Source organism: Neolamprologus brichardi, chromosome 10 (genome assembly GCF_056152115.1).
Source record: "Neolamprologus brichardi isolate AB-2024 chromosome 10, ASM5615211v1, whole genome shotgun sequence".
In the NCBI taxonomy this organism is placed as follows: domain Eukaryota; kingdom Metazoa; phylum Chordata; class Actinopteri; order Cichliformes; family Cichlidae; genus Neolamprologus; species Neolamprologus brichardi.
In genome coordinates this window covers 10,357,136-10,501,314 of record NC_142113.1, presented here as the reverse complement: position 1 = coordinate 10,501,314, position 144,179 = coordinate 10,357,136, and the positions used below count along the sequence as shown (strand labels likewise).

Genomic DNA, 144,179 nt, shown 5'->3' with positions numbered 1-144,179 from the left:
TGGAATCAGATTGTGTTCAGCATCTGAGAGAGGAGCCGCTGTGTTTGCTTTGCTAATTCTCAGTCAAGCCTTACCTGCAGTGCTACTGGCCAAGAAAACAGGCTTAAAAGCCAGTGCAGCTGTTACACTGCTCTTGCTTATTTTAATTGTGTTAATTTAAGTGTACAAGATTATATAGTTGGCACTAAAAATGAGACATAAAGAGCTGAAAAGATGGGCAGAGGAAATACAGGATTAGGCGCACAGTAATGAACGCAAAGGGAGCTAGAGGACAGGAATAAATGAGAGTAGCAAAGATTCACAAAAGAATCACAAAATAGGAAAGAGAGTTGCAAGAGAAGAGTCAAAGGAAAGATACAAGGTGAATAATAAAATAGGAAGAAACAAAAGAAAGCTGAAAAAGTGCATAACGTTAAAGTATGAGTGGGTACTGGAAGATTACTATGGGCATATACAAATTGTAGAGAAAGTATGGATATGAAAAAAATAGCACAAGAGTGGTCAGTGTAATAAGTAGGAAAATAAATGTCTCTAGGCATCGACTGGATCGCTTTTATGAAAATATCATAAAACCTGGGATAGATTTAGGATCGTCGAGTGAATGTCTTAAAAAAAGTATTGTCAGAGTGGATATTTAAAGCTTTTTTCACTTATTGAATACATAATATGGATATATTCTCTTCATGAGCATATATATTCATCTGCAATTTTATGATAGCACAAAGAAACTTTTCCACTTCGTCACAGCAATCAGAAAATAGTCTTATAGTGACAAATTTGACACACATCAATCTACACACTGAAGGTCAAACACCCAAGGGAATTTATAATGATCAACATGGAGCAGAAAATATTTTTTTAAAAATATCTGTGATAAAAATGTGTAACTCTAAAGTTGCCACTGCTTTACTGGCAAGATTTATGAGCTTTTTTCCCCAATTGATCACAGATAAATGATGATGATATATCAACAACACCTGCCAAAACATGCTCCTTTAGCCTGTGGAGGAGTGATTCCTAAACTCTGCTTAAGTAATTTTAGTCCTTGTGAGCACCAGTAAAAACAACCTGTATCTGAGGCACTGCTGTTGTCTTCATTTTCTTTATTTTTTTTTGAAAAATGAATAATTAAAAAAAAATGGAGCATTTGGGTCTTATAAGCCCAGACCATTTCTTCCACTTTTGTGACAGTTGGTTTGATTAGATGCACATAGCTGAAAATAGCTGTTACAAGGAGGTGGTTGAGCACAGTGCAGCTCCTTCTGGAAGATGATAGAGCTTGATTTTGATGTACACTCACAGAGTATCAGCGCTAACTGGGTCTTAATTCTGGTACTGTTCAAGCACAAAATCTGTGGAAGTATTAATTGGTACAATCTGCTTAGGATTATTGGATCCATCATTTAAATGCACTTCTCGATACATACTTACTAAACCCAGAATATCCAGTCCTTACTTGTAGTTGCTTATGTAGGTGTTTCCTACATGTAATGAACAGCTTGAAAGCTTGTAAAACCTTGCCATGATCATGTTATCAGACGCTTTGTCAGTGGTTGTTACTCAGTTTTTCAGACCACTCCAGTGCATTTGTCCTGGTTGGAAGTTCTTAATTACGGATTTGGCTGAGGTTGCTGAAAGGCAGCATAAAGTATTCACTGTTCTGTCTTCTCTAAGCTCTAGGCCATGTCTGTTGGCTGAATTAATGATTGGGCTCACGCATGAAAACGAATTAGTCTCGCCCAAAGGGTACACTGACCTGTCAGCTGGAATAATGACTGGATTGTAGCGGATCACTAATGAGAACAGTAAACAGTCAATTGTTCTATAGCATGGCCAGAAGATAGAAGAAGTTGTACAACACCCTGGTTGAACTGCAACACAGTAAAAAGTGAAGAACACAAGGTTATAACAGCAGAACAGCAGTTATCATATTGTTGATCATTCTGTTGCCTTTGCTACAACAAGAAAAAGAGTAATTTTGTAACTTAAAAGGTACTTTTCAGAAATTAATATAATGACATATGTAACAGACTTACCCTTTACATGCTTTACCCAATTGAATAACTCTTAATAACTATTATTGATATCAGAAAACTGACAGTTGTCACAGGTTTTATGACATTTTCTCATGATTGACACACATATCATGTTATTACTGTTGTATTTGTTAATGATTACTAAATGCTGTTGTTATCTTATAATAAATGCGTTGTAGCTGATTTGTAATTCCCAGTAGGTCAACATATGAGAATTCAAATGAACACCTATTGTTAATTTTGTACCTTGAAGCACTATTTTTTTTGCATACAATGTTATCAATGTGAGCAGGTATATTCTAACACATCAATGATGTCAAGGAGTTATTTTGATACCGAAGCCTAAACCAAACAGCTCGAAGCAAATTGCAGTAAATGGCAATTTAATATGAAAAAATAAGAAAAAACACGACTGGTTCACAGTCTTGTGATTTACAGCACTCCACATGCCACACTAAAAGCTCTTTAATATTTCTAGAATGTCTATTTTTAAATAGACACACAAATAATATGCACTGATTACACAGCATTTATTAGCCATTTTGAAAAATGCATAAGAATAATTCTAACTTTACATTATCACTGGTTATTTTCATGTCATATTTAAATGGTATATAGCTATTACTTGAGGCTTAATTGACTATTAGTTCACTCATTCTATATCAAAAAGCAAACAATAATGCAAACAGTGGTGGTAGAGTTTGTCAATATTCAGTTCTTTGTATATTTGTTTGTTGTATAGCGATTGAGTTAGATTTGGGATATGAATATTTGCTTCACTTCAACTACAGAAATCTTTTTGGATTGGTGATTGCAGTCTGGGACTGTTCTCACTTCTTTATCTTTCCATCTACTTTGTTCAGTGGAGACAGTTGTGCAGACAGGAGGGAGAAGCTGGCCCCTTGAATTAGTTGTCTGCACATGCCCAGCGTTGTTCTTATGGTTTGTTACTCACACACAGGCTGTGTGTTGTGTGAAAAAAGAAATACGACTTTCTGTCACTTCTAATTTTCCATTATGGATGTATTATAGATGAAATCCCAACTTGTCAAATGTCTTTAACTTATTTGTAGAGTGATTTTTGAGAGACAGTGGTTATAATATCAGACAAATTTCTTTTCCAAGGCATGTTTGCTCCGGAGCCCAAAAATGATCCCTGCACTCACAACTTTTATCTGCTCTGTGTGAATATCTTTTTTTTTTCTGTCACCGTGTGTGTGTTTGCTTTTCTTATATTCAATTTATCCTAGTGTTGAATTGCTTCTTCATTGTTTCATGTGTTACTTTACCAAGGCACACTCACTCCGTTGGACTTGGAGGTGCACTCAAACAATTATATTTTTTCATTTTATATTTATATTAAATGAATTGTCGTCTTCTTGAACTCACACGTGGTGTGGGTCATCTTATGTATTTTTTTCGTTGGATGTATTATAGATGAAATCCCAACTTGTCAAATGTCTTTAACTTATTTGTAGATTGATTATTTGTAGAGTGATTGTCTTCCTGCACAACCAAATGATAACTCCTGAGAATATATCCCAACTCATGCATTTAAGACTATAAATATCTGTACAACAATACATTTTTTGCATTGTTGTCTCTGTACCACCACAGTGGATTTTAAATTAAACAGTGAGAATATGATTGGAGAATAGACCTTAATTCAAGTCAGTCACAAATGTCCTAGGTTAACTGTTTAGGACATATAGCCATGTTGTACACAATCCTGCACTGTTAGAAGCAGAAAAGTAATTGACAATTGACTGATAAGCAATTTCACGGCCAGGTGTTCAATTATCATGACAAATTAAGTAGTTAAAAAGATCTGGATTCAATGTGTTTAAGTTGCATTTGGTAGCTGGTTGATTAAACTCCCAATATGAGGTGAAAAGACATGTTGATGGAAGTGAAGGAGGCTGAAAAACCAAGAAATAAAGTGATTAGGGAAACAACACAAACAAAGTTGCCATGACAACAAAAGGGAGAGTACATTGTTATCAGTCTGTTTACTGTCCTGCATCATATTGTATAAATCATATGTTTGTAGTGGCTGTCCTGGGGGAAAAAAAGACAAGTTGTTCATGAGCTCAAAAGCACAGGTTTAAATCTTGATTAAAAAAAACATTAAAATATGTTAATCCAAAAAGATCAGTTAAATTAAAGGCTTGAAAAGTGAAGGAATATTGGTGCTGATAGTGTAGGTAAATGCCAATACCTACAGGGGAGATTAAAAAAATATTAATGAAAAATTAAGGTGGAACGTTGGCAAACCAACTGGTTAAATGTATAACCTTAAGACATTCTCATACATGCTTATCAGAAAGTTCTGGCTGAGCCAGCATCTGGTCAGCTTGCCTTTTTTATTAGACCTGGTAAGAGATGCCCTCTCCATCACAATCAAAAAGCTTTCCTTGGTAATGTAATAAATCAGTTTTCAGGACTTTTTTTTCACATTCCATCTTCACTACATCACACATGCTGGCCAGAGCGGTTAGTCAAGAAAATCAATCACTGAAGGTCGTTTACTTGCTAATCCTAGCTGTGCAAGTGCAAATCATAACTAATCTCAGAGCAGTGAATGCAGAGCCAGCATCAGCTTGTCTAGTACAGTAGTCTCCCAGCAGTTCACCATAAAAGATAAGAGGTTTATCCACAATATAAATACACAAACCATCAGAAAAATAAAGTGCTGGCATCTCAGCTGGAGAGAGCTACAGTTCCCTGGGAGCATGAAACAAGCAGCGCTTGTAGCCAACTGTAGCCACTAGAGGGCAATAATATAAAGATGGATCCAAACAGGGCAGGAGCTTTATGACATACAGTAGCACTCAAAAATGATAAGGGAGATTGATTTATTTTTTTGGTATATTTGAATTTGCTATATCGATTTTAGAATTTACATTTTTATTACTGTATCTCATGTTACTAAGCACGCCACATCATCCTTGAAGCAAACTTATGGGCTAGTAAGGATGCCATTGGAACTGGGTTGTGAGTGTATAATAATGATGTGACTGTTGATTGAAGTAGCAGCATACATATTGAAGTGTAAGTTTCTCAAAGCAAAGAAATGGGATATCGAGTTACCATTAATGGATGCTTTTTGGAAAGCAAAAATTGAAGGCAGAAAGATCCACAAAAGAGCTCTAGTTGTAGGTGGCATTCAGCAAGGGCCTGGTGGAACTACTCAAGAGAAGAAAATTATGTTAAATTTATTTTAGATTCTCCAACTACTTTAGAGTTTCTTAAAACATCACAATTTTTTTTAATAAAAAAAAAAGGTTGTGCATCACTTCTGTTAAACTACCTGAAAAGTGTGCAAGTTTAATTGTACAGAGGCAGAAGAATGCAAAAGGATTCATCCATTATATGTTGTGTGGGCTTCTACTGTCTATCTCACTGTTTCTTTCAATCTAGCTTGTCTTTTTGTACAAGTGTGGCTGACACAATGTTTCAGTTTTTACACCTGCTTTTCCCTGACACAAAATGTCAGACACAATTTCCTCTCTCACAGTGGTCAGTCTGCATTAATAAATCAGGCCTCTTTGCCGGAATGCCTTAAAGTACATATTGCAACAGACCAAACGTGTGATTTTCTGTGTTGCTGCGTTTCCTTCATTTTTCCAAAACCATTTCTTCTTGAGAACCTCTGTGGCACTTGATAAAGCAGACAATATTTGACTGTTTAGGGCCTGAAAGTAAATAGCAATTTGCTTACTAACAATTAGTAATTAATTCTGTTAAAGGACTATTTATCTATTAAAACTATCTCAATTAATACGCACAAAAGATATTCAAATACAGACTTCTTGTTTTGAACCTTTGTCTTTAAGGAACTGAAGGCAATATTGCATATTTTAAATGTGGAAATCCTCATTTTCAGGGTTTTGTGAACATTAGTTTTTCTTATTTAAAACGTGGTCTGTTTTCTAATGACATTACTTGGCCAATGACATAACCTCTTGTAATTTGAGAATAAAAATATCTTAACTAACTTCTGTAGATTACTGAAGTGAAAGCAAATTTTTATCTTCACAAAAGAAAATGTTTTATAATTGAAACATGGGCAGCAGTCACTTTTTTTAAAAAACTGTACTGTGGTTAGGAGTTATGCTCTAGGCTGTCTTGAATAGACATATGCGAGTGTATGCAAGAGTCTTAAAGAAAGGTTCTTATTTTATCAGTCCTTATAAGACTGGTTCTGTTAGGCAAACCTTGCTGCTCTTTCATGCCTTGCTCATATCACCATGGCAACACACCAGCCCCTGCAGGCGTCTGCCAAATTGACAGTGTAAAACAGAGCGCACACATCCACCCATTCATCCAACCCCCTTTCTTTCTTTGGCACAGAGATAGTGCGTATATAGTTAATTAGTTTACATATACGTATCATAGAGGTGATTTATCTCTTGATACAAATTACCATACGTTGCTTATAAAATCAATGATGTTTTTTTCCCCCTTTTCCAAGGGTTAATTTGTTGGAATTCAAGAGAAGCAAATTGCAATAGGTGTTACTGACCAAAAGCCTTACAGGTTGAGATAGAATCAGGCGTAGGAGCAGGATCAGAGTGTAGGAGGATTTAATAGACCCTTACCTGCAGGGTATACAGGCATTTTCAGCAATTGAGCTGTGATGTTAGTAAGCTGTTATAAAGCTGGAGATGACACATGCTGTGACAGTTCACTGCTGTCTCTCTACATAAAGACCATCTATGTACTTTCAGCACACAGCATGCACCAATAGCTATGCTTTTTAGCATTCTAAATCCATTATTTTTGACATTTTGAAATTTGATAAAAGAGCAGAACACAGATGTGAGTAACTGCCATGACTAACTTATAAAATTGCATGCAAAAATTCTAAAATATATATCTGGCAGTGTGATTTTGGATTGGATTCCGTGAACACAAAATAAACAGTGCAACCTTCAAAAGACTTTTTTTTCTGGCATCTGTAAACTATGAACTGATACCCAGCAATCTGCAAAAGTATTTTTTAATAAACAATCCCAAAGAATGGCAGGAATATTCATTGTATGATTTATAATGCACTTGCCACTTTCAAAATTTCTGGTAGCAAAAAACAAATTATTACAATTAAAATGTTGCTTCGCAAAATATTTTAGATCAGTCAAGACAAGTAAAAAATGAATCCTATCTAGATAGTAAATAACGTTTTTAATCTATTTTGAAATCGAACACTCATCTGTATAATGACAGTTGCACAGACATATTTCCAGCCATTATTGCACACAATAAACAGCTATACCACAATCTGTACATTCTTATGAAAAAAAACATTTCCACATATATGGTCAAAAGCAGTTGATGAGGGCCTTGCTGTGCTAAAGATTGAGATGATCTATGCTCATTAACAGTCCCTCGTGCAGTCTAATTAGCATGTAATAGGACACTAAATCCAGCACAGGAGGCTTGTTATTTAAGGATAAAGCTCATCTCTCATTTGAATGCATTTTTCATAAGCTGCTCTAATTAAGTTTCATTAGCATTATTAATTAAACATGAAAAGCTTCTCATTTCCTCTGTATCTTGGCGTCTACTTCAAAACAGTATAGAGTGACAGTTCTCATGGTCATAAAAATCTCCATCATGATAAGCGATAACTATGTCACAAAATCTAGGAAACTTGAACCATACAAAATATCAGCTCATAATATGACTCATGACTGAGTTTTAAGGTCAGCTGTTCCGAAATATTCATTCATAATATTCAAAATAACTACCTGTGTGAACTTCTAGCCCAATGTGACCCTGTGGAACACACTAGTGCTTTAAAACATTATGATAAAAAGTATCACAATATGTGGTTGAGGACTCCAGCAATGGATTAAAAAACCCTGCTGCTCAAAAAACTGTTGATCTGTATCCCCTAGGTTCACCCAGGAAGGCTGTGAAATTCACAACTATTCATTTTCAGTCCAAAGCTGAAGCACAGTCATCCTTACCATTTCAAAGAAACGACTTTTAAAGCCATCTTAATTCTGTTTCTCTGTCACCTCTAAATCATGTAGAGTCACAATTGTAGAGGCCATCTGGCATACTGGCAGAGTCTGGCCTTGATTTCAGTTAGTGCACATTAAATACAACTTATTACCACATGATGAGAATGAAAAACCTTGAATTATCTTATGGCATTATTGTAAATTAAACCCCATATTATATTAAATAAAAAAATAAACAAATAAATATACAAATACATAAATAATAATACAAAGAAGCAGATGCAAGTTTGGCAACATAATCAAGAAATGCTTCAACCCCACTTTACCGTGCATCACTATTGTAACACTATTTATTTATTGATTCTTTTATTTTGCACAATTTTGGGTTGTAACAATAATGAGGCAACATGTTAGAAAATAGTTATTTTGAGGATTGGGATGCAAACATCATATCTTTAGATATAATATCTATAGCCGTTATTGGGTGATTGCAGGCAAAAAAGAAAAAAACAAATCCAATTTTAACATTACACAAAATACACGTGTTTAGGCTTATATGACAGTGACAGAGGAAAAGAAAAGAAAAAAAACACAAATTGCGTTGTTGTTCACAACAGAAGCCACATTATCCAAAATACATTTATGTGTTTGTACCACAAAAAGTTGGCAACAAATGAAGTAGCGGTGTAGAAGGTGGCAGCAAAATAAGTTGTGAAATAACAAACAAAAGGAAATGCAAGCATTATAGCTGCTGAACACACGCGTACTCCAAACACTTTCCATGATTGGCACACTCTACTGGTAATTGTCTTTTTCATTGGCTATTGGTGATCCATCCAGTAGATAGTTTGCCAAATGTATATCAAAACAATTTCAAACTAGCAATAGATACAGCTGTGGTCAGAAGTTTAGATGCACTTATTATGGCAATGGATGTCACAGTAATTTTAGGCTTTAAATTGTTTATTTAAACCATTCTTTTTCCATGGTGGAATGATTGTGCAGCATGCATCTTTAATTACTTTGGAAAAACAAGAGGTGGGTGCACAAGTCTGAATGTCTTTTGGACTTTGTCTAAATGACACAGGGTAAAAATTATGTGTTATTATGCATAATAATTACGTAGTGCTGAAAGTTCTAAAATTTATTTTAGTTTGACAAGGCTAAGGCCGATTCATTTCTTGTTGGTGATCATGATTGACTACAACTGCTAGTTTCTCCTTGCCAGCTTAAAAAGGATTTGTTTGACAGTACACATTAGACTGGCCAATACTGAGACCAAGTGAAAAGACCAAGGAACTCAGTGAACATCTAAGAAGAATTATAGTTTACAGAAGTTGGAGAGCTCTTTGGGAGGTATTTAAAAAAAACAACAACTACAGATTCATCAGTTCAAACAGCTGTGCAGATGTCACCACTTTGCCAAGGTCAGTTTGAAGACCTGCACTGTCACCCTCAGATCTTAGAAAAAATGAACAATCCAGGAACCACCAAGTGTGAAGACTACCATGAACTGGAAACTGCTAGAAAAGCTCAATTGAAATTTGCAGCTATATTCATTCGTAGGCCAAATGCCTTCTGCAGAAAATCTTCTTGGAGATTGGCAATATGCAGCTACATGGGGAGGTAATCTGCAACTACATTAGACTTGCCTGGTCAGTATTGGATGGTGAACCTAAAAGACTGAAATGAGAGGTACCACTGGTTGTCCCTCCACGGAAATGGTGTAATTGAAGGCTCAGTGGGCTTCCAAATCAAATTCCCATCCAAATAAATAATATTGGCGTTTCTTCAGTGCCCTCTTGCTGGCTAAGTCTTCCTTCTCCACAGTGAAATATGTCATTTCACTGTGGCAACTGGAAATGTTCTTCCCCAGGATTTCCTTGGGCCAGGACTGCTCCAAGGCTGACTGAGGGAGCATCTACTGGCAGCAGAAATCTTCTGCTGAACTCTGGGCTCCTGAGGACTGGAGAGGGAACACAGGTAGGCTTTCAGAGTATCAAAAGCATTTATTACATGTTACTGGGTTCTTTTGGTCATTGCTGAAAGAGGGACTGGGGTAAATCTTCAACCAGTCCTAGAATGGAATGTAACTCCCTTTTTGTACGAAGCTAAGAGGAATTCCTGGATGGCTTCTACCTTATCCACCTGTGGACACACTTCATGTCACCCCACTTGTCAGTCAAGGTAGTGTGTCTCCTGCTGTGCACACTCAAATTTAGAAGAGTGTCAGTCACGCCCTTTGGTATCCTTCCAAGGACCTCTGACAGGTGCTGCAGGTGCTCTTCCCATGTATTGCAGAAGATCACCAGCACTGCAATACTTGCACCATCACCCTCCTGAAAGTGGGGGTTACCCTGTGCACAGCAAATTGGGAGAGTCCACCTGATGTTTGGAAGGCTGTGTATGTTTGAGAGGACTATTTCATTTCCACTTGCCAGTATCCCTTACACAAATCCAGAGTGGCAATGTACCTGGCATTTCCAATCTTCTCCAACAAATCCTCAATGCATATTCACAGCAACTCATCCTTCTTGAAGATTACTACTGGAATGCACCACTCTGAGCAGGAAGGCTCAATCACCCCAATCTTTAACATCTTCTCAACCTCCTGTTGCAATTTTTCTCACCAGTTGTTGTGGAACCCAGTAAGGATGATGCCAGATGGGTCATCCATTCTTTTGACCAAACTTTTGGTCATCCAAACGTTTGGCCGGGCTGGTATTCATGGTGCTGTGCCTGCTGGTCACACCAGTTCTTTTGTTTTTTCAGAGCCTCGTGCAGGTTGATCTCAAACTTCTCGCTGTGTCTTGCCAGTTAATCCGTCATTTCGAGTACACACCGTGCTACCCCTTTATCCCTTTTAGTGGAGCAAGGCGACATACTACCTAGTGGGGAAAGATACCCTGATGGATAGACAAGATGCCCAGTGGGAGGAGCAAACGGGTAAAGGAGGCCTATATCATTAGACTAAATGCGATTACAGTTACTTGTGGGTAACTTGTGGTCAAGCTGTCACGATAAGTTTTAGGATGGCTGAGTTATAGAAGAACTGAGTTTAGAGGATTTGACTTTGTAAATAGTGTATTTTTTTCTTTTTTGTTTCTTTGTTTGTTTACAAATAGTCCTTTTGTGCACTTTGAGAGGTGGCATAATAAATTACACCTTCAGAAAATCGTTGCCTAGATTTTTCCCCGTCACCTATTGGAACAAGGTATAAAAGAACCCATCTGACATATGGTGTGACTGTGGGAACGCTAGGCAAAAGTGGAAAATGTGTCTTCCAGTCCAGCACACAGGTTGATCTTAAAGGTCCACCTTATTTAATTAAATAAGGTGGAACTGTACTTGTTGTAAATGCTTATATCTATATCTTTGGCAATTACAATGCACAGAAATGGTAGTGTGTCAAAAGAGTGCTGTATGTTTTTAGATTGGAGATGGACATGGCAAACCACATTTTAGTTTCTCTAACTTTGTATTTTTTTGTGGTAAGGCAGTAGTTATCATCTCCAACACTGGCAAGCTGGATACTAGCTTTAATCTTTTAACACAAACAAGTATATAAGCAACTTCAGGATCCCCCTGGCAATTTTGCAGTATCGCCTAAAAGATATTGTATGGGGTACGTCAGATGGTGAAATGTATGTATCTCTTGGTTTCTTTAAGTGGCTTCCATTTTTCTTGTATTAACTAGTGTTACATTTCTCTTTTTGGTGGTAGAGGTGATTGAAAATTATGATACTGTCAAAACTCACTGCAAGAAGTTGCCCTGAATCCTCAGCATAGCGTATGTTACCCTGCAATTTCAATCACAACATTGACTAACACAGGGAGGGCTCAAATCACAGATAGAACTAAGAAACTGCTAGCAATGTTCGGCCCCCAACTGATTACCAGCCAGTGTGGCTGTTGGAAATAAAATGATATAACAAACTATTTTTAGTACAACCCACTTACTGGTATTGTACCACTGAAATAATCAACAGCATTGTCAGACCACAAAATAAGCTGTGGAGAAATACAATCTCTGAAGAAAAATTAATATAACTATGGGAACAAACAAACACCTAGGAACTAACTTTTTAAATGCATCTTTCATTTCACCTCTGTTGGTGTGTGATTCACAACCCTAAGTTCTTTTAACAAACCCGAAAGTTCTGCAGCATACTTAATGTTCTCACTGGTCATGACACAGTGGGCAGAAAAAAGGAATGTTTTATTCTGTGTCCAAGCTAAGGAGTTAAAACAGGGGGGAAAAAACTTGTAACTGTCAAGCTTTACATTTTACCGTGAATAAAGGCAAGAACAACCAAGTGTCAAGAAAAAACAGTGACTTCATTTTAAAAAGTAAAAAGTATATCCCTCCTGAGCTCAAGTTAGGGCAGTCTGACAATGAATAGTAAAAAAAAGAAGGAGTGCCCAAAAATAGGTAAAAACTGAAGAATCGTTGAACCCATTTACAGCAGTGAAGTAGTAGTGAAACTAAACTCAGTCTAGGATATGTTTTATACACAACTCAAGGTTTTTGCTGTTGCTTTTCAATTGAACTAGTCTAATTTGCTTATTTACAGTCATAAATCAAATATTTAAACTGACAAAATTACTTTTACAGTGTAGCTTCAGGCACCAAAATAATAACCAAAGTCCCAATCTATTGGCAAATTTAGCAAGTGGAGGCAGTCAACAGATAAGAGGTTTACATGCTCATGATGGTTACCTGAAACTATTAAATGCACTGGTTCAAGCATTGAGTATGATGGCAATTACCTGACCATTTAAAGCAGAGGCTGATACAGAGTGCTGTACACTGAAAAAATTATGTTGTTGGATTTACATAATTCAATAGTGGACACTGGTTGCACACAGATGTTTTGCTTTGGCAGCAACTTAAACAATTGAGTTAAATTAACACAATTTATTCATGTTCAATAAACCTGTGCAATTTTTGTTGATAAAATGTGACTTGTTTTGATGAAGTAATTTGAGCTCTAGGAATATTTTAATCCATCACAATTTTCTCACTTTGTCCCAACACCATTCAATAACTTTTACCAAATACTACATGTTATCTTCAAATTACATTTTGCTATTATATTACACGATTTTCAAATGAAGGCCTTATAACAGATTGTATTGTTCTCTTCCAAGATGGTTGCTGGCATCCACCAGTAACCTTTCAAAACAAAATGTCTAATTTCACTGCATTGACAGTAGGTAAAAAATTAAACTGACATTACTCCTCTACTGAATCTATATAAATCAACAGTTAAATAATGCCAGTTCTTCCGTGTTCTCTGGAATCAATCACAGCAAAGAAATTAGACTGCTTCTTTTGAAAAATGTTACAGGTAACCATCTTGGGAAAGAACAATACAAAACATTCTATTTAAGGCCTCTGACGTCAAGATTCAGTTAAACAACAATTATAACTAAACAATTTGAGGTAATGTTAGTTTCCATTAACATTAAATTAGGTTACTGAATTGGCCAACACCTTCCTATTAACATTACTTATTTTACCCCAATAACTAAAGAAATTAGCACTTGCAGGTCAAAACCTTTATTCAAGAGATGCAAAAATAACATTGATACAGTGAGTGTCAAAAATTACAGCACTGATCATACTGTGACATCTTGGTTCAAAACAGCACACTTAGAAAGATTCAACGTTCTTTACTTCAACTGAATGAAACTGAAAATACCATTTCACACGACCCATATGGGATATTTAGACTGTATAACTGTTCACGCTACATCTCTTCACTAGTAAAAGAAAGAAAAAATACAAACAGAAATTGAAAAATGCTGCCAAACAGACAAACAGAACTTGTACAGAGCAAAAGGAAAAGCAAACAACAACAAAAAAAAAAAACGCCCTGTCCTCATGGCAGTTGCAAAGTATATAAAAATGAACCCTGCAATCTGTTCCTGGAATTGAGCTTCCAAAATTCAGCAGAACAAGTGTGAGATTTAAATGTCCTTTCACCTAGAGCTGATCACCTCACATGCATAACAGTAAGCTTTCCTTGCAGGAGCAGTTTTGTCTTAGTTGTGAGCTTTTCTTGAGAGCTGAGTTGCATCCAACTCCATTACTACCCTTTGAATCACCTCAAAAGTGTAGCAGAGCTGTGATGGGTAACTCATATTGAAGGAATAAAAAAGGTCCAAACAGCATGGCTACTGCAAAGGTCACGTTATCCAGATCTTGAAGAACTACTGTACCCTCGATGATGATGCCAACATCAGACAAGTCATTGCCTGGAGCATCTCTGGAGACAGATGTTCATTGTGGTTTTCTCAATCTGTGCAGTGGCCTCAGTCAAGTCCTGGTTAAACACAAAACATTTCTTTAAGATTCCTCATCTCTTTTGAATCTACCAGTTCTAATGTAAAAGTAATTTAAACCAATGCAAGCAACATAGTAAATAGCTATAGCCAAGGAGTGGCCTGCCATGCTGCCATTCATGGTCTAACAGAGTTTCTAAGAGAGAGTGAAAAACATAATAATTTCAAATGCTTTACATTAGTTTTTTGTTAGAAAGACACCGGCCCATCAGAAATCCAGGTTATGTCACTCAGACATATTGCAAAGCCAATTATCTAATTGTAAAGTGAGGGAAATGAGATCCTCGAAAGAAGAGGCCTCATCCCTGGATGTTAACTGATCTATCATATGATCATTCAAAGAGTTCAGAAACACACCAGCACATTAGCTGGCCAACCTGAACTTGTGATGAGAGTGCGAGATTCAATTATGTGTTCCACCGCACTTTTGTTACTCTGCCTAAGAGCTGATAGATGCATAGGCACCATGACATCACTAAGAGGGTGGTCAAATGTCCCTTAAGCTCTTTAATAATTGTCTCATAAGAACAAGCAGCAACTGTTCTGGATAGCAGGTAAGCCTCTGCCCGCATTAACGCTTTACAAATAACCGATCACCATCATCTCAGAAAGAGAGAGGGGAGCGCGCAAAAGCCAAAGAGCACAAGAGCAGAAACCATCCACAGCAACCGACCTCTCCCGAAAATGGCTCAAGTGGAGGAAAAACGGCATCACAAAAACAGCCAGTGATGCTGCTCCCTCTGAAGCTCCAGTGGAAGAGACGGAGCAGTGCGAAGGGAAAAAAAACTTTGACACAGTTTATTCAATTAACTGGGTTACATGGTCTAGTCACTGAGTTGTGAGTTTATGTTGGGCACCAAGGAATTGAAGGCGGGCATGTATTCCCACAAAAAGGCTCCCTGCTTATCCACGGCTCTTTTGACCAGGTTTGATGAGTCAATAGGTTTAGATCAGATTACACTATCAAATTTAGCAAGGTATGTCTTGGTGCCTGCTCAGTCATCGAGGTAAGTAAATCCCAAAAGGTTGATTCTGTTCGTCTGGACTTAACGTTTTCAGTAGGAGAAACGTTTCATCACTCATCCAAGTGACACTGGAAACAAGGAGAAATCTGTTAATTTGCAATTTGTACTTTGACTAATTTGTACTTTTTGCAATTTGACTAAGTGTCTTAGCTGGGTTGTTTACCAGGCTGGTGATCTGATAATCTCGCAAAGACTAATGGCCGCGCTGGTAATTTTGAACGGGTTTGATGGCTTGCAGGTGATCAGAGGTGGAGAGAGAAACTCCAGCTCCACCCCAGCGGGGTGGAAGATAGCAGCTGTTACTCAAAACATACAGCAGGCTCACAAAACCAAGCCACTTATAACATCTACTAGTCTAATAGTCCAATCTTTGCAAATTCTGTTACTGCATATGACTATTTTTAGAATTTCTGTTCTAGAAAATTCTTCACAGTATAATATTAATGCTAAACTAGCATTATTTCCTAAATAAATGGTATCCCACTTGAAACAAATGCTTTATATTTGATTTCATATCATGTTGTCAAGTATTCCTCAAGGAAAAGAAATGCCCCAGTACAGTATGTAAAATGATAGAAATCCCAATTGCAATTCTAATTAAAAACTGGAGGCCAGATGTTTTGCTACAGTCTTTTCCCCACAGTATTATATTGGCAGCCTGTAGTCTCTGTATTTTTCAAGAAGCTGTTTGGATGCACAATAAAGGAAGAAACATTTCTTTCATTTTCAGCCAGTAGGTATTCATATATAGATGGTGTTTGCTGAATATTTCAACCAAAAATGCCCTTTCAGATCACAATGTGTGTTTTACTGGCCTGATCTCTTATCATCATTTTCTACTTTATTACCAGCATAGTGAACATTTTAACACACTGGATTTGTGTGTCTTCTTTATATGCCACATTGCCTCACATTAAAAAGAAAATGCAAACACTATTTTTATTATTATTTTTTCCTTTACAATTGTTTCACCACTGCTGATCCGATATAGCATGCCAAGGCTTTTGTTCATTGACCCATGAGATTTTTATAGGTAATTCTGAAACACTTATGTTTTATCTTTTTTTTTTTTTTTCATTCTCAGCACTTCAAAGATGAGGATTATCTTATCTTATTTTGGACATTCTCTCATTCCTAAATGACAGCATAGCCAAAATGGACATGACTCACACAACAACACTAGCAGACTGAAATGCAACAAAGTTTGCTTTTTAAACCAGTACTGGCAGCATAGTCAAATGTATTCCTTTCTCCCTTTCTTTGTCCTTATCTTTAGATTGTTGATTTATAGTTTTCAGGTTTACTTGTGAATTTCTTGTTTTGTTTTTAGGTGTTGATTGTAAAGGTTTAGGCACATACAAAAAATGCTTGCTTAGTTGTAGGAAAACATTATGGTCTGGGTTTAAAATAGACCCTTTCACAACATTTACCACATGTTAGAGCGCCTTCTTGGCAGAAGGACTTGAAAGTAAACTTCTGCTGTGTCTTGGTGGAGTATCACACTGCAACTGAAGAACAACAGCTGATGAGGACAGTAGATATTTTACTTATACTTGTTCACATGACTGCATTAGGTCCCCTAATTAAGCACTGATAATTTAACCACAACTAACCTGTGCTGTTTTCTTTTGAGGTAGAGCTGATTTTACAGAAAAACATATGAAGACAACATATGAAGTGTATCTTAAAGCATTTAATCAAATTTGAGTCCAGACTTTGACTTTGCCACCCCAAAACCTTCTTTTAATTTTTTTTTTGAAGGATTCAAAGGTGGACTTATTGGTGTGTTTTGAGTTGTTGTCTTGCTCCATAAGCTGATTACTCTTTAGCTTCAGGACATGATCTGATGTCAGGGCATTGTTCTTCAGCACTTTGCTGTAGAAAGAAGAGATCATGGTTTCATTAATTTTGCAGCTCAAAAATATTACAACTGTTGTAACTGTTAATATTACGAAAAATTAAAAAAAAAAAAAAAATACATGATCAGCCCAATTTACAGGTTTTGGATAAAATACAACAAATATTTTATAAAACCCCAATTCAAATAAAGCATCCTGTCTCTTGTAGAAGAAAATAGTATCTGTATCAAGACAGTGTTTGTGGCAAAGCAATTTGGCTACATAAGTTATTGTGTCAAGCAGTAAATGTCTTGGTATATGTTACTGCCATAAACCTGTTAAAAAAATTAACTTGTTGGGTCATTTCATGTCAGATAGTTTAAAGAGTGTTTTTTTTAGCATTTTCAGTAACTAGAATTTACTCATTTATGAAAAACATTTAGACATTGAACTCTTGAACACCTGTTAAAAAAAACCTTGAGGTGTGTCTAGACATAAACTGAAGCTACTCAACTACTGATGAGGAATTTAGAAACTGTTGCCATTCGTTTAGTGTTTTTGAGTTACTTTTACAATTGTGATGCAGTCATATAATTGCTAATAAAAATAAATAACTGAGTATATAAAGCTTAGTAAATGACGTTTTACTGAATATATTGGATTTTACTGTCTAAAAAAATGCTTCAGTAATGTGCTTTTCAAATTAATTTGTTACTCTTGAAGTTAAATATGATGCTATTTCAAAAACACTAACTAGGTTGCACATTTACTTTTGTTTTCAGGCAGTGGAAGCTCAGCTGGAACAGGCTTAGCTTTGCTTTAATGGACTACTGTATAGTCAACAACAAACACGTGCAAAACCAGTAAAATTAACTTCAGTTATTGGGGGGGGGGGGGGGGGGGGGGGGGTATTTTGTTATGATGGCAAAAGCAATATCAACATATCAAGTTGGATTTTTTTAAAACTAGAAAAGTAATGTCATTATATAGTGAATAAAGTGCCTTTAAATAAAGTTGTGTGTGCGAGTTCTGATATGTTCTAATAATTCATTCTAAAGATTATTTCAGCCAACATCTACCACTGCTTGAGGAAATTAGTGGCTGTAGCATTTAAAAAAACAAAGGCAAAAAACAAATTAATCAGTAAATGGTTCGGTTGATTTCATTGGTAACTTAGGTCTAAATGTGTCTGTTTCTAAGGAAACAGCCCATCTACCATCATATGGAAGAATATTGTATGACACAGTGAGCAACAGTGGTTTATGTAGTCAGGTACAAACAAACACTACTGTCTTTTTTATCTCATGTTTGTTGCAAATATGGTGTTTGTTAAGTAGACTTTCACATTTTAAGCATGATAACAAAAAAATGTGATTTTGACCAGTATCAAAATGTGGAATTTAGACACCATTTTACCAACATCACATAATCAAAACAACAATATAGTCTTCTGTCTTTCTCAGTGTAACTCCCACAAATTTATATTATAGTTATATTTAAAGTTTTATGTTTTGGACCTTTTGGAAGTTTTACAGATTTTCAGTATTTTATTTTGTGTTAAGACATTTAATTCTTTTATCCCTCAAAATATAGTGCACTATTTATTTAAGGGTTATGGATCTTTTTCCATGTGAAAATACACAACAATGATCCCCAAGAGCCATACATGATAATATGTGTATGTGATCATAGTCTAATTTGCTTAAGTGCCTCACTCTAATGTTTGAACCAACTGGCAAAAAGAATAGGAATTCAAAATGAACAGCTAATTTAAAATGTTAAAGGGAGATAATGAATACCCAAATCAAAATGCAGGAAGTATTTTTGCAATAAGTCTTTTTTACAAGCATTTTTTTCTCAGATTTCTCTTCTGCAGCCGTGCCAACAGGTTAAAGCAGACTAACTAAATACCAACCTGCATCTTCTATTGTGTTGTTTTATTAGTAGTAACAGCACTGTCTAGCTTCTTATGTCTATTTCATCCATGTTAGACCTCTATGACTAACTAGATTTTTAAAGCAAGATATCTTTGCTGTTTTATGCCATAATATCGACTCTTCTTCTTCTGTTAATCAGTCATCTCTTACTGTGTTAGGATGACACATACACACACATACACACAAAAATACAGGTTTGAAGGCAAAATAACTTTATCCTAAGTCAAGCTTGTTGGTCTCTGATTTAGATTGTAAAACATAAGTAAATGAATGATACCATTTGCTCACCAATTCAAATTGACAGTCTTTATTTATGATTTTCTGCATAATTTGAATCTTTATTAAAAAAAAAAAAAATCAAAATGCTAAGTAGCTTAATTTAATCTCACTATCTCTTTCCCAGTTTCTGTAGATGGTTTAGGGTTAGGAACTGTGCCGTGTGACAAATGACTGGAGAGATGTTTAAAGCCTACTGTTTCTCTATCAGAAGTGTTATTTTTGCTGCTTTTTTAATCATGTGAATATAATCCAAACCCAGTGGCAAACAAAAACAATGAACACGAAGAAGAAATGCAAACTGCTCTAGCTCTTGGAATTCCTAAACACAAAGCAAACCAGCATGCTCCAATAAGAGGAACAGTGACATCCATATAGCACCTGGAATAAATGTAGCCTACTCAATATGATAAGAAAGCCTTAGGATAAGACATGAAGACATGCTTTCATGACAGTAACAGGATTACTCACTCCCACTGTGCTATATACTCATCATATTCACTAAAGTGTTAATTAATTTTAAAACATCTCCCCATTCGTTGGTTGTTTTGAGTCCAGTCTGGTGAAAATGAAAGTGCTATTTCCATAGCACCTTGTTTTCATATATTTCATTTACACAAGGGACGGGTTATGTGGATCTTCCTGCCTCTCAATACTCTGCTTGCAAGAGAGCTCTTTCTGTTAATTAACCAAACCACATGGGTCTAAACACAAGTCCAAGTGTCTTCTCTAACTGTAGAGTCTCCTCACTGAATAAAACCTAGCAGCATAGTCTGCATGTTATTTTTCTACCAACATATACTGTCTGTGGTATTCTACAAAGGTGAAGTGAGGGTCAGACCTCATACAAAAGGAATAAATTCAGAAGAATAAGCAAAGCCTTAACCAATGACTGCAGCCAGTCTTGACTTTTTACTGATGCTTTGGCTTTGTCACTGAGCTGACAATCTCTATATCTCCCCTTAAGAATATATAGCTATAGCTATATATATAGAGGGAATAATGCTAAGCTCCTCGCTGGTTTCATGTATGTCACTGTGTGGGGGAAAAAAAGGAATTATACATTATATGTAACGACAACAGAATAGAATCAGGAGCTGCTGGTGGAAATATTACTGCTAAATTGTTCAGTCTTTTTAACCGCAGATCTTAAGTGCACACATACACACAAACACTCTCTCTCCCACACCCAACGCCTACCACACACTCAGACACCAAGGTAAATCTTGACAGGAGTGACGGTGAGTTGTTCATGTGGTGCTGACAGCTTTATAAACACACATCTTTTAAGTCTCTTCTGATACCTGTCTGCCATTAGGAAATCAGCTGTCCATTACCACATTTTACTTGTTAGATCATTTCCACCTGACGTGACTAATATTGTTTCTTTTATTTATTTCATTTTTTTGAGCTGTCTTTCCTATTGACATGAAAAACATCAAATTTAGAGTTTTACCACAAACTGTGGCTTGTATTGTGTGTTTGCAGAGGTATTAATATGTCTGCAATGATATAGGAACATTATATTTATAGATAATCCTCACTTTTCACTCATCACAAAGGAGGGATTTAAAGTTGTGTAATGAATCAGTAATGTCTAAATCAAATATGTGATATTTTCTGATATTCTAAAACTGTTTTCTCAGCTAAACTGAAAAAAAATGAATTAGACAATGCAGAATTACATCACTAGGGATCTTCATATAATTTGCACCAGATTATGGAACGAAATGTAATGGATTTGCAATATATTAAGAAACAACAACAACATAAACCCCAACATTTTTATACTTGGGAGGTAAGTAAAGTTGCTGCTATGATCAACCTATTACTGTTACAGCAAATTGAAGGACGTAATGGACGGTTTCTTTAATTCCAACAACTGATGTGCACAGAAGTAAAAAATGTGTTCAATTATTTATAATCTCAGTCAAAAATATTTACATTTTTTAAGGTTCATCTTCAACAAATGAAAATATGTTCATGTAAATTCTTTTGGATTTATTTATTAGTTTTGGTATTCAGTGACATATTTATTGCAATTTAACATTTTAACCATTTCTCCATGACTAATTATTGTGTCAACCTTTTTTTTCATCCATCAGCATAATCATTTACCATTTTTTCTTATATATTCATTTTATTAGACACCTGCTTCAATTGATCAATTTTGCTGTTTATTCATTACTTTTAGCCTTTTCACCATTTTATTGTTGAAACCAAGTATCTATTACTTGTGGGTAAATATTCTTAAGACATCCCTCTAGTATTACTGCAGAATTGTTTTAACATTTATCTCTTATTTCTATAAAATTATGAGTCTATTCAACAAAAATCAGAAACTATACATCTTTAAACAAATCAGATTTACATTTTTTTGGTCAAATCTTACCTTATAAGTTTGTTCCTTGTCTGTCTCTCTGGGCTGAATGGCTAAAGAACAGTGCATTTTTCTCTTCGCATCAGTGCTCCCTCTATCTGTCAGTTGACCCATATGCTTTGGCTCCACAAGTAGATTTTCTAAATATTTGAATGCATCATATTCTTCAACTGAGTCAGCACAAGAAGGAAAAGGAAAAGAAAAGAAATATAAGAAAGATAAAGGATGGTCTTCCCCACAGCTGACATATCTCACTTTATTTTTATTGCAGTGACATTTAGAGAGTAAAGTCGCTCCAGATCACATATGGCAGAGAACTACTGCTGCACTGATGCCTATGGGCTTAAATCTTGTAGTATGTCTGGCCACACCCTGTGATGGCACAGCGTGTCTGCTCAATCATCTGTCAAAAGGAAAAACTGACTGGGATGTGACAAGAGTTTCCCCAACTTTGAACATTTGTATCTATAGAGAACATTGTGGGAAAAGTTTTTTTTTTTTTTTTTTGCCCATTATCATTCAGTATGGATTTGCACTTCAAAGTATATACTGACAACATTTTCACCTCATTTTTTCTGCTTTTGATGTCCATTTGTGTTGCGTGTGTGTCACCTTGCTTCTGCATGTTGTTGATTCTGTATTTGTCGTTTCTTTGTGTATGCCTCCTCCGAAAGTATGTGTTTGTGGGAGGAGGGACGGTGCTCCAGGTGTGGTTTATGATAAGAGAATAGATGTAAATGTATACAGATCACATTCACATGCTGTGTTGCTGTGTGCTTGTGAGAGCAAACAAACCACAAGCTTAGAATTCTAACATTCCGTCTGCCTTAGAGGATTCAAGCTTACAAAAGCTTCCAAGTTTTTCAGCATCAGTTGACGTAATTGGAAATGGGTCCTGAAAACATATTTTCTGGAGTACTTGCCAAGTTCTTAATTGATGTTTGTTGAATGTGCTGGCTGGACTAGGTCAGCTTTGAAATAAATCAGATAAAGCCAAGTATGAGACTGTAGTATTCAGGGTGCTGGCCACAGACAATGTGCTGGCTAGATTGTGCATGGTGGGCAGGCCCTTTTGGGAAATTTGAGGGCATAATCTGCCTTTCTTCTGATGCACCTATTACCCTTCCCTTGTCCTCGTTTTTCCCTCACATCATAATATGGCCACCAGGAAAAAGAGAATGGGAATCAAACCTGCCTGCGCTCTTTAAACTGGCTAATAAAGACATCAAATGCAGTGTTTTAGGCTACACTGAACCAGTTATACCTGAAATAGACAATAGAAATGTTAAATCATGGCCTTGGTCTGTCTCAGCACTCTGGTTAAATAAAAGCATGAATATGAATGCCAGATATCCTCAGAAAATCGCTTTGAGTGAAGCTTTAACAAGGCCACCATACATGTAATCAGTTGTTTCACTTTAACTGTCTTGAAACACTGCCTTCAATTTCCAATTGTCTATTTAATTAGACAGGAAAAGATCAGCAAACAACCAAATCACAAAAATGATTCTTTAACACATCTATAATGAAATATAATGATTTTGCTCAAGTGGGTTGGTCACTTTGTTGGAACACTGACTCATAATCTCCTAATTATTTCGTAATTGATTTTAATTTGTATGCATAAAATGTTCATTTCTTCTCTTCCAACATTTACCCTTTCATTTTGTAGGCTACCTCGCAGTGTTCTCAGGCGCCTTCTGGGCCACCTGTGAAATTACTTAAATGTTATTAGTATGGCTGTTGAAAAGCAGCATAGCGGTGGCGATGCGTGGGCGGGAGCTCTAATATGATTGGCTCAGGGACACTGTAAGCCTGAGTGGCATCCCTTAATGGGAGCCCTGGAGAGGTAACCCAACAGCTGTGTGTTTGCAGCTAATGAGAGATGGGGGAGGAGTAAAGGATCACAGACTGGAAACACTCTGATAAACTCTTGCTTCTGAATGGCTTGGGAAGATAGGAAATCAAGTTTTCTCCGGAGGACATTGCTTAAGGCTTTCCTTTGTGACAAAACCCTGCATTTGACTCATTACTCCTGGTCCATTGCTTTATGCCTAAGCAGTTATGATCACTGGCATCAGTGTTCAGGAAGAAAGGAAGAGAGTAACTGTGGCGTGGGATGAATTTCTCTCCCTGCTGAGCCATGCTGATTTATAGCCCTGAGCAAAAGCATTGTTTTTTTTAATTACACTGCTGCAGTTTTAACAGATGATGCCACACATTACTCGTTTATTCCATTGTACACCAACAGCACAGTTTGTTTCACGTGCAGTTGATAGTCATTGTCTCCAAGAACAAGACAGTGTAGCGCATATTACTCCTACATCAAGCATTATTAACAGTTTCCTCAGCAGATATAGACTGTGCTGCTTCTCTTCTTCCCTATCATAACCGCCTGAGGGTGGCGCCAAATGAATAAATAGTGGCCAAACAGCTTCCATTTTAGGCCGCTCATTTTGCTACATGTAATGCATATCAACAAGTAAACCGCCGGCACTGGCTACCTGTTACATCAATTTTGGACACGTTGTGTGATTAGTGAGCAGTTTTGAGGGGAAAGGAAAGACTGACACGAATTAAAATAGTGTAAGGCAAGCGGAGTGATTTCTTGATAAGCTTATTTAATAAGGTGCATCCCCCTGTTTGAGCTGACCCAGTTTAATAAGATCCTCTTAAACTGTAGGCATCACATAATTTCCTGGTAGGCAGCCTTGGCATAATGTAGAGTATGAAGTTGCTGTGTGCTGCGGTGGATGGGAGCCCCACCTCCTCCCACGCTCTGATGAGTAGAGAGAGAAAAGAGAGAGGGAGCTAGGGGAGCAACTAACGTACCCACTGTATCTCACCACTTGCTGTCTGGAAATGCTTCAGATGGGCTTCTTGTTTAGAACCGGTTAGCGGTTTATTTTTGCACGTTGCGAAAATGACATTTCTTTTGCTGTGTTTTAGACATCCAGTGCGTCCTTAGAGTGCGCTCTAAGCTACTTAGATCAGGGCTGGAGAAACTTGGAGCAAAGGGATGCGACAGCGAGTGCAAATCTTTCCAAGGATCAGTTACTGAGGATTGAAAATGGCACACAGTAGGGCATCTTTATGGAATGAGATTCTTGGTTTCCCATCTCTATCATAAAACAGTCTATACAATATAATTGCTCATAAGTTACAGCCGCATATTCCAACGGACTGAAAACTGTCTCTGTTCTTCACACTGTCGGACGGCGGTGAACGAAGGATTCTGAATTTTCATGCGGAAAGTTCTGAGTACTGTCTATGGATTTTGTGGCTGCTGAAGTGATTTTTGATCTCAGCACTGTGACGGAGGTTTGAGGGTTAGACACCTGCCTCTGGGAGCACCGCTGGACATATCAGCTGCGGGAAGAATTGGCTACGCGACAAGCGCTCACGTAAAAAGTCTCTGGCTCAGGTACTGAAATTACTGCAGAAATAATCAAGAAAGTTGATTTGACCGGTGGCCACTGTGCGTGATTCATGATGCAATGCCAATGAAGTTTATAGGAATGCATTTCGGACTTGTCTGAAGTGTTGTCGCTTAACACAGGCCGTGGCTCAAACAGATCGTTTATACAACAAGTTGCACTTTATAATAGACACACACAGAGCACAAAACAGCTGGCTGTTCGGTGTTACAGGTTGATAGGCGGTACAAAGGCTAGATGTGCCACCCGCAATAAGGATCCGCTGCATGATAAATTAGACGATGCATTTTAATTAAAACCCATCCGAGTAGACACGAGTTCCAGCCTGCGTCGGGGTTGGTATTAAGTCATTAACTCTGCATATCATTGCACTTCAGCGACAATATGAGTGCGTGTGCTTCAAGCTGATCTGTACCGGCGATCGGCTAATTGCATTTTATTGCACCATTATGATTCTGTGAAGCAGAAAATGTGAACCATTTGTATCATCCTTCTTTCGCCATTTATCCCATACTAGCTGCAAACATCATACTAATTGCCTTTATTCGTGCATCTTGATTTGGCGTTGTTTACTCTGAACAATTTCTTGCAAACAATTCGGACTTCTCCTGCAGCCTGTCGTGTTCATAACTGTTATACAGTTTTTCTATGGAGAGATTCGTGCTTATAATTGGGGGGTGAAATCTTTGATCAGATCATCGGCACGGGTAATCTCCTGTGCTCTCCAGTGAGAGTCTGGGGTGTTGTTTCTCGCCACTCCGCCGACCACCAGGCACATTTTAATAGTCTGCTCTACGTAATGATGTCGGTCTAAGTTCCCACACATACTTTAGGCTACAAGGCCGTCATAACAGAGCAGATCAAACAGGCCTATAACCTACTTGTAGCCCAGATCTGAGAAACTGTCTGTAAGACATGAACCTGTTAAATGTTATTATCTAAATCATTCAGTGAATAAAACTTCTATCTATCTATCTATCTATCTATCTATCTATCTATCTATCTATCTATCTATCCCACATAAGAATAGACTGTAAGGCTAATTTCCTCTGCCTATTTTATTTTTGAATTATTACCAGTAGGGAACTTTCCTCTGAATATTGTACAATAACATGCAATGTGCCATGTAATGGGGTTGCTGAAGGAAGGGTAAGTGTGTGGTAAACGGATCAAATTGTGGAAAGGGCACAAAAGGATTTTTTTCTGACTTCTCCAGCAGGTATTTGAGCTTGAGGGAGTGAACCTTTACTGCACAAAAGCAGTACAATAACCCCTATAAGGAAATTAAACTCTGTTTTAATCATGTTACACAGAGCAGTGAGGAATCCAAATTAAACGACCTGCCAGTTTCTTTATATCTTTATATAAAGAACCTTTTAATATCGGAATGTGGCCTTTTCGATCTCAGTGTATTTCTTTTTTTTTTAATTTTTAATTTTACTTCTTTGTGACAGGAGTGACACATGAGTGTTCTGCGTCTCAGCATGCATATGGATAATTCCAGTGCTCACGGCTTTAGAAAGTGTTTCCAACCAAAGGCTGTTGCTTTCTCATTACCGAAACCCACAGTTTGCAGTCAGTATAAGAGTGCAGCCTTACATTTGGCAGTAAATTCCATTGGTACATCAGCAGTGTAAAGAGAGACCCATAGCTGTGATACTACCAATCATAAATCATGCCGGTGGGAGGGTAATGGATTTTACCTGTTATACTAGCTAAAGGCGCAGAGTCAGCCAATACATCAAATCACATCAGTTGAGAAAATCATTAAATCATCTGTTATCTTTCCACACTCTGGCAAAGCAGGAAGGAGCACAGAACAGCGTTGTACAGCACAAATTCATGAACCTGAGTCCCAGCATGTAACAGGTGAAAATTCAGGTCCTGCTTTTATCAGTTGCTGCAAAACTACTACAAAATAGCCAATTTTAATTCCTCTGATGATTTTTTTTCTTCACGGCACAACTCTAACCTTTTTTCTTATGAGTAATTTACTATTATGCCTCAGTTAATTCTGCATGTGAGTCATTTCTGCTGGACCTGTGGAGCGGCCAACTTAAAGAGCAAATGTCACCCAGTCAGTCTCTGAGTTGACTCAGTCAGAAGATAGTCTGTCTCCATAGCAACCAGAGCAGGCGCACATGCTCCGCAGCACAATTATATTGTTCTTCATTTTTATAACTACCTTTTTTTTTAAATGTATAATACCAACACTTACATAATCAGGCACAAACCCCTTTATCATTTTTTTTAAATAATTTCATTTTAAGCTAAATATTGTTCTAAAAGTCGATTTTGATCTACTTCACAATCTTTCACAAACAATGCAAATTACTACTGGCATGTAAAAGATGTGTTATTTATTTTTCAATTACAAAAATGAAAAACAACATAATCACTCCATAATTTATACAATGTTATTGTTAGCTGAAGTACTGCATTAACTTTTTTATTAGCATTTATCTTACCAATTATTTCTGTTTAATCAAACTTCACCCTCCTACTTGTATTTCCTTCCCTATATTTATCAGAGTTACTTACAGTAAATAAAGTAATGCTAATTCTTTCATGTGTCTCTCTTTCTCTGTAGATATATATATATATATATATATATATATATATATATATATATATATATATATTGTGTGTGTGTCCTCAGAATGAAAATTGTAGCACCACTTTTTTTATAGCAGTAAACAGTGGTAAAGATATCTCTGCACTTCTCTCCAGTTGATTCAGGACTGGATCTGTCATATAGGCTTGGATGGTACCAATTTTTCAGAGGTCATTGTTATGACTGGGTTCAGCAACCACAGCCTTAGCGAGGCAGGGACTTGTTTCCTTGGGAACCGCAGCACAACCTGACACAACCTAGGCTGGCACTTTGATTGTAGACACGCAGAAGTTGAAAAGTTCTCTTGAACAGATGGGTCAACTGGGTTGTGCACTGTGTGAGGGCTCAGTGTGAGGCTCAATCAGACCTCGTAGTTTGACTGATGTATTAGCTGCCTGTGAAGTTTTTCCCCTTCTCCTCAATGAAGAACAAAAAATTGCAGCAGTGGAGTGGAGGAGTCCTGCATTTTTATCTATTCATTTATTTTAGAACATGGTGAAGCGCATCAATGATTATTATTTCTTCAATCTATGATACGCAGACATCAGAAGGATAATGATGGAAGATATATTGTTAGGAGACAACAGTATTGTTCTGAATATATTGCTGAAATTCAAATCAAAACAGCATGTTTTTTTCTGGCAAATAAGCAATGGTCATTTCTTTTAATTATTACAAAGGTCTATGGTTGTAGAAAAGACAAACTAAATTTAACACATAACATAATTTCACATTTAATGGTTCTATTTGTTTCTTTTTCTTTATAAAAAATAATGCAGCAAAAAGTACCACAGTACTTTACCAGACACTTTTTTCAAGGTTTGTTTTTTTGCCTTCAGGTCAAGGAGTTGTGTAGTCAAATAGCAACCTCTACACCTCTACACTACATTTCAGTAAAACTTGAACATAAGTGACAACAACCTCCCAGGTGTGAAAGTGGGCATGAGTGAGAACCACTTTTCTTCCCCTCTTAGAGACACTGTTATCTATAGAGGTCGTTGACAGAGGAAAAAGTATGCTTGGATGAGCTTCTCCAGCAAATTGTGAGTCTGTGTAATGATGGCCAAACTGAACATAAGTCATAAAACATCGACTCAATTGTCTGGACTTTTGGACTACTTACAGTTGGCACTCCTGATGGTCTTAATAAGCTAAGGTTTGGCCAGGCAGAGTTCTTGCTGTGTGGCAGGTCAATCCAGATAAACCTTGGGCTCTTAAACTCTACTGCTAAGCAGTTTTGCCTCGACTGCGTTTTCTGTTGCAAAGTTAAACATCTATACAAAACAAACAACAGACACTAGACCCATCGGGCAGTTTGAGGCTCTCTTTGAAAGTCCACCTCCATACTGTGGTACAGGCTGCCTTCAGCATTCATTTTTCAGTTTTTTCAACATAGCAACCATCTGGACCATTGCGTGATCACAGCATGAGGTTTTGTGGTGAGTGCTGCTTCACTGGTAGACTTAAAGTTCCCTCCTCAGTCAAACGGTGGATGCCTTGATTGTATTTGGAAGGATTTTGTTTTTTTCCGAAGAATATGTGTTGCTCTGGATCACCTTCATAAGGTCTCTGGCTCAGTATGCTAATTGGATTGTCTATTTGAACACGGTGTATTTTCCAACAAACAGTGCTCAAGGGAATTAGAGTCACCTAGGCCATACACAGTCTCTACAGTTCTGCCTCCTGGACTTACACAAGTTGTACTACAGTTGGAGTTACCCAAGCAAGCAATGTCAAAGTTGTCCCGTGGAGCAGCTAGCAAAACATAATTTAGAGTTATAATTGGTTGTTCAGACGACAAATGAAAAAAAAGTTTATGTTCAGTGATTCTTTTTTAGTTTATTACAGCAGTGCTGCCACAATACTTGGTTGTTGACAGGGTGAATTTTAATAACCAAAAAGATTTCATTTTCTCAGCCTAGCACTTTCTCAATATTGCAATGTCTGATCCAGTTCAGTATTTTTCCTCCAGAGCTGACATTTTTATTGCTGATTTCATTTATTAAGGAAGCTAAAATCTTAATTTTGGAAATGACTAAGAAAAGTATTTGATTTTTTGAGCAGTTCAACAGGACTCACCTATGACAAAAACATTTTATCACTGTGAGAGAACTAACCTCTTGTTCCTCCCTTTGATTTTCTGCTGAATTATGTATCGGGATCTGCCTGAATCAGCTTGTAGTCTTGTGGGTCTACCATCTGGGATGACAGATGATAACTAAGTTTTTTGGAGAAAAAGAGCTGAGACGCAGGAAATGTCACTCCTAGTTGTGTTTAGCACTTCTAATTTATCAATTTTGCTGCTCAGGTAGTAAATTTCAGTGAGACATCCAGTAGTCCAAGAAGTTTCACATCCTCCAGTAGGGAAAAATCTCCTGTTTCCCTTTGCCACCACCTCAGAGCACTTTGAGATGAGAAAAGGAAATCTGGCACTGTCAAGCTTTTGATAAAATATTTGTGCGAAAGCTGAGAAATGTGAGATAAAACCCAAAGGCGTGGTGTCAATGATATTCAGCAGAGATTCTCACTGAGTGATAGCAAAACGCATATTTTACAAACAACATGAATTTTAATGTAAATGTAAACAAAGAAAAAAAGGACACTAATTCACTAGACTGTCAGGCATGGTGCCATCTGGAAGACAGGCATGAGGCCAACTGGAAAACATTAAGTCATGAGTGTCATCAACCATAACAATCATGTCACTATCAAAGCATGGCTATTCATTGCAGAAGTGGCTATAATATCAGGGGAGCAGTTACAACCAAACCATTATAAAATCAGCTACGGTATGCCATTTTTAGATGCCACATTGTATAAATACATTTGAAAACTTTGAAATTTAACAGTGAATTTTAAGATAGAAATGAAAAAAAAAAGATGATGCACATATCAAGTAAGCGAAAGTAATTTTTACTGAATTCTCCAAATACCAACTTAATTGAAGCAATACATACATGCACACCTCATAAGTTCACATATCTTGTTGAAAGCATGTGTTTAATGGAATGGTAGGCAGCAGTATGAAACATTTACAGTGTGATTTATAATTCCCCTTAAATTATATCCCATGGGATGCTGTTAATGTCAGTCTTGGGTATAAGAAAAGTGTATCTGCTGATTGCGTTTTTGCTTCTTCCCGCCTTTTTATACTGCAAACATGAACTGGAGAAAGCACAATCACTGTTCGTGCCACATTGACTAAAGGTTCTCCTCACAAATGTAAAAAGGGAGACATTGATTTTTGAGCAATTAGTGCATCAATAACTAGCACTTTCAATTTTAATGTATTCAAAAGGAATTGGATTTTTCATTGAATTTCTGTATATTTGTGTTTTGCTGTCCAGCTTAATACTCATTTACCTTACTCCTGTATGGAACATTGTGGCATGCAGTTGCATTTTAAATAACTCCATTTGCTGTCTTGTATGTATATTTCTATCAGCTCTCACCCACACTGACTAGGGAAGCATTGATTCCTCTTGTTCTTTTCCTAATCCCTAACCGACGACATAGACCCACACTAGACTGAGCACCTGTGTTCTTTTCTGTTTCAGTTGAAAAACTATTGTGGAAATAATTGGAACTATTCACCTGTGTTTGGATTAACATAATGATTTACTTCTACATAACTTTTTAAACTAGAAGTAGCATTTTGTTTTCGCTGTAACTTTCTTTAAAAGCCTTTGAAAATAAAGAAAAGCTTTAAAACAGTGCAGTATTGAAGAGACAGTGACTGTGACATGGACTGCTGTTGTCTAATTATAACCCGAGTCATTAAAGCTGGTATTGATCAGCATATTGAAGTTTTGCATTAGTAACACAAACATAGCACAATAAAATCGGATGCACTGAAATGAACTCTACTTGATTAGTAAGTGGACACTCACTGATTCAGCAGACACACAATTTTTTTAAACTGTTTTCACGATGAAGTTTTCCAGAGCATGAGACCTTGATACTTAACCCCAATGATTGCTCCTATTTCAATTACCAATAGGACTCAAACACACACACACACACACACACACACACACACACACACACACACACACATGCATATACACACACACACAGAAAGAAAGAGAGAGAGGGGAAATAATTATACTCTAAAATCATTGCAGCATGAAAAAAAACAGAAGTCTTTTGCTAGAGGGAGTAAAGATCAAAGAAGACACTAAAATAATGGGTCATAATTGTAGAGTTGAAAGGTTCAAAATCAAACATAATAATTACAGTGTTTGAGCTAGCCAGTGGCAATGGAGTGTGGAAATGTCTGCATTGTGCAATGGCAGGTGGAAGCTGGATGCGGTGATAGTAGCAAAGTTGCATAATTGGCATGAGAAAGAAATTTGACTCTATGACCTTTAGTATGCAAGTGTTCATTGTTAGATTCCTCTTGGGTAAACAAATTGGTCAAATATTTCATTTCTCTCAGCAGACAAAATCATGGCTCGCTCGTAAGGGTGTATTCTTGAGCGTGGATTTCAAACCATAGGTTATTTTAGAGCTACATTGCTTCCCTACTCAATGTCTAGCTGTGTAATACAGAAATAATGAGTCTCTTAGGCTGTGAGTTTTTGTATTACATTTTTATTTGATTATTCAGCTGAAACAATCCACACTGGCCCTCAAGTTTGTTTTGGATGTAAGCTCACAAGATGTAATTTCTTGTTCCTACATTCATTTTTCCATGAAATTCATAAAGCTGAGATATTCTTTGAAACTTGAAGCTCTGAGACTGAAAAGAAGCCATGCTGGGATAGCTATGATTGCATTTTTTTTTAAATGCCCTATTTTCTCTTTGTTATTGTTGTTGTCTAATTATTGTGTTGTGCTTCTAGGTATGCTGTATGTTTTACTGCAAGTTATTGAAAAAAAATAACAAAACAATTAATTTTTTAGCTGTAGAGTCATTATTCAAAAACACAGTGCTGCTTGCTTCGCCTGTCTATCTTTCACTTTGACCCTCTGTTAGGTTTTTTTTTTTCATTTTTGAATAATTAAATAAAAAGTAACAGCTATGTAAATATTGCTTTATGGAGCTAGGTTTCAGCAGAAAGGGAACCAGCTTTTTGACCCATACTGTGTTTTTTCATTTTACAGGCAGATCGTCTGATGACCTAATGGAACTGAATTTACAAGTGATATTGTGTTGGGTCGTGGTGCTGCACTGTGGCTCTGCTGAAGGCAGTATCCTGTACCGGGTCCAGGAGGAGCAACCTCCAAATACTCTTATAGGTAGCCTGGCAGCAGACCAGGGACTGCCAGACTCAGGTCACCTTTACAAGCTAGAGGTGGGTGCCCCTTATCTTCGTGTCGATGGAAAGACAGGGGACATTTACACCACAGAGATTCCTATAGACAGAGAAACCCTGAGGGACTGTCGCTCCCTGGCTAAGGGTAAACCCTGCTACCTGGAATTTGAAGTATCAGTGACTGATCTGATACAAAACCAGAGCCCACGGCTTATTGAAGGACGCATTGAAGTACAGGACATCAATGACAACACCCCCCAATTTCCTTCTTCTGTGCTTACCATCTCAGTCCCCGAGAACACGATCATGGGAGCGTTATTCTCCATACCTCTAGCTACAGACAGGGACTCTGACAGGAATGGGGTAGCTGACTATGCGCTGACTGCAGGGCCAGATGCTGCAACCCTGTTCGGTTTGCAAGTGGCTGATGACAGGGGAGGGAAGCTCCCACAGCTCATTGTCCTGGGCAACCTAGATCGTGAGTTAAAGGATTCTTATGACCTCACCATAAAGGCAGTGGACGGAGGAAACCCTCAGCGCTACAGCAGTGCATTACTCAGAGTGGTGGTGACTGATGCCAATGATAACGCTCCCAAGTTTGAAAAGTCCACCTATGAGGCAGAGGTTTCGGAAAATAGCCCTGTCGGACACTCTGTGTTGCAGGTAATTTAAAAACTTTTTTTGTATAATGTTGTAGTCTGGATTGCAAAGTTAAATTGCAACCAGCAATGTCTTTCTGAATAAATGTATAGTTTTCAATTTTGGATTTTACATTTTTCAATATATTTTTGAAGAGAGGATTAGCTCATTATCCTTCTACAGGTAATAAATGCTTATATCTTGTATTGACAATGTAGTTGCAGAACAGTGTGAGATATTATTTTCGGAGTATAAATTGCTCTGTGCAGGATTTTCACAGCGTGTTGCTGCAAATTTACACTGATTATCATGAAGGAAATGTCAGGCCTAATAATTTACAACCTTTCATTGAATCCTAGAAAAAAGAGAAAAGAAGGCTAGTGATGTAACTATCAAAAAACAGAGGAAAAGCAATAGGCAAAACAAAGTTATCTACATGCTGTGATTTAAAGCGATTAGACCCACACAGATTCCTGGATTAATTTATTCAGTGACCAATGATTCATTAGTTACAACACTAACTGTTGCGCATATTTAATGACTTTAACCATTGAATATGTTTTGATTACAGGTCAAAGCAAACGACTCTGACATGGGCCCGAATGGAGAAATTGAGTACACCCTTCACCAGGCAGTAGACCCAGTGCCGAAACTCTTACGAATTGATCGGTCCACTGGCATCATCTATGTCAAAGGACCACTGGACAGGGAGGAAATCAGCAGCTTGTCCTTCTATGTGATAGCAAGGGATAAAGGCCCTCAGCCTAAAAGCTCTAAGACATTTGTAACCATTGAAGTGACTGACCAAAATGACAATGCTCCAGCTGTGGAGATTCGTGGGATTGGCCTTGTGACTCACAGTGAAGGAGTGGCAAATATTTCCGAAGACATGCCAGTCGGAACAGCTGTTGCTTTAGTTCAAGTATCTGACAAAGATGAGGGAGAAAATGCTGTGGTCACTTGTGTGGTAGCAGGTGATGTGCCATTTCAGCTTCGCCCTGCCAGTGACTCAACCAGTGACAACAAGAGGAAGTATTTCCTACAGACCACCACGCCTCTCGACTATGAAAGAGTTAGAGATTACCGAGTAGAGATTGTGGCTGTAGATTCTGGAAACCCAGCACTCTCTAGTACAAACTCTTTGAAGGTTCAAGTGACTGATGTGAACGATAACTCTCCAATATTTTCCCCTACCTTGTTTGAGGTTGATTTTGCTGAAGAAAACCAACCAGGAGAAAAAATTTTAGATGTTATAGCCACAGATGCTGACAGCGGCACTAATGCCGAACTTCTCTATAATATTTTGCCAGATTCATCCATCAAAGGCTTGTTTGAGATTGACCCAAATACAGGCGAAGTAAGAGCCAAAAGCTCTCTTGATCGTGAACACAAAGAACAATATGAGTTTCGTGTCACTGCAGCAGATAAAGGGTCTCCTGTCCATAAAGGAACAGCAACTGTTGTAATAAAAGTAATAGACCGCAATGACAATGATCCCAAATTCATGCTTAGTGGCTACAGTTTTTCAGTCTTGGAAAACATGCCACCTCTGAGTCCAGTTGGTATGGTGACAGTCCTAGATATGGACAAAGGTGAGAATGCCCACGTTCACCTCTCTGTAGAGCCTGATGAAGGAAAGTTTGTTGTTCAAAATGGAACAGGAACTATTCTCTCAAGCATCTCGTTTGACAGGGAGAAAGAAAGCAGCTATAATTTCCGTCTAAAAGCAGTGGATGGAGGAGAGCCACCCAGGTCTTCATATGTGGGTGTTACAATCAATGTACTGGATGAAAATGACAATGATCCCGTGATAACTAAGCCCTCCAACTCTTCCTTCAGACGCTTATCACCTCTAGCCTCCCCAGATAGCCACGTTGAAGTAGTGGAAGCTGAGGACCTGGACAATGGCCCTAATGCAGAGTTGGTGTTCAGTATCGCTGGTGGAAACCCTTACCAGTTATTTCGCATTTCCCCCTCAAGTGGAGAGATCACTCTAGCAAAGGAGATGACACGCAAACATGGTGGATTGCATCGCCTAGTGGTGCGAGTAAGTGACAAGGGGAAGCCTGCACGCCACGCTACTGCCCTGGTCCACATCTATGTCAATGAAACCATTTCAAATGTCAGCTTAGTGGAAGCCTTAGTGGGACACAGTCTTTACACTCCACTGGACAGGGACATTGCTGGTGATCCTGACAATGGTTTTGCTGCTCAACGTAGTAATATATTGTTTGGAAGCCTTGCTGGTGTAGCAGGTGTTGTAATGTTGATCTTGGTGGTGGTATTTATTCGCCACCGCATCCAAAGAGAAACCAAGAGTGGATATCAAGCTGGCAAAAAGGAAACCAAGGACTTATATGCACCCAAACAGGCCCCAAAAAACACCAAAGGCAAACGTGGACGGAAAGGCAAACCTCAGAAGTCTCCAAAACCACTCGGGGAAGACGAAGAGGTCAGCCTTCAAAAAAGTCTGAAGTTCAACCTTGATGGAGTCAATGATAGCCCCAGGATACATCTGCCTTTAACATATTCACCAGGAAGCCCTGATATAGGCAGACACTACCGTTCCAACTCCCCTTTACCCTCCATCCAGCTGCAAGCCCAATCGCCATCTGCCTCACAGAAGCATCAGGTGGTCCAGGACCTCCCTGCCACCAACACCTTCGTAGGAACAGGAGGAGACGACAATTCCACTGGCTCAGACCAGTACTCAGATTACAGCTACAAGACGGGCCAACCGAAGTATAACAACAAACAGGTACAGTTATCTCAAGCGCATAGTAAGGTCTGTCTGAGGAATGGGTGATTGGTTTGGTGTATTTTGTGAGAATGTTGAAGAGCAGCGATTTCATTATAAGACTTGCAATATTTTATTCTTATCATCTACAGTCCTGAAAACATATCACAGATTCAACAACTCTCATTCCTGACTACTTTGGCAGTTCTAGTAATTTGATATGATTTACTTTGACAATAACAGTCCCAAATTTGAATTATGCGAATGCCATTTTTGTCATTGTGCCATCTATCTGGATTGTAAAAATGTAAAACAATAGTTAAAAATTTAGTACAAATTTGTTACTGGCTGTTTTACTCAGTGCATTACTGTAAATTGTGTGTGATGATATACGAAGAACAGACCAAATCATTTCCAAAATTATATTATCCATTCTTTCTCTTACTAGTAACTGTTTGTTTTGCTTGTCTGGGTAAGGCATGTATATATGTAAAATTGCATAGACAGAAAGAAAGTTGCTGCAAGTATTTGCTCAATTGTGGCACTGCTAAAAAATGAGATTTTGTCAGGTTGGCAGAAGTGTTGAGCAGGGATGGTCTGTTCTCACTTACTTACTTCTGCTCTTCTGCTTGACCTCTAGTGCTCTGTAGTGATCTCGGCAGGTCACTTGCTCTTATCTCCCTGCTCCTTATGCTCTTATCTCCTCTTATCTGTACAACATTTGGGCTTGAATCACCATGGAAACAGAAATATTAATAGAGTCAGAAGGGATTACGAACAGAAAGATTTTAGAGAGTAAGGCTAGAAAGCTAGTGTGTCTCTGGGTTTCTGTGTCATCTGCAACTGTGTAAATGTGTGTCTTGGACTACACAAATATAAATTTGTGTGCAGGAGGGGATAAGGCAGATTATCATTATCCTTATATAGTAGAACATCCCTTATTATACAGAAAAATGTCCAGATGTCTTGATCCCACCAGTTACACAGACATGCTTGAGCCACTGAAATGGATCTGTGGTTTTTATTTATTTACTTTTTTAGTTAAATATGTGCTGAACTCACATTCAACACAGAAAAGAAAACAGCTAGTGAGAGGTAAGATGCTGATAACACAACTTCAAAGAATACCCAGCACCAAAGACAGCCTTGCGCAGGGGCATTCCATCACAAACAACCACAAATTCAAAAACTCAGGGTATGATTAGCAACCTAACATGACTGATTCCTCTGAACCACACTGAGTGAAAAGTGATATATTTGTGAAACACACACCAACTAGATCTAACAATACTTTATTCATGTCGCTACTGTGGCATTCAAAGGATGGCCATTATTCAGTACTGAAAATATTTGACATTGATGTAAACAATTTATTTTCAACCAGGACGAGTTGACATGAGCTTTCAAGACACTTCCTACATTTCAGCCGTACAAAACAGTTTGACATTCTCCAAGGCTTTGCAGATAACGTTTGCCACATAAAAATTAGCAAAAATAGAAGGGGAAAACATGCCGCTGAGTTCTGAACATGTGTAGGTGACACATTTTCTGTGGAGATATCTTCAGAGCCAGTCTCACAGTTGGCTTGTTGGTAGTTTTAGCAGATGTTAGTTGACAGCTTAGGTGATCACAAGCCGTTGTGGGTGGAGTCAGTTTAGAGAACAGTCACCACTGTCTTCTTGATGGACAACATAAGGGACCAAAATGACTGCAAGCCACAGGGTGTGTCTGGGTGTTTGTGTGTAGTGCCAATCTCTCTGTTTGTGTGCAGATTTGCTCCTTAATCTAAGAGTGTTAATTGTGTCTGGCACAGATGTAAGCTCTCAGCATTTAACAGTATTGTGTGTGTGCTTTCTGAATATGATCGCATAAATACATATGCAACATGACTCAAGTGAGTGACAGGCTGTTTAAAAACATGGACAGATGTTGAAGCTCATGTGACATACCTCAGCAGATGTTGTCTCGTGTATGGCATCCCCTCTCACATCAGGAAGAACAGATTGACCAAGATATATAATTAAAGCAACTGCCAAGTGATGTGACAGATCTAGAGTGGTGCCATTGTTTTAATTAACTGTGCTGCACTCAACAACTAGTTTTGTTTTTTTGTTTCCCCAATATGGTCAGATGTCTATTTTATTTTTTTTTTGTCAAATCTCAAAGTGTCAAATTTCCAGCGTGCATGTTCAGGGATTATGAGCATATGAAACATTACAAGCATTTAATGATATTTTTTTTTTGTTTCAAGCAGTATCTTCATGCTTTAGGCTTTAATTAGAGACAGTTTCCTTCTGAACGCAAATCTATTGTCAGGTGGCATCTGAGCGGATATTAAACAAATTGATCAAAAAACTGATATAAAAGTGTGTGAGTGTGTTAGTGGTATTAGACGTTGATTGCAGAGATATATTTAAAAGATGAAAATATTTGCCCAGGTTTAGATTGCAGGTGCAAATAGACTGATAATGTAAAATTAGATGTAGTGTAATTAAAGACTGTCATACATGCATTAGTATTTATTTGCAGGTAAAATATTGTCTTGTTTGCTGCACCTACTTAACTCTTCATTTTGAACTTATTTGTGGAGCTGGTCATTACAAAATGATTACTTTTTCATCTTCTCTATTTGAACTTATCAGAAGTATCTCTACATTAATATGCTAGATTAATGAACAGCCCAAGGCTGAATAGTAGAATATTAAAGTACTGTATTACTCAAGAACCCGAACAGATGTTTCAGATGTGCTAATTAGATCATCATATTACCTAAGCATGTGCCAGCTATATGTGCAAAATAGTATTTGTTTAGTTTCCTACACCAGGAGCTAGTACTGCTATCAGTTCAGAAACATTTTGATCTTTTCCCAAGACTCTGTGGAGAATGTTTCAGCCCTGTAATTGTTTTAGATTAACCCACTTCTGCAAATATTCCTAAAATGCTGTTTCCAGGATGTAATGTTTCACAAAAAAGAAACAGCAACGCCACTAATCACACTTCTAATTTTGCATTCCATGTGTCTACAAGCAATAACATTCAGTAACATGGACAGTGCTTTTGCTGCCAACTAGTTCCAAAGCTTCTGAGAACCATTGCATCAGAGGTGGAAAAAGGATGATAGGCACTAAAGAAGCCCAGCTTCATTCCTCTGTGGTCCTTTGTCAACACCCTTTAGAATAACACTCATCAAATGCTAAATTAGAAAGTTTTAGATCAAGGAAAATTACTGAGCACTAATGTAGCATCATAGACAGCCCAAATGGTTCTATACTAGATTCAAACAAACATGTGGGAGACTTCAAATAGTGGGGTGTTATAGCCTCACTGTACTGAATATGCATAGAGGTTCTTACAGTTTCTGCTTGCACCTGTATTGTTGTAATTAAAGTAGGGACACTAGGAATTTTCCTCAGGGTCTTGGCAAGTTAAGCCATTTTTAGATATATGCCACAATTTTATTCTTGGGCAAACAATATATTGTACTGATTACTGCATGCGAAGTTACTATCCATACAAATAGTGGTTCCTTGATTCTTAAGATTTAAAAGGAAACTTTTTATTTTATTAACAGAATATGAATATTTTAAATAAGTGTGTTTTAGTGTCATCCATTTGGACAAAATAAAGCAAATGAAAGTAACATAGCAAAGCAAATGTTGGTACATAGTTGTATTTTGAAAACACAATATTGTAAGCTGCACAGTTCTAAATCCAGGCTGCTAAAGGTTGCACCTTTTGTAGTTTACCCCCTCATCACCTTTGAATGTGTGATATTGCATGATGGTTGCTAGAGAAACCAGTGACTCACGTTAGCCATTAGACCTGATAATTAGCTCTGTTGGGTCCAAGAGCTGGCACCTTTTCTCACACTTCATTTAATGAGAATCTTACATATGAACAAAAAGCAAAATGAAAGTCAGGAAGGACTGAAAATCATCTGTTACACAACAATCATTACTGCGTCACTGTATTTTTTATGCATCAACACATGCTGATAAAATGTTCTATTCATTCAATGAGGATGAATTTTGTCCAGCTCTGGCTTACTTGTCCATCTCGATGCCCACCTGTGGTAGAGGGTAGTAGAGTGAGTCAGTGTGAGTCTTAATTAACCTGCTTCTTTGTTAAGAAGGGCCCACACTTTGTGAACTTTAGGCATCCCTTTGAGCTGGGATTAGCCCGATTTAGTCCAATGCGGGTATTTGAAGTCAGCCGAGGTATATTACAGATGAGGCTGGAAGCACAATTTGCACTTGTTCTTTGAGACTGTGACACACTGGCCCTCAATTACTTAGGTGTGTTTGGAAGTCTTCTTACCGTGCACGAAAAACAAGTGCGTAAAATTACTATCAGATTAATCGAGCATGTGCACTGCCCTTTTTTGCCCTCATCACTATAGGCATGTTAGCAAAACAGAATCATTCTGAACTAACAGATTGGTGCAATCTGTATACGCATACTATCTGCACACGACATTATCTATATAAGAAAATGCATTTACCTCTAGGTTAAATGGGGAAATTAGTGGCAATGCTGAAAGAGAAAACCCTGTACGCTTCACTGAAGCAAGGAAGCAAGAGAAAGTCCAAATGAAGAAAGTGAAACATTTTTGTGCAAAGAGGAAGTCAAAAGACACAGATTCCCACAAATGTTTCCACCAGACTGAGGATTGTTGAAAAAAAAAAAGTCTGTGGCTGAAATAATGGGGGTTCTGAATGTTGTTTCCCCCTGAGACAGGCACTGTGACTCGGGGGGAAAAAAGTTTGGCTATCAAACATTCTATAAAAAAGAAGAAAACAGTGAAGGGGAAGGAGCACATAATCTGTCAGCTCTAGATGAGAACCTCACTGCAATGAAAAATGAAATTAATTAATTAATGAAAAAAATGTGATAGTGCCAAGAAACTGACTCAAGAAAATGACTGTAATGATGTCATCCAGGAATGATATGGCATTTTTAATAAAACCGTTGAAGCCTACAGTTTTCCATTTAGTATTCTGTTCAGGCTTCTTTTTTTTTTTATGTTTTTGATTAATTGTAATTCTGAACATTTTGCGACTTATGGTGTTTTAGAAAACAGCAAGTACTGGCCAAATTAGCCCTGGGTCTTTGATCTCGTCCTTTAGATGGTGTGCTAATAGCATTTAGCCAAAATTAATCATTCTGTCTACAAACAACAATGGCATGGTATCTTCATGTCATCATATATTATCATTCCTTTTGTAGGTAAAGTTAATAATGTCTATTTTTCAACAAGCTTGTCTGAAAAGGGCTTGATTATTGCACGTTTGAAGAAATAGGACTGATGAAGTCACTGATATCAGTGAAATAATATTCACATCTGGCTCTGCCTGAAATTAATCTTGATTCAAGCTGCAATGACTCTGAGCTGGCTGTAAGTGGTTACAAGTTGTACAGGGCAGACAGAAATAAATTTGGTGTAGGCGTTGCTTTTTATCTCCAGGAACAGTGATAAAAAATGTTTAATGAGTCCAGAGATTGAGAATTTTTGGTTAAAGATTTGTTTTTAACATTTATGCCTATTTTATAGGCTGTTGTTACAGACCACCTAATTCTAATATACAGTATTTTGAAAATTTAAGTGTAATAACAGAATAGAAATTTCTCTTTCTTCCTGGTAACCTGAACTTTTATTGGTTTCTATCAATCTTAATGAATCTTAATTTCTTAATAAGTACTGTTCATTTAGAAATAAGCCTTATCTAGGTTACAGGGATCTCTAAACTTTCCTCAAATTGTGACAAGGTCAACAGTTTCTGTAAATAACCGTAGTAATAAAATCTCTATGTGCACTAATCACATTTGTAAATAATAAAATAATATGATCAGGGTCTGTATTGGTGGCAGTTGGGTTCAACATTCATAATTTGAACTTGGAAAACAAAATTGTCAAAACCTGTAAAATACCATTGTCCTTTGTAGAACTTATGGAAATTTGATATGGATTTATTTTTGAATGATGTTAAATTGGTCAGAATTATGGTAAATGGCCTGTATTTGTATAGCGCTTTACTAGTCCCTCAGGACCCCAAAGTGCTTTACACATCCAGTCATCCACCCATTCACACACTGGTGATGGCAAGCTACATTGTAGCCACAGCCACCCTGGGGCGCACTGACAGACGCGAGGCTGCCGGACACTGGCGCCACCAGGCCCTCTGACCACCACCAGTAGGCAACAGGTGAAGTGTCTTGCCCAAGGACACAACGACCGAGCCGGGACTCGAACCGGAAACCTTCCGATTACAAAGCGAACTCCCAACTCTTGAGCCACAATCGCCCCATTATGTGGGGAAATCTTGCAAATAGGGCTGTAACCTTGTTTATGGATAATCTAATGTATCTGTTAACCCTTTTATACATGAATTATGACAACCTCAATCAGGATTTTTTTCTTAAGTATTTTTATTAATCTTTAGCCATGAAAATATGAATAAAAATACTTAAGCAAAAAATCTTGATTGAGGTTTTTTCAATTCATGTATAAACGGATTAAATAACAATAATTACAATGAAATACGTCATACATCTATAGTAACATTAAACAACCAGTGCGTGGCAGGGTATGGAGTGACACATCAGTGCCCAATGTAGTGGTTTATGTGCAAGTATACCATCAACACTGACACTAACAACTAACACTGTAGTGGCCACTATGCGTGAAAGGGTTCCACTTAGGAAGCGCTCAGTGAAGGAACCCTGTCTTGATGATAAATTAAGATTAGCAATGCTTTACTGAGAGAAGGCTAAAGAGATTCCTTAGAAATGATGATGTATTTCTGACAGAAGATGCTAGTGTAGATTTTAGAAATATGTCAACTAAATTGTATTATAACAAAAAGAAGTAATAGATTAATAATATAAGGAAATCATATACATTTAATAGGCTGGCAGTTGCATTATGGGGTACATTTGAATGTTATTTAATGCTTTGATCTCAGCAGGGAGACTAAAATATGTTTGTCTTACAGCATTCACCGTAGCTAGGATTATGCACTTAAATTCGGGAGGGTAAGAAAAAAGAATTCAGTTGACCACAGTCTGCGATTTACGGACTTCACTGTAACTTTAGAAAATATATATAATACATACATTTGATATAGGAACATTTTCGGGCCCCAAAGATACTAGCAACCACAATGGAGAAGCTAATGGGAATCCAAGTTTTTTAAATAATCATAAGAATAATAGTCAGCATGATTCATTATAGTAGTAGTCATAGTAAGCATAGTAGTAGTAGTAGTGATGGATGTATTCATTTTAACGAGTTGTGTGTATGTTTGCTAAAACAGCCAGGGCTTTTTTTTCTTTTTTCCATATACATGGTTAGGGACAGTTTTCAATTTGTTTGTGAAGCACAAACAAATTAAGGTGCAAAAATAGTGATAAATCACCGATTTTTGTGTGATATGTTCGTATGCACGATTCCGCAGATTTGTCTTATGCTTATTTTTACTGAAGACCAGTGGAACCATGAAATCACTGAAAATTTGTCATCTGCATTTTATTGAATAGTTGGGAAAGCATGGCGTGCTGCTAAATTATCTTTTCCTATCTCACTTTCCAATCTGCCTCCCAGTATTTTACAAACAGACACAGGCACACACGCAGACATACTCACCCACAGACCAACTCTCTCATTCACACACACACAGGCAAGCACACAAACACACAAACAGCTCTTTGTGCACCACATATTTGCCCTGGCTGATTACTCAGAAAAAGAAGGCTAGAAGGAAAGTGAGGTAATGGTGAAGTAATTTGCCCTGCCTGCACGGCATGTTTTCTTACTGTTTTATAGTGTCAAGGCATGATTCAATACACTGCATCAGTATTGCATTGTAGTGAAAGCACTGCACATTTGATGCTGCTCCTTCACAACTTAATACAGCCAGATAATAAAGAAAAAAAATGCCACAGTGATCTTAGTTCAGAGCAGTTTATTACTTAAGAAATGCAGTAGTGTATAATTTTGCACCTACCTTTTTATAAAGCATAGTTTTTCCTGTGGGGTTTTTTTTCGGGATGGATGGGGAAGTTGTACAACATGTACATGTACATGCCACCCAGCCCCCCAAAAAAAACAAAAACCAAAAAACTGGTGAGCTCTATTAATTATCATTTCAATCTCATTATTTGATTCCTTTTTCTTAACAGTATGGAAAAATATTTTTTAATAATTACATTTTTTGGTAATAATGGTTGGTTAAAATGTCGACCAAAAAGTTTGTTGAAAGAAATGCTCAAGTTTAAACATGCCAGGCCCAGATAGTCAAGGGGAGCCCATTGGCTACGCGTACCTAACAATAACCACATTGGCCATCATCTCTCTTGTTATTCTCTTTGTTCAATACATTACTGTGTTTGAGTCCACATAGTAAGTTTGATTAAAATACTGACACGATTGGCTTAAATAATTTGAGGCATGTAGTCCTCATCAAGGAGAGTGGTTTAGACATTCACAATAGAACCTGTAGCTTTATAGCACTCGAGATCACCTACATTTTAGACATCTATTCACTGTAACAGGTACAGGCAGTTACTGTAAAAGGCAAACACGCAACAAGAAAAATGGTCAAAGTCAGGAAGGTAACATAGCCTTCTGCCTATACTGTGACTAATTGCTGGTAAAAAACAGCCTGGCAAACAGGTGACAGCACAAGGTGATGTACAGTTGGAATTGACAAACATAGGAGAAGTTTGGGAAAAGCAAGAAACAGAGGCTTTGTCTGAATTTGTGTCTCTGAAGCTGAACAGAGAATGAGATGATGCAAAAGGTGCTATGACTTTTCCTATCTGTAGCTAAGCTGTGGGTGTATGAGTGAGACTACTTTATAGGATATATAAAGGCTGTGTATTAAATATATCTCTAAGCCTATGTAACTGCTAGGTAAGGACTCACAGGTCTTACTGTATTACAGAGGAGAAAAAAATACAATAGAGAGGAGACAAAAATACAAAAATATAATAGAGTTTTGACTGAATGTGAACTTGGCATTTGAATGAGCACAATAATAAGCAATGTGTTGCACTCCAGTTTAGTGTAGGAAAACAGAAAATACCAAATTCCATGCAGTTTTCTTTGCCCAGATACATACAGTAGGTCTTTTGTAAGCACTTGAGCTACTTCCATACTGTTTTTGCTGTTAGAGAAGGAATTCAGAGACATCAGAGCCTGTTCGTTATTTTTTGCCGAAGCATTGCTTTAAGAGACAGTGTGCTTATAATTTCATTTTGTTTAGGATGGGTGAACACAAAGACTCAACTGGCAACCTCCCTTGGGATGATAATTAAATTAAAGCATAATAAATTGTTCTTCATGCATCCCAAAAATGGTTAGGGCTATTGTACACATAAAAAAGAATATTCACACCAAAACTTCATATAACTGTTTTGCCAAAAATAATTTAAAAAACAGCACATACAAACCTGACATTTTAATTAACTGCTTTTCTGCATTGCAGTTTTTAAACAGTTCAACTTACTGCCACAAATTGTGGGCTTTGGACTGCGACCATTCTCTATTACTGCATGTTTATTGTACAAAAGTGAAATGATAAGCATCAAATCTCAGAACTTTATTGCGTTTTCTGCAGTATGAAGAGAATACAATCACTGGCCCGCATATTAGGTACAACTGTTCAACTGCTCATTAGCAAAACTGTCTAATCAGTCAACCACATGGCAGCAACTCAGTGCATTTTAGCATGTAGACATGGTTGAGACAACCTGCTGAAGATTCAAATGAGCATCAGAATGGGAAAGAAAGGGGATTTTAAGTGAGTTTGAATGTGGCATGGTTGTTGGTGCCAGATGGGCTGGTGTGAATATTTCAGAAACTGCTGATCTCCTGGGATTTTCATTCACGATCATCTCATCTACAGAGAATGATTAGAAAAAGAGAAAATATCCGGTAAGCAGCAGTTTTCTGTGCTGAAAATGCCTGGTGGAGGCCAGAGGTCAGGAGGGAATGGCCAGACTGCTTTGAGTTCACAGGATGTCAGAAGTAACTCAGTTAAGCTATTGTTAAAAAACAATAGCTTCACTGAGCCAAGGTATGTAGAAGCGCATCTCTGAACACAAAACATGCTGAAACGTGAGGCAGATGGGTTTCAGAAGACCACACTGGGCCCCACCCCTGTCAGCTAAGAACATGAAACTGGAGCTACACTTCACACAGACCCATTAAAATTTAACAACTAGGCTGATTTGATTTCTTGTGTGACATTTGGATGGTAGAGTCAGAATCTTGCGTAAATAACATGATAACATGGACCAACCCTTTGTTGTATCAGTGGTTCGAGCAGATGATATAACGATCTGGGGGATGGACTCAAAAGGCTTCCACAGTCACATACCATAATCCAGTAGAGCACCTTTGGGATGTGGTGATTAAAAATTTGTGATATAATTGATAAATCAATGCCAAGTTGTTAGGAATACATCTGTGGTCTCATGTAAGTTCCCTTGCATGACCATTCGATTGCTTATTGAATTGAATTTATTTATTTAAAAGGGATAGTGCAGTTTAACATAGTTCAAGTGCAAGACATGAAACTGATGTGCCGCACATGGGTTTATAGCTACTGCTAATTTTCAACAATTGTCCCTTGTTGGGCTTACAATCTAAATAGATACATTTTACAATAAAACATACATTTTCATGAAACCAAATTACATCATAAATACAATTACAGTTACTCGGCAATAATTGTAAATAAAATTAAAATCATTAGTTAAAATGACTACATCTTTGATTTTACTTTAACCTTCAATGTAAAAGATCTAATGTCTGTAATCAATTTGATATCGGTTGGAGGTGTGTTCCACAAATGGCAGGCCTTTATAGAAAAAGCTGACTGACCGAATGTAGATCTGCGATATAATATCTTGCAGTTGCCGTTCACCTTACTCCTAGTAATACGAATACTATCTTGTCTCTGGATGTATCTATTGAGACACTCTGGGGCCATCCTATTTATACATTTAAAAGCTAATTTAAGAAAACACAGATGATTAAAACTCTTAAAACTAAGTAGATTATATTTCTTTAAAACGTGACAGTGATGCCACTGAACAGATTTTTTATCCATTATTTTTAAAGATTGGTTATATAAGGACACCACAGGCTGAATTGTAGATGGTGCTGCTTGGGTCCAAACTGTCATACAATATGAAAAATGAGAAAATATCATAGAATGCATAAATAACTGAGCTACTGAAGTGGGTATATAGTGCCGAATTAACTTTTTAACAATTCAGATTAGCCTTAACCGTCTTAGAGAGCTTCTTTACATGTTTGTCAAATTTAAGATGTGGATCTAAGATTATTCCTAAAAACTTAAAATCTTTTACCTGCTTTATTTCTTTGTTCCCTAGGTTGATTTTAAAATTATCAGATGACCTTCGTTTCCTAATCGAAAGACACATAGAAACAGTTTTTTTTAAGTTCAATACAATATGATTTTGTTCCAGCCATTTTTGGACATCATTTAGATGTACCGTTAAGGTGTCTGCTGCTTCACCAGGTGACTTAGCTGGTACGTGTATAACTGCATCATCTGCATAAAGTTGGCAGTTAGCTTTTGGACAACTGGCAGGCAAATCATTTATAAACAAACTAAATAGCAATGGGCCAAGATCAGATCCTTGGGGAATACCGATTCTGTTTTCCAACATAGACGACTTGTCTTTATCAACCCTCACACACTGTTCTATTTTGTGAAGATAGGACTCAAACCAATCAACTGCTTGCTTTGAAAAGTCAAATTTTATCAACTTGGAAAGAAGTATGTCATGGCTGACACTTAATATTTTCAACAAAATAGCAATTTGCCATTTCTGTGGAAAATTTTGGTCTAAAACCAAAGTGCATTGGATGAAGCAGTTGATTAGTCTCTAAATAATTAATTAACTGTGCTGCCACAACCTTCTCAAGCACCTTCGAAAGAACAGGGAGTATGGAAATTGGACGATAATTACATATCAAATCACGCTCGCCTCCTTTAAAGACTGGAGAAACTACAGCCCTTTTCCAGTTATTTGGGAACGTCCTATTTCTTATCGATAAATTTATAAGATGTGTTAATGGTTTTGTCAATAAAACTCTATATTTTTTAATAAAACAAGTATCCAAGTCATAAATATCCTTTGCCCTAGAATCTGATAATTTCTTAATAACCTCTGTGATCTCTGCTTCATTTACCTCTTGAATAAAAAATGAGTCTGATGAATCGATAGGGCTATTTTTAATAGTTACAGCTGGAGAGCTGACATTTTGCATTAGTTCTTCTACAGATTGTATAAAATATTTGTTAAATTTGTATGCTTGTCGATAATAATTGTGCCATTTATATTGACTTGCTCAATTTCCTTCCTGCTAGATGATCTGTTAATTAAATTGTTTAAATGCTTCCAGAGGGAGACATTATGACTTTTAGCATTTTCTATAGGATTGCAAAGTATTCTTCACTTACTCATTTTTAATCCTTCTCATCAGAGTAAAGATGGAATATAATGCCAAATATCCATGACCAAACAAATGTAATTTTATCTGGTTATCAGCGGTTGGGTCCATTGAACCTTCAAACGTTGATGTAGCCATGTCCACTGCTGATTTTAACCATGATCCACTAGGAAAAAATAACAGCAGACAGCAAAATAAAAACATACAGGCCTTTTGTTGAACTAGCGACTTCTTGCGGACTGATTTTCTTTGTTTGAAATCATCCTGAGAAGTGCTGAAAGTTTGCTGTATTATGTAAATCAGAGCATAAAATAGCGATAAAGAGAATGTCAGAATAAAGAGCGTTAAGGTGGAGCCCAACAACCCACTCTCCGATTGTCTGACACGCTCGGTCGCCATTTTAACTGTTAAATTAGCATCTACACTTTCAGTAAGTTCCCCACTTTATTTTCTTTGAAATCCTCTTTATTTGGAACAAAACACTTGTTTTTGATTGGGCTGTAAAACAAACAAACAAACAAACAAAAACCCCATAAAAAACAAGTTAATGAATATCAACCAGAAGAAAATCCAATGTTGAGAAAACTGCTGCAGCTAAGGGCAGCATCTTTGAAGATGGTAATACCTGAACTAATTAGGGGCTAATACACTTTAAGCAGTAAAACTCAATCTCACAGCAGTTTACAAATGTATAGATGTTAATGGTCATCCTAAACTGATCTAATATAACATTTAAACATCTAAAAAAATATAACATGTAAGTTCGATAACACTAAGATTAAGATATGGGTTGTAGTGAATGCATGCACATTTGATGGCTGCATGGAGTGACTGGAGAAAAATCTATTCTAAATAGTAGGGAGTGAAAGTGGGGTGCTTTTGCCTACTGGAAGTCTAAAAAAACAAGAGGTGTGCAATCTCAATTATATACTTTGTTCTATAAAATGTGCACAAGCAAGGCAGCTGACAAGAAGGCTCAAATGCTTTAGCCGATGATCAAAATAAACCTTAATAACATAAATAAGTCACGACAATTTGATCTGTCGACTATTACGTTATTCTTCTTATTTCCAGCAATCATTTCACTGTAGGGAGCTCGTGGGCAGTTGCCTAAAATCGTTAAACTTCACCCATGACAATCTTCTTTGATGTGTCTGCTAATTAATGTTAAAAAATTGTGCTAGGCAGGCTGAAATACATGCCAATAATATTCACATAACATCCTCAGACATCCTTTGAAGTGTCTTGCCAAGATAGAGAAGGTGTGTTACCTTGAGTTACTGTAGACGGAGATGGATGTCAGCTGTGTGATCTGGCTCAGCACAGTAAAAAAAGATGGCACACCTCAATAATCAAGGCTTATGTGGAAACACTGATGTATAGGCTGCCTGTCATATTGAGCACATTTACAGTTTCTTGGCACCCTCCATGCACCCTTCTGATGCTTTCTGTTTCATGTACTGTTAAAGGCTGACTTAAAGTCCAGGATACATCCTAATTATTATCCAATCAGCTGTCAGACCTTGGATCTATATTGTTTCTTTAAGTTTCTATAAGTAAGCTAAGATGAAATCTTTTTATTGTGTACAGTGCTCCTTAATATGCATATATTTGTCTTTGCATTGAATGCTGGGCTTGTTAAAGGGCTCCAGGTGGTTGAGAATATCACTGTATATCATGTATCATGATGTAAAGATGGAACATATTCTGCACCTGAACTGCACTTTTTTTTTACTTTGTAAAACACTTTGGTCAACCTATGTTGTTTGTTTAAATGTGCTAAATTGATTGAGAAAGAGGAAAACAACAAAAAAACCCCAACAACCATCCACTGTTTTACTGTTTTGTAAACAATGATCTTCTGCATTGTTCACAAAATACACTTTAGAAAATATAACAAGTTTGAAATGATGTACTTAATGTAGCATGGATTTGTGAATCATATCATCAGAGTTAAAAGTGATGGAAATGAGAAATTCTTTACGAACACTCTTGTGAGTAGATAATATTATACTCTGAGCTCAATGTAATATAATTATATTGTAATAAACGTTTCCCAGTAGGTTACAAAGGAGTCATTTATTCCAAAGGCTCTGCATGAAACCCTTTAAGGGCAAGTGAGACAGCAGAGAGGCAAGTGCATTCAATTAGCAGGCTTGTCCTAATTAACAACCATCCCTTCAACTAGGACATAGGGATTGATTTTATTTGCATTTCCTAGATTGAATTATTAGTGTTAGCCCTTTGAAACGGTTTGCCTGAAGTATGATGCGGCAGATATGACAGGTGTGGGTAGGCAAAGTTTATGTGTGGGTTGGATAGAAGTAAATATAGAAGTAAATATTTTAGTTTGCAAAGGATGATAAACTTATTTGTAAAATGCTACCTGGAGATCTTCTTTTCTCAGGTAGTCTGTCTTCCTTAATCAAGGTTTTACAAAAGATGAAAATGTGCCTACGAAGTACATAATGTGAACAATAGGGCAACCTCGGGAGCTGCAAAATGAAAAATGAGGCTGGTTCTAAAATCATATTTACAGCCTGGTATAAAAATTTGTTTTGGCCTCTGGAGATAGTTTCTCCCTCCACAATAATGCTGACTAGCTTGCATGTTTTTAGTTTTCTTTTGCATTTCTGTAACTTATGGACCAGAATTAGGTCCGTGGTCACTGTAACTGACAGGTGTCCCAACACAGGTAGCTATAGCCCTAGGTCCCATCCAGTACTTTGAGGTATTTAAACTCATTGCTGTGTGTGCTGTTGGAGCATTTTGGAGTATTTTTAATAAATTATCTATGGCTTGCTGAAGGGTACAGACCATCCAAAAAGTCTAAGCTTCACTTTTGGCCAGTGAAATTCTGCTACTTTTTAGTATTTTTGTTTTGCACTAATTAGCTGATATATGTGTGTTACACCTATATACAACCAAGGTAACTAGTGTTAGCAGATAAAGTAACTTTCACTCGTGTTATACAAACATGATGGTGGCCTAAAACCAGCAGGTGATCTCTTGGTGGTTATGTCCATCTTTTATACTATCTGTGAGGGTGATATATATATATTACTTTTACATTTGTTTTCTAGATTATCCTGGATTGTACACTGACAACAAGGCGAGGTATCTCAACATTTTCATTGCGCCATGTGGAGTGTTTTCAACAAAGGCAAATGTTGTAACACTGCTTTTGTAGCACGCCAACATAAAACAACAACATTACGAATCTCAGCTAAATGAGAACATAGCAAGATTCTAACCTTTTATACCTCTCACAAACACTCTTGTATTTGTTATGTCAGCTTTCATGTAGTAATTATTCATTAAAAACATTTCTAATAATGTAACAAGTTCTTGATTTATGTAGAATGAGCAATTGCCTTCCTGATGGAATTCTTCCTGATGGATGGCAATTGAAACTTTTTGTGCAGCAAGTCCTGACTGCCAGCCATCAGCCCTCTTGATGTCATCAAGATGCTTAGCACTGCTGACTTGCTCTTTGATGTAGAGGGGAAATAGACCTGATTAAAGTGATGCTGGTGATCCATGTGCGCATTAAAATGTGATGGTCTCCCTATTGATCAAGTTTAATGAAATATCTGATGAAAAGCTATTGGTTGCTGTCATTTTTCCTCAGGCTCAAATGCTTTCTGTGAGTGGCACATGGTCAGATTCCATCTTTTATGTAAAAAAATAAATAAATAAATAAAATAAAATAAAATAAAATGAGTTCTTCTTTAGGTAAAGCTGTGTGGAGGCTCAGCTCCCTGATGGCATTGCCTTTAGCTGAGATATTATATCACCACACAACCCAGCCTCCTTACCTTCTGCCAGGCAGATTAGTGCTTTTATCAATAAGCAGCTTAGCACCAAAGTGTTCCTCAATAATATGCCATGTTTTTTCTCCCGCTGCTTTAACTCCTGGGGTTCTTTTTAAAAGTATTTTGCACTTACATATTCTCATATTCTCACATTTCCTTATTTTCAACCTTCCTCCCTTTCTCCCAAAAATTCTTCTATAGGTCTAAGGATTACCCTCTGACTCAGACAAACAGCAATACATTATGTATTCTTCTCTTCAGGTCACATTAGGAAACTAGACAGGGCCCAAGAGGGCAAGGGAGCAGCATCCCCATCAGACATACTACCCCATTAGAAGCCTGGAGTTCACCATAAAACCCATTAAGATCCATTAGGGAAGTGCTCTGGTCCACAGACACCTTTAAGGCCAGTCAGCCACAAAGGTGCACAGTTACAGATGGTGTAAAATTTGATTTGTCACTGGAATGCCATGTGTTCCTTAGGATATTTACTCAAAGCCATGTGTCAGATAAGGTTGCATAAAAACATCGGCCCATATGGCAACGTCGTAAAAGTTGTGTATTTTTCCACAAGATTCTGACATAGTTTCAGAAATTGTATTGAAAGACTCATTTCTCAATAATTCTAACCATCCTAAAGTGCAGTGATGTTTGATGGCACCTGCTTTAAAAAATATAGTTAAATATATAGTGTTTTATTTTTCCAGTTAGCAAACCAGTACACAATGCAAAGTATAGCTATAAATATAAATTAGCATAAGCATTATTGAGCCCAAGCAGATCCCAGCTGAGATTTCACTCACTCTTTTGTAAATGCTTGAACAAGCTCTCCAGCAAATGGCAGCTCTTTCACCCTGCTCCGATTGGAACAATTGCATACAGCTGTGAGGTTCCAGCATACTGCCTCTCTTGTGATTAGAGCGCTGCTTATTACATTTGATGAGTCTGACCCAAATCTTCCAGAGGCAGACACATTTTCCAAAGTGAGTTTGAAATTTTAAATCCTAGATCAAGTCAAAGTTGAATCCTTTGCTGGGCCACAAATAGCCATTTCTGACACCTTTCGGGATAGAATTGGGCATAAAAGGTTCGCCATGACATGCTGTCTACCACTTCGTTTTTACGAAGGGTTTCATGCAATTTAATAAATGTTATCAGCACCCAAAAATAAGAATACTAATTTTAAAGCAGTTTGATGTATTATGACCTCATTAACCATTAAAGTTTGCCATATGGAGGATTGCCTAATGAATGTTTTTTTTTTCTCTAGCTTCAGGAGTATTTCTCTTTGTGACAAACTGTTGTGAAGTCGTGATTAATTGTGTGTTTTTCGTGCTTTGTTTGCCAACTCATAGATGTGACATGGAAGCATGAAGGAAAATGGATTCTTTTAAGTTAATTAATATAATTTTTTATACATCCAAGAGTGTATAGCTCCTCATTTCACTTCTCTTGCTTAGATTTCCATTGCATGGCTGCAGCTTTGAATGTGTACTATAGCCTGGAGGCACAGTTTGATTACCAAATGGGAAGAGAAGCCAACTACCCAGGGTACCCCAGAAATGCTCAGGTTTACTACCATTTTCTGTGCCATCTGCTGTAGACTGTTGTTTAATTCTATTTTTAAGACCTTCATTGTTTGTAACTTTGCTTAGATCAAGGTATTTAGAATACATGTAAAGCTGCAATCAGTTTTTCACTGATAATTAAACTTCTTAATATGTAACAACCCCCCCCCCCCCCCCCCCCCTTCCCCCAAACGCTCACGATCAGTTGAATAAAGCAAATTTTTCCCAAGCAACCAGTGTTTGCCAGGCAGTTACCAACCAGTCTCTAGGTGTGTATGACTGGGGTCTAATCTGCTTATCCCCTATGTGGGGCTTCATATGTCAAGTATGAAGTCACTGGATGAGAGGTGTTCATATTTTGGTTGTGTTCTGAGACACTTTTACATATTTTTTAGTAATTTTCTGTTTGTTTAGGAAGAGTTAGCATTATAATTTTATAATTTATGTAATTAATTTAGCTTTTAACAGAGATACATGCCTGCTCTGACATGTGCCTTATAACCATAGTAACACACACAAGACAAACTCTGCAAGGTAACATGAAATGGTGTCTAGGCACATAATGTCAATCTAGATAATGTCATATATCTGCAATGCAGTTCGGATAAGACCAGCGTTATTAAATCATTGCAGTTAAATGTTGGCAGCAGTGCATTTGCTGACACTTCCTATTTCTCCAAATGACTTCAATCGCTTACTGCAATTCGCAATCAGCCTGATCCGAACAGGCGTGTTCTGAACAGGTAGGGCACTAGTGACTTAAATGATCCATCAAGAATTAAAATTGTTGGCAGTTAATTCTGTCACTCATATAATCAATGAATCAACATTTTTTCTGCTATGCAGTATTGGTTATTATTGGTTGTGCCTGTATTTAATGAAAATCTCACAAAAATCTTATTTAAAGTGATGATCACAGGAGGATAATCCTAATATAGGTGGGGTTGTGGCAAGCTATGGAGTTTGCTATGAAAAGAATATTCCCCATTAAAGATCCATCATCTTTTATGTATATAGTTATATATTTGAGAGTTTTTGTTATTGTTGTTTTATTTCTACAACAGTGCCAGAGAAATTGAGATAAGCAGCATAATAAGGGAAATTACTTCTCTGCGTAAAGTATCCCACTGAGCAAATTTCTCTTTACACATTACAAGTGGCATGCTATATTCTTCTGGTGTTTCACTTCTTTTCCTGCACACCCGATATGTCTTTTAAAATGTCTTTTGCAAGTAATATACATTTTCAAACCTTTTTTTATCTGCCTTATTGCTTTGCATTTACAACACCTTTATTCATGTTGTAACTTATAATACATATTTGATTGGGGAAAAGCCTGCTGATGAGTTTGTAGAAAAGACAATTTTTTATGTGTATTTAGCCTTTGATATAAGAATAATAACAACTACCTCTAGAAATATTGTACTGAATAGTCTGTAACTCACGTAACATGTAATCCACGAGCATGATTTGTGATTATCAATACCAGTTTAAAAGCTAGTTAATAGGGCTAATCTAACAATGCCATTTATGTGCTTAGACAACTTACTCGTCATATGGTTCTTAACAGAAAGGAGGAAAGACAGAGGATGAACATTTACAAAAGGAAAGAGTCTCATTAATTTTGATGTGTGCAGAATTTAAATATGAATAACAATGTTACATCAGAATTTCTCATAAAGGTTTCACTTAATTAGTGGAACGAGTTTGCCTTTCCAATTAACATTTGTGAATCTGCATGTCCTTTCTGATTATGTCAATCTTTTACTATAACTGGAGAATATTTCAAAAGGTATTAAATAATTAGTTATTCATTTTAGATTCAGATAGTGGTGTAAGTAGTTCCAGTCCCATTTAGTTAGTAACTTTTGTAAAAGCCATGAGAAGTGTAAGAGCAGATCCCATAAATGTGATAACAGGAAACAGCTTTTAATTTAAAAAAAGGATGTTTTATTTATTTATTTATATATTTATTTTTGTTAATCTGTTGGTTTTCTAATAGCTAGATGAGATTTTACAATTTGCTTTAATGTACCTCTACAAGTCCACTTGAAGGATCCAAAGTTTCTTATACACACTCACTAGTAGTTTACAAATTACTGTAATCTAGAGACAAAAATCATGCTGGTATGTAAGTATAGCATAGTATAGCAACTATTTGAACCTCCAAAGCTGTAGCTGTTTGGCGTTTATGATCACAATTCCTCTGTCAGTCAAACAATGCAGTACAATTTGTAGTACTAAAAATATTAATTTAACTACTCGGCAGTTGTCAGTCATGAAACCAAACTGCGATTATTACAGTTCTGAACAATACCATATATGCCAAGATCTACAGGGTTGGTTGTAGAACAAGCAGTGAATAAGTTCAGTGGTACGCAATTTTATAATACTCTGTATTGATCAAACAGAATATATCCTCCAATTGTATTGATCCTCCAATACAATTATTGATACTTGAGCAAGTGTACAACACGTTGTGTATTCCTTTACATACCTAATATCTTCTCATAGACATGGATTAAAATTGTTATATGTAGCTTTACTAATTCAGCAATTTAATGTGGTATATATAAAGGTACACAGCATTCAACTACTGATTTTAAAGTAATTATGTATATGAAAGATTAAAAGCCAAACAACACATGGGAAAAAACAAGTTGTTTATGGTAAGCCAGAGAGGGCTGGAAGGAAACTTTTAATAAATAAATAAAGAGTCAAAAGTAAGAAATGGAATCCGTATGGAAACAGCCATGAACTTTTTTTTTACCTCTAAAACTCAACTGCTTGTCAGGAAACTACACGAGCAGCAGAAACATCTCACAGTTAGGTGCAGTAATTGCAGAGTTACCTACACGCCACAAACAGTTCAGGTTAATTACACCCGGTAAAAGATGCGTAGACACATTACCCACAGGGGACTAAACATGCAATATGATTGCCAAATACATCACGCTTTCTGAGCCAAGAAAAGTGTTTTTTAACCTCCGACTGAGAGATTTTTACTGAGGAAGCACCACCATGGTGCTCATTACAAGGCCCAGGTTGGTGTAGACACTCAGCCAATAAAGGGTTGTCGAATTCTGCCTGTGATGCATCCAGGAGTGCTATATCAGCACGCTGCCTCGATTGCACTGCAGGAGGTACATATAAAGAAGAAAAAGGGACTGTGGTCAAAAAGAGCTGCAAGTGGCTCTTCTGCGTTTGCGTTATGTTTCATTTAAATTAAACAAGCATCTTCTATAGACAGTGTGACGTTTATAGAAGACTACAGTTGCATGGCTATACCTCAGGACTTATTAAGATCTGAAGGGCTCATATATTTTAGACATGCCAATGGATTGAAGATTTTACTGCAGGCTATAGGTTGTTACTGCTACTGATTAAGCTCAGTGAGCTTGTCCATACAGGCAGACACAATTGTGTGTGTACTGCGTGCACTGCAGCATAGTTTATATCCTCCAACCAGTAATAGGAGAGAGGGCAGGTGCTGGCAGAGGTTGGAGGATAGATGGTGATGGGTGGTTGGCTTAAGAACGGGGAAGATCGGGGCTGCGTTGTGGGCCAGATCTCGTCCTTGCAGTTATGAAGGAGAAACAAACTGATCTGACAGTGACAAATGAACCATCTCCGCTTCCCCAACTGCCAGTTTTATGCCTCTGAAACTCCTTTCTCACCCTCAGTCTCTTCCCTGTACCCTCCCTCCACCACCACCACCATTTTCTTCTTGAGCGCCCTCAACCCCTATTCTATTCATTCTCACCTACCATGCTCGTTTTTTTTTTCTGCCTCACTTTCCCCTGGCCTACATTTTTACTTTTCTTTTGTTCTCCCAGCGATGCTCTTTCACTTCTCCCACCATTACCTTCCCCATTCTCTTTTTGCTCTGTTGCTTGAGAAGTATTGGAGGTTTTTGCATCTGAAGAGGTCCTGCTGCCTTCTATTATGCAGTAATCTTACTGCATTATTTAGTTCATATAATTGATAGACTGATTCTAGCGCACCATAATTACTTCCCTGCTTCAGTTTCATATAACCAACTAACATAGCATTTATATACTATAAATTGCATTCCATGTATTAAAATGTGACTTCGTTTGAGTGGAATTGTCATAGCTGAGTGCCATTAACGAAGAAACACTGAAGTAGCACAATGGATGAAGGCATAGCTCAGCAGTGATTATTGTTGAGATTTAATGACTGTCCTGCTCCTGTAATAGACCTTCTGGGGTGTTGAAATGAGATGCCAAGCAGAGAAGACAATTAATTGCTTGGTTTCCTTTTGTCCCCGCCCCCATCCCATGTGTATTGGACTGAAACTAGATAAGATAAAGGCTTAGGGCCACCCTAGTACCTTAAGAGACTCTTCTGTCTTGCAATATTGTGGTTGCATTGTGTGAGTTAAGTTGCCCCACGGTGCTGTTTGACACCGTGGACTGCACCTTGTCAAAACATTCTATTATATGATTTGCTGCTTCTTATATAGGCTGAATAATCTCCTGACTGATCGAATAACAGTTTGACTGACTCGTAATGAGCATATTGTGGCCACATTGCTATTGTAGTAAGGTACCCGACATTAATTATATTGTTGTTCTATTATAGTATTGATGAATGATATAGCATACTAACTAATAGCAAGATAAACGCATCCTGCGTACTACGTCCTTGTGCAATTTGTGGAACTGTAGCGTATGACAGTGGCAGGTTATTAATATAGGGATCATTACATGGCAAGCCTGATACTTCTTTTAGGCAAATCTGTTCACATCTAAAAATTCTCAAACACAGTTTTGTCAGGAATAATTTCTCTAATTTAAAAAGATTCATTTCCCAGTAACTGAGATATTATGTGTGACTCTAGAGGAATGAAGAAGTGCTGTACTTTAGCGCCCCCTTGACCTAATTTAAAGCAGTGACATGGGTAATTCCCTCAAGTTCTGTCGAAAGCTGATCAGTTTCTAAACAACGGTTCCACTCGACAGTGATAAGAGACACACTATTAATTTCTCTCAAAGGCAAGCTTACAAACATATCACATTTTCTACATGGCTATGACCAAAGTCCATGTAATTTAGTGCTGCAGCTCACATCTCAGTTATCTTTGTATTTCTGCTAAAATTCTTTTTTCATCGTGATTAGTCTTATGCACAAGCAAGAGCAATTTCATACCAAGGAGTTGGTACAAAATACTACGACCATGCACACAGTTAAATGGTGGCGTAAACATATTCTGTGGAAAAAAAAAGCCACAGTACACACTCTTGTTTATGAGCATTAAAAATGCATTGGTGTTCTAAATCATTATAATGCAAATTCTGAGTCTGTTAAGCAGCAGTACACTGCACACGTTAGATGAGTGCAAATCCATCAGGCACAGCTAAAAAATACAGTGCACTGAATGTAATTGGAATAACAAATAGTAGGCTATATTATTCAACATATGGTCAATACCATACAGATTGGAGACAGAGTAAATAAAATAGCAAAATGTGCATGTTTGCCATACCATTTCCTTTGGGCAAGCACAATTTGCAATGCTATTAAGAGAACAGCTCGCCACGGTTAATGGAAAGTGTGATGAATAATACAACCTCACATAAATGCTGTCAATCAGTTAGTGGTAAAGATTAATAATAAACAAAGCTGGCCTTAACACTGTCATGCAATTTCAGTACTTTGTTTTCACATTTATATACTTTTGCATGTGTTACCCAAGCAAACCTAACGTAGGCATTGATTTTCAAAACTGATTTCTGGCTCTTCTTGCTTTGTGCTAAGTGTCAGTACAAACAAAACACTTAGACTGAGGACTAAAGCATTGCAGTGTGGAATTTCAGCTCTCAACATAATGACTCTCAGAGGCTGCAGCAGCTCATACAGGGAAGGATTGTTTCTGGTTTGCAGTCATATGAAATGTCATCTGGAATTTGACAAGATATGAAGAAGCAATCCCCTTTGAGAGCTTCACTGAACTGCACATTTTCTTGTATTGTTCTCTTGTTAAAATCAGGCCCTTACGGCTGACCCATGTCATTGTGTGATAAAACTAATTATTTGCCAGACGAATTATTGTAGGCTCTGCTGTCTCGAGGTCAGAATAACTGGCAGCCTTCTTATACTATTAAACTGATTATACCGTGTCACTGGCCAAGAATTTAAACACAGTGTTGATATCAGAGCCAAGCAAATTCCAAGCTTGTTTTTTTTATTATCTCTATATTCTCATTATAAGATGTTAGCAAACCTGTGCTGTTTTATTTTCTTTTTTAATATCATTTTTTAGAGCATTCCCTTAGTCACTTGTCCTTTGTAACTTTTACTGACCTGATTATAAGAGTTCAATGTAATTAGAGTTAGTGAGCATCCAGAATGATGAAATGTTTCCTTTTTTCCCTTTGAAGTCTTGCTTACAGTTGCATTTTATGCTTGACAATGAAGAAAAAAAATCCTCTGATGACAGCACTGATCAGATATGTTTCTGTGATAAATATTTCTGTAGAATTCTCTTAGTTCATAGACTGGAGATCAGTAGGTGTTCAAATCCCTATCTTTTTGTTTTGTTTTTCATTTTTCATTTTTCAAATTATAATGTATAATTCATGCATTCAAAAACTATCCTTGCTTTGCCTGAGAAAACAGGTCTTGAATGCAGGGTTCCAGCTGCTGAACAGTTCAGTAGCACAGCTGGATTAGGTTTTTGTCTAAAGCTTCTTTTGCACATCACTTTGATATTTCCATTTCTGCACAGTTTGTGCTCCAGGGCATCCTACAGTAGGACAATTGTCCAGCTTCCACTTCAGTTCAGACACTATGCATCCATTGCAGCTGCATTCACTGTTGCATACTAAAAGATGCGATTTTGTGCATACAGTCACAGGAGAATGCATCTCATGTTGTCAAATGCAGACAGTGTCTGCTGAAGGGTTAACATAATAAGCACACCATTCGTATAACTCCAGCAAAACATATTAAGACTCACATAAGGCATTTTATATTTCCAGAAAATCAAGTACAGGAGAGATGAACCAGGAGAAGGAAAATCTGTCACAAAAAAGGTTGAAGCAGCAGCATTTTTTGCTTCTTGCTTATTGTGTCACAAAGATGTAGCTTAGAGCCAACCATTCACTGGATAAAATGAACTGTGTGGTGTATAAAAGTTTCATTTCACATGAAAATTTCCAGTATTCTTTGTTCAAGTGGTCTTTTTTGCCTAAACGTGTATATATATATATATATATATATATATATATATATATATATAATGGTTCAATTAGAGTATTTATATCTATTTACTCTATAATTAGAGTTAAAAGTAACAGGCTTAATTTAATTCGTTATATATTTCAAATTTAGACCATACAATTCAATCAACAACTACAATTGATGTTATGGCTTCAACAATTAAACAATTTTTTTGAGTTAAAAAAAAAAAATCTGAAACATTTGATGCTTCACACACTAAATTCACTGAAAATTTAACAGCACAGCTCTGAAAAACCAAGGAACATGCCATTTCATTATCTGCTTTGAAACCCGTTATCTCCAAAAATACCAGTGATGTAAGACATTTACAATTTAGGAAGCAGAAAACAGCAAACTTAGACATAACACATCGTACCAGGTCCACATTTTTTTAATCAATGGCAGTTGTGTGACTATTCTGACTCCCTAGGGACCACACAGTAGTTATTACCAAAGGCATGAAGGTCTTAGCAACCATCAGGTGGTAAGTTATCGAACGGTTCCACAGGCTAGAGGAACAAATAAGCAGGCTTTGCTATTCTCCCCATGCACTTTGCTGAAGCCAGAAATGCTTTCCCAGGATATGAATATGTGAAGATATGATAAAAAAAGTCTTGATATTTTTGCTTGGAAAAAATCGGAATTAGGTACAGCAATTTATTCACATATCTGTAAATATATATATAGAAATATTCAATTCTAACAAGCTTCAAATTTAATATTTGGCAGGATCACCTTTACTCTTCAGCACAATCCAAATTGCCTTAGGGAAATTTTCTTTCCTAACACAGTTCTTGAAGATTACTACTTTATATAATCTTCAGGAATAGGCTTCTTGAATGACGTTCCCAAGCTCTTCTCTGGATGTTGGCTGCCATCTGTTTCATTCTCTGTCAAGACGATCCCACACTGCTTCAGTAATGTTTGGGTCCAGCCTTTGGGGAGGACAATCCATGACTGATAGTGCTCTATTGGGTTTTTTTTTTTTTTTCTATCCATGTTTGCATTTACTGCATGAGCAATGTGTTTGTAATAATTGTCATTGCTGAAAAAAGTTGTTACCAATCACATGTTTCCAAATGGGTAGTACGTGGTGGACCAAAATCTTGCAGTTCTTTTCTGCTTTTCTGACTTCATCAATTCCAACAGATAAGATCCTTTACACCACTGGCTGAAATGCAGGCCCACCACATGACAGAGCCTCCACCGTCTTTTACAGATTGGCTATAGACTTGCACTGTCGCCTCACCTCCTCCCTACATACTGGCAATGAGTTGAACCAAGAATTTCACATTTGAGTTCATCACTCTGTAAGACCTTTTTCCACTCATTTTCAGATGTTTTTGTTTTCTTTCCTTATGAAGACTTTTCAAGAGCCAGGCTTCTTCTGAGACCATTTCTTATCATGTTCCATGAACAGTAGATGGATCAGCTTGGGCTAGATCAGGGGTCGGCAAACCTGGGCACGCGTGCTGATGGCACGACCATAGCTGGACTGGCTATCGCTTGTGATTTTTCGTTTTTATGGGCCGATGATTTTTTTTTTTTTTTTTTTTTTAGTAACCGTATAAACAGTGAAAGATGGTGGATTGGCCAGATGCTGGCAGATGTGTAAAAATAACTCAGTCTGAGTGTCAGGTGAACTGAACTTCAGGTAAGAAGTTATGACCTGCAGTCTGTCTGGGTCAGATATAAACCAAGTTTAGGTGGAGTTTATTTTCGATGTGCTGAGTTTTTACAGTCAGTTACAATAACTCGTACTGCGTACTAGCTAGCATGACAGAGTTTCTATGCAGCTGGGTGGGTGCCATGATGTTACTGATAGTGAACTTTATTTTATTCACAAGGTTGGTTAGTAAAGTTGCCAACGGCTCCTTAAAAAACGGAATCGTCCCGTATTCAGAGAAAATATTACGCGTTTCGTATTGAGCTGAAAAGAAACATAGTTTGTCCCGTACTTCAGCTAGGATGGAAAAAGACACAAATCTTCAATTTATTCTGCGCTGCAGCTGCCTCTTCTTCTCTCATTCAATCATGAAACTGATCAGCTGATCGGCTTTTCTCTCTTGTTTGTTTATCGCCCACTTTGCGCCAGAAACAGGAAACCAGCGGATGTCGCGCCAAACAACAGCAGCATGTTTAAGCTTGATCAGCTGTTGTTAGAATTTATTTAATATTAATTTCTAGTATCAGCTGATTTTTGCTGGAGCCACAGCCGTAAAAGCTGCTGGTCATGATATCGGTTTGGATATGTGGTGAGAGGGGACATAAAACCAGGAGATGTCCTTACTGAATCATCAGAGCTGAACAGGTGATGGAGAAACAGGTTTACCTTTTAGGTGACATGAATGAGTTGAAGGGAAGTTATGAACTGTTTCGGAGAGACAAATAACACCAGGATCCTTTTCTAAGTAGCTGACACCTGGTAACTGTGCAGGGGCGGGTCTAGCAAAGTTTTGCCAGGGGTCCAGGTAGGGCATTAACAGGAAAAGGGGGGCACAAAGAAATACTTTTCTTTCTTATTCTCATTTAAAATGTCTAGCTTTTATTAAATAATTATCTGAATCTTACAACTAAAGTTTTTATCTGATGTACAACGTATAGAAATCATACATATACCAACAAGACAGTGTACATCACTGTCACAACAGCGTTTGTTTTCATTCAAAGGCTTTAAGGCTTTTCCTATAATACCTGGTGGGCTGGTCTCTAGTCAAAATGCCCAGGCTGGTTTTTTGTCCCAGTCCAGCCCTGGGCACGACACGCAGTGAACTAATCTGAGAGGGTGCATTAAAAAATAAATGGCCGGGCCAGCGGTGCACATCACAAATTAGCTCGCATAGAGACATTAGTTGTGCCGCTTCTTAATGATGGTATCTTAGCTAACAACCCCAACTACCAGATTCAACTTGTAATTGGCTAAAAATCACTTAGCCTACTGGTGAGAGGGATGTTGCTAGCTGTCAGTTTTTTCAAGCGATGTTGAAATTTCCACATTCCAACACTTCAAAGGCTTCAGGAGCTCTCCGCTCAGCGCAGCAACTGTTGATATACAGCGTTATTAAATGTATTGCTAATGCAATTATATGGCACATTGACTTCTGAGGAAATTTTAGATGGCACTCGTCATCAAAAAGGTTGCCTACCCCTGGGCTAGATGCATCTCTAAGGTCCTGCATTAGTAGAATATTTTCATCATTTTATTCAGGGTGTGACACTGTTAATAATCTACTACAGATAGGTACATATAGTTTTTGTAGGCCTGCCACAACACTGGTTCATTCCTTTAGTTAGGTAACTTTTGTATGCTTGAATGATTCATGGGTCAGTATTAAATGTTCAATAACAAAAAGAAAATACAATGTCCAAAGACAAGTTTGTGTGTGTGTTTGTGTAAAGGTGACTCATATTCACAACAATATGCTTGTTATCAGGATGCCTATATTCTGGCTCCCTTGTGTACTTCTTTAAACTTTACCCACCTCGTTAACTGGGTAGGAGACTGTGTAGAAGTGGATAAGCTCAAATGTATTATATCAGAAACCTGATTCTGATATACAGAGATCTGTTTGTGAAAGCCTCAGAAATATGTTAGAAATAGCATATGTATTTAACCTATGTGCTGCAAAATATTATTGAGGGCTATAGTCAAGGAACAAACTATAGACTTGAGTTTAAGCCAATCCCTTTTAGTTTGCTTTCTTGAATTTAACAGGATGTTTTTGATCCTGACACTGCATATTTAACTTGAACCTTAAGGATATCTGTCTGCAGCATTATACTGAGTTGAGTATATTATCAAGAGAGATTTTGTTACAATCAGTGAAGTACAATTGTGCTTATATCTTTGTGCCGGTTGTATTTGGTCAGATAAATTTGTGTCTGACCAAAGAATACAGCCATATGGTCATAAAATATAATTATTTATAATGTAGTGTAACACCTATCGATAAGCCATCTTAATTTTTTCTCTGTATGCTATGCTGTTTGCTTGGAATTACAAAGTCAATTTTTGTTTACTGAAAGGTAAAGCAAGAGTTATAATGATAACTTCTCCTTTCAGCTCTTAATGTATTTGTAAACTAAATGTCAACTTGTTTCACATTGACACACTGTCTGGTTGTAATAATAGACCCATTTGGTTTATACTTCTGATAAAAATCTGTCAGATAAAAGAGATAGGTATAGCTCAGTAAGGTTTTATAGTGTTAGAATATGTATTTGATTTTAGCCATTTGCAGTTTGCGTGATTCTATGATTTTGTGCATGTATCTCTCCAGCTGGGAGCTTGTTTGTGTCTTTCAGCTTGTCTGCTTCACTGTCGGAAACAGTTATTGACTCAGAAACAATTACCCTTATGACTTGAATATAATTCAATTAATTTCCTTCATTTCACATGTAATAACGCATAACGGAGTTCACTTTCCCAGTTTCTATAAAAGACATAGGGTTTTCAGAAAAGGGTAATGTTATCATTTTTTCTGCTTTCTCTGAGACGTTGTTCAATCAGTCATACAAGATTATTTATGAGTTTGTGGTGAGATTTTAGTTTCTTTAACAAAATGTCCAGTAATTTGTAGGACAACAAAATAGGCGCACTGCAATTTTGCTTCCTTTTAACCCCTTTATAGTGTTTTCCTCCTGCCAGTCACAATGAGGAAAACTGAATAGTTTGGGAAGGAGAATTCACTTCACACTTTCAGTGTGAATTTGACATCTATTTAATAATATGCCACAGCCCTGTTCCAGACATCTTGACACTTCTAATCTGCATCTTGATGAACATCGCTCTTATGTAAAGGCTTCACCACTCTTTGAATATTTTCAAAGAATCTGTGAAAATGATGTCAGGGCTTTATGACAATATTTGATGCAAGACAAAACATTTCATCAACGTAATCCTTGCAAAATGATCTTTTGATATATAATTTCTTTGAGATAAGATCAAAGATATATAATTTTGATTATATAGATAGATAGATAGATAGATAGATAACCATATAATCATTTGGCTTCCCTAAAGCTTAAAAATTTGTTCAGATTTATTATCTGAATTTAAAGCAGAACTATCTCCATACTAACTTTTTGTTTCACTACATTTTTTAGGCACATTATCCTATAAACCAGTGTTGTCATCATATTGATAGATGACAGATGATTGATAGAAATGATGGAGAGCCCTAATTTTAGTTGTAAAAAAGAAAGACATGTTTCTGAAGCAGAGGTATCACGTGGCTCCATTTACTGTATGTGGGAGGTAGTTTAAGAGGAAGATACCATAATGAATTCTAACTGTCGGATTGCACAGAAGATATAAAGCAAAACTGTACAGTTTATGTATATAGTAGCATTAAAGAAAAGAGAGCACTGAGGTTCCTGTATATTCTTTCATAGATGCGTTTCTGATGAAATGAGTGGGTTAGGGTAAAGGTGAAGAAATAGTCTAGTAAGAAATCCTAGGAAGCTACTCACCTGGGGATGGGGTCAGGTACAAAGAGCAGAGACAGTAGGCAGCGAGAGGTACGTGGGATTATGTAGGAGTATGTGTGAGTTTTGCAGTATTGTTTGAAATGGAGGGGGGTTGCTAGGATACAAGGAAAGAGATTAGATGGTCTTGAAGAGCATATGCAATTTGTCGACTGGATTTGGCATAAAAAATAGGGCCAATGATTAGTACTTATTCAGGAGAAGACTACTAGATTTTAGACTATCTCAAGGCCCAATGCAAAATCAGCATTTTACCACCTAAAAACTTAGACAAAACATGTTTATTACCAAGTTTATCACATTGGATCATTCACACACTTTATACAGAAAAAAACAACTCTTTTTAAGGTAAGAGGTATAACATTTTTGGACTTGCTTTGGTACACAGAGATGGCCGATATCATTGTGATACACTAGCACTGAATGGACATGTTACTGAGACAAATGGGTAGATTTCTCTCTGAAGAAACAAGTCTGACACAGCAGAACACTCTGCAACGTGTCAAAAGGAGAAATCACTACACACAACCTTATCAGCTCTGTGTATGCATAATTTAAAGGGGAGATGTTCAGTAATTGGCAAAGTTTAAATATCTTGAGCTATAGTAATTGAATAGTCTCCCCACTAATGGAAATGTGTCAGACATGCTCTTACATCCAGCAGACCGCAGACAGTGAGTGACAGAGCACCAGGGCAGGAAAGTGAGGCAAAGAAAGAAAAAGAAAGGAAATGTCTGCTTTCTTATTATTTGCTTGGCTGTAGAGAAGAAGATGTCATGATGAGAAAGAGTGGCTAGGTCATATTGTTCTGCTGCCATCAAGCTTGGAATTATTCTATCTCTTTCTTCTAATATTTATCTTATGATAAACCCACTGTTAGCTCCAGGGCTACCCGAGTCCTGTTGGTTTTGTTCTCATCATAACCCTCCTGGCTATTTAGTTAGGCCTACTGCAGACTAAGAAAAAAAATGAAAATAACAAATATCTATTCTTTCTCTCAGGAGTTATCTTACACACATGAAATATACTTTTTTTAAGATACTTAGGGAAGTTTGAATTTGTTTTAGCTGAACTATTGTCAATATGTGTCAGTCTGAATCTTTGGGAACTACAGCACTGCAAATTGCCATGTCATAAAAGGCGTTGGTTTGAACTGAGTAAGACTTAACAACTGTGCTCAGGGCTACAGAATGACTACCATACACAGTCAAGCTGAAGTATTTGGACAAAGACACTGTTTTTACAATTTCCCTTCCCCACACCACCTCAATGAATTTGAGAATCACTCAAAATTTGATTGAATTCTAGACCTTTAGCTTTAAGGGTTCGACAAGAATAATCACATCAACTCTCAGAATTCCATTTTTTTACACAGTCCTTCAGGTTTCATACATGTAATTGGACAACTGACATCACTGTAACATTAAATTTAAATTTGAATACTTGCATGCAAAAAAAAAAAAGTTATCAGGGAAGCCAATCCAGAAATTCCATAAGATGACAACAAATCAGGGACTCATAACTTTCAACATCTTAAAGTCCAAGGAAGGCATTAGGTTTATTATTTGCAACTCGGCTGTAAAAAGACAATAGTTCAATTCAATTCAATTTTAATAGTGCCAAATCACAACAGCAGTTGCCTCAAGGCGCTTTATATTGTAAGGTAGACCCTACAATAATACATACAGAGAAAAATCCAACAATCATATGACCCCTATGAGCAAGCACTTTGGCGACAGTGGGAAGGAAAAACTCCCTTTTAACAGGAAGAAACCTCTGGCAGAACCAGGCTCAGGGAGGGCTCATCTGCTGCGACCGGATAGTGACCCTATTAAAAGCTGACAGGACATTGAGCACGGACGTTATTTTGAAATGCTACATTGCCACACAACATACCTTCAGTTAACAATGAAAAAACTACACACAGGGACAGAAGTATACATTCACTTCTGAAATAAGCTTCTGAAATACTTCATTTAAACTGGTTGGTTTCCTGACATGGACCAAGGTTTTAAGCATCATCTACAAATTTTAGGCTTGAGGAATGGCCTTACAAGGCTGTACCCTATCCCAGCTGTCATAGGGCGAGATGAGGCTATACCTTGGACGGGCTGCCAATCTGTCACAAGGCCAACAGAGAGAGACTTACCACTATTCACTCTTTCATTCACACCTACAGTCAACACCATTAAACCTAATCCACACGTTTTTAACTTGACATTCGGAGAACATGGAGACCCTCTAAAGAAAGAACCAAGGATCTGAATAACTAAGGTAGCAAGATAAAGACAGACAGATAGTTCGTCTGCCTGTCTCTATCTCTCTCTCGCGCTCATAATTATACAAAATATAATTTTTCATAAAAGTAGTCTAGACAGCTGTGATCCATTTAATAATAACCAATATTCAGCAGTCCCAGTTTTCATATTAAGTCAGAGATATAACATTTTCAAGGTGGCATTGCTCTTAAGAGCTCTTTCTCATAGTCCCTTTGTCTGTTAGCAATATTGCCTACATATTGCCCAGACACAGGTTTTTTTTTTTCCAATGTGGTGACTGTGAAAATTAAATCTGTCTATCAAAAGTTGTTGTGTAATATAGCAGCAATCACAAGGTTAAGTGGTTAAGTCTCTGTTGTAGAAAAATTCTGCAATTTTGAGCAATAAGCATCCCAGCAAAAAATCCCTTTTGAATTCATTTCCACCAGGATATCATAACAAAAGAAGCACATTCTAATATGCTGTTGTGGAGGATTGTTACCTACAGCCTCCTGCAAGGCTCTACCTTATCTTATAATATTTATTCTCCAAGAGAAATGTATCAGAAAGATTGAATACTCCATTTCATGACTGAGTTTCAAATCCTATAGTGTTGTGAAATTAATGTTGCCAGTTAATAATTTTTGACATTTCAAAGACGTCAAAAATCACATTTTGAAGCTGAGGAGAACAACCTTGAACTGCTGAAATTTGAGACAGACCCATGATATGGCATGAGTTAAAATAGTGAGGTTCAACGATTACAGCTGAACTATGAAACAGTGAAGAGAGAGAACAGATTATACCACGAAACTGGATTAGAATGTAAAGGATGTGTGCAGATCTGCATACGTTTTCTCATAGATCAAAGTTATACTGAGGCACAAAATGGGTTTTTGTGGGCGTGCATAGAACGTATCTGCAGTCATTTTGTACCACCCTTAGTAATTGCTAAGTTCAATACATCTTGTTCTTTATAAATCAAATTAACACATTGATCAGCCAGGAAGCTGCCTAATAACAACAGAAAGGGGGCCAGGAGAAAGTAGTCTCTTCACTATTTGAAGTCTGCAGCACTTGCTTCTTTCATAATTAATGCAAATACACATTTGGCCTTATTGAAATGGTTTTTGCTGGTGGTTTTCAGAACTACAGAAGACTAACTGTAGACTAACTGCATGTTGTTATACTTTACAAAACACGCTAAAATACACTATACAATTTGTGAAACGGAGCATATTCAAGTAAACGGATTAACTAGCAAGCAAAGAAATAAACTGGCAATGCATTGTATTTTGAAAATCCACTTTTGTTTTTCTTTTTGCCTCTCTTAAGATTACTAAGTATGAGCAAATGACAAGGGTTTTCACACCAGAGGCCCTAGTTAAATTGTTTTGTCTTTGGTGAGGTGAACTGCAAAATGTCAGCAGTCTCTCCTGTCAGACAGTACGAGCTCCCTCTGAATCTATGTCGAGAGGACGGTTCAAACTATTTCTGTTGTGATTGACTGGCATGCCAGCAGCTGAGCAACCATCAACAGCTGCAGAAATAACCCCACATGGGGTTATAGCTGTTTGTTTTATGGTTTGATTTTTGTGGGTCAGGATGCAGAAGAACATTACTTAGAAAGGAATATTTAACAATCTGCCAAAAACTGAATATCTTGGGACACACACACACACTGTTGAAACCAGGACATATTCATCTATTTCAAAAAATTTCTCTGGACACCTACTGTGTCACTGAAACTGGAGATACAGGCTATATTTTAAGTGATCTATCTAATATCTCCAGCTGTGACAGAATGTGGTGTGATCTTTGTCCTTTAAGCCAATAGAATGGATGGGCATTCCTGTTCTTCCACCAGGACTAAACAGTTTAATTGGCAAAAGAAAAAAAAAGGTGGGGGGAGAAGCATGCAATAGAACATAATTGTCAGGGTTCCTGGGTCGGTGACCCAGTGCTTTCCGTTTTGTTCACGTTCAGTTTATTTCGTCACTTCCTGTTTGTTCCTGTGTTAGCTCGTCTCGTGCCGTTAGCCAGATTATGTTCAGCTGTGTACTCACCGGTCTCTCATTATCATCCTCATCAGTCTGTGTATTTAAGTCTTCTGTTTCTATTCGTTCTTTGTCGTGTCATTGATGATGTTCGTGTGATGTTGTCCTCCCCGTGTTCTCTCAGTCAGTCAGCCATTCAGTGTTCCAGCCAGTCAGTGTCCGTTCACCCTCTGTTCCTCCACTCCTTATAATAAACATCCACCAGTCTTCACCTACCTGTGAGTCCTGCGTTTGGGTTCCTTCTTCCTCGCCTCCACACAACGCCTGACAATAATTGAGCTTTGTTGCATTAAGCACTGTCAGATATACTGTTTCACTCACTCTTTGAACCCTTGATTGCATCACCCTGCAGGATAATAGGCCTACTATTCCTTTTGTGTTGGTCCCCAGTGTAAGTAATGAAACCTTATATGTGCTTAAAAGAAGCTAGAATTTGACTGGTGCTGTCTGAATCATTACCACCAACAACAACATAATATAGCCTACAGTATATTAGAGGGCTGCTCTATCGTAATATTCAGACCATTTGTCAGATTGAGGACAAATAATTGTGCTTCACCCGTTTAACTAAGAAATGTGAGTCATTGTAGATAGAGAGCAAAAGAGAGATGGATTTGATGGGGGTTGGGAATAACAGTCTGACACGAAAGAAATTAATCCTCAATACCCACTGCTCCCAATGCACCTCCACAATTGCAGGCTCAGGCTGTCTAGTCCATTCATGAATCACTGGGCCTAGGAGACACACTGGAGAAAACCACCAGCTCTCATAAATAAAGCAGGAACCTACTACTGTAGTGCCAATGAGTCATCCAGGTCTGTTCTCATTCAGTTTTGGAAAGGGGAAAAGCACAACAAACCACCTCGAACACTCACGAAAACTGGCCATGACTGTATTTACTCGAAAACTTAACCTCACTGCCACCGTTTCCATCAGCCCAGGAGCTGTATTAGACACCAATGCCAGAATGTGAAAACAAACTGTAGTTATGAGAGGAACTCTATTAAAATGACACAAAAAACACATTAGGTTTCCCTTTATTGATTGAGGGTGTTCATGTGGATTTTGGATGTAGCAATCGAACACTTTCACAAAACATTTTGAATATCTATATATATATGTGTGTGTAGCCTACTATGATGTGAAGTACTCAACAGAGGTACTTCACATCGAAATGTCACTAAAATGCCACCAGGGAAACAGAAATATTTTTCTCAAATACCTCTAATATCTGAGGGAAAAGGAGTTGTTTATCTCTATCGAATAAAATGGAATTGGTAATGCGTGGAATTTGGTCTTTAATGGCAGTAAGACTGTTTAAAAACTGTTTAAATTTGCAGCAAAAATAATGTAAATTCTCAGTTTAACTGAAACTATATGTTATTGTAGGTAAAAGTGCTATTTTATATATCTGTTGTCATGTGTAAGAGCAAAAAAACTATACAAACTGGTCTACAAAAGCTGGGGACTGGATTTGTTATGCTCTGCACCAAGCATTCAAAAAACTACTGACGGTTTTTAGTGAAGAGGTGCAGAGTCAGCTTTCTAACTGAAAGGCACGGACAGTTACTTTTACAGCTGGCCTTATTGCATATGTATTTGCATATGCGTTTCCCTTTCAGAGTGGGAGGGTTGATATAAATCAAACAAATGTGATTTACGACACACAATTTACTGCAAATTGCAGAAAAAAAAGCATGTCTTATTTAAGGGGCATCCAACAGCCAACATGGAAAAAACACTGCAGGTTCTCCATGTGCCAGTCGAGGCTGAATCTAAAAGGGAGGCAATCCACATCAAATGTCCAACTTCACAAATTAAAAAAGTTTATTTAGATTTTTCTTTAATGGTTTTGCTTTCAGTGGATCGTTTTCTCCATCAACAATGAACTGACAGGGGTGAAGTGTTTTTGCAGCTTTTTCACTTGGATACTGTATTTAGCGTGGCTAACTGCCTTGATTGACAGTTATCCTGATAATAACACCTCGACCCATTTGGTGTGTGCTAGGATTCAAAGAAACTGCAACCTAAGGAAACGCCAGCAAAGAGAAAAATTCTGCAAAAGCACACAAAACACCACAAAAGTTTTGAACATTTCTTTTTGTTTGTGTTTTCTTTGTGCGCTTGGCTTCTCAGGGCCACTGTGCTCGTCTACAGCTACTGGAAAATGGGACCTCTTCACTGCGTGTTTGTGGAATATTGGTGTCTGTTGGAGCATTTCTGATTTATATTTGAGTAATACGATGGATCACTGTATGGTACAGACCACACAGGTAGTGTTTTATTAGTCCGTTACTGAGAGCAAATTATCCAGTATGTGTGTGTCTTCTGCATCGGTAGTTTTTAAGAATAAAGCTTACTAACAGTTAGTTGCACTCCATCCTTTTATCCATGTAAGGTAACTGCACTCAAAAAAATCTGTTGTTGGATGAACACAATTTAATCATGGCACCTTTTTCCACGTGATTTATCCAAGTACAATAACCCATTTTTGACCATGTCAAACCAAAACGTTTGGCATTTGGTGGTTTAATGTAATCAGATTATGTTGGATCAACGTATTATACTTGCATTGACTTGAAGTGACCCCTTTAAGTATGTAGAGTGAAATTTGCTTTAATTCATTTTACACAAGTTAAAAACTTTAGGAAAACACAACAACTACTTTGTCAATCAAGGCAATTACTGCTAGTCTTGCTTAATGAACCAATATGGGGGTTGATGATTTCATAGAGACAAACAACCATTTGCACTTACATTCATGGATAATTTAGAATCACCAATTACCCTAACTCTAATTACACACTGCAAACCAGCCAGATTGTAGATTTGAACCCAGGCCCTTCTTGCTGTGAGGCAACAGCACTAACCATCACACCACCAAGCTGTCAATCCAGGCTTAACCAAAGTAGGAAAGCTATGATTACAAGGCTTGATGCAGACTTTTCTGTACGTTTTTGTCCTTGACAGGTTAAACCACAATAAATAGCGATAGCATACACGTGGTGTGGGTGTAATTGTCTGCCTCTTAAAACTCCAGCGATTCTCCTGCAGTTTGACATCTAATGTGATCTTGTGAATTTTGTGAGTCCAGTCAACTAACCACTCTTACTAGATTGTATCATGTCATCTCAACAAGAACAAACTAAGTTGCTGAATTTCATGCAGATGCTACATGATTTAATTACGTTCACCATAGAAACATGAAATTATTTAGTTCCAATTACAAGTTTGAATCTTGTACATGTAGCAACCACCCAATTTCATTTTTTTGAGTGTGCAGAATCCAAAAGCAGTGGGTGATTTCAATGTGGCTATGCTTTTACAGTGAGCAATGTGTTTGTAGTTTTTAGTCACATTAATACCCAAAGATGAGTACATATCAACTCTTGTGTGGGCACACATGTTCTCCTCTTTTGGAGACAAACACGTAAAATCTGCAATTAAACAGTAGTTATATTTGTTAGTACATTACTCTAAATCTAAATCTAAAACTGTTTCTAAAGTTTTGAACTGTAGTCCAGGCACTTCTATTTCAAGCTCTACTCAAATTAGAGATGGATTTTTTTGTAGTTGCAAACTATAGCTTGTAGTTAGACATCAGGTCAGTGAATGTTCTCTGTCACATAAAAAAAGAAATAAGCAAATAAATATAAAGTGTCAGCTTATGCATGATGTTTCTGCATTTGCTTTAATTATTTAATTCTTGCATGACAAGCGCTGTCATATGAACTGCAGGAGCCGTGTCCTGTGAAGAGATTTCAAATCTAGAGCTGCACATTTGTGGCCAAAACGATTATTTCATTCAATCCTGGGAGGATTTTTCATGATTATTCATGAATTTTTTTCATGATTATTCATTGATTTTAGTGAGGGTTTTTTTTTTTTTTGCACTGTCATACAAATAGAACATTGCTTTTGAATCTGTGAAAGACTTTCAAAGACCTCAAAATAAATTTGGCCTCCATTTTCTTAGAAGAAAAAAAAAGTCTAACAGAAATCTAACACAACATTAAACAGAAATGGACACTGCTTTTGCTTTTACATTGTGCTAATTAACCTTTTTCAAATTAGTCTTTGCAAAACAAAATTGTTAAAAAAAATCAAATAGGTGCAATAGATATAAACAGAACTAAATAGAGCTCCAAGATTCCTTTGCATTTCCTTTGCAGTGTTTAGGATCCAGCAGAGGTTTTGCCACTTTTTGAAAGTAATTGCAATAGGATCAAAAATCTTTTGTCCAGCATGTTGTCCATTTTCCTAAAATGTTTATTACTTTGTTTGTTGGACACATCTTTGGCCAAGTTGAATACAATTGTGTTTGTCATTTCATTGTATGTTTGTAAGCTGGATGGACACGTTGGCACATCCAGAGGCATGCTGTTACGGACATGATGGCAAACTGCACTCTTCCTGACCCCGACTCTGGTTGCAGTGTCTTTTCAGGTGGTTGCTTTGCAGCACAGACAGCACTCTTTGGATCTGATTTGCTTATAGTTAACATGTGTGTTAAATCCAAAGTATTTTCAAAAAAACAGATGATGATTTGTTTTGAAGGACAAACTCTTCACTTTCTGTTTTGTTAGATTCGATTTTTGTTATGTATCTCTCTTTTAATATCTGTCCATTACTCATCCAAATTAGTTCAGGAAGCTTCAAGCTACCCGGTGCAGGGAACAGCTGGCTCCTGCAAGCATGTGAGACAATGATTTAGGAAGTGCTTGATTTGCTATTGCTTTGTGTTTTAAATAGTTGACCAAGAATTTTAAATATTGCTCAATCATGCTCATTTAATTGCAGGAAGCCAAAATGTGATTATTGTCCAACCATACTAAAAACTTGATCCCACATTGATGTCTTCATTCTGAAAATGCTTCGAGTTGTGGCATTGATTGTTTAACACAGTTTCTTTTGCCAAAATCAGACAAATTATGTCTTCAGTGAGTGGGTTTATAGACAGCTTGACTCACATCAAATTGTGAGGACAATAAAATTGTTCCAATCTAAGTCAAGTCTGATGAAAGCCAAACCACTTTTAAACCCATTAACTTTATTCACTGTGGCTTTGTGTGTTTGTCCCCCGGAAAATGGAGCTAAAATTATTATTCAGAAAGAAAAAAAAATGTTTTCCACCACCTATCATTAAAGATTTTTTGTGAAAAAAGATAGGACTTGTTCACAGCATTAACTAAAAGCTAACAGTGATAGATTGACTCACTAAAGGTCATACTGCAATGTCAAAAGAACATACTGGAGGTCATTGGCTAAATTATTAACAATATGTTCATGGCTAGACAAGTAATATCCTTGTTTTGTAACTACTGGATTCCTGTAATCCTGTGAAGTTAATTCCTTTCAGGTAGTACTGAAAATGCCTTGCAGATGGTGATCAGTATTGACATTTAAGGCTGTTGTTGAATGTTATGAAGGAACAAATAAATATGGCATGCTGGCTTTTAGGAAGCCTATTGATCTGTGTAACATACAAAATATTTCATAACAGGCCTCTGGTCAATTCGAAAGCAAGCCAGAGAGTTAAAATGAAGAACATGCTTTCATTTAATAGATCCAATAAAAGGTCAGATAACTGAGCGAGATACCGGGAAATTCTGGACTCATAGTTAATTTCACCCCTGTTGCTCTTTAGGTCTCGCAAACCGTAGCTATTATTTAGAGTTATTGAAGTGTGGCCCTTTATCTATTAGTGACAAAGGTTCTGACTCTGTAGTGTAGAAGCCACAAGCCTTCCCATGTGCTGATGGACAGGGTCAAATACCATGATCTGTATTTATCAGCAGGATACTGCTCCTATGCTGTAAATGTGATTTTAAAGCCTCTTTATCCTCTTTTTGAGGATTTGCAGTATAGCAGATCACATATGAGTCTCCCTGCACTTAAGCTACACTATTAGCAGCTTGGTAGAGTATCCATAAAAACACTTTCCCATTTCATTTTTTTGTTTGTTTATTAATTTTTTTCTATTTCTTTTCATTTTTTTGCATTTATGGAGGAGCTATGCTCATTGGATACCGTTCAAATTTATAAAGCAATCTACTAAGTGCCCTAGCATTACTACTTCGGCCCAGAGAAAGTATTGTGGAAGAAGTATCAGAATTGCATCTGCCTTTTGTACATAAAAAAACCAATCATAAATAACTAGTTCACTTTACGAAAAGAAGAAAACCAGATTAGATGAAAAGAAGCTTTAGTCTGTACAGTAATGAGGTAAATATTTAGCTTTAAATTTAAAGGCTTCTCCTCAGAAATACGAAAACTGCTATAGTGTTTGTGTTAGTATAGAGGGGAATGAAAACAGATGGAGACTAAAGCGAACAGAAGGTGTATTCATTTGATGTCGAAAGCATCACAAAATGTGACTGTTTCTTTATTGTATTTGGTGAGACGAACTATCTCAGTTGCTTCCTTTGTGGTTGAGATTCATTAAGAGATACTGAAAATAAGACTCTTGTTTACTTATTTATGCAAAGACTAAAGCTTAGATCTCTAAAATCAAGTTTAAATCAATAACCCACTAAAAGAACTGTAAAATCAAATGGAGATCATATGCAGAACCGCACTGTGACGATAATTACACAGTACTCTTTGCTAAAGATATAATAATGAATGTCCATTTTATTAGACTATGATCCAATAAGCCACCTGCTATCTCCATTTAAGGACTATTCACTGATGTTAGAGTATAACCAGCTAAAAAACAGGACATATTTGAATTATAAAGGTTAGATTTGATTGTATTTGATGGCCTGTTGGTTTAGGTGCTGTTCTAAGACATTCATGAGCCAATGCTGGTACAGAAGCAGCTTTTGGATATGTGCAGTTATAAATACCTGCTGATGTCAGAAGCCTATGGAACTCTTATAAAATAAAGATTTTGTTGATCAGGGCTTGTGGTTATTATTGTTACGTCTCCCAAGCTTCTAGAGCTCCTCAGCAGTGTCATCTTATTGTAGAGATGGCTTTCAAACATGACATTATACAAGCTTACAAAAAGCAAAGGTAATATGTAAGTGAATCTATTTTGGCAGCATGTTCTGTAACCACCCAAACAGACTTCATAGGGAATAAAGAAAGTGGGGAAGCTGAAGGGGGAGGCAGCCAGTGAGGAATCATGGGCTGTCAGAACCGTGTCTGTCTAAGCTTCAGGAATCCAGGAAGCTAATGCTGTTTGATGTATTAACCATGATGGAGGGGGCAGTGTCTGTGTGTTCGCACGCAGTCCTGTAAGGATTTGGGTACACTGTGTCTGTGCGTGCGGGAGAGTATATATGCATGTATGTGTGCGTAAGTTTGCCCCTATAATGTGTACGTGGGCGTGTATGTGCGTGCGCACTCATTGACAAGTGGAAAAGGAAGGAGAATTGATGTTGTTTGATGTATTAATCATGCATATGTGGGATTGAGAGGCTCTGTGATGGGTTGCTTGGGTGCTGATTCTATCTTCAATCAGTGGCTCATTTGGGTCCCTTTGTTTAAATGCTTAACGTTGTTGGAAAATAAGCAGTCTGCTTATTTGTGTGTGTTGCATTTGAGAGAAGCAGAAGCGGAGTGTGGGGGGTAGAAAGTGTTTCTCAGATTTTTCATCTTGCTTATACATAAAGCATTTTAGACGCGTTGTTTTTCATGAACCAGTTCATGATATGATATTTATCAAGCCAAATGCCAGATGCAAACAGGAAATGTGTTATTCAAACAGCAGCTCTGCGTATGAGTTAATCAATAATTTCATAGGAAAATATGTGACAGTGATCTATATACTATTTTGATTTATCAGCTTCACGCCCACCCTCATGATTGTTCATTCTAGCTGACGGCAGATGAATAACAGCTTCCATTAAGACGGTCCATTTAAAAACTGTACAGTTAATTAGTTGTGCTTATTTTGTGCTCATTCAGCCATCCATATCAGGTAGCAGTCAGTGTTCAGAAAGTTATTAAAGTGCAGAAAATTATTTGCCTTTCCCAATTCACTTTGCCCACCTTACCTATTGAAATCTTGTCCAAGAGGCACTCCTACTGTCTAAAATTTAATCCATGTTGCCTTTGGATTACAAATGTATTTTGTTTGACACTTTAATTCACTGCAGAGCTCTAGTTCTGTTGCCAGGCAACTCTGTTAAGGTGCACACAAAGGATCATTATAGATTTCTGGGTGCAACTGTTAACTTGTACTCCTTTTAAAATATACTGTACCATTCTGTATCCTGATAAGGCTTCTGTTGCATTTCCCCATGCTTTCAGTGCACTTCTCGCATACGGCTCAATATAAAGCAGTCAGGTTTCCTCTCTCCTTTTTTTTTAAATATTCAGCTAAATAGGCTTTCTTGCAGAAATCATTCCTGCCTGTAAATTTGCCAAGCCTGGGCTCCCAGCTCCTCTGCAACACAGTGAAAGAATCAAGTTGAGTGCCTCTTCTTATGCATCTATCAGACATATGTTACTAACAGGAGATGACAGCATGGCCCACAGTATTTAAGTGGTTCATGGTGCTTGTACTCTGATGGCTACGATATGACATGATGAGCCATAAATATGTCAGATATGACTCAAATGAGCTCTGAAAGGATATGGCAATAGAGTATTCATACAAGATATTCTGCTTTGAGGCCCTGTATAAACCCCATTGTGGAGCATTCCGCCAAAATTTCATCAGTAGATTAATCAAATCTGTCATCAATATCATACCATATCTGTATCAACAGAGACTAGTGGGTTCTTCCTCAGTGTTACCAAAACTGTAAACGTTAGACACAAATATGTTTATATTTTTCAGGATTTTAAAATGTGATTTCTCCTTTGCTATAGTTGAGGCATTTATTTTAGCAGCTCTCTTTTCAACAGTTTTTTTTTTAATTTTGTTTGTTTGTTCTTATAACTGTGAACTTTACCAAGCTTTGGTAATATTTGCTGCCTGGATGTATGCATGTTGAAATTTTGGAACAGCTCAAGCATTCTCCTTTGTGGAAATTAGCAGGGCATCATCAAAAGGGCTTTTTTGTCTGTATGAAAGTTGTAAGTCATCTTTTGTTTGAAGCCTCCAGGAAGATCAATGCTCAGTTGCAGACTGTTGTTGTGGATAGCGGAGAGCAGGGACACAAAAGGAGGAGAGATTGAACATAGGATTTGATAATGAGAAATGCGGTGGGATTACATGTGCATGTCTGGCAAATGGGCCTTGAGACAGAGGGCAGGACTTGTGTGAGTTTGTTTGCACAGTGATTGAGATGCAGTAGGTGGATTAGAGAGCTCCTCTCGCAAAAACGTGCTAACTCCTAAAGGCCTCAAAAGAGAGCAGCTCACTCAAACAGAGTAATCTCTTCATCTGATGATATTTTTGATATGTTGTTTTTCTGCCTCGTTTCACTGCGCCATGGTCTTCTCAATCCCCAAGTCTGCAGAAAGATCAATGTTGAGAACACATTCTGCTTCAGCAGTGACTGGGCATTTGTAGCCAGAGATGAAAAAGGTCACTATGAATCTAATTAACCATGATTTTTCAGTTCCCTGATAAGATGGGCAGAACATGAGGGCTCCCCATCCAGTTGCATTGGAACGATTACTTTTAGTGCAAGCATGAGATGCAGACACACACTTCTGAAATCGCCTAGCTCTTGGAATGTATTGCCAATCGGCACATCTTGGATGTGTGGTAACAAATCAAGGCAAGCGAGACCACGAGAGATGCTATTTATAGCAACACATAGATGCCCATGCACAAGCTTGCACATGCTGAAATACCGACTTGCACACCCCTTGTGCACATATTAGAGGAAGTTTTAAGTATGGTTGAAGGCTTTTTTATCCCACTCCCAAATCCAATTATGTTCCAGTTCAAACAAATGGAAGTGTATGCATGGTTTTCAGCCAGATGCTGCAGCAATAGAGATATAAACTCTGAAGATGGGAAGTTTGAGAGGCAATAAGGTACCCAGCAGAGACTGGATATTGAGGATTAATTTCTCTCATGTCTGGTTCTGACTTTATTTCTGTCATCAGTCCATCCTCTTCAGTGTCTGTCTTTACTTTCCTGCACTATTAACTATATTTCTTTCACAGAGACACTTTGGAAGTTACTTATATTTTAGAGTATATTACAGTAAATTAAATGTGTTCAAATACCCCCCCCCCCCCCCCCCCCTCTCTCTCTCTCTCCCTCCACACACACACACACACACACATATATATTCCACCAAGTGAGGGTATATATGTATACCCTCACTTGGTGGAAAATAGGCCTTTGACTTTAGTCCATTCCATGTCTTTCTGTTAAAGTATTGCCTTTAAATTCTGTTTGCCTTTAATTCGGTTTTGTTTAGCACCACAGCTCTTTGAGATTGAATTGGAAACTTGCCCTAGGGACATTTATTTAGATGAAAAATACAGCTACAGTTGACTATTACAGGGCTCTGAACCCACAGCCAATCACACACAGATACTGCAATTTGCAATGCTGCCAGGGCTTCTGCTCAGCAACATTATAGTTTATGACCAGATGTGATCTGACCAAATTTGGGGCCAATTCCAGATAGTTATGTAAAATTTGGGTTCCTTTTTGCTCAGAGGGGTAGTTTTAAAGTTATTTAAGTGACAGGAAGCAGTTTGTGAAATTAAATGGCTGTTGCTCCTTATGTATGGACACTGCTTGTGGTGTACCCAGGGGTCAGTTTTGGGCCCAATTTTTTTTTAACTTATACATCAATGACATTTGTAAAGTGTCCAAAGTATTAAAAATGGTAGCAGATTGTGTTCCTGATTAAAGAAAACAAGGAAAAGAGTGCTGAACTAAAAGAAATGTCCGACTAGCTTCAAGACAGGAAAGCTACTATTAAGAAGAAGCAATGGGATCTCCAATACATGGACCATAAGAATAAGGTGCTCCAAGGAAAGCTCGATGAAGCTTTGGAAAAAACTAAATAAATCCTCAAACAGATGGAAGAACAGGACATAAAGCAAAAAGACATGCAGTGCAAGCTCAAAGGCATTTAGGGAAAATACAAAATGCTGAAAGTAAGCTTGGATGAAACATGGCGCAAAAATAAAGAACCTTCAAGAGAAAGAGCAAAAGCAAGAAAGACTGAAAGAAGAAAAACTTACTCTCCAGGACGTTGAGAGTAAAAAATATATATATTTTTCAAGAATTTTGTTGATTTGAAGGACAAAACTACTGAACTGGAAGGTGAAAAGAAAAAAATGGAAAAACAACGTTTACAGATGGAGAAAAGCATCAATCAAATGGCGAGAAACAGCTCAGAGCTCATTAAGGGGGTATTATTGTCCTTCAACAATTTGAAGCACAAACATAATGAAATGCAGGCGCAAAAGAAACAACAAGACAAAATACATGAAAACCTGCAGTGTATGCTCCAAGAAATCCAGAGAAGAACTCAGCAGTTAGAAGACATGCACAACGAAGTACAACAGAGAAATGCAGACCTGCACAAGGCAAAGTTAACACAGGAGGTAACATCCAAAGAAGTGAAATAAAAGCTTGAAGAAAAACAAGAAGTGGAACAAAGATGCAAGAAACTTGAGAAGCAAAACGGAGAAACAATCAGACAACAAACAAACAAGTTGAAAACTCTCATCCTGGAAAAAAAAAAAGCACTTCCACTTCCTCCACCTCTGTTCACCCCCCAACCAGTTCCGGCAGTTGACTGCCCCCTCCTGAGCCTGGTTCTGCCCATTTAAAGGCAATTGCTCCTCCCCACTGTCGCCCAGTTCTTGCTCAGAGGGGATTCTTGGGGGTTTCGCTCCTCTCTCTCTCCTTTTTTTTTTTTTTTTTACCTCATTTTACCTTGTTCCTCTATTTACTTGTTTAACTTTTTTTCAACTTATCTAACAAAATAATAAACCAACCTTAATTGATCCTTTGAGTATTTTTCATCTAATCTTTACAGGATTTTTTACAAAACATTTTCAAACATTCAGACCTATCTTTTATTTTCTTCTTGAAACCTCATCAATGGCGAACTAAAAACCTTGGAATGGTTTGAAACATTGAAATAGTTTCACCTGAAAGCGGCGAATCTATACGTGCATGTACGTGTATGTGTGTGTGTGTGTGTGTGGGCTGAAATATATCAGAAACAAGACATTATTGGCACGTATGATGAATTCCTTAGAATATTTACATTATTGTATAATACAAACCTTCCATTAAAGCAATATAGGAAATATAGGAAACATAAATATATGGACTGTCCATGGATAAGAAAAGGTCTGCAAATAAAAAGAAAAATGCACTATACAGAGATTTCTTAAGAAAGAGAACTGAAGATGCTGAAATGACATACAAAAGATACTAAGCTATAGTAAAAAAGAATGCTATAAGGGCCAATTAGATAATATAGAAATAATATTAAAAGATTATGGGAAATACTGAACAGTGTTATAAAACATGGGGGGTCTAGACTAAACAACTATCTGATGTATTTCATTGATAAAATAAAGAATATATTATGGATGTTGTGGCAAACAGCCTTAATTAATTTTTTGTAACAACTGGACCAAATTTAGCAAGAACAATCACTGACCCTGGGAAAGCACAGGAAAAACTGGATACACTGATGGAAACACTTATTAAATGTTTCTCACAGCCGTTGATGAAAATTAAGTTTCTGAAATTGGACTTTTGACTTGAAATTGTCAAAAAATGTAAAAATCTGAAATCTTTGGATTGTAATGATATTGATATGATAGTGGTTAAAATAGTCATTGAGACTTTTTTAAACCAATTGACATACATCTGTATTTTATCGTTTCAAACTGGTGTATTTCCAGACAGAATTTATTACCAAGATATGCCGAGCTGCAAATAGTGCAGGCTTCTATCATTTATCTACTTAAAAGCGATCCCTGCTGCTTACTTACCCGCATGCTCTCCTGGCTTCCAAGTTAGCCACAATATAGTCACTTTAATACAACAGCTCTTGGCTAAATGCAAAATTAGTGGTCTTTAGAGGAAATTACTCAGGTTGCAAGTGTACTTCAAGAGTGTTGATGTCTGGGTCCAAGGAAACAGACAGACTGAGCTTAATCACTCAAAGAGAACCTGATTAAAGTTTATATCTAAATAGTCAGAACAGTCAGTGTGACCATGAGAACTTTACATGAGGGAAATAAAACAATATGTTTAAGTTATATAACACTTTCTTATGGTGTATTGGATAATAAAACACAAACGATGGACAAATGAATAAAGGCACATTTGAGATCACAAGCTCGTGACTCATTAAACAGATATTTAGAAAAAAAGAGATTACAATGTGGAAACAAATTAAATATAAAACATACAAGATTTTGAAAAAAAATCATGGCAAGGTAGAGCTTCTGGACTCTCTTTGTTTCACTCTTGTCTTTTCTACACGGTGCCCTGTGTTTTAACCTGTCCGCTTGTTTTGGGTTTTTCATCCTTTATGAGCATTTTTTTCCCCCAGTGCATAGTAGCATTTTCCTTGCAAAAGCGCAACACTAAAGGCTGCCTTCATTATATTTCCTATTAGCTCAATCATATTAGCATATAATATTAGCATATTTAATCTCTGAAGTTTAAGACAATGAGTGTGTCAGACAACACCATCTAAACCCTAAACCAATCAAATTTTAATCCCGTGCCCTTCCCAATTAAGTTTCAACACTGATCCTTTCTCTGGCTTCCCCAAAGCTTATCCCCCCCGTCTCTGACACCAAAGAATATTCCACTTGTGCTTTCCCATTCCATCATCTTATGGCATTATGTCAGAAAAATACTAATTAACCAAATACAATATGCATTATAAACTAGGTCTGACTATGTGATAGTGATTTTTATATATCAGTATTAATGTTAATATTAAATCCACCCAAAGTTAAAGAAATAGTTTGCCATGTGACTTGAATTACAAATAAAGGGATTGTTTGAATAGTTGATTAACCATCATCATACTTACAGTGTTCCTTGAATTCTTCAAAGGTATATATCTCACAGATATTTTTTCTGTCAGTCCAACTTTTTATGCAGTTGCTTGCTGGTCCTACATTAAAGTAACACATATAGCCCTTTTCCAGTAACATCTACTTGAATCGTCTCGACTCGGTTTTGGTCATTTTTCATTGGAATCGAGTACCATATAAGTTGCGTGGCAAAGCAACCGAAAGTCTCATAAGGTCATTTTGTATGCAACATGAACAGCACAACAAAGGATTATTTTGAGGCAATGGTATACCTGCTGCTCAGAGTATGGCTTTATGCACTGGCCATGCCGCACATGAAAAGGAGACCTGATACTGCTATAGTACATGTCCCAGTCTGAGCAGCAATAACCCTCCTGGGAGTGGGGAAAACTCTGCCTGCTGACTGTCTAATGCTCAGCTGAAAGATTTGCTCAACAAATACGTTACCTTTACTCCTGAAACATAGACAGGAAGGCAGTAGCTGTTTGTTACTCCGCTAACATGCCAACATCCTATAATTGCCTTTTGTGTCTGATAACTCAGGATCTCATCTATGCTTTATGCAGATGATGTGGCTCTGCTGGATCCTTTGAGGGATATCTTCCAGCTTGCACTTGGGCCACTCACAGTTGAGCTGATAGGATGAGAATGAGCACCTACAAATCTGATGCTGTGGTTCTCAGCCAGAAAAAGGGTAGAGTGCCCACTTGAGGTCAGGGAGGAGTTAGTGGCCCACTCACAGAAGAGCTTCACATCCAAAGTAGCCAGCTGAGGTGGTACACGCAGTTGATCAGCATGCCCCTGGGCTTCTTCTAGAGTATCTGGGGATCTTGTTCATGAGTGACTGGAAAATGGAGCGGGGAGATGACAGATGGATTGGTGCAGCATCTACAGTAATGTGGACTCTGTACCAGTCTGCTGTGATGGAGAGAGAGCTGACCCAGCAGCTGTCGATTTACAGGTCGGTCTATGTTCTGCCCCTCACGTATGGTAACAAGCTCTGGGTAGTGATTGAAAAAAAAAATGAGATTGTGGATATGAGCAGAAATGAGCTTCCTGCGAAGCGTGTCTGGGCTCTCCCTTAGAAATAGGGTGAGGAGCTCAGTCATTTGGGAAGGACTCACAGAAGAACTGCTATGCCTTCACATCCAAAGTAGCCAGTTGAGGTGGTACAGGCAGTTGATCAGAATGCCCCTGGGCTTCTTCCAGGTGAGGTGTTTTGGGCATGTCCTAGGAGATGAGGAGGCCCCAGGGCAAATCCAGGACATACTGGATCTTTGGGCTGGCTAGTTATGTCTTTATTTCAGTGATTTTATACATAGAAATGATGCAGATTCATTTCATCTGGCCGATTTTATTATTTAAATGATGGTAACGTCATTGCTGTTTGTGCTAGATACAAGAGTATTCTCTTGAAAAGGAGAGAGGACGAGCTCTACAGGGTTGTTTAGTACATCATGGTAGCACAAAGCATTCACAAGGTATTGTTGTTTGAATACAGACAGAAAAATCAGCTCTGCCCAGATTTTACCATGTGAGCATCACATTTTTGTAACTCCTCAACCATTTTGGTGTATGAGAGAAAATTCAAATAGTGCGCGAAAGATGATTTTTTCTTTTTTAAATTTTACATTCAAAATGACAAACTAACTCCAGGCATCCTGTATAGTACCTAGGAGATAAAGGATAAGTAACAATATGGAGCATACTTGGGATGAAAGTTGCAAATTGTATTAAAGACAAGTATAGATTTCAATTGTATAAAATTATCAACCTAATTGTAACACTGCAAAAAATAATATTCATGAAAAAACATTTTTTTTGCAACCTCTCACCCTACGGTAGCTGGGATAGGCTCCAGGCCTCCCTGAATTGGAATGAGAAGGAAATTAATGGATGTTAGATAATTACGAGATTAATAATTCTTAAAGATATTAGGTTTTGCTATTATCATTATTTTTATTATTGCTAGTAGTGGTGGTACTTTGTTATTATGATTACTTCCTACGGTAGTTTAGTCTTGAGGGTCCAGCTGGCAGTTCCTCTGTGTAAAATATATTGGTAAGATGAAGGTTAATATTGAATATAATAGTCAAACGTGCTGGTATTGTACAGTAATATCATTTTGTCTGTAACTGTGGCTTAGGAAAAGTCAAGTTTTCATTTTTTTGGACCATCTTTATGCAGTTTAGAGTCTATGCTCACATAAGAAAGCCCAACACATACACAATGCGTGTATTTATTTATAGACTGCAATAAACCGGCGCAGAGCATCTATACATGTGGCGTGTGGAGAGGAGGAGTTCAACAACTTATTCTGCATTGACACAACTCTCTACTGCTCTCCTCTTCCCGTCAGAACAAATGACTGCACCACCAGAGCAGTCTTAGCATGCACCAGAATTACCAAATGAGTGCAAGCAGGGGCAAGACTTCTGTTCTCAGTTTCACAAGAAAAGATGACTTTTTAAAACTGACTTGTTTATCAGCATTTTGCTTCTTTGATGTTCCTACCAGTCGCTAAATGGTTGTAATTAACTTCAAATAAGGTCAGAGATGGTGGGAGGTTTGTATTTGTGTGTATTTATGTTAGCTGTGGCACTTGGACAAGATCATTGCGGGATGATGCCGTGCGGCTGACAGCAGCAAAGCTACCAGAATCAGGTTTGTAGGTTCACTTGAAATGTGTTCAGTAGTAAGAAGTGTTCTTGTAATGGGGAAAAAAAGACATCCATAGCTCATTGTGGGACAGAGAGGCTGACGGAGATCTTTTTGTCGAAGGGTGATGCATTCACACCAGCACTCCCACATCCTGTCATATGGAATGGCATGAACAGTCAGATTTGTCATTAGATGTGGCAGCTATATTCACACTTGGTGGGTCCTGCTGCAGTAATACTTGGTTTTACTGTGACAACATTATGGTATTTCAAGGCCAGTGCTCCCATTGAAATGTAATTCTGTGTTGAATTAAAAAGAACGAAAGAAAAGAAACTACTAGAGAATAGGCAGCAGCACAGACAGTGAAGAATGCAAATCCAGTCTTGCCTATCAAGACCATTAAGGTCTATGTGATTGTTTTTTAATGCATTCACTGAGCTTTTTTCCCCCCCTCTCCACTTACAGTATGCGAACAAAAGGACTTCTGGTCTTTAACCACCCCTCACCCCCACCCATACCCTGTCTGATCACTTCATCCTCCACCCAAACCCATGCTGACTCCTCTGCACTCTCCCTCCCCCCCCTCCCTGCCTCATGCTTATGTTCTTCCCTCCCCCTCTCTAGCGTGTCCCCTAGTTTTCTGGTAGCTGTGTCTCTTTGATAATCCAAGACTCTTTGAAGACTCCAATTCCACGCTGCTTGCCTCGGAGCTATTGCACCTACAAAAACAACTGTGTGTGTGTGGGTGTGTGTGAGTGTGTGTGTGAAGAGAGACAGAAAGAGAGAGGAAGAGAGCAAGAGAGAGCAGTAGATGGGATGAGAATGGAGGACATAATGGAGGAATAGAAAATAAAAACAGTTCCATATGCATTTGCTTTGCAACTGCTTCTGTCTTTATGGTTTTATGCTTGCTGCATACACTGAGAGGTGCACTTCTTCATTGTCATATTTGTTGGTGCAGCTCATTTTTTCTGTGCCTTCAGAGGGAGCAGCTCATTGATTCCTGCATACACGCCCAAAATGCCAGAGCCAGGATGTACTCACAAACACAGTAACAAAATGAAAATTCTTGGTCCCGCACCAGGAGAGCTCTCCCGGGCTATCAATGATGTACGTTCTGTAGCTAATGGTACACTTAGAATCAGGCGCGCATATACGGCAGGCTTACTGGGAACCACCCCGAACACCACTTCACCAAAATTAGAAGTTTGTCCTGTTGGATCGCAACAGAAAATGACTTTTTCTGCTTCTGTCAGATGCTGCTGAGAGGTAATTAGAGAAAATTAGTTGGCTTTACTTAAAATGCCACAGTGATCAAAATAAATCATTACTAAAACATTTCTCTTCTATCCACTTCCCCCTCCACTTTGTATTACTGTCTTCTCCTCTTACCTTCCGCTAAGTGTGGCTGCTCTCTCTGACTCGTCTCCATTTCTTCATTGTTTCAGTCTCAGTCTTTAGTGCTTCTTTTTCCATCTTAGTCTCCAACCCTCCCTTTTTGTCTCTGTCATTCTGCCTCTCTTTGGCAGAGGAGCTTGCCATTGGGATTTAGAAGAAATTGAATTGAATTATGAAGGAATTTCTCCGCAGTACGATTGGCATCATTTCCTCCACACAATAGAACATCATTCTCATATCTCTCAGTGTGAGGGAATGAAAATAGGCCGTGCACCATTCTTTCTCTCATCCTTTTAAATTGAATTTTTCATATCACAGGGGCACTGAGACATCAGCCGTTTCCTTTAACATGGGCAGAAAACCCATTTCATAATATCAGAGAGACACATAACTGTGATTCAATAGGAAAAGTCTGGCTGCCAGCACCAGTACACACACGATATACCTCAACTCAGGATTGATAAACAGAGCCACATACTGTAGGTTTACTGCAGCTTGAAAAGTTGAGAGTATTTGAGTGGAGTATAGTATTGCTGTTTGGCCTCACAGCCGGTTAAAAGCATGCCACAGTAAGGCAAGGCAAGTTTATTTATATAGCACAATTCAACAACAAGGTGATTCAAAGTGCTTTAGAGAGACATTAAAAAAAACAAAACAATAAAAAGCATGATTTAAAATTGATTAAAAAAACAGTAGATAAAATCAGAACACTAGATAAAATCAGTAGTTAAAATTTAAGCTTAAAAGTGTGGATTTGGTGCTTTATTCAAATGCAGCTGAGAACAGTAAACTAAAGAACGTCCTTGTTTTTTTCTCCGTCTCTCTTTTTGTGAAACATAGTCCACATTCTTTACCTTCTGAAGTCTCCTATTAAACCAGTTTACTTTTATTACAAGTGTTTCTTCTTGTTCCCTAATTATCTTTCCAAAAGCTATATTTTCCACTTTCAAATTGCACCCGAGATGCCATTAACCAGTAATGATTGCGTTTAGATCATTATTATCCCCATTCATGTGTCTTGTTCAAAGTTATGAAACTTGGACTCTTGTTGTGCTCTGCTTCTCCAAGTGAAATTCTGAATATTCAGCATGTTTTTCTGGTCACAGTGACTCAGCTTGAACAATACCACTGTGTAATAAAAAATTTAAATGAAAACAGTTGGCATCAAACTAACTGTGACAAATACAGTGTTAGCCATTGGACTTGGAAGCGATGAAGAGATTGAACTTTTTTGTTTTTGTTTTAGCATTGTTGCAATGTGGCAGTGAATTGTAGTGGCAAATTTTGATTCTTTTTCTTGCATTTGGCATATCTATTTTCATTGTTCTACACTGATCTAGTACAAGTTGATGTCATCACTGGGATTAAATGAAAAAGAGTGATTATGTTTATCATAAATTCATTTTAAAAAAGACAATAAGGGACTATGAGCCAGACAGGTTTTAGCAAGCTTACAGAGTAGTATAAATAGAGGTAGTAGTCAGATGCAGAATGGCATAATTGACAGAATTTTGAAACCACTTTGGTTTCAAATTCAGACTTTGATGTGGCTTACATTAAATGCTAGTCTCAGGCTAAATCTTAAATCTATATTTGGTAGGGTAGGTTAAATGGTGGTTCTAAACTGGCCGTAGGTGTGAATATAGAGTGAATGTTTGCCTGTCACTCTGTGAGCCCTGAGACAGACTAGCAATCTGTTCACGGTAAGACTCACTGTGACCCTGAACTGGATAGGTAGAAGAAAATAGATTAATTCCATATTGTATATCATCCCATATCTCAATAACAATACATCATGACATAGTGCATATACAAGCTTGTAAAATGCGTAAAAAAAAAGTGTATTTTTTGTAACATTTTAGATGACATGCTTAAAAAAGAATCATACATGTTCATATGTGATTATTTTTATCTTTTTATTTAGAACGTCAGCTCAAATCATTAATTTAAAATGTTAAAATATTAATTCATAATAAACAAAACAGTTTAAAAAATGATTACAAGCCCAACATAAATGATTTTTATAGAAGCACTTGACGGTTCCTTTGTGCTTGTCATTTGTAAAACTCTGTCCATACTCTCTGTCTAATAGTTCTTGTGTAGGCGGTAGAAGGATTCCGTGGTGTTTGAGCCTGTTGTCATGACTGGCAGAATACAGTTTTCTGGTTTGTATCAGATTTTCACAGTCAAACCACATCCATGCTACAGAGGCAGAACCTCATTTAGCTCCTCGATTTGCCTTGTCTTGTCCGTTTCCTGTTCCATCTCACCCTCACCAACCATGCTGTTATTCGCGTGTCCATCTGCATCCATGAGGTACCGTGTAAAATTGACATGGCATTTAAATGCTGAAATATATTGTCGTAAACAAGTGTATATAGTCCTAACTGTATAAGTTTTGAAGCACATACAATTCAGTCAACAGCTTGATCGCCATATGTTAACTCATAGATGAATGAAAAGACAAATACAAACTTTGGAGCAGATGGGCATTCAAAAATTCAATGTACCTCACCTGAGATCCTTCTGGGAGTTTGCTTAAAAAGTGTCTGAGAGCATGAAGAATTTGCGCATCTGCAAAAGCACTAGCAGTGATTGACCAGGGAAGCCTGGCTGAATGACAGGGCACCTGACAACATGGTGTTGGGTAGCCCTAGGACATCTACAGTAAACTGAGACCTCCAGCACAAGAGCACAGCAGTATTGGGGTCTGTGGTCCCACCAGGGAACAGTAGTGCAAATCAGCAGTAATATTAGAGATGATCTAAAATGCTATCCTTTTTGATAAAGCACAGCTGTACACCGCCACAATGTCTTTCTACTCTTCCATTCAAGCTGCAGGCACCTACATTTTTTATTTCAAAACCAATCCTTGGGACAAACTGTCCACGCTATTCCAATATAACCATTGACGATAACCCATTTGCGTCAGTTGCTATGGAAACGGCATAGGCGTAAATACATTCACAAACTGGTAGTGCCTTTTCCCAATGCGGACACAAAACAGCAGGCCACAAGCTGGGTGAATAATGGAGATGTATTCTCTCACTCTTCACACTGTAGCAATATCTAGTCACAGTGCACAAGTCTTCGATCACGCCAGAAAACATTAGTGACAGTCCGCACCGAGCTAGCAGTTCTCAGGGTGTGACGTCACTGCTGTCTGTCAAATACAAAGTGATGTAAAGGATCATTTGAAAGCCAGTTTTTAAATCAGATAGCAAACCGCTCAGGAATTTGGGTTAAATCTGATTTGAAAAATGAAATATTTGTTCTGATATCGCAGTCTGCAAAAAATTTAATATGGGCTGCCAGTTTCAACATAACCTAAAATGCACTCTTGAGTTCAGACCAGCAGGCTTCTCTTCCCTTAACCTCACACTCAAGATTTAACTCACATAGATCATCACTTGTGATTATCTGCGCCAGACTATTTCACTCCTTATCAATTCGACCGTAACCAGTTCTTGTTTCAGGCAAGTCATCACATAATGTTGTTTCATTCCGTTGATTTGATATTTTGATGTATTTAGATGAAAGTCTGGTCCTTGCAATTCAACTTAATAGATTTGTGTCCACTGTGTTATATGTTTGCTTCTACAAACCAATGAAAGGGTGAGATAAAAAGAAGGTGCAGTCCTCATTAATTTTTTTTTTATTTAGTTGAATAGATTGTAAATTAAAATAAGTAGTTCCAGCTTGCATAACAACTTCAGATGCAAGCACATCAAAAGTCTTTTGAAAATAGCCTTTTTTTCTCTCCTTTTCTGTGACAATCCTTATTTATTTGCCACTATGTCATACATTTTTTCAAAATATTTTAGATGGTAAAAGTTCAAATCACATGACCATTCTAGCATTCATTCAGTTCAATTCAGTTTTATTTATATAGCTTCAAATCACAACAGCAATCACCTCAAGGTACTTTATATTGTAAGGTGAAGATCCTACAATAACACAGAAAAAGCCCCAATAATCAGATGGAAGGAAAAACTCCATATTTTGTCAAGGGATTCACAGTTATTCACAGTCACAGTCAGTTTACCTGTGGACAATTCCCTGGCTTTTATTTTGAAAGTTCATTTGCTGCTAATGAGACAGCTCATGTCTGTTTTGTGGTTTCCTGCCATTTAGCTCACTGTTGCTCATATTTAGTAGCAACTCCATGCAGAGAAGAACAAGGAGTGCAGTCTTCAGCTATAGTCCAAGGCATTACAGTCAGGTCGTATATGCACTGAAAAGACTATTAATCTGTTATGTGTTTATCACAAAGCACTTGGTTATTATGGTATTTGCAAAGGAGCACTGTATGAATGTATAATTAAATAGCCTATTTAAGAAAGCACACAGCAGCCTGCTCTCACAAGAGTGGAACATGGTCATGTCAGCGAAACTGTAAAGAAATTAAGAAATAACATCATCATCTTACTAGTAATCAGCATGTACGTTCAGCTAAAACTCATTCAGCTATAACCATGTTTAGCTCGAAATTGTTCTGTGACAGCCTGACTAAGAATGCCGGGGGGAGGGAGGGGGGCAGTTAAGCAGCGGACAATTGCTGTTTATGTAAAAATGTATCTTGGTCCTCTTATAAAGACAGAATCATGCAATATCTTTCCATCTGCTTTGGGACTACATTATTATGAACAAGGCCATTTTAGCAAAATCTAAATAGGGTTATGAATTCTAGATGTCATCATAAATGTCCCATCCCTCATTCTCAGCCCTGTAGCTTCTTACTCCTACAACAATGGCCAAACAATCGTACTCTCCCGCCTCCAGTCTCCCAGAATCTAATCCTTCTGCTTGTCCCCTCTAGCCAAAGCGCCGCCCGTGTCTGCCTGACCAACTCTCCACTCCTGCTCAGCCTCCCCTTCCATCCTTCCGTCTTGCCGCATCCCTGCAGCCCCCAAGGCCTGGCAAAGGATTTTTGTTCTGACTAAAAGGGGAATCTATTTCCCATCTCTGCAGTCTTTGCTGGTTATCATACTCAGGAAACATGCTGACTCTCTGGAGTGATGCCTTGAGGAGACGCGTAAGCAAGAATCCATATTTGAACAACTAAACGCCCCCTCACTTTAAACATATAAGGAGCCGAAGAGATGACCAATCGGATTTTAAGAATGCACCACTGGAATATATAGTTTGTCTAGTCATGTTTCTAAAATACCATAGAAGGGAAAATCCTTAGCAGCCAGGGTGATGGAGGAGTCTCTATTTTGAATTTGTGTGTATTTTGTCATGTGTGGGATCTTTCCACGATTCATACTAGTAATATTTTCAGAACTGAATTAGATCAGCTGAGGCAAATTAAAAATTTGTTTGAGTATTCGTTCGCTTGCTTTGTATGTTTAATTTTAAATGAAGCTTAAATGTTTTATGTGTCTATGTACAATCAAAGAGCACGTTTAATAGAACCCAAACACCCCCTAACTCCACCCCCCCTTCCTCCCAGACCCTTTTCTTCATTTGTTTACACTATATCTGAAACAAAAAAGACATAGAAGTCTTTTTTATGTTTCTTATGTATATAATAATATACATAAATCTATAGAATCCAAGATGAGACTATCATTTATTGATGTAGTGTTGTTGTAGCTTTCTTGAGAGGGAAAAACAGAAAAAATAACTATGTGGCACCAGAGAACTCACGTGATGATGCATCAGTGCACTGAGAAAAAAAAAAACAGTATGATGGGTTGGGATGATGGAGAGATGAACAGGTTTCTGGAAACATTTTGGAGCCCGCTAACATGCTGTTGATAGCACTTACCTAAGCCCTAAAAGCATTTCTCAATATCTGGTGTGTGTATGTACTAAAAGCTGATGGTTCGAATGATTTCTGGCATGGATTTGTTTGCCAGAAAAGTGGTTGAACGGTAGAAAGCGCAGACCCGTGGTATTGATCGGGGCTGACTCGTGCAGCACTGGCAGGCCTGTTCTGCTGTATCAGTGCTTTCCTGACTTTTACGAGAGGTGCTCATGTGTGGGGGTGGGGGAAGATTGCATGTGCACTGCAAGGAGTCATCTTTCTGTTGTGGATCGGCGGGTAGGTAGCCATTAGTAAACTGATCTTTGGAAGAGGAAATTTAATGGTCTCCTAACTCTATTTACAAGCCATTCAATTTGATAAAGGGTGTGATCTCAAATGATTTATCATTTGTTGCTCTGCTCCTCTTCAAGCTATCAGTATTTTCATTCATTCATTTACTTTTTACAATCTTTCATCAAATCTTATCAGCATAAACCACTGAAAGCAAATTTAATGAAATATTCTAATGCTGGCAAATTGATGCGTGTCACAAACTTTATTTGCAGTGCCCTTTTTCTTGTTAGCCTTATTTAGATCTTCTTTGGATTCCTTTTTAGTTAGATTGTGGAAATATTGTCTAGCTTTCCACTCAGTTAAACATCAAAAGCTGGGGAAAGAGAAATATTAAAATATGGAGATAGAAAGTAGCTCACTGGGGCTACTGATTAGTGTACCAATCATTGTCATCAGAATTCATTTGGCAGTGGCAGATTTAGAAAATGAAACTTTTGTCTGACTAATAATGACAGTGACAGCAATAATCGTACATATCGCGGTTACAATTTCTATGACACCATGAGGCGTTTGTTTAAAATGTTTACTTTCATGTCCATGGATATCACGGAAAATCAAACTTTGACAGTTTGCACTACAAAGATGCTTTGTTAAAAAAAAAAAAAAAAACGAAAGTGGCACTTATTTGTTACAAACAAATTTCAATCACTTTCCATAAACAGTCAAAATATTTAAATGCATGCCCCCCATTCACACTTTGATGCATCTATTAATCTACTGTAGAATATATTGGAATGTTGTGGTAGTTAATTCATTTCTGTTCCTTGTTATTGAAGTCCATCTTCACTCCTTTCATATAATTCTGACCTATTCAATCTTCAGAATAATAATAGACCAAAAAATGATTTAATATTTAAAGGTCTTTAATATTTAATACTATTTTCTGACTTTTTATTAGTGAACTTTATATGGCCAGCACAATCTAGAGAATAGTTCTAAATGGATGTGTTTTGAGCTGTGAATGTAACTGTGCAGACCAAAAAGGAAACAAAAAGAAAAAAAGGGTTATAGGGGGTAAAAAAGTGTCTTTATACTGAACAAATTCATTTGTTTTCTCTCTGTGTTTTAGCATCCCCATCGGCGAGTGACCTTTTCCACCACCAACCCTGTGCAGGACCTGCAGGATGCCTCTCAGCACAGCTACTATGACAGCGGCCTGGAGGAATCTGAGACTCCAAGCAGCAAGTCATCGTCTGGTCCTCGCATTGGACCCCTGACCCTGCCTGAGGACCACTATGAGAGAACCACTCCAGATGGCAGTATTGGAGAGACTGAACACCCAGAAAATGGTACACTGACAAGCCTCTTTATTCTGGCATATTCTTTATGAATATGCATTTGAATGTTGATGGCTCTAACGGGCTTTAGTTGAGACATGCATTATGTAGAAGGTTTGTTTGTGCTCCCTGGCCATTTCAGCCCAAAAATGTTGTGGCACGCTTGACGTTGACTTGCTGTGGTTGTTGATGACTGTGTGGAAATGTTATTGGTCTTCGAGCAGATCTGTGCTGCGTGGGTGCGTGTGTGTGTATGTGTGTGTGGGGAGTGTACCAAGGCTGGAGTAAGCAGTGTCTCCATCCCCCTCATCAGCAGGTCCTCTGTCAGACATCCTTAATGACCCTCTCTCACAAGTGTGCTAATTAAAAAGCCCAACTAATGAAGCATTTGCCCTCTAAATAAATCTGAACCATGACATCTGTGCAGACTACACTATGTTTACTCATAGCAGTTCCTTGCTCCTAGTCGGACACGAGTTACACAGCAGCTAAGGCGTGCAGGTGCCATAATTTCTTGGTTTAATAATCAATCCACCAGCAGAACACTGACGGCCTCACTATAGGTTTATATTGCAAAGAACACCCCCCAAAAACAAACAAACAAACAAACAAACAAAAAAATTATAGCTAAGGTCATAGCTGCAAATCTGTGAGCAGTGCATCAAAATAACAATTTTGCTGCCTTACGCTGCCAAACACAATCCATTACATGTCTATGATAAGTGATACATATGGTGCATTTCCAATTATTGTAGCATTTTGTGCTGCAGTGCTGCCTGGTCTTCCACTTGTAAATTCTGATATTTCACTTCTGACCTACAACACCTCGCCCTCCTGCTTGCATTTCCAGAATGTTAACTTTCTTCATTAATGTGGTCTTATCTCAAAAGCAGTGAGGGCTCAGCTCTGTTAGCATATAGATTTTAAAGGTAGACCTTTGACTGCCCCATAAAAGACAAATGCATCATTGAGGACTTGATGAATTGCTGATCAACACTGACAGTTAAGGTGTCACACTGTGGGTGAAACAGACCCAGATGCATCTTTTGTCAGTGCAAGTATACATCACGGTTGGAAAAAGATTAAGTGATGAGAGGAAAAAAAAAAAAAAAAAGGAAGACTATTTCAGTCTCAAGCGTTCCCAAGTTACAAAACATTGCAGGATCAAAGGCTAAAATGTGTCACTGTCACCTGAAAGCAGCAGATGATAAAGTTCCATTTTTAGTAAAGCATCTTGCATTGTGATGCATTGCCTCTTCTTGTGCTGGGTCACATTAGTTAGTTTATTCATCTCTGCTGCAAATGTTGGTGTCAATTAGTGACATTGGAATTCAAGACTCGAGTAGTGGTTGTGCAAAAAAGCACAAGTCTCCCAAATGTTGCACTTCCTTCTGCCTCTACACAGGTCTAAGTTTACTAAACATCAGATTAAGTCAGCCCATATACAGTCTCGCTCTTGCGGGTTCAGGAGACAGCGGTCAACTAACACATTTCTATCTTGTCCACATCATTATGTTATGGGATATGTATGATTTCTTTTTTAGATTGTTGTGGCTTTGTTGCATTTTTGCCATCTGGAAAACACATGTTTTTGTGAGGAAAAAAAAAGGGTTGCCTTTGTTCTCAGCAGCAAGGGAGCAAGATGGCAAGTGAAGACAGAGCAGTTAAAGAATGGAAAGGTGGCACAGGATGGGGACAACGTTAGATTGTGACAGGGTGTAGGGAATCTCTGACAAGGATGCAAAGCCCACAGGATGAACACATAGGACAGGGAGATGCGAAGATGAACTGCTAACCAAGGAAAGACCTAATTAAAATGTGATTTCCACTCCAGGGAGATAACAGGGAGCCTACATAAAATGAAAGATTAGACAGAAAAATCAAATGAGACAGAGGAATTCCTCCCAAGCTTCACCTGAATAGTGACATGAAGTCTTTTTTAAGCATTTTGAGTGACAGGCTGTACTGGTACAGAGCTTTATTCATTGCAGTAAAGATGACTGACAGGCAAAAAATGGGGAGGTGAGGACGATGTGTCACTCCATTTAAGTTGGATAAAACGCAATATATGAACCCCAGACTGTCAGCCTTTGCATCACCGGGCTTGGAAAATATCGACATGGATGTGTGTTTTGTTATACAAGTTGAACTCTGACACTGGCGAATCTACATTTTTACAAACTTTGTAGTTCAATAGTCCATTTCAGTTTGGGAATTCAGTGAAATTCTGATTGTAGTCAGGTTTTTCATTCCTATAATAAACTGGAAATACAGAATCACAGAATTTATTACTAATAAAATTACACATAGAAAAAATACTATTATGCTTGTTGCTATTAATTTTAACACAGCTATTAAAGCTTTAAATAATTTATGAGGTAAGTATATTAGCTTTTCGGTTTATCTATAATTAGTGGCACTTTTTTATTGATTGATTGAGTTAACCAAGACTTGTTGCTTTTAGGTTGATTTTTTAATTCCCTTATCACTAAAACATAATTTAATATGGTGCTGACACATGCATCATAATGTTGTGGATAAGTAAAATGCCCAAGATTTTCACACCCTTCTATCGTGTTGGCACCCAACTCTAATGATCTCTAAACCAATCCTGCCAGTTTCTATGTATATTCCCATGCTGCAGTCACAAAGTCCCATCTTATTAAAAAACACATTGAATAAATTTGTTTCCTAAAATAAATAATTTACCTTTGACTGACAATTTCCATCATCTTAAACAGAATTTTAACACATTCCCTCTGACAGAAGCACAATATCATCTGCATATAGCAAAATGGCAAGAATTTAATTGTCAAATGTGTACTTACGGTTTCTTACTTTCATGGGCCTAATCTGGTTAACAGTAGTGATGTGTCCTGTGTGTCGAAGCGTCGAATCGTGTGTCGGGTAATCTCGGGGGCGTGTCTGTGAAGCGCGTATCGAGGCTTGCTTTGATTACGTATGCAGTGACGTTCGAGGCCTCGCGGGCAGTCCGTACCACGTGACTGATTCAGGGACTGGTTCACCGGTTCGCGCCAGATTCGAAATAAAATGGGCAGAAAAACACAGCTGATTTCCCATCACACTGTGTTGTGGAATTGGATTACGTACGTGTTACATAGTTACTTGAGAATTTCTTCTTCGATGGAACCAGGAAGGAAGAGATTTTTTATTTTATTTTATCTCTCCTAATAAAGTATGCACACAGTAATAAATATCACAAATGATAAGCACCATAATATAAGTAAACAACACTACAGATCCTATAATCTGATTTCTGTCTTTTAGTTTATTAAAAAGTGAAGCGCCAAATACTAGTTTGTGTCATTATCCAGATGTACATAAGCATGATTACACAGGTACTAGCGGGTTTTGATTATCGATTAAAATCGATTCTAGCTTGGATAACGTGATATCGATTCATTAAAATCCTGAATCGATTATTAATATAAATATTACTACATTTCAACCACCACCAAACAGCTAAAACAATAAATGAGAGCAGGTACACCAATTCTGCACAAAGACGAAAACACAAAGCGTCGACGCATCAGAATCAGTGAGATGTCGCCTTTCTCACCAGACAGCACGGACACGGTCGGGGCTGAAAGCCGACAGCTCACTGATTCTAATCTAAGGCATCTGCTGTGATGCTTACACATTAGATAAAGTCTCGAAAGTGTCAGCTTTCTTTTTATAGTTATAAAAATATGCAAATGTACTAATCTATGATCTGAATTATACTATTGACTGACTGTCTGAGGCTAACAGTTACACAATCATACCAAAACTCTGTCCTGATAGTTTCCACTTTCTCTTTTGTATCACACATACTGAGACAATATTCGGGATAAATAACCAAGAAAACAATTTATTTATTCAGTTTAGAGGTTTACACATCATTATAATCACAGAGCCCGCTTCACTTGAATTGTCCACTTGATGGCGCAGTAGAGCAAATGAATCATCACAATGCTTCGAACCATGAGTCGACCAATTGGGTGGAAAGCTTCAGTTCATCATGAGGCTTCATCTCACCATCACTAGTTAACAGCAATGGGAGTAGTGCTGGGCGATATGAAGATATATATCATGTGGACGATAGAAAAGTGTCTATTTGTCTTCTATCGTTTCTAACCTAATTTTATAAATGATTACATAAAAAATATCATTAAATAGCCTGTGGAAAATATATTAGTGTTGTATTCTCACTATACACACTCTTAACTTTAGCAAGAGAAAATAAAGGATAAAAAATGATATTTTTCACAAAGAAACTCCATCTTGTGGTTTTGCGACATGGTGCTGCTTTATGTGCACCCGGATTTGTGACATGCTTTACGGTAACTCAAAACCATGGATGTGCGACAGTTTGCAGTTTCATGTCCGGACATGCAACAGGCAGAGACAGCTACACAGGCAGCCCAAGAAGAAGCACTTTTACCGAAAAGAGGGGGTACGTCTGTGATTTGGTTACATTTTGGGTTCAACAGCACCAACACGGAGCAGAAGACACCCATTTGCAAGCTATGCTAAAAAAATGCTAAAAAAAAGTGCAGGAATAAAACTATTCCTGCACTCAATGGCAACACAACAAATCTATCACCTACAGAAGGTCCACGAAAAAGAACACTCAAGAATCTATTAATCTATTGCTGGGCCAAAGTAGAGAAGGATGTTTGCAGTGTCGTGCATTATGCCTTGATGATTGGACAAGCAGAGATACACAGCCCTACATGAGCGTAACCATCCATTTCATTAACAAAGACTGGACCCTCCGCGCTCGCTGTTTACAGACTGCGTACTTTCCAGATGACCGCAGGTCAGGTGGTATATCGTGATATATATCGTCATCGTGATATAAATAACTATAATAATAATAATAAAACTTTATTTATAAAGCACACTTAAAACCAAGGCTTAACAAGTAACATCGAGAATAAAAGGAAGATAATATAAAAGGACCAAAGCATATCCCATAATTCATATCATGATAAATATTTTTTCCATATTGCCCAGCACTAAATGGGAGTACTGAGTAATCAGTTTGTACATGGGGAACATAACAGCTGCATAGCCATGTAATACTTAAGAAGAAAACAAAATCTAAAAGAGGCGTCTGAGTAAATACAATCAAAAGCCTTTTGAAAGTTAAAATGAATAAAAATAATTTTTTTCCCTGTCTGCTAAGATTCTTGCAGACTAAAGTAATACGACCTTGGTTTACTGGGCTGAGTAGCTCAAAGGAAAGTGTGTATGTAGTCTGTAACAGCTTCGCTCAAGTGGGCATAAACATATTCCGTTATGATTCTTGGCTTTGGTATTAAGAGTTCATTCAAAGTAGAGTAATAAAAAATTCCGCTATATGACATCTATGCTGTCTGATCTGCAGAAATTAATTTCTGGAGTTCCTTTTTTTCCCCCCATGCCTTAGCAGCTGCTCCCTCCTCCCACTTTTTTCTAATTCTTGTCTCCCGGCTGTGTTAGAGTGCACTCCATTTCAGTTTACCCATGTGCATTTTCCACTCTTACGTTCACGGTGTAGCATGCACATTGCTCAACTGTTAATCTAATCAGAAATGAGCACATGCATCCAATGTCCATTGGATGCATGTGCTCATGCGGGGGACATGGGTGGGCGCGCATGTGCACCTGAATACAGTGCATGGATGTATTTGTTTGCAGTGGCGGGTGTTGCATCGTGCTCTAAATCTCTAAATCATTTTGATTACAGTGCTATTTTACTTTAATAGACTCTCATCATAATCACTGAGCTCTGTAATTCCATTTAAATTGATTGCTTCAGACAGCATGAAAACTGCTTATCTTGTATGTCTGGTTGCTGTCAAGATGCATGATTTGTCATCCACAGTGAAATCACAGATAGACTGACGACTGGTCTCTGTTTGTCCCATCTGTCCATCCACTGTATATCAGACATTACTGATTAGGTTTTGATTAGTGGTAATGTCAGAGTGATTTACAGTATTTATTACTGATTGGCTCAAAAAGAAAATGCATCGTTTTGGGGATTTGATAAATAAACAGACATCAGTATCAAAAAACTCTCAGTTACACGAGATAGCATCAGGCATCTTTAATCATCTTTAATCCTGAGTTCACTTGATTTAATTTAAAGTGTTTTTTCTTCAGTTGCTTTCAATCACTTATACTATAAGGGGAAAAAACATGACTGGAGGTTTTGTTCATTTTTGCCAACATTAGCTTAAGCAAAACAAATATATTGTTTTTCAGCTGGAGTCACATAATACAACATATAAAAAACACTCACCTATCCCAGACATTTGAGTAATAGGTCCCAGGACCTACGATAAGCCCTCCTCTCTTTTTGGGACACTGGTTTGACCATCAGTCCCGCCTTGTTCACTCCAGCCTAGACAATAATCACTCTTCCAGGAATCAGTGGATGGGGATCTTGGCTGTGATATGAGGGCTAGCACAGACATAGGTAGATTGCAGACAGGTACTTACATGCACCCACACACACACACACACAAACCCAATTGACCACAGATGGAGGAATTTTGATGTGGCCGCTTGCCCAGCATGAGGTCTCCCCGTGTCTTCCTCTGTGCGGACTCACTGCCATATGGGCTATTGAGAAGGTTGAGATAAAATGGGAAAAATTGCATTTGCATGATAATAAGGTTCTTTAGAAATGCTGTCTGATTTTCCCTGCCTTAGATCTCACAGATAATGCATGAAGCGTCATATATTTGTTCCGTTTGAACTGTTGTCATGAGGCTTTCCTCTGCTTGCCATATCAGTATCACACAGGCAGCACTACTGTTTTTGCTAGTCTTCACTCAGGACATTGAAACACACACACACATGCATATATATATATATATATATATATATATATATATATATATATATAGACATATAGACAGCGGCGGGTTTGAAAACGATTTGCCGGGAGTCCGGTGTTCTCACGGGCTCTAGTGAGCCTTGCCCCCGGCTAGCTATCAATCTAGTGGGTAACAGACGTCTCCGAAAACGTCGGAGCGCTTTTGAAAATATGTGGTGTCTTGATAAACTGAGCAGATATTTGAGGTTTACACAGTTACATTCTCACCTGAAAATATGTTAAATGTTTATTTTGTGACCCAGAAAGAATAATAAGAGTAATATTAAAACTAACTAGCTGCCGCCATTGTTGGAAACTGAGCTGGGCTGCGCTATGAATTCTGGGACACACAGCTTCTTCTTGTTGTTCTTCGGGGTTTAACGGCAGCTGGCATCCTTGTACATGCAGTGCTGCCATCTTCTGTTTCAGTCCGTTATTACACTCTTAAATCCTACTACTTATTCCTGCGTCTTTTGCGATCTTACGAAGCTTCAAACGACGCGTCGACTATTAAATCTGTCGTCGACGATTTTGATAGTTGACGTAATCGTGACTAGTCCACTAATTGTGGCAGCCCTAATATATTATATATATATTAGGAAATTATTATTTAGCAAATAAAGATGTACAAAAAAAAAAACAAAAAACTGAAAGATGGAATAACTGAGCCCGTTTGTCCATGAGTGCCTGCTTGGGCTCCTGCCTAGGTGCCAGTAAAGCATGCTGATGCAGGGGTGTGGGTTTCTTCCAACAGATGCCATTATGCATTGTCAGTGTCTCTGCCTGTTTGTACTATTGAGTGGACTAGAGTATGCCAGGCTACAACAGCACTGTGGCCCATGCCAGCCACTGCTGGAACTGCCACCACCCAGAGAAGGGGCAGGTCATGGGACTGGCAGTTTTCTGGAGGCTTCTGCAGAAAAAAAGTCCTTACAAGTGGTCCCCTGAGGCATGTTGTCATGAGTAATACGCTTATAATCCTGAGCTCATTCTAGCACACGCATTACACTATGCTCACATCAGCTGCTGCTATTTTGTTACCCCCTGATTGTTTGTAGGTTTATTTCAGAGCAAATAGGTCACTGGAAGAGCCTAACTGGAGCAGAATTAAACTCAATAACCTGAATGTGGCTTTGACACCATGGACAATGGTAAACTATAGCACTTTTACAAATGACTTCATGGGACAATACAACTGAATCCAAAATGGCACTGATGATGTGTCAACACGTCACAGTTTTGAATGTGTCTAGATTTTCCTTTGCCCAATTTGAAAATGTGCTCTCGCTTGTGTGATCACTAACAATGAGCCTCGTGCTCTCATCCCAAACTTTGGCCACACATATTAGACTATTTGTCAAATGACTGCAGACCTTTGAAAGGGGCTTTGTGACAGAAGGGACATGTTATTACATCTCAGACCATTAACTGTAGCAAAGTACAGAGTTGGCTTATTGTCTCTTCGAGTGAACTGACTTATTGTGTGCCAGCGATTGCAGCCACATGTGAAATAGATGGAACCCGAACAGAAGTCCCATTATCCCAATAAATCTAGCCCTTGCATTTGATTTCAGACTACCTTCTTTTACACATAAAAGTGATTTCTCTGCAGTTTCATCATTGTGACCAGCTGACTCAAAGGCTGTGGTAACATCCCTTATAATAGCATGTTTTTATCAGAACCTGGAATTTATTTGGGCTTTAGTTCTTAATATTGTAATATTTGTCCAGTTTTATTGCTTGTTTTGCAAAAAAAAAAGAGGAAAGCAAATAAATGTGAGAATTTGTGGAAGGTCTATGTTTCATAGGGACAGGTCCATTGCCCTCTTCAATATGATTTACACAAGCCACTCAACTCTTATCCACATGTATATAACATGGCTGAAAACCCAGATAAGTGTTTAGAATTATGTGCTGAAAGGAAAGGACATGCATATAAGCGCACATTAGGCTCCATAAATAGTGCTTTTTACACCATGCTGCCACTGAAATTGTCTGGTTTTAGCACTAAGCTTGTAAAATGAATGAGTGAGCCAGTGTGCCTAAGCCACTATCCCTAAGCTTTAGATGTGCTCATGTATTACTCTAACAAAAGTGGATAGCTCCCTATACTTAGGCAAAAATTGGATAGCACGCTGCCTGCTCTTGCCGTGCCAGTGAGTCTGGGCAACAGAGTGCTGAAGCAGCAGGTTTGGAGGTGGTGATGTGTGTGTAAATTTGTGCTTAAAACTACAAGTTTATAAACGCACATAAAGAAAGTTTTCTTAATTAGCTTGGCGTCGCTCGTGGCTTCTTTTCAGCTGAGTGTCCACCGGCAGAACCAGGGGATCTTGACTTGAAACTTCAGGGATTGTTATGGAGGCAGAAATAGAAAGTGGTGGTAGAGCTCTGTTGCTCTCACTGGGTCTTACCCAGTCTATGTGATTCATAGAGCAGGTAGAGTGCTATGCATCGGGGGGAAGGAGAGGCTGGCTAGGGGCCAGTTCCACTTCAACCTCAGTTGGTTGGGCAGCTCAGGCCGGCGTCAGAGTAAGCCCGGGGGTCATCTTTCCATCATAGTGTGATGGGGACTGAGAGCCGCTGAACCTCCCTCTAACTAGTGTTCTGCCCTTCAATGATGGATGGCACTTGAGGGACTGGAATTGTACTGTATGGGTCTGACATGCATTTCCTTATTTCCAGTGAGTCTCACAGGGACAGAGTCGCTCTCGCTTTAAGGCTTTCTTACAGATATCGCAGAATTCACTACATTTCAGGGACCATACAAACTCAATGAGGCCCGCATCCAGTGAAACTGAAACTGTCCTCTGAACACAGAATGAAAAGGAACAGTGCATTTTTTTTAATCTCTCTCGCTTTTTCCTCTGGTGGAAGAATCAATTCTTAATTTGCAGTTTTATGTTAACATGGTATATCAGGCAGTCAATAGCATACATGCCTCGAGCTAAATAAAATGACCTGAATTAGTCTTGCTTACCCTCATGGCCCAATATAATACAGTTGTGCATTTAAGATGACATCACTGACATTTTACTTCCATACTGACCTAAATCATCAGGATATTTCCAGGGCCCTGCCCGTGTTTTTGATCCATGTTGCACCTCACTGATTATTTAATCAATTCTTAAATTCTTTGGATCTTTCAAAACTCTGTTTAAAGCTACATTATATAGTGGACTATCCCTAAATAGTCCTTGTTTCAAGGCAAAGTAATTCTGACAGAATATTGCATGACTACGCAGCTCGGTCTCACCATGCATTCCTGTTAGATCTTCGGTCTAATTAGAGCGTGTATTGACTCTGTAGTTGGGAACTAGAAAATATCAGTCACGATTAAACAGCAGAGCTGGAACAGAGACATGTACTGTTGGTCTTCATGCAACCTCTTTTAACTTTAATCTTTTTCTTTCCTTTTTTTTTTTCCCAATTTCCCTTTGGGTAACTTCCTCTTGGATGGTCATGCCATGTGCAAGGCCCCAACACTTGTCACTCATCTTGATGAGCTGTCTACTGAAACAGTATCTAGCCTGGAGATGAGGCACCCATCAAACATACAGCCGCCACAGGCCCTGAGAAAACAGATGGCGAGAGAAGACACTTTAATGAAAAGAAAAATCTTCAGATGTTTACTCTTGTTGTGCCTTTGGTATTTGTTTTTTTCTCCTTCAGGTATTGATTTCCCACTTAGTTATTTTTATTACCATGGCACTTGATTGCCTCCCACTAAGCATAATTACATGGTAGCTAAAATGTAACACTAAAAAAAAAAAAAAAAGACATGTTTTAGCCAAACAGGGACTGTATGCCATGCACACCCAGGGTCACAGACAGACCCAGACGACTGCTGTGTACATGACCCAATTTGCCCATCAGTGCATTAAATTTTCATTTTATTATCTCATAATGAAGTGTATGCCCTGGCCATTTATGACATTTTAAGCTGATAAAACATTTATGGCGCTCCTTTAAAAGTGCCTTTAATATATAAGATGTTACTTAAGTGAAGGTGTGGTCCTCATTCTAGTAACCAAAATACTCAGTCTTCCAGACAGGCCACATTACAAGTACTCCTGATTCTCCACAGAGAAAATATTAAGTTGTATTTTGTTATTGCATTAGATGATTACTTCAGTAATGTCAAAAAAGCATCAAAGTTGACTATTCTTCACCAAACAAAAGCTTCATAAAAGTCAAACAGTAGCAGCTAAACGCAACAGATCAGAACAACAGGAGAGGGCCGAATCAAGCTGGTGTTAAAAGCTTGATGACCCCCTGCCGTCTTCGTGCATATTTAAAAACTGAAATTTTCATTTTCCTTTAATAATTACACATTCAATCATGTTTTTGATTCCATGTGTTATTTTTCCCCTTTCCCTAATCGAAGCCTTGTCCAAAAAAAAAAAAAAAAAAGAGGATAAATGGGTGGAGAAGCACTGGGGGATTGCCGCTGTTCTTTTCCTGTAGCATTTCTTCTACACAAAAGGCAATTTTCATATTCCGCTGTGAAATACAAATTTGAATTGTCCTGCTCCAAACACATAGCTGTATTGTCGAGAGCATTGTGGTAACAGAGCTTTCCATCTCACTGCGTTAGTATGCTGACTTTCCAGAGAATTGTCAGTCATGCAGCAACACTCTATCTACAGCAAATAGTCGAATAAAGCTTTGCCTCTCCTGGGTCATTATTTATCTGCCACATGGGCGGCTTACGCGATTCTAAAGATCGGATTTTGTGAGATTATGTCAATGTTTGTCCATACTGGTGGTGGAAATTATGTACCTCCTGTTAATGTTTTATTTAAATTTTTTCGTAGTAGCTATATATACATGGCCTTCAATACATGTAGATGAAAAGATACCCTGCTATAAATCCAAGTCTGCCACATTGGTTTCTGGTTAAAGGATATGAATTAAGATTAGGTGTTAAAAGTCATCACGGAACATGCCGTAGGCGAGGTTCTGTAACCTACTAAAAATATATCACCTCAGATTGGATACAGTCTCTGTGTGTGACTTTATCATTTCTATTCTTTTTATTCAAAGCCCTGCGCAGGTGTAGGCTAATTAGCAGCTAATGTTAGTGCTCCCAAGTTAACCATGTCTCACATTGCAGACTGCTGAGATCAAAGGCAGAATTAGCAAAGCGATACCATCTTGATCGAAAGGTGAGGAAGAACAACAAATGGATTATGGAATACATCCGTGTTGCATGTCAATAAGATCAATGAGCGAAAGATAGTGAGCATCAAAGTTCTGCATAGAAATATACTCCAGGGGAAAATCCTGAGAAGAAAAATAATTCCTCTTTGATAATTAGACATGGACATCACATGTAAGGAAGGCTTTGATTTTCTTATTGATGAGGGAAAAAAATGTTTCCAGTGCAACCACTTTTTTTTTTTTTTTTGCTGTCATTTGAAAAGCAGAACATTAATATTTATTAAGTATATTGTGCTTCTTGGAACTTGAATTCAACAAACACTAACAGGCTGGGGACTCAATGTTTAGATTTTCTTTTCAGCATTTACAAAATGAAACATCTTCTACCTGCTAGTATGTGGCCATGAAGTGCTGCCACTCTGAAAGGGGCCATAGAAAGGGCCTAAAGCAGGGAAGGAAAGCTTCAAAGGCAGGGACCAAGAAAGAGACATTCAGACAAGAGGAAGAAAGAACGTTTGGGTATGAGACAGGAATAGACAAGTGACTCTTGAAGTAAATGTCACACAGTAATCAGAGAATGGCTTGGGTGATGAAACGCTCCGCTTAATTATCACGACAATATTTCCCAACCGTAAACTTCACATAAAAGGTATTTTTGGTGGTCACATTTTTCGGCTTCATCTTCTCTTCCAACCTCAGCACTGTCACCAGTCATTACACCGTTTTTCTTTTAATAATCAATTAATTTGCTCCAGCAACTGACTTCAGACAGACACATAGGAGCACAAAGGATAGCAGTTGATCAGATTATTAGCTATAAATCAAGTTTTTATATGCTGATGACAGTCACAATGTTATATAGTTGTATCAAGGGAAAAAAAAGAAAAAAACATTTGATTATTGAGCATTCAGTCACAACCCAACACCACAGGGATTTCGTCTGCATCTCTAGGAGTATTTCTAATTAAATTATAAGGAAAACTGAATGGGAAATTTGAGGTTTCCTATTTCAGGAGTAAGAGAACCACAGCGCGGAAGAAGCAAAGTGGGTTTAAATATAATTATGCAAGTATAAATATACTATAAGACTGCAAAAAGCACTGCCACAAAAACCTGCAAAGCTAAAATGTGTATGTAATCATTTTAATTCTTATTTAATTTAAGATGTTCTTCGACTGTATTGACAGTGACAAATAATTCATGTCCCTTTATATTGTGTTTAACTGTGTTTAGCATCGTAGTTAACATATTTCTGAAACTGTACATTTTAATCACAATCAGTGTCTCCCTGCTTAGCATTACATCCTTCATCAAATGTGGCACAGCCCACGGTAAAGATTTAAATGAACAGCATTAATAAAATACCTGCATTGGCCTGAAGAACATATGCAAATTTCAAGATTTACAGTAGATCACTGATGTCTAACTAATGTGATTCAAACTCAATGCGCACATTCAACTCTGTCCCCGAAGCTCTCTCTGAATGAATATGAGAGTGAATACAGCATACAGAGCAATACTGTTTATAGTCTCCAAGCTTCCAAGCTGACTGCCTTAATAAAAGATTTAGGTGAAGTGATATAGGTAATTATTTTTACTTTAGTAGCGTAAAACATGCAGAGTAACAAGCACGATACATCCACATATATATGGACATGAACTTTATGCTAAGTTTGGGCTTTTAAGGATTCTTTTCATTTCTTTTTTCACCCCCACTAATATTTGTTTGAATGTCCCTCAGCAAGTTTCGCCTCAGTCAGATGCTTGTGGTCGCCATCAGCAAGCTTCTGGCAAAACCTCTGGCTGGATATCTGACCGCTCTTTCTCGCAGAATTGGTAGAGTTAATTTATTTATTTATTTGGCACAGACCTGTTTTTTAAGCATATTCAGCAACTCTTCAGTAGGACTGAGGTTAGGGCTATTCTCTACAGTGTTATCATATGAAGCATAATAATTAAAAAAAAGGCTATTTGTAATAATAAAATAAAATAAAAATTCTCAAGAATCCTTTTTTTAAACAATCCCTGTCAAACTTTTAATACTGAGACGTTTTACCCTGGCCTAAAGAAATAATCTATCTCAGGGATAACACAGAGATACAAATAGCCATTCATGTTTAAATCCACATTCACAGCCAACTTAAAATGATCTGTTAAGTCATGCTTTTGGACTGTGGAGGGAAATGAAAGACTCCAACGTCCAACGAGGCAAAATTTGCTTCAGATGCTATATCATGCTACTCCTTTGAATATGTCTCATAGATAAAGGTATAATAATCATGCTTTTGTCCTAACAATATGCCCCCAGTCAGTTTAAAGAGTCACTCTCTGCAAGCTCTTTAGTGAGATTGGTTAACATGGTGATTAAGCCTTTTTTTAACTTTATTTCTTTCTTCCAAAATCCATTTGACCTTAGTTGCAAATAATATTTTGATATTAAACAGATTCCCCAGTCTCTGACGACCTTGTTGCTGGTTACAGGAATGCAATAGCTTGAATTTAAGTTTCGTGATAACGAAATGATATGTTGAACTTACTCGGTAGTACAGGCCCCAGGTGTTACAGATCAATACTTTTGCTGTCAAGTCTCAGGATCCAATCTCCAGTCCGTAATTGGCCGGCAAGCCAAACATACAACTGTCAGCAGAAGCATGAAGCTTTTCTCCACATACATTTTTCAAACACATGTTTGTGCACTAACAGAGAAACAATTATATCACTCACGAAACAAAGCGTATTGCTATCTTGCCGAGCCTATCACCTGTGTTTTGAATCTATTTTATCTGAAGACGCCTTGCGTATGTGTTACAGTTTGACAAAGCCTTAGTATTGGTTGACATATCACACCGCATATCAACTTCTCAATTGGAGAAGCTGGTGCATAGCGTGATCTGTCAGCAGGTGCTAAGGCTTTGTCAGACGCAGTGACACAAAAGGCAGTTTTCAAATAAAGGAACTCTAAGACAAAATGGTGGATGGTGAGAGAACTGACAGGAGGTGTACCATCACCCAATGAACCATCTACAGCATATTTTCCTGACGTGCGGCTGGCCGACATGTCCACTCATCAGCCTCTGTCAGCGAGAGGCCGGCCCGCTCAGCAAGCTGAGAATTCAGATCTTAAAGAGTCTTTGAAGGAGGTTCTGACATGTGTTTTAAAACTCAATACACATTCTTATCCTGCCATCACGTTCTGTACAGTTTCACTGAGAATTGCTGAACCTGTCTCCACCAAAACAATCGACCATTAAGAGTTCAAACAGACTGAAGTTTTTCATTAACAGAAACTAAACTATGCTTAACATCGTCATCTTCAGAGCATCATTTCATGCAACCGTATGAAAGAAAAACATAGTGATCTCGAGAGCGGGGGTTGTTCCACAAAAACGATGCTTTAAGAAATCTGCATCATCTTTAGAGCGCCGCCGCAGTATTATAACAAAAAGAGCTTTACCGCGCTTTATCTCACCCATCAGTGTCTGTGTAGTTAAGGTGATAAAGCTTACAAGCCTGCATGTTCTAGTTAGGCTGGCAAGATGTGAAAGTGCACGTTTGAGGTTACCAACTGTTTTTGTTCTTCTGGATTCCATTACAGTGAGCCAGGAAAATGTGCATGTCAACACTATGTTTGTGCACTTGTAGCAAGTTTCAGTCCTTTAAAAATGTACTCCTCTGGAGAGAAAAAAAATGTTTTTGGTAGCTTCTGCTTACTGTGCTTACTGAGAACACTTGAATAACAAGGCTTGACATGTCATAGCTAAAGAAATACAAAATCCTGGTTTCTTGTTTTTCTTCGCAGAGGATGACAGCCACACTATGCATTCACACCCAGTTATTATACCGATAGCCACCACACACACACACACACAAACGTCTGCTCAGATCTGGGATATTTCTTCTTCTTCTTCCTTTTGTTTGTTGGAACTTCTGTAGTCATTTACCTCATAAACTGTTTGCAGGTACCACAAATATACCGTTGATATCTCTTGCACACTCCCAAACGATTGTAGCTGGGGTTTTTTCTACTGTTATCCCTCCGTAAGCTGTAGGTCTCTCATATTTGTTCACCATCGATCATAGCGGTCTGGCGCGTACGCTGCAAAGCAGCCGGTGGGGAGAGGCAGCATTTGCAATCAAACAGAGAGGAGCAGTGTGAAATCTCAGGAAGAGGCAGCTTCCCCCATACCCGTGGGCAGGGGATCAGACGATGAGGAAGCCTGCCTCAGACACTCAACACCTCCCACTGGCACCCTGATGCAAGCAGCATGCAAACCCACCCCTCACATGTATCTGTCAGCCAGGGGGTTAAGCTCTGTGTGTACCCCCACTCTGTAACTGCACTGTGGAGTACATGTTATGCTGCTGCAGCTGAGGTGCTTTTAGAAGCTTGGCTAAGGTTCACTGCAAGTCGCTGATGTGGTTCTAAATTTGGGAGAAGGTAGAAATTGCTGTTTTTCTTTTCCATGATATTGCTTTAAGCAAGCAGATGGGACGGACCCACTATAAAAGGAGAACGCTACAGGTGCAATCTATCTGTGAGTCTAGAGGAAAAGGATTCTGCTGTGCAGAAAGGAAGCAATGTCATTGAGTCACTGCTCTTCAAAACCAAATCGCAAGCTCTCTAAATCCAGTCAGCCTGTTTCAGCCACTGGCATAATAGTGCTGTGGTTTGCCCATCTGTTCTCAATTGTCCACCTTGGCTCGCCATCCATGACATACACGACTATAAACTCTAAAGGGTTTGTTCCAGACTGTGAGCAGATTTATTTCAGGTATAGGTACAGCAGAAAACAGGGTTGAGTGGGTGAGAAAATACCTATTTTCCCTCTGTGCCTTTGGCTGCTCCTTCAACCTGTGGTTGACCCATTTGCTTCATTGTGTCCACCAAATATTCAAACAATGATCATTTCAGCTAAGCGTGGGAGTGTGTTTTGATGCACAGAGTGGACAGTTTTGTGCCACACTGTAAGTGGACTGTAGAACAGCTACAGATGGCTAATGGCCACAGCAAAAGGCGGACACAAAAGTATAATTACCAATATTGATTTTTTTTGTGTGTGTGTGTGTGTGAAAATGGATTTGAGTGTGACAGAAAGGTCAGTAGAAGCAAATGTAAAAATTTGTGCTTTCACAAATGAGACACTATCATAACATTCTGTCATCACTACACAATAACTAATCCATTATTATTGCACGTTAAAAACTGTTTTGAGCTGACATGGGTGGCTGGCAATGAAACGCACTGCAGAGTGCTAATGACAGCATGCAGCAGCACAGCGAGCTGACGTTGAATATACCCCTGCTATTCGCTAAATTGTGCATTAAGAACAGCTTGTATGTCAAAGCTAGATTATAAATAAAACCATATGAAATTTAGATAAAGCACTAACAGTCAAGGTAATGGCCTACTAAAATATCTGACATTAAAGTATCTGCTGTATGTTCTCGCTTAATGACGTGTGATATGTACTTTGGCACCGTCAAAAGAAAATGGCAGACTTTGGCAAGCTAGTCGTGTATTTAGCTGTCACTGCTGATTTTCTGGCCCTTGATGATGATGAGCGTGGTTCAGAATGTGCTCTAATTCCTGTCAGTGGTGCATGGCATCATTTCGCATTACATGTTTTCTTTTAGTTGGCATTTCATTAAATAATTCCACATTATATTTTGTAAAAAAAAAAAAAAAACACAAAAAATGCAGCCGACCTGAAGTCAATAACCAACCTGACAGTGAGTGAAGATGTCACAGTATTCAGTGTTCCCCTATATGGCATATATCTCTACTGAGTTCAAAGAGAAATCATAAATTAAACAGAGCAACAGGACATTTGTGAATTTCAGGAGCTTACTGTGAGTTTGCGGTCCTATATGCGGACACATAATGGCAATGCCTAATTTATAAGGAACATGCCCAGTTGTGGCATGTGAAGTCTCTCGGAAACCAGTACAGTGAAGTCTTTCCTTTTTCCTGTACAGTAATTCGTAGATGTGGAGCTGTGCTGATTTTAACACGAGGCCCTCTTGGTGTGGCATAAACCTCCTGGAAGCTGTGGAGAGGTTTTAATCAAGTGTGAAATCCTTTTGGGGTAGATTCCTACACAACTGTGCCTGCGCTTAGAAACAGACTCCTCAACCCTCTCTCCAGCTCTCTTCCCATGAACATCTTTTTGTAGCAAGAGTCCACTTTGCTGCAGCGATGCATACAGACAATGCTCTTAGCGGAACTGAGAAAATGAAACTCCAGTCACCTTGCATGAGGCAATAAACACAGACACACACACACATACACACACACACCTCAACGTGTACACGCTCGCATTCCTCATTTATTGTAGCTCCTTGTTCTTAATCAACCATAAAAGTGTTGTTCATTCTTATGAAATGAATATTAGTTCGCTGACACTGACCTACTAAACAGATATAGGAATTTTCCACTTAAGCATAATGATGTAATTAAGCATGAATAAGAACAGTGCTCAGTTGTGAAGTGAAAGTATTAAATAGCCTAAACATCCAGCTGTTTAGGATTACAGGAGCAATGAGATTAACTGCAACAATAGATGCCCGATCATTGTTTATTAAAATAATAATAATAAAGAGGTAATTGTATGTAGCTTACCCAGGGGAAAGGAATATTTTAGACACAAATAGGGACAATGAATTAAGCTTAATGCCATGCTTTTATTTTTAGTAAACATCAGAGCTTTTAACATCTTTAGCACACAAGCTTTTCCCACTTTCGCCTTTGATTGACTGAATCCTCGTTGAACCAGATGCTGTGCTTTTTTCTTCTTCTTTTTTTCCGTAGCCTCAGAGATCTGGCATTTTTGTGAGATAATTATCTTGCCACTGGTCATGAGCACAATACTGATGTTGTGTCTCACAGGCTTACAGTCAAACTGGCATTTTCTCTGTTAGCTGCGAACCACTGCCTCTTATACGTCACCTCTTGTGGTTACATCATTCACATGCACCAGCTTCTTTCAGCGACGGGCTTTCTGCTTTCTCAACAAGAACATTTGCTCTCATTCGCACACCGTCCTGTAGCCGCAAAACAAGAGAGCTCTCCCACGACGGATGTCTCGTTCGATGGCGTGGTCACTATTGTGGCATTTGCAGTAATGCATTTATCACGGCAATCAAAACTTTACACATCAGCGACATTGCACGCACACGCGGATCTCAGCTGTCTGCTCTTCAGACATTGATCTGGCCATCTCGGGCTGAGTCTGAAGGGATAACAAAGATAAATTGAGTGGTATTTAAATTTAATACGGGCTGTATGTTTAGTTTGTCAACAGGTGGTCTGCTTAACCAGTCTGCTGCCTGGCAGCTGAACATTAGCGATGAATAAATAAATGGGGCCTTTGTCGCTTTTACAAGCATGAGAGAAACATGCGAGTTGTGAGAGCTAGCTGAAGCAAACTTATTTTGGAAGATTTCACAGCTTCCACAGTGAAACGAGGTCACTGGGTCGTGGACCCATTTATTTAATTAGGAACAGTTGAATAAAAAATTGATGAGAATCAAGGGCAGGGGAACTCATTTCAGTACTGTCAATCAATAACTCATTCAGCAATGGTTTTGCCCAGAGGGATCGAGCTATTCTCTGTGTAACCAAACACTGTACCTCCCCAGTACGTGTGGCTGTTCCATTATGTCCATTCCTGTAGTATTTTTTTTTTTCATGTTGACATCTGCTTGGAGCATCAGTTGCAGCATGCAAATCACAACTAATAGAAATTAACTCACTGCTGTTGAACATGTTAACAACACGATGATATATTACAAACATAGCAGACAAACTGCTGTTGGATACTTCTAAATGACATAGACACAGCATGCCGTCTCTTGAATGTATCACATCAGCTCGTGGGCTACACACACACACAGTAGTGCTCATTACACAGTGCATAGCAACAGCTACATAGCAACTGCTGCTTACTGCTTAGCAACAGCTGCAAAGATCTCAAGGAGGGGGGTGGGTTTCACGGGGTGTTTCAAATGACACCATTTCTGTTCACAAATGCCTTTTTACAACTTTTTTTTTTAAATGAAAATTGCTCCAGTGTTTGTCACTGTGAAACTCCCTCTGATGGTGCTTTTCTGCTCTCTCCTGCCCGCAGATATCCGCTCCCTCCCTGATGTGGCAATGACTGGAAACTGCACAACCGAGTGCAGTGAACTGGGCCATTCAGACGCCTGCTGGATGCCTGGGCATCCCTCCCCTGTACGCAAGACCAGGAACCCCCCGAAACTCTCCACCTTCGTGCCTTACCAAGACAGAGGGAGCCTGGGACGCCTGGCTAATGGGAACGCCAGGCTGGGTGGTGAGGAGCATCGGCCGCGCCTTCCGCCATCCCGCAGTGCCTATTCCAGCAGTGGTCATGACGCCAATCAGGACTGCCCCTTAGAGGAGGTGCCCCTGAGCGTAGCCTCTGAGTTTCCACCCACCTCTCCTTCTGCTCACACTCCAAAAAGAGAAATTTACCTGTGAGGAACATATTCATCTGATCAATACACAATTAAAGAAAATACACACTCCCCTCAAGAAGGAGAAACAGGCTGTCCACACATTGAAGCCAATGCCCAATCTGAAGTTAACAATATAGGCTGTGACCCATTCGATCGCTGCTTTTCTCATTTTCTCCTTAAAATATTAATTTATTAGCATATTTATGAGTGACTCCACAAAGTTAATTGATGCACTCACTCATTTATTTATTGGAAATCTTGATGGGATGCAATTCAGTCAGATGAATAGGAAACACAGATTGAACCTAATCATTACTGTAGTTAGCAAAGTCCCATTCTGTGAAGTGATCTCTTGAAACTGAAAGTTGTGATCAGTGCTCTTGTGCCATTGCTACATCTAATTTAATAGACAGCCAGTCAGGCCATATCAAAAGGCTTAACACTTTTGACTAACAATCAAATACAATGGTCTATCTTAATGTACAGTGCTGTAAATACATTTGAATGGTGTGTTCTACATATATTTTTGTCTGGCATAAGCTGAAAAAAACAATGCCTCAGAGTTTTAGCATATTTAAGCTTTTCTTTATGCTGCTGTTTAAACTTGATTAAAAACCATCTCCCGGAGTGGAGCTCAATATTGTGGAAGGCATTTATCCGCTTCACACAATCACACACACGCACCCCCTTCGACCCCTAATCATAGTAGAATGGCCTTTACCTCTGCTCCCTGTAGAGCTCTTCCACTTGGTGGAGAGAGCTGTGTGGCAGCATTTAAACTGACATTATGTCCCACTGACTCGCAGCACTGTGACCTATCGTTCATCATGAAAACGGTTGACTTGGCCACAGTACCCCAGAGTCACAATGACCAAACGCAGAGCACTCGCGAGACACGTTCTGATTGGCTTTTTACTCTGCTGATGACAGTATACCAGTGTATCGGTTGAGAAAGCTCTTCTCTGTTGTGACAATCAGATGGGCTCTCTGTGTAATTCACAGTCCATTTTTTTCTAAAACTCATACTGCTTTCCGCTCACGGCTTAGGAGAACTTGTGTTGATCTAATGAAGGCCTAAGGAATTATTTACAGGAAAGGGCACTTGAGTGTTGAGAGACACTAGAGAGATAGAGCACTTATTGAGCGTGAACATGATGTGAACTGGATAGGTGGTATGTGCTATTTTCAATGTTAATTGTCAGCTCTCACTGGACACATGCTTCTGCAGAGGTGAATTCAATACACACTGAAATTAGTGATTTAACAATGTTGGTCTGACATGAAAGATTCCAACAATAAAAGCTGAAATAAATATTTGATTCGATACCTGCAAATACAGTGACAGTGGTAGGAGTAAGGCTTAATTTTGCCGCAACTGCCTGTTAATTATATATTTCCTTGTATTGAGGACAACATGCTTAATAAGTTATTAGGCATTTATCCTCCTCTGGCTATTGAGCAGAGAACAAAAACAGGGCATGCCCATGGGCTTCATTTATCTTCGCAAAGATTTTCCAAGTGAATCTGAAGGATACTGTGTGTCTGAAGGACACCATGTATTAGTCAGTAATTGGGTGTTAATGATGACTCCACTAGCCTGCCTTACAACATCGAAGAGCTAGTCGTTGTCTTTGATTTAAACATTGATTTGATTAGATTTGTAGATACCTTTCACCTCTGTATAGTATTTCCACAGTAAGACTGTGTCTCTGAATAAGGGCGGAAGAGCCTGGAATGGACATTTCCTAATTAGGGTGAGTAATAAGTCCTGAGCAGGGGCATGTGTGAGTATACCCCAGGACACGGCACCCACCAGATAATGCAAATCCACCCACAGAGCTACAATCAGTTAAAGGGGGTATTTTTTTTATCAGCACTTACCTCATCATGCTGCCATTGAAAGCCACGTTTAGAATAATTAACGCAAAAACATATGGAAATTACTGGACATGGCCATGATTAAATAAGGTGGGCGATTATCCTGCCTTGAGGGGGAGAAAGCACATTATGCTGTTTTCAAAGCCATTTAGCGACTTACGTAAAATTCAAACAACAGCCATGATACACTGTGATTAAACCCCCACGGCTCTCCCGAGCTCCCCTCTCAAAGCTGTGGCTAGCCGCTTCATGAACTGAAAACAGCGGGTAAGATCACTGACCTGGAATTAATAACAAGTGAGAAAGATACCAATGAGGGATAAAATCAGTGTCACACAGCTTCAGTCAAAACTCGATCTGTCTAAAAGCATCGGCTGGATTCAGATTCAGCTCCAGCCTATGTGTCACGATGTAAATTTGGAATACATGTTTTGATTTGTGTCTTTGATCACAAAAAAAAAATATCTATATATATATGGAATAAATAGGCTTTTAGCAGATGTGTCAGAACTGTCGGTTGCTGATCCAAATGGATGGCGAGAGTTTGATTTAAGTCCAAAACAAAAACAAGCCTGGGTTTCTTTTCCCACTCTCTTGATAAGTTGGACTCTCTTGCTCCAGCCAATAATGACCTCCTGCTACTCACTTCTGGAACAATACATCACCAGGTTTGACCTTTCTTTTGAACTCATGCTGAATGAACTGTGGTTACTTCTTTCTCAAACACAGAACAGTTCTCCTTGATCCAAGTAAGAGGACATCACGGAGCACCTAAAAACACTCGAAACTATGTTGAATAATGTTTAATTTGTACTTAACATTGATTTAATGTTGAATTCACTTGAGTATCTTTTGCCTATCTGTAGTGTGTATTGTATGGTGATCATTTCTGTGGACAGATGGACAAATTACCGTTCTGAAATTGGCAAGAGATTTTTTTTTCTTTTTCTTACTGATCAAAGACTCTTAGCAAACTGGTTGTGTGAAAAAAATAAAGAAGTCTGTTGGTGGTGTAGTGTACATAGATCTCCACAACGCTGTGCCTGCTGTAAGGCAGGCAATGATTTTAGCATGAATTCCAAAGATAATTGGTAGATACTGTTTACTCTTTTTTCTTTATTTTTAACTTTCTGAAATGTCAGCGCTGGTTCATATTCAGAAGGCCCTCTCCCAAACGAACTGAAATTATCTGAACATTTCATTTTTTCACTGTTCATCTAGAACAAAGACAATTGCCTTGAAAATACGTCTTTGCAAGAGAGAATCTAGTTGTTATCCTAATTGTTGGTATATTTATATAGGATAAAATGCTTGTGATGCCATGTTTTTGTACAGTTTTATGTACATACAAGTGAAGCTTTCTAAAAGTACTGAGAAAAGCCGATGGCATATAAAAATTGTAACATGTTTTCTTGAGATGTGCACATCTTGCCTTGGTTGGATTGACCTTTGCTGAGTCAGTGTGAATGTGGCCGTTCTATGCCTGCACTGTAGTCATTCACCGGCTCCCACCTCCTGAGGACTTAATCAGTTTTTATGTTTATCGTGAACAGTGGATTGTCTTATCTTACCAGTTTGTTAAATCCTGTGTTCTGCTTTGTTCTGTTTCAGCATGTTGACAAATTCTCTTGTAATACTGTAAGTCCTCATGAACTTTGTAATAAAATCACTTCAGGGAAAAATGAACACTGTCAGTGTTTTCTTTGTTTGTCGTCATTATTCATCACTTCCGGTACCTAAACAAGTGTTTGGATGTTAGGGTTGGGTTTTTTGGTTTTTTGTAAATGGTTTTGCAGCCTTAGAGATACATTGTGTAAAATGCATCTCACTCCAGGACCTGGGCTCATTAAGAAGAACTAGTATTCTTGTCATGCGGGAACAGGCGCCTTATTTCTCAGTCAGGAAGCCCCCGAATGTTGAGAGGGAAGCATTCCGGAGGTTGAAGTAGGAAAGTCCCAGGACCTGTGTTCACTACTTCAACTAGAAAAACAATGTGCCAGAAGTACACAGACCCAGTCATGCACTTAGGAAGGAACATTCATTCAAATTGCTTGTTGCTACACATTTAGTGCAAGGATAACAAGGTTGCTGCTGTGTTTTTAATATGCATGTGACTGTAAGATATTTATATGCCATGGCTTGAAGTCAGAGAGAATAGATATTAAAAAAAACATATACTATCCTATTTTTCTTTTTCTTTATGCGTACCTACAGTGTTTGTTACTTTAATACAACTGCTGATCTGATACATATTAGTTAATTATGTGGTAACAACAATAACGTAACATATTTAATCGAGAAAGGTTCAAACACAATATTGTGTCTAACAGCACAGCAAAAAAAATCCCTGTTTTGTTTGTTTAGTTACTCTTCTGGGGCGTTTTTTCACCTGAAAACAGAAAGGCCACATCCTACAAAATCACTGAATTTACCAGAGGGGTTGGATGATATAGATGACAAGAGACTGCCCTAAAGATGAGACAGTGAAAAGCTCCAAATAGTTCATAGTAATGCCAACAGCTCTGTAAGGCTATAATACTGCACCCTCTGAATCCACTCTTCAAACTACACAGTGCATTTTAGGTACCAAAGGAGGAGACAGACGCCCAATGAATGTCAGTCTTCAGCAACTTCTCCCAGCTCCTCTGGGGGGATAGCCATCCAAACCCAGAACAGCTGCTAGCTTCAGCAAGTACTAAGTCAGCCTTTGCCCAGCTAGCTATTCTTAGTAGACTTCTGTGAGGGGCACTCACATCAGGTGAACCTCCCTCAAATGGATACTCGCTGCATTTACACTGAGACCAAATGATAAATCAAGACCTTTGCCTTGTGGCACAACTACCTCTACATTTCCTCTTCACCAGTAAGGCACAGTACAGCACCCAACTCTCACCGTCTCATTATCCTTTCTTGCTGTCATTTCCCCTGAGACCAAGTATTTTAAGAAATGTTTGATACTTTATGTTATATGATTCCCCTTTACTAGAAAGAAGAGTGCTATCCTTTGGCAGAGCAGAACAGTGGCTTTCAAATTTAGATGTATTACGCTCAGCTGAAAATCATTCGAATAAGCACCGGAGGTCCTCCTGAAAGAGGCACAGAAAAGCACTGGAAAGCAGATCTCCTGGCTTTTCTCAAGCTATGTCTCGAAATCACATCTGGAAAAACCAATGGAGTTGAGACAATGGCAAAGTTTGCCACCTATCCTGTCTAAAATGCAAATATAACAGCTGGCAGAAGTGGTTTTAACATCCCTTACTCCTTAAGCGCTATGGAATCCCTTGGGTAACCCAGGCATAAGCCTTCTTTTAGTATGCAAACCAATCCAAAGTAAATTGGACTGGCAGACTTCCAGCCCCCTTGATCATTTGTTAGAAAGTAAAAAGCTGGTCCACTGTTCTACAGCCTCAACAGAATCTGTGTTGCCCCTCTGAGAGCTCAGATATGACCATCACTTTTAAGCTCTTTTCCAGTACACAGCGTAGGGAGGGAAGGAGGCTGAGGATATTGGCGAACAAGTGCCCCCCCTCACCCCCACCCCCACCCCCAGTATGCAAAAACAGATCATTTAACATGGCTAAGTGAATAACTGTACTCTTGCTTTTCACAGATTATCTCAGTGAACTGTGCTAAAAAAGGGGGACAATGAGTATAAAATTATTTTTACAAAATCACATTTAATTGGATGTGTTAAGGATCACTGTTTTCATTCCTAAATATTGCTTTTTCAAGTAAAATTTCATATTCACTTTAACATTAGATCTACCCATGTGAGTGCGATGCTATAATCTAATAAAAAAAGGAACACATCATTTACCTGTTACAGTGAGTATAATACTTTAGATGCACTGAATGGCTAATTATGAAGGAAGGGAAGCGTAACGCTCTTTTACTTCCTTCTGTTTTCACCTTTTAGCCTTTAAGTGGAAAGATATATCCATGTCAAGATGTGGAAGCTCTCAAAATATTCACACTATATACACAAACTGTGCAGGGGCCTTAAAGGCTTGAGTTTTTAAGCCTTTTACACATAGCATTACAGGCCATCACAAGTCCATGTCTCTTGAGAATGCAGTGTACTGTATGTTCTTGGATATGGTGTAGATTCAACCTTTTTGCTCCCGTGGAGCTCGCTAGTAGTGCTTAGCAAAGACCGAGGCAGAGGTATATGGGCATTGTTGAGAACAATGCACACTGGAAAACGGGGGAAAGGCCTGACTTGAACCACAAAATAAAGTCTAATAGAGACCTTGAAACCTTACATGCTCTGGAAAGTGCAAGGCATAATTATAAGTTTTTCCTCAAAGATGGAGAATTAAAAGTGAAAAGTAAATCGTACTGGACTCGAGAAAACTCCAAGGGATGTTGGAATGAAGTACGAGTTCTGCTTTAACAAGGCATAGCTCAAAGAAAGCAAAGATCTAACAGCCTTTTATTTAATGGCAAGAGATGGATTCATGTTTGTGATTTTACAAGACCTTGTCTTAAGGCATGTCTTAAGGTGTCTTAAGAACCGCCACAGTTAGAGGAAAGTCTGAGCAACATTGCATATTTATTCATACAGCTCCTAACAGAATGCTTTGACATACACAATTTGTTGTGGTGGACACGTCTACAGTCACATCTGAGCCCTTTCAACACAATGCAATATTGACAAAAGAATATCTTGCTGACAAAGTGTCGGGGCATATGCAGTGCCTCGTGGGGCAGTTGCTTTTTTCACACAAATGCAGAATTAAGCAAAAAGCCCACACAACTCTGACGTGACCTAAAACTTGCACCCATCTCATTTTTCTTATTTTCTTGCAAGAGTTTTATGATGTGCATTTGTTTACTCCAACATTCTCTTCTTATACTGTTCTTGCAAAACAGACCTTGCATGAGTAACTTTGCTGAGTTTATCAGGTCTGATGCCATGCTCAACTTGCTGCTAATTTTAGCCCTCAGCTTCCCAGGGAGTGAGAGAAAGCCAATATTATCAATAACATCTAACCTTAAAGCTGGACAGGGACTGCTGCAATAGAAACTCAAAAAATGAAGCATTTTGATGAGGCATGTAAAAACTGCATCACTGTGTTTGATAGACCAATAAGTTAAGAACTACTTCATCAAACCAGACAATCCACATCCTTGGTGCGGCTTTTTTTTTTTCTTTACCTTTCACAGATGTTTTGTGATCTCAATAGCACAGGTTCAGTTGTTACTCAGGCATTACAACATTTCCATTCTCCACTGAATTCTGACTCAGGGTAAGGGTTTCATTTTATAATTTATTAGTCTATTAAACCTGCTCGCCATTCCCTTCACTGTTGTAGTGAAAGATGACATAACTGCCACCTTCAAGACCTATTTGCTTCTGGAAATTTCTCCTGTGGCAGGAACTGAGCTTCTTAGAATTGTCTGGCGATGCTGGCTTTCTATCTATCTATCAATTATTAATGTGTCTATGTTCTACTGGAGACCCTCCTACTTGAGGGATGTGCTGTCTCAGTATTATGGTTATTATCTGCTTTTTGACTCATGGAAGTGTTTTTCTATTCAGGGAAGTCAACTTGAATTGGACGGGAGAGACCTGAGACCATGTGGTAATTGACAATCATATGAAGATGGGGCTAGGAAGATGATAAATTGAAGATGTTAAATTGAATCAATAACTCCATACATATCTCATGAGCAGCCTGACTTATAATTCAGTTATACAGATCAGATTCTCTTAACAGTCCAACAGCCTAGGCTCACCTGTGGTAACATCTGAGGTTTGTGGAATAAAAAAGTGTGAATACCAAGCTTGGAACTCACAAGAAATCTTAAGAATTTGAGCCATGACCATTAATAAGAATTATTTATTTGACAGAAGATTTATTTGAGTAATGACAGGGCATGAGTTAGTAATGTTTGGCCACAAGTTAGGGAGCATGTATTTTACTGGTGAAATGTAGAAAGTTCAGGGTATTGTGACACATACTTATAATTCTTCTCGAATTTAAACATACATACAAACTCAAGGCTGTTTTGCAAGATGTCCTCATGCAGTTTTTCTATGAAATAAAAAAAATCTTTGCAATATATAATACTTTTGACAAAAGAATACTTTTAATAGGGTTGTGTAAACTGTATTCGTATATCGAAGGAGCTTGGAAAGAAAATGTATTCGTATATATTGCGAGTGCAGCTTAATTCTCACATAGATTTAGTTTGAATGAGAGATTTTACAAAATGACACAAAATGTCACAAAATGACATTGTGAATCAGATTTGATATTGTTTTGGTTCACATCAAGCTGATTATTGCCTCATTGCTCACACTGGCGTGTCTTCTCTTAAAAATCTTGACAGTTCTGTATACAGCCATAATTATGGATATTACAAGGTCATATTATTCAAACAGTGAAAAAGCCATCCCTGAATCACTGGGGATTTGGGGATATTCCCTTTAGCATGTTTTTGCTTTATTTCATCCATTACTGACCGTTAGGCTAATGCAACACATCGGCTACGCTCTGCCTATCTCTCTGTTTTCCTGCTGGGCATATTGTGTCCTACTTGGAACACATGACACACATGGATGCGGACCATTGGCAAAAAGGAAGAGAGCAATTTCTTCATAAATGATATTTTAAAATAACCAAACTTTTATATGAGCCTAGGCTGGAGTGCAAAAGAAAAGAAAAAAACTTGAACTGCTATTGTGAACCATTGTGTACGTCTGTAATTGATTAGGGATACATAAGAGTTTGCAGATCTATATAGCAGTAAGATAAGCAGGGCAAAAAAAATGACTAGACCATTTCTTTGTTCAAAACCATGAGACAGAAGGCTTTCAAAGCTTTGGCCCAGTGCAGTTACTTTAAAGCTTGTACGCTATAATCTACTTGCGAAGTGTCCTACTCAAGTCTAATCCTGAAGTTTGGAGGAAAATAGTTTCTCTGGTATGCATGCAAACCTTACTCTACAGGTTTGCATGCATCTTTCAACTCTGCAACATTTCCACAAATATATCTATTACTGTATAGATATTCATTACGGAGCTGCAGGAAGCACCGCCGGGAAACACTGCTCTCCTGTAGCCTTTTCCTCAAGATGAAAACACTACTCAGCTACCGCTGCTGTTGCCTTGGAAACCTGGTCACTCTCACTCTTTTACCCACACTCTTCACCACTCGCTTCATTAAGTGCGTAGCTGCTGGCAATTAGAATAAAACCAGCGGCAGGGCTGGCTGTCTTGAAATGCAGTCTCCAATTAAATACTTTCAAATAGCAATGTTTTTTTTTTCCAAGCTACATCTGCTTTCCATATAATAAATCATGCACCTGGGAGCTATGCTTCTAAAAGTCTACACTATGCTTGCTATACCATTGAATGACTTCAAAAATCTGTCTTTTAGTACTGTGTATACAAATGTAATATGGATCAGACATCGCCTTGTAACTAGTGATGTTTTTCCCTTTCTTGCTCAAGCTCAAATAGGCAAAACAATGTTCTAGACACTGCCACGGTTATTTCACAAGAGCAGAAAATGCCTGAATGATCAGTGCAAATCTGCATCAATGTGTGTACACTTCTATTTCAAGTACAGAGGGAAACACACAGCAGTTTTTTTGCTCATCCATTCAAGGCGATTGCTATATAAATGATTGATAACTGAAATATAGGTGGAATTAATGACGGTCCTTAATGAAGTCTTTTAGTCTGATCAAACTCTCCAATTTATATTACTTCCCAGCATTTTTACTAACTGAGCAGGTTGTTATTGCATTAAAATTGATGAAGTAAATTAGAGTGAATCATCATCACGGGACATTTGCTTTAAGTGAAAAAGTACTCTGGAGAAGTGCACTTGGTATGTTTCTTGTACAACATCATCATTAATTTAACCTTGCCCGTCAGCTCCTCACATGTTCTAAAAACAGAGAAGACAAAAATTAAACCCTCACCATGCACTTCATTAAGTACACCTTTTCAGCTGCCTGTTAATGCAAATAATTAATCACTCCATCACGTGTCAACTAGAGATGGTCAAGACAACCTACCCAAGTTCAAACTGAGCATCAGATTGAGGAGAAATGTGATTTAAGAGACTTTGAATGTCATATAGTTGTTGATTTCAGATCTGAGTGCTTCAGACATTGCTGCTTTAATGTGATTGTCATTTGGGAACAATCTCTTGGGGTTTATAGACATTGGTCAGAAAATATGCAGTGAGTTGCGGCTCTTTGGGCAGAAATGCTTTTTGTTGATGCTAGAGGTCAGAGGAGAATGACCAGGCAGCTGATAGGAAGGCAACAGTATCTAAAATCACCTGCTACAGCCAGGAAATGCAGAAGGCTTTCTGTGAACACACAATGCATCAAATCTTGAAGGAAATGGGCTACAGCATATACTACAGTGCCACTCCTGCCAGCTAAGAACAGGAAAAGCTTCAATTAACATGGGCTCACCAAAATTGTACAATTGGACAATCAAAACTCATCACAACATTACCTGTTATAATGAGTTTTGATTTCTGCTGCAAAATTTGGATGGGAGGAGTAGAATTTGGCTTAAAAAAAGAAAGAATGGATCCATCCCACCTCCTATAAATGGTGCAGACTGTTGGTGCTGGTGTAATTGTGTGGGGGATATTTTCTTGGCATGCTGAACATTGTTTGAATGCCAGAATCTACCTTAGAATTTTTGCCGACCATTTCCATGTGTTTATGTCCACAGCACGCCCAGCAACATGTCACAAAGCTCACGACATGTCTAAGGCTACGTTCACACTGCAGGCGAAAGTGCATCACATACGACTTTTTTGACCCTATGCGGCCCATACTCGATCATGGTATGACAGTTTGAACAGCACAAATACGATATTTTCAAATCCGACCTAGTCACTTTCGTATGTGGTACTGAATCCGATACATATCTGATGTTTTAGAAAGCGACTACTGTTTGAATGGTCATGTCACATTAAATCTTTTATGTCACTGACACGAGACAGACGCCAATTATCAGCGCCGGAGAAGACAAACAAGAAAGCAAGGTGGCAGAAACTGGAGACGGAGTGAGTCAGTGGACAGAAACTGAGGTTTTGGACTTGATTAGCATATGGGGAGAAATGATAGACTGCTGCAACAACACCTACTAACTCTGTAGCCGCCATTTTTACTTCCGTAAACAGCGCGTTGTGTGTGACGTAGTGTGAAAACCAGACAAAAAAAAATCGGATTTGATCAAAAAATTGGAATTGAACTTTAAGACCTGCAGTTTGAATGTAGCCAAAGTGGTTCCTTGAACATGGCATTGTGTTCAAATAGCCCTCACAGTCAGCAGCTCTCGAACTGGTTTGCTAAAATTACAAATTTAACCAAAATCTTTGAGCAATGTTTCTGTTGCTCATTCTATGTGAAGGAGAATTAAAGCAGTTGATTTCAGTGCTATTTTAGCAAAATGAACCATAGCACATCTGTCTCCAATACAATTCTTTCAACACTTTTGTTGCTCTTTGAAGAGTCTCACCAACTCTAGTTATAGACATGGCTATATGATAACACAGAGGATAAATTTACTTACTGCCACTCAAAATAGAATCCACTTTAACATTCCTCAAAGTTGTGTAATTTCAAAAGTTCCATCGTTGAAATCTTGAAAAATAAAGTTATTTTTTTCACCAGAACAAGTACTTGTCTAAACAGAGCCAGTGCTTCAGTTTTCTTTTTTATTAATTCAAAAGATGAGGTTTTCTGCCACCAAGATGGAAGACATGTTACGATTCTCTGAGTGAGATTAATTTTAGTTTGTGATAATGACTTGCTTTATAAGGAAACTGCAATGGCTGAGAGGCTGAATGATAGAGGGTTCACTTTTAAGAATGATATTGTTTCTTAAAAAAAAAAGGAAAAAAGAAAATGTACACATTAAATCAAATAATAGGTCCACTTCCTGTGCAATTACTGTAAAGCAAATGTCTTTTATCCTTCCCAAGTGTGTTGCCTTTCAAAGAATTCTAATGGGAATATAACTTGCATCTGCTCATCATTTCATCATCTAAACCAAATATGATAAAACAAACTAAAATTATAACTTCCTAATGAGCGTTTTTGTTATATAAATAGATAGAAAACATTTCTGGTACCAAAAGTGCAAGATGTGTATAAAAACTACACAATTAAAACCTTTTTGTTAGACATCAAATATCTTAACCAATTTAAATCCTTGTACTGAAATATTGAAGACGTATTTTTAAGGCAGATCATTTTAACAATGTTTCACCAACAGGGTGAAACACATAAATATAGGGTGGCATCTATTACATTAATGAGAATTGCATCATATCTGAATTATTATTTTCCCTGAAGCTAGGAACTCCTATTACATGAATGACTTTATTGGCACATTAAAAGACAATCAATTACGGTATATTCGGCACATGCATGATTCAAGGGTGGAAGGCTCAGTCTTTTGATTAGAGCTCCATTTTCCACTGCAAATCTCAAATTTCCACATCGTTAACGGCAGTGAATGAATAAAACAACTCCCCTTTCCTGTGACACGAACTGAGACTTGTCCACAGGTAACAATGAGCCCCTGCGAGTCTCCCTCGAGCACCTGCTGGCTTTCAGGGTCGGGGCTGACGAGTTAATGCGGTTCAGGTGTTGTAATTGAAGATTGCCACCAGCTGGTTGTGGTGTAGCTTGGCAGGGCAGACAGGAGTGCAGTTGGCTGTTGGGTTGAACTGGTGAGCGGCGCTTCAGTGCTTCTGGCCCCTGTTCATAACAAGAGCCTTGTTTATAGAGAGGCTCTTGTGTCCCTCTAGGTAGATAAGGACTCTAACAATAAAATAAAAAAGTAAAGAATGAGTGCTTCATTGAATATTAATTTGAAACTGAAGATACTCTAAAATGAAAAACCCACTAACCTCATTAGCATCATCTAGTTGAACATTTGAAGTAGAAAGAGAATGGAGCCAAAGTATCAAACACAATTTCATTGTCCAAATACTTTCTGAGATGACTGTAGTACCAAATATTCACTTAGATTAATATAAACCACCCACACACTCAAAGGCACGTGGGCCAGTCGCAATCAGCCATAAATTCTGTTCCAAACTCTACACAAGCTCTCTGTTAGCCAGGGAGAGCTTGTTCACTAACTCTTTGTAGACTTAAAGGATATATTTAATTCTTCCCATTTACATCTCTAAACCTGATAAACAAGACATTTATGCAATAATCTAATAAGCCACTGCTACAGGTCCAAATGGAATTAACACAGTTTGCATTATCCTGAGACACAATAACAAATACATATATGTTTTCAGATAACCAGATGCCTGGCTTCTCTCATTAACAAGATCAGAGGAAACAGCGGAAATCTCTCTTTTTTCCTCCTTTCCCACGTACCCACTTCATTTTTTTTCATATCCTGTTTGAAATCCGCCAAAACCTATTGCATCCATATATGCTTAGAAAATTGATTGCATTGTATTAACAGCTTATATTTTATTTCATGTGAACACATGAAAACTATCCAAAAACACTAATGGGGGTATCAATAACATGTCTTATGTAACTGAACTAATCTGGAGTAGGCAGGCACACTAGAGTACACACTGCACATGCTTTCAAATACAAACAGCAATTTTCTTCATCTTTTTATGAGGCTTTTTTTTTTTTAGCTTTTGCTGCCAGAGGGACATAGAATATGTGAGCACAGAGGGAACAAACAGTAGCTGATACTGCCCAGTGAAAATGCTGCAGGCAAAGAAGTTTGGATTCTCTGGTTATGGATTAGTTTGTGTGACCATTGGCATTCCCTGCAGCTCTCAAGAAATTTGAAATTGATCATTGCATTTGCACACTGTGGCACTCGTGTAGGGATGGGTGCAAAGCCAGCACCTTATGTGTCTCAAACAACTACAGTGGCACTGCACCGTGAGAAGCTGCACCACTCTGTACAGAGACAAGTCAATAAACAGTTACTTGGGCCATTGGGTTGTTTGTCAAGTGCAATTACAGGAAAAAACATTTTTGAGACTGATGTCACAGTTCAAAACAGGTACACGCTGAAATAGAAAGTACATTTTAATGGACTGTAAGAGGCTTGTAATAATATTTTTTTAACAAAGCAAGGGTTAAATGAGGGCAGGGAACATGTGCATAAAGTAGACAAATGATAATGACACACATAAATATTAATGCAAATACAGTGCTATAGAGTCACAAAAAAGATTGCTCATTGTTGAAAAAAAGAAACACAAATAGGTTTCAGAGTGCATTTATTCCTCAGAGTGTATTCCCCTCGGATTCGAGAATTACCAGCAAATAAAATAACATAACATATTCAAAGAAGACTCTTACAGCCAATGAAATGTTAAAGAGGAGCTACGTGTGGAACATTGTAATGCCCGAGGACATTATAGTCTGTTGTTGGAAGGTAGTCTTGGTCTATTATATTTTTATATGCATGGTTTGTAATTAAATATTAAGTCTAATTTGCAGAATCTTTCCTGGTAATCCACAGCATCTGAGTAAACCTTCAGTAACATCAAATGGCATGACATAATATTATAGTCATTATCAAAATAAAAGTACAGCAGAAGTTCTCGCTTCTAAATATGTCTTTTTAATATTGGTGCATTGAGTGCACAGTGTAAGGTTTCTAGGTATTTGACAGCAGAGGCTGTTTCAACATTTGAAATGTTTCATTATGTTTAACTAAAAAGTAAGAGAAAGCTTGTTAGGGAGTTTTTCAAGGAATTATTAGCTTTCTTAACATTAGTTCTTGTAACAGTTCTTTAAGAGCAGAGTTCACAGCCCAATCATCTGACACTTATAACTAATCACCATCCTCATACAATCTGTCAACCTTTTACAGAGGCCTCTAGGTGATAGAATAATTGGTTGTGGTTCACTTTCTTCTAGCGGGGAGATGTTGTAGTTCCTCTTTGCTTTTTTGTGCCTTCTTCTCTCTCAGGGTATTTTGGTCTAATTGATGGCAGAATCTTGTGCAAAACAGAAACGCTCAGTGACATTATCAGGCAGTGGTTTGACTTTGGTGAGAGCCAACTGTCAACTTGAGCAGATCCCGATAATTGATTGGCTCATTATCCTAACGCCATATTTTCTCTGTGTGAGGCATTGTTTGGTTGCAGCAACCTATTATTTCACCAGGGGTTTTATTGCCAAATTAATTTGTGAGTTCTTACCAGCCTCATAAGTAACATACTGCACTGTTTAAACACTGCTGATTTTGTTCGTAATTCAATGATGAGAGTGAAAGTGGCTATTAAAACAGTCCAAATAATATAATTATTTTGAATTGGGCAGAATGTCCACGAATCTTTGGATTTTATAGTTTCTGAACATTTTAGTTGCTATCTGTGCTGAGATGCTTTTTCAGAGGTGATCAATAATAAATACTAGCAAAATGTATATTACTTATCGCAGTGTATTTCTTTTACTCCTAAAGAAAAGAAAGAAAGATATTAACACTTTTTCTATTTTAGGTGAAAAGTAACTCTGTCAGTTAAAGCATGTGAAACATGTATTTTCACCTATTCAGAGCCTAATTTACTCCATCATTCTGCACATTTCCCACATACAACCCTGCCATACAATGGTGGCAAGCTGACCGCTATCTTCTTGAATCCCTCATCCTCTTCCCTACAGTGACAAAATGTAACCTTTGGGAGGAACTGACCCATCTCCTCAGGAACAGTCAGCACAGACAGCAAATTCACAGAGACCAAGTCTTTTAAGAGGCATCAAAAGGGCACTGCCTTGTTCGGGGTATGCCTGGATAGGGATTGGTTCACATGTAGTTCACGAATGTCAAACCCTCGGAGCTTTGCCGGCTCACCGTTTGATAATTGGTCATCTATCTACTCTCCTGTGATCACCAGTTTAGTTCCAGCTCCATGCATCAGTCATTTATTTCTGGTCTCATTGGCGCTTGTTTGTTTCCAGTTGTGTAGTCAGCTGTTTACTTCTGGTCGTATGATCAGAAATGTATTTCTGGTGCTGCAGTCAGTAGTTTATGACTGGTCTCAAGGACATTGCAGTGGATTTGTAGCACTGCAGCTGATTTTATTAATTGGCCTTAGACTTACTTAATGCACTGGAAACATTGTGTTTTGGTCATAAATTCATACGGATGAGAGAGAAAGAAACCCCATTTGTGCTCGCTCTCCCGTGCACTCTCTCTTTTTCTGTGTGTGTATATATAGATATAGACAGTTAGAGTTATATTATAAGAGTGTGGTATGTGTAAATGCACATTTGAACTAAACATTTTCTGCTTTTCTGCTTTCATCCCAGCAAACAAGCATTTCTGTATCCTCCTGCAATACTGCAAGTCCCTTCAAGTAGGAAAGTAGTCGAGGCTGTGAAACACAAATGGAAAAGCAGAACATAAAGCCATGCCTTTCTTTTCTTTTTCTTCTTTTTTTTTTTACTATCCTTTGCTTGTTTTTTGCTTGTTTGTTTGTATTGCAGTGAGTAAGCTCTGGTTGCAAAATTAATTTGGGAGAGACACCCTCATGTGCAATACTGAATGGAGCCATAAGAGCCGAGTGGGATCATGCCAGATTGAGTCAGCTCTATTCACAGAGAGAATGAAATAGATTTCAAGATCAACCAAATTTTCTGTCAATATGGAAGCAACTACCTATGTGAGAAAAAAGCAATTCAGTATAAATATTATTGACATTTTCAGAAATTTGGGTATAAAGTGGTAGTGATGATGGTGGTATCACCCAAATTTCAATCTCACAGCATTCATGTGTTATGGAAAAACAATGATCAACTGGTAATGGGATATTATTCTCTTTTAGTAAACAAGTTTATTAAACCCACTGCTTTAAAATCACCCTGGGGAAAGATTTCAGTCTTGCATTTACATATAATGATTGGTTCAACTTATTGAATACCAAAATGGTATTCAAGGGAGAGAAGAACAGGATTCATTTCACATTTAATCATTAACCAATTCTATGGAACGCCTCACACTGTTTAAACTCCATTTGAGAAAGCATCTCCATGATAGGTTTATACAGCGGGGAAAATAAGTATTTGACACATCAGCATTTCCAGCAGTAAGGGGATTTCCAAGTGGACTATTGACACAACATTCCCACCAGATGTTGCCATCAAGCCAAACATTGAAGTCATACACACAAATCAGAACATTTAAGTATACAAGTTAAACCATAATAAATAAAGTGAAATGACACAGGGAATAAGTATTGAACACACTTTATTTAATACTTTGTAGAAAAGCCTTTGTTGGTGATTACAGCTTCTAGACGCCTCTTGTATGGATAGACCAGTCGTCTGCATTGCTCAGGAGTGATTCTGGCCCATTCCTCCACACAAACGGTCTTTAAATCGTGGAGGTTCCTTGGGCCTCTTCTATGAACCTTAATCTTCAGTTCTCTCCATAGATTCTCTATGGGATTTAGGTCAGGTGATTGACTGGGCCATTCAAGCAACTTGATTTTCTTTCTTTGGAACCACTTCATTGTTTCCTTGGCCTTGTGTTTGGGATCATTGTCTTGCTGGAATGTCCACCCTCTTTTCATTTTTAGCTTCCTGGTAGATGGCAGCAGATTCTTATCCAGAATGTCCCGGTACATCGCTCCATTCATCCTGCCTTCAATGATATGAAGTCTGCCAGTACCCCTTGCTGAAAAGCAGCCCCAAACCATGATGCTTCCACCCCCAAACTTAACTGTTGGTATGGTGTTCTTGGGGTGGTGAGCAGTGCCATTTCTCCTCCAAACATGGTGTGTAGAATGACTGCCAAAAAGTTCTATTTTGCTTTCATCTGACCATACTATAGTCTCCCAATAATCCACAGGCTTCTCCAAATGCTGTTGCGCAAATTTTAACCGAGCCTTGACATGCTTTTTGTTCAGCAATGGAGTCTTGCGTGGTGAGCGTGCATGGATGCCATGGCGGGTCAGTGCATTGCTTATAGTTTTCTTTGACACAACAGTACCTGCTGATGCAAGGTCTTCCTGAAGTTCTGTCCGAGTGGTTCTTGGCTCTTGGAGTACTCTCCTGATTATTCTGTGGACTCCTCGGACAGGGATCTTGCGTGGAGCACCTGATCGTGGCTGGTTTATGGTGAACTGATGCTCTTTCCATTTCCAGATAATGGCCCCCACAGTGCTCACAGGAACATTCAGCATTCTGGAAATGCGCCTATAACCATTCCCATCACAATGCTTTTCAACGATGAGATTACGCAGATCTTGTGAGAGTTCTTTGCCTTTACCCATCATGAAGTCTTTCCTGTGTGCCTTCTGGGTAATGAGGGGCCTTTATGGGCCATCAATTAGGACTACAGCAGCTGATTCCAGTTAGTACTGATAGGGGACTGGGTTTCTCCATCAATACTGACAGATTTCAGGTGATCTCCTGGCTTTCTATGTCATTTTGCCCCTTGTTATCTTCATGTATTCAATACTTATTCCCTGTGTCATTTCACTTTATTTATTATGGTTTAACTTGTATACTTAAATGTTCTGATTTGTGTGTATGACTTCAATGTTTGGCTTGATGGCAACATCTGGTGGGAATGTTGTGTCAATAGTCCACTTGGAAATCCCCTTACTGCTGGAAATGCTGATGTGTCAAATACTTATTTTCCCCGCTGTAGTTACCATTCAGGATTGGTTTGAAAACACTGTAATACAATAATACTGATAGTCATCCAGTTTGTGTTTGACACCCCAGCCCATGCTTAACATTCACATGAGACAACACAGGTCAAGTAGCACTTATGTTCAGCTGGATGCTAGTTTAAAGCTACTATAATTAATATTTAATAGCAAAGGAAAGGATGACTGTGCAGCATGAAAGGGGCTGATCAGAGAGATGGGCCAACATGGAATTATTAGACTGCAGTTCATAGTAAGCATTGTTATACTTTTTTATCCTTTTTTTTGAAAAATCTGAAACTTTGCTGTTTTGCTTCATGTGCTGCAAGCATCTGTTTCAGTGAGAAGAACCAGCTAAGCAATACACAACAGAGAGACAAAGTCAGATAAAAGGTGCTGAACACAGTGGAGCATTTAGTATAAAGAGAAAGACATTTCCCTCGGGATGGTAGAAGCCAAGAAAAAGCTTTAAAGAAAGAAAGAAAGAAGAGGAATAGTGGATAAAAGCTAGTTTTGAACCTTCAGGTTTTGTTACTAGTAACCTATAGCATCAAAAACCAGTATAACTGAAAGTCCTAGATGTAGGTATTTATGCATTTTATATTTTCATAATAAGCGGGAAACCAATTACACTAACACAACTTACATTGCTATTTAGGCAAACACTATGCTATTTTCACCGTGCCGTAGATACAATGCATAGTTACATTATGCATTATGACTATTAAATTAAATTTTTTTTTTTTATGTTGACAAGGCAAATTGTTGTGTCAATTGGTTTCTATTACAAGGTGATTGCACAGTTGTCTGGTAGGAGGCAATCTGTCCCCAAACATTCACAGTCCTCGGACTGACTGCAACGACTGTAGGACAAGTTGACAAAGGTTTGCAAATGACTGTTGCCTGATTTTTAAACACAAAAAACTGCCAACACGTTGCAGTCTGAGTCAGGCTGCACTAATCTCTGCGATACACCCCTATGCAGTAGGGAACTCAACTCAGCTAGTTATATTCTGACTATATTCTGGTGACATTCCCACAGCGCTGTGAAATAGTACTCACCCCCATTTTGATTCTTATTGTTTTGCATTTTTCTTACACATTTTTATCAGATCATCATACACTTTTTAACATTACACAAAGATAACCCAAGTAAATCCAAAATGCAGTTTTCAAATGAAAAAAATTCAAACACACTTGGTATTTGTAAAAATAAAAAAAAAAGGAATTGCCCCTAAACCTAGTTATGCCTTGGCAGCAATTAAGCATTTGTGACAATTCTCAGTGAGTCTTTCACATTGCTGTGGAGATGATTTAGAGGCAAAACTTTCTGGTATGTTTCAGATAAGCTTCAGGGCATTAACTGATGACCAGACAGCCCTTCAGAATTCTTTTGGTAAAGAACAGAAGTCATTCAAGTTTCATTAGTCACAGCAAGTTCTCCAAGTCCTGCAGCAGTAAAATAGCCCCGGGCAGTGGCGGTCCTAGCCTGTTTGGCGCCCTGGGCGAACACTCCCTCTGGCGCCCCCCCACACACAAAACATATTAAGGATTGTACATTAACATAAAACTGTTGTACACACACATATACACATATGAAGAGAGAGAGAGTATGCATAGTATGCAAACGGCTACCAAACAGCCATCATAATTCGTCACACAATGAGAACAGGACAAATCAACAACTGACAATGACTAGTTAATATTAAAATCTGTAACATAATGTATTGTTTGGAGTTTAGTCTGTTACTGTTGCTATTTTTACCATTTCTTCTTGGAGCAACTGTAACCCACATAATTTCCTTACGGATTAATAAAGTATTCTGATTCTGATTGTTTCAGGATGACCTGCCATTATCCAATCACACATCTGCTTACCTGTATCTTTTGCTTGTTTCTCTTCCTCTTCTTTTCTCTTTTTTCTAAACTGAAGACATGATGGCTTTGAACTTTTCTTGTCCATCTTCCATTGGTTTTAATTTTGCACTCCAGTATGAACACCTATCCCCCAACTCGAGGATCACCACAACATAACCTAACAGACCTACACCTTAATTCACAGATTCACTTTGTCTAAGGTGTATTTCTGGGATTTCAAACAACCCAGGATTCAAATCATGAATACATAATGGGCTTGGATTTACAACATTATGAATGAAATGTGTTCTATTTGGAAGCAGCCGGCCCCCCTCCCCTTTTGACGGGTTATGTGTGAGACTTTAAATCATCAAACTGTAAATTTAAAATTTAAAATTGTTATTGATCCCTTCACCCCTGGTGTATATTTATTTTCTTACTCTTCTTATATTTATTGTTTGTTTATTTGCACTGTTGTAACTGGAGCCTCGTCGTCTCGTCTCTCTATATACTGGACTGTATGTAGCGGAGATGACAATAAAGTTTACTTTGACTTCAGCAGCAAGCAGGCGCACCGAGGGCTCTCTCGCTCACTTTTCGTGTATAGAATTTCGAAAAAACATCGGTGCAAATTATAAGTCTGTATCATGATGTCTGGTGTTTTCGTGTTTATTGATTTGTTTTTATTTTGTTTTACTTTGCGAGTTGGTTATTAGATGCTGCTCCAGCCGGTCAGAAAATCCCCCGCCGCCCCGCCCTCTCCTCTCTGCGCCGCAAGCAGCAGGCGCAACTCGCAAAGGAAGGGCGCCCTTACTCCCAGCACATGGGCGATAGAAAGCCGATCGGTGCCTGTGACATTCCCAATATGCGCTGGTTGACATCGGGGCAGCATGAGTACGAGCATTTTTTATTTTTTTTGCCGATGCTCGTGATGCCGCCCCCCACCATGATGCCACCCCGGGCAACCGCCCGTGTCGCCCGTATCTAAAACCGCTACTGGCCCCGGGTCATCACACTACCACCATGTTTGACTGTTGTTATAATGTTCTTTTTATGAAATGCTGTTAGTTTTACACCAGATGTAACCGGGCTCAAACCTTCCAAAAAGTTCTACATGCAGCTTTGACAGTGATCAGGCCTGGGTGTGTTTAGTATTACTTGAACTCACGCAGTTACTTTTTCACATTGGACAGGTAGGTCCGAATAGCTTTTTTCCCTTGATGAAATGAAACCATTATAGAAAAACTACATTTTCTGTTTGCTCAGGATATCCTTGTTAATTTTTAGAATTTGTTTGATAATCTAAAACATATAAAAGTAACAAAAACGCAACCACTTTTTCATAGCACTGCAGTATATAAAGCCATTCAAATGCAAACTGCTAGCTGACTGATTCTGTCTCACTACCTTTTTATCACTATCTTGACTCACTAAAGGCTACGTTCACACTGCAGGTCTTAATGCTCAATTCCGACTTTTTGATCAAATCCGATTTTTTTGTCTGCTTGTTCACACTACAGATAAAATGCTCTAGTGTGAATGCTCAAAGCAGCCCGCATGCGCAAAAAAAGACGTCACACACAACGCGCTCTGTTTAAACCCAGACCAAACAATATTGTTTGAATGACGGCCCTTAATATAAGGATTTTGGATTTGCTTTAAGTTATTTTGTTATTTACATAACAATGTAAATAACCTAATAATTATCCTTATTGCTGTTTTAGAGGAGCGGTGCTTCAAAGGATAGTTGCAGATTTCTGTCAGAATCTGCAGATTATACAGTACAAATAAAATGTTCACATTGTCTTTTCACTGGCATCTACGCTGGATGGCCAGGAAGCATTCGCAATGGGCCTTTCTCAATATGCGTACTTGTGCGTACTTGCGTTCTTGTGTACTCGTGATACGTCATCAGTCGGAGACCAAGTACTGTTCCAATTCGAAGTACGCATCAAGCCGAGAACGCGAAAAAGTCCCGGATGTGTTCTCGCTCCGCCCGTTTTATCGAGCATGCATCGGTGGTGACTTGTGTGGACTTGGTACAGCTAAATATCCCAGAATGCATTTCGTCCAAAACTCAAACGCGGCAATGGCGGACGAGCGGGGCTAAAAACTTTTAAATATTACTCTTTCTGGGTCACAAAATAAACTTTTAAGTTCTTTTCAAGCGAGAATGTAGCTGTGTAAACTTCGAATATCTGCTCAGTTTATCAAGATATCATATATTTCCAAACGAGGTCCAACGTTTTCGGAGACGTCTGTGACCCGCCAGCTCCATAGCAGACAGCGAGGTCGAGGATTATTACAGCCGGCGAGAACAGCAGACTCCCGGCAGATCGTTTTCAACCCCCCCGTGGTCTTTTCGCTACTCAGGTTAAACAAACCCCAGTAGCTGTCTATTGTATTGAGTGTCCACTAAAATAACAATAAAAGCGTTCTAACATCTCACCTGCTTGTTTTTATTAAGGTATGTACATGTACACTATTTTTATTAATAGAGATTTCACTAGTGAGGTTAAACATGATATATAAGTCACTTAGATCACTTCTAAATGTTAATGTTTGGCTTATTTCGGCTTTTTATTTGTTCCTGAGTAAACCGGTTTGGCTGTGATTAAAGTTAAGCTTCATAACATATTACTCACAGTTAAATTAAGGACGGCAGTAAAAACTCCGGACCTGTGACATCATCAAGTACGCTGGTGTTCCAATTGTACAAATCGCGAGTCAGTGCTCGCGTTCTCGGCGAGTCCGTACTTCCGTGCGTTCTCGGCGAGTACGTACCCGCCGAGAACGCGAGTACGTACTCGCGTACTTGAGAATTGAGAAAGGGCCTATGTCTTCGCGGGCGCTTCTCCGGCGCTGATAATTAGCGTCTGTCTTGTGTCAGTGACGTAAAAGACGGATTTAATGTGACATGACCGTTCAAACAGCAGTCGCTTTCTAAAACATCGGATATGTATCGGATTCAGTACCACATACGAAAGTGACCCAGATCGGATTTGAAAATATCGGATTTGTCCCGTTCACACTGTCATACCATGATCGGATATGGGTCGCATAGGGTCAAAAAAATCGGATTTGATGCGCTTTCGCCTGCAGTGTGAACGTAGCCTAATTATGTTTCTTTAGGTTTTTTTTGTTTGTTTGTTTCTATTTTTTTTTCTTCATATCAATGTATTGGATTGATTAAATATAATCACAAAAACAGCATGTTTAATGAAGATAATAAAGCGGTTATTTGACTGTTTACGCAACTGTTTCAGATGAAAGAAAAGCTAATTTAAAGGGCACTGCAGGACATTATTATTTACATATTTGCATAAAAAATATAATTGTTTTTAAGCTGGAGTTAAGAAAACACCACAAACTGTCAGCCAGTGGCTAAGACATAATAGTCAGTTTTATCATCTTCTTCTCATATTTTGCTAATACTAGTGTCACGAAAAGCTGTGAAATTATCAAATAAGTGGCGACCGGAAAATACCTGCTTCTTCATGAAGACACTGTCACTTTACAAGTTCACCGAGCTTCATCTGTTCTGAGACAAAATTAGGGACATTGGTATCAGGAAAATTCAACTGACAGGAAATTCATTCACTAATGAAATAGACAAAAGAACTAATCGCTTGTTATCTAAAATGTAGCCCAGAGTGGTTTTAAAAAGTACACTGGCCATGTATCCATTCCTGGTTTCTTTCAGCTATAATGAAGTCTCTCATTCACTTGAGTGATCCCACTTTCAAAATTGTTTTTTTCATCCATCCCTAATTAGACTTCACAACCTCTCACCGTCAATCTTGTCTAATTAAAGGTCTCTCATTCTTCCCCTCACCTCCTGTGTCTAGTACTCATCAAATAAAGGTCTCAGTCTTTCTTTTCTTTCGGCTCCCAACTAAATAAACCCAATTCCTCTTCTTTCATGTCTTTGGTAAATTAGAAAATCTGTAATTGAATATCACTGTCTCCCTCCTTAGGCTCTAAGCATGCAGTAAGCTACTTCAACATACTTCTCACCTTATTTCTCAGCCAGTAAGGTTTTCTACTTGTTTACTTCCTCCCTGCAACTCTAGTGTTCTTTTTCAGAATGTTTAAGATTTGAACATTTTATATGTTTCCTGCTTCACTGCAGAAGGTTCTGGTTGCGTCTCAGGAGGTCTCTCTTTTGTTGCCTTAGACATATGGGACGCAAATCTGTTCTATGAAGAAAACTGAACTGCACTACATCTTCTGTATAGTTTTTCCCCGTTGTGCAGCCCCTAAAAGAACACAACAAATGTGAAACACATCATTTTTTTTCACAATATGTAAAATTCTCAAATTTTAACTGTGCATGATTTCTCTTTCCATTTCTTTTGGATTTAATGGAACAGAAACACAAGATACATTTTTCTAACACATATGCAATGTATTGCATATGTGTTATAGAACAACAGAAATGCAAATGATGTTGTCAGCGATTCTGTTTTCATATTTTGTTTTCATTATCAAAGACTCCATAGACTCCATATTTTCTTTATTACTCAAATATAAATGTGTGCATGTGTGACTTTTACTGCAATTTTAACTGCAACACTATTATCCCCAAAATGTATTTGATAACATGGCTGGATTTGGCTTTGTTTTGAATTTCATTTTAGTTTAAAAAATATATTGTGTCTTTAGTGGCTTTGTGAATGCATGCACACCTCTGACCACAACTAAACTTTTACTTGTTTACTCAGAAGCAATCCCTCAAGGTTTCCACTTCATGCTGTGCAGGTGTTGGGGGCATGGTCGGGGGTAGCTGTAGCTTGAGAAGTTGGAATGTAATGCTGGGCTGCAGCAGCTGCTCACGTCCTTGAGCCTGGTTGTTTATCTCCTACTGAGCAGCAAGTATCTGAGGAAACTGATGTAGTCTATCTGGCTGCCAAGTGCGATGTTTAACTTCACGTTTCCTCCCAATGGATCTATTTAAGATTGAAGATGTTTTAATTTTGTGCTGCCTAATGAGCCTGAATTAGGTTTTTGCTAATGTATTTGCTTGCCCACTTATCAAAAGATAACTTTTTTTTCTGATTGAACTTTCTCAAAACTTTGGGAATGCGGCGTATCTGAAGGCAAATTCACAAAAGAAGCAATATGGACTGCAGCGAGAAAAGTTGAACAGTTGGAGACACTGCTTGCCAAACACTGAGTTTCAAGACATCCAGACTTATTTGATTGCCAAGCATGTGAGTATTTCTGGAAGGTTACACAAGAATTTTGAATTCGTGTGTGTGCTTAGCGGTAGCAAAATCTAGTCATGATAACTCATTACACAGTATTTAAGGAAATCTTAAAACTGGGAGGAATTGTGATTGTGGTTGGAGAGATTTCACTGCAACACCTGCTTTGTTTACTAGGATTACAATTTGCTGTTTAGATTCACTCGTCTTCTTAGCCGGACGGAAAGTTTGTAAAATGAGCAAAACGTCTTTAAATACAAAACACATGTGCACCGAAAATGACAGAAAGAGATTTTTGCACAGTGTGAAGATGCTCGGAGGCACAGATGATAGTTTTATTTCAAAAAAACAACCCAAAACAACACAAGTCACACATTATGTCAAGCTTGATCTGTAAAAAGTGGAAAATGAATTGGTTTTTTTCCACAAGTTTTATTGTTATAAAATTTCAGCTCACATTGAAAAAAATATTCAAATTATACTGTTTCACACAGTGAGTGTGTGTGTGTGTGTGTGCATATATATATATATATATATAACTTTTTAAATGTATAAATAAAACAGTGAAGACTTTTGTACTCTACCTGTAAGAGATCAAACATTTCACTTTTGCTGTTGCTTTCCGCCCTACACAGCATTCTATTGTATTGCATCAGTTAAAGACTGAAGTAAGAAAGAAAGAAAAAGGAACATAGCCCTCTGCAGGTAATCTTTCCTCAGAAACAACTCATTTGTGATCTTTTCTTAAACCAGTGCTTAAACTAATTCTGCAGCTGTCAGACCATAAATCAGATCTTGTTAGAGTTGGGCTACATGACACACTGCCAGAGGGAACATTTTTCATCCAGTGCAAATCTTGTCACGTTTACTGTAATTTGAAAGATCACCTATTATACATATGAAGTTATTATCAACACCATATGCCACAACGATTAGTTGTTTAGAAAGTTGTTTAACAGTGTAGTGAATTTCAAAAATGTCAATTCCATAGCTGCCAATAGGACATATTTCACTTTCGTAATGAGACGTTCTTTCACACTCGGCTAAACCTGTATTTCCCCTCCGTACTCTTACGAGATGAAGGCCATTTTTACACTCTTTGGCCATCACAGTAACAGTCAAGAAGATTTGACAAGCATGGCAGGTTTCTTCTTCACAGCCTAGAAATGGAGGGCAAGAAAGTTGCAACTTCTGAAGCCAATTACTTAAGTTTTGCCTGTTTTCTTTCATTCGCCTCTCGCAGGAAAGTACGGAATGAAAACTTCCTACAGTCCTCTTATCAT

At 38.2% G+C, this 144,179-nt stretch overlaps 1 protein-coding gene across 1 annotated transcript; it reads left to right on the top strand.

The window, feature by feature from the left end:
* Positions 1 to 24,658: 24,658 nt before the first annotated feature.
* pcdh1a (protocadherin 1a) lies at positions 24,659 to 120,875 on the top strand. The gene is made up of 5 exons (XM_006799489.2): positions 24,659 to 25,233; positions 32,967 to 33,781; positions 34,329 to 36,515; positions 96,598 to 96,817; positions 116,963 to 120,875. Exons 2-5 carry the CDS (start codon positions 32,987 to 32,989, stop codon positions 117,331 to 117,333), a joined length of 3,573 nt encoding a protein of 1,190 aa, XP_006799552.1. The 5' UTR covers positions 24,659 to 25,233; positions 32,967 to 32,986; the 3' UTR covers positions 117,334 to 120,875.
* Positions 120,876 to 144,179: the final 23,304 nt, after the last annotated feature.

Excerpts from the sequence above, each read along its gene's own strand:
- pcdh1a (XM_006799489.2), top strand. The coding sequence starts at position 32,987 with ATGGAACTGAATTTACAAGTGATATTGTGTTGGGTCGTGGTGCTGCAC. Across the intron at positions 33,782-34,328 it reads TCGGACACTCTGTGTTGCAG|GTCAAAGCAAACGACTCTGA; the intron begins GTAATTTAAAAA and ends TTTTGATTACAG. Across the intron at positions 36,516-96,597 it reads CGAAGTATAACAACAAACAG|CATCCCCATCGGCGAGTGAC; the intron begins GTACAGTTATCT and ends TCTGTGTTTTAG.